Genomic DNA, 144,179 nt, shown 5'->3' with positions numbered 1-144,179 from the left:
GGAAAGGAGATAGGATCAAATGAAATGCAATTGAAAAAACCCAGAAAATCGGCAATTTTAGTGTCTTCAAAAAATGGTCTGTGAGTTAGTGAGCTGCATTGCAAAGGACCAAAACATGCCAAAACTAAGGCCACAGATGTTGCAAAAGCAAGGGAAAAAGTCAGGGAGGAAGACACAACTTAGAGGGGAAGATATGAGTGATGTGGCATGGGTACTTTAAAAAAAAAAACATTTTTCCATGTCACATCCATTAAAAAGCAGGCCATATGCCATCAGGTGCAGGCACATGCAGCAAGCTTGCCAAAATTGATCCCCGCAGAAGGCCAAAAGAGAAAAGAAGGACTTCCAAACATGCTGGAAGGGAGATACCATCAAAGAAATTGCAATTGGAGGAGAAAAAAAAAAAAAAGTGGAAATTTGGGACATTTAGTGACTTTAAGAAAATGGACCGGGATTGTATCTGGAGCAGTGGAAAGGACCAAAAGATGCAACAACTAAGCTTGCAGATGTTGCAAAAGCAGAAAAAAAAGGCCAAGGAGGAACCCACAACTTGTAGAGGGAGATATGAAGTACATGGCATGGATAGTGTAATAACAAAAAAGAAGAGAGAAAAAAATCTCTCCCAAAGTCAAAGGCATCGAATGGCATGACATGCCATCAAGTGCAGGGACATGCACCAAAGATTCCTCTATTGGTGCCCATTGAAATCGCAAGATTCCTTTTCCCTTACCAAAAGGAAATGAAATTTCCTTTCGGGAAGGGAAAAGGAATCTTGCGAACTGCAAAAGAAAGGCTTACAAACACTCAGGAAAGGAGATAGGATCAAATGAAATGCAATTGAAAAAACCCAGAAAATCGGCAATTTTAGTGTCTTCAAAAAATGGTCTGTGAGTTAGTGAGCTGCATTGCAAAGGACCAAAACATGGCAAAACTAAGGCCACAGATGTTGCAAAAGCAAGGGAAAAAGTCAGGGAGGAAGACAGAACTTAGAGGGGAAGATATGAGTGATGTGGCATGGGTACTTTAAAAAAAAAAAAACTTTTTCCATGTCACATCCATCAAAAAGCAGGCCATATGCCATCAGGTGCAGGCACATGCAGCACGCTTGGAAAACTGATCCCCGCAGAAGGCCAAAAGAGAAAAGAAGGACTTCCAAACATGCTGGAATGGAGATACCATCAAAGAAATTGCAATTGGAGGAGAAAAAAAAAAAAGTGGAAATTTGGGACATTTAGTGACTTTAAGAAAATGGACCGGGATTGTCTCAGGAGCAGTGGAAAGGACCAAAAGATGCAACAACTAAGCTTGCAGATGTTGCAAAAGCAGAAAAAAAAGGCCAAGGAGGAACCCACAACTTGGAGAGGGAGATATGAAGGACATGGCATGGATAGTGTAATAACAAAAAAAAAGAGAGAAAAAAATCTCTCCCAAAGTCAAAGGCATCGAATGGCATGACATGCCATCAAGTGCAGGGACATGCACCAAAGATTCCTCTATTGGTGCCCATTGAAATCGCAAGATTCCTTTTCCCTTCCCGAAAGGAAATGAAATTTCCTTTCGGGAAGGGAAAAGGAATCTTGCGAACTGCAAAAGAAAGGCTTACAAACACTCAGGAAAGGAGATAGGATCAAATGAAATGCAATTGAAAAAACCCAGAAAATCGGCAATTTTAGTGTCTTCAAAAAATGGTCTGTGAGTTATTGAGCTGCATTGCAAAGGACCAAAACATGCCAAAACTAAGCCCACAGATGTTGCAAAAGCAAGGGAAAAAGTCAGGGAGGAAGACACAGCTTAGAGGGGAAGATATGAGTGATGTGGCATGGGTACTTTAAAAAAAAAAAAATTTTTACATGTCACATCCATCAAAAAGAAGGCCATATGCCATCAGGTGCAGGCACATGCAGCAAGCTTGCACAAATTGATCCCCGCAGAAGGCCAAAAGAGAAAAGAAGGACTTCCAAACATGCTGGAATGGAGATACCATCAAAGAAATTGCAATTGGAGGAGAAAAAAAAAAAAGTGGAAATTTGGGACATTTAGTGACTTTAAGAAAATGGACCGGGATTGTATCAGGAGCAGTGGAAAGAACCAAAAGATGCAACAACTAAGCTTGCAGATGTTGCAAAAGCAGAAAAAAAAGGCCAAGGAGGAACCCACAACTTGGAGAGGGAGATATGAAGGACATGGCATGGATAGTGTAATAACAAAAAAAAGAGAGAAAAAAATCTCTCCCAAAGTCAAAGGCATCGAATGGCATGACATGCCATCAAGTGCAGGGACATGCACCAAAGATTCCTCTATTGCTGCCCATTGAAATCGCAAGATTCCTTTTCCCTTCCCGAAAGGATATTTCATTTCCTTTCGGGAAGGGAAAAGGAATCTTGCGAACTGCAAAAGAAAGGCTTACAAACACTCAGGAAAGGAGATAGGATCAAATGAAATGCAATTGAAAAAAACCAGAAAATCGGCAATTTTAGTGTCTTCAAAAAATGGTCTGTGAGTTAGTGAGCTGCATTGCAAAGGACCAAAACATGGCAAAACTAAGGCCACAGATGTTGCAAAAGCAAGGGAAAAAGTCAGGGAGGAAGACACAACTTAGAGGGGAAGATATGAGTGATGTGGCATGGGTACTTTAAAAAAAAAAAACTTTTTCCAAGTCACATCCATCAAAAAGAAGGCCATATGCCATCAGGTGCAGGCACATGCAGCAAGCTTGCACAACTTGATCCCCGCAGAAGGCCAAAAGAGAAAAGAAGGACTTCCAAACATGCTGGAATGGAGATACCATCAAAGAAATTGCAATTGGAGGAGAAAAAAAAAAAAGTGGAAATTTGGGACATTTAGTGACTTTAAGAAAATGGACCGGGATTGTATCAGGAGCAGTGGAAAGGACCAAAAGATGCAACAACTAAGCTTGCAGATGTTGCAAAAGCAGAAAAAAAAGGCCAAGGAGGAACCCACAACTTGTAGAGGGAGATATGAAGTACATGGCATGGATAGTGTAATAACAAAAAAAAAGAGAGAAAAAAATCTCTCCCAAAGTCAAAGGCATCGAATGGCATGACATGCCATCAAGTGCAGGGACATGCACCAAAGATTCCTCTATTGGTGCCCATTGAAATCGCAAGATTCCTTTTCCCTTACCAAAAGGAAATGAAATTTCCTTTCGGGAAGGGAAAAGGAATCTTGCGAACTGCAAAAGAAAGGCTTACAAACACTCAGGAAAGGAGATAGGATCAAATGAAATGCAATTGAAAAAACCCAGAAAATCGGCAATTTTAGTGTCTTCAAAAAATGGTCTGTGAGTTATTGAGCTGCATTGCAAAGGACCAAAACATGCCAAAACTAAGGCCACAGATGTTGCAAAAGCAAGGGAAAAAGTCAGGGAGGAAGACAGAACTTAGAGGGGAAGATATGAGTGATGTGGCATGGGTACTTTAAAAAAAAAAAAACTTTTTCCATGTCACATCCATCAAAAAGCAGGCCATATGCCATCAGGTGCAGGCACATGCAGCACGCTTGGAAAACTGATCCCCGCAGAAGGCCAAAAGAGAAAAGAAGGACTTCCAAACATGCTGGAATGGAGATACCATCAAAGAAATTGCAATTGGAGGAGAAAAAAAAAAAAGTGGAAATTTGGGACATTTAGTGACTTTAAGAAAATGGACCGGGATTGTCTCAGGAGCAGTGGAAAGGACCAAAAGATGCAACAACTAAGCTTGCAGATGTTGCAAAAGCAGAAAAAAAAGGCCAAGGAGGAACCCACAACTTGGAGAGGGAGATATGAAGGACATGGCATGGATAGTGTAATAACAAAAAAAAAGAGAGAAAAAAATCTCTCCCAAAGTCAAAGGCATCGAATGGCATGACATGCCATCAAGTGCAGGGACATGCACCAAAGATTCCTCTATTGGTGCCCATTGAAATCGCAAGATTCCTTTTCCCTTCCCGAAAGGAAATGAAATTTCCTTTCGGGAAGGGAAAAGGAATCTTGCGAACTGCAAAAGAAAGGCTTACAAACACTCAGGAAAGGAGATAGGATCAAATGAAATGCAATTGAAAAAACCCAGAAAATCGGCAATTTTAGTGTCTTCAAAAAATGGTCTGTGAGTTATTGAGCTGCATTGCAAAGGACCAAAACATGCCAAAACTAAGCCCACAGATGTTGCAAAAGCAAGGGAAAAAGTCAGGGAGGAAGACACAGCTTAGAGGGGAAGATATGAGTGATGTGGCATGGGTACTTTAAAAAAAAAAAATTTTTACATGTCACATCCATCAAAAAGAAGGCCATATGCCATCAGGTGCAGGCACATGCTGCAAGCTTGCACAAATTGATCCCCGCAGAAGGCCAAAAGAGAAAAGAAGGACTTCCAAACATGCTGGAATGGAGATACCATCAAAGAAATTGCAATTGGAGGAGAAAAAAAAAAAAGTGGAAATTTGGGACATTTAGTGACTTTAAGAAAATGGACCGGGATTGTATCAGGAGCAGTGGAAAGAACCAAAAGATGCAACAACTAAGCTTGCAGATGTTGCAAAAGCAGAAAAAAAAGGCCAAGGAGGAACCCACAACTTGGAGAGGGAGATATGAAGGACATGGCATGGATAGTGTAATAACAAAAAAAAGAGAGAAAAAAATCTCTCCCAAAGTCAAAGGCATCGAATGGCATGACATGCCATCAAGTGCAGGGACATGCACCAAAGATTCCTCTATTGCTGCCCATTGAAATCGCAAGATTCCTTTTCCCTTCCCGAAAGGATATTTCATTTCCTTTCGGGAAGGGAAAAGGAATCTTGCGAACTGCAAAAGAAAGGCTTACAAACACTCAGGAAAGGAGATAGGATCAAATGAAATGCAATTGAAAAAACCCAGAAAATCGGCAATTTTAGTGTCTTCAAAAAATGGTCTGTGAGTTAGTGAGCTGCATTGCAAAGGACCAAAACATGGCAAAACTAAGGCCACAGATGTTGCAAAAGCAAGGGAAAAAGTCAGGGAGGAAGACACAACTTAGAGGGGAAGATATGAGTGATGTGGCATGGGTACTTTAAAAAAAAAAAACTTTTTCCAAGTCACATCCATCAAAAAGAAGGCCATATGCCATCAGGTGCAGGCACATGCAGCAAGCTTGCACAACTTGATCCCCGCAGAAGGCCAAAAGAGAAAAGAAGGACTTCCAAACATGCTGGAATGGAGATACCATCAAAGAAATTGCAATTGGAGGAGAAAAAAAAAAAAGTGGAAATTTGGGACATTTAGTGACTTTAAGAAAATGGACCGGGATTGTATCAGGAGCAGTGGAAAGGACCAAAAGATGCAACAACTAAGCTTGCAGATGTTGCAAAAGCAGAAAAAAAAGGCTAAGGAGGAACCCACAACTTGGAGAGGGAGATATGAAGGACATGGCATGGATAGTGTAATAACAAAAAAAAAGAGAGAAAAAAATCTCTCCCAAAGTCAAAGGCATCGAATGGCATGACATGCCATCAAGTGCAAGGACATGCACCAAAGATTCCTCTATTGGCGCCCATTGAAATCGCAAGATTCCTTTTCCCTTCCCGAAAGGAAATTCCATTTCCTTTCGGGAAGGGAAAAGGAATCTTGCGAACTGCAAAAGAAAGGCTTACAAACACTCAGGAAAGGAGATAGGATCAAATGAAATGCAATTGAAAAAACCCAGAAAATCGGCAATTTTAGTGTCTTCAAAAAATGGTCTGTGAGTTATTGAGCTGCATTGCAAAGGACCAAAACATGGCAAAACTAAGGCCACAGATGTTGCAAAAGCAAGGGAAAAAGTCAGGGAGGAAGACACAACTTAGAGGGGAAGATATGAGTGATGTGGCATGGGTACTTTAAAAAAAAAAAACTTTTTCCAAGTCACATCCATCAAAAAGAAGGCCATATGCCATCAGGTGCAGGCACATGCAGCAAGCTTGCACAAATTGATCCCCGCAGAAGGCCAAAAGAGAAAAGAAGGACTTCCAAACATGCTGGAATGGAGATACCATCAAAGAAATTGCAATTGGAGGAGAAAAAAAAAAAGTGGAAATTTGGGACATTTAGTGACTTTAAGAAAATGGACCGGGATTGTATCAGGAGCAGTGGAAAGGACCAAAAGATGCAACAACTAAGCTTGCAGATGTTGCAAAAGCAGAAAAAAAAGGCCAAGGAGGAACCCACAACTTGGAGAGGGAGATATGAAGGACAAGGCATGGATAGTGTAATAACAAAAAAAAAGAGAGAAAAAAATCTCTCCCAAAGTCAAAGGCATCGAATGGCATGACATGCCATCAAGTGCAGGGACATGCACCAAAGATTCCTGTATTGCTGCCCATTGAAATCGCAAGATTCCTTTTCCCTTCCCGAAAGGAAATGAAATTTCCTTTCGGGAAGGGAAAAGGAATCTTGCGAACTGCAAAAGAAAGGCTTACAAACACTCAGGAAAGGAGATAGGATCAAATGAAATGCAATTGAAAAAACCCAGAAAATCGGCAATTTTAGTGTCTTCAAAAAATGGTCTGTGAGTTATTGAGCTGCATTGCAAAGGACCAAAACATGGCAAAACTAAGGCCACAGATGTTGCAAAAGCAAGGGAAAAAGTCAGGGAGGAAGACACAACTTAGAGGGGAAGATATGAGTGATGTGGCATGGGTACTTTAAAAAAAAAAAACTTTTTCCAAGTCACATCCATCAAAAAGCAGGCCATATGCCATCATGTGCAGGCACATGCAGCAAGCTTGCCAAAATTGATCCCCGCAGAAGGCCAAAACAGAAAAGAAGGACTTCCAAACATGCTGGAGTGGAGATACCATCAAAGAAATTGGAATTGGAGGAGAAAAAAAAAAAAAGTGGAAATTTGGGACATTTAGTGACTTTAAGAAAATGGACCGGGATTGTATCAGGAGCAGTGGAAAGGACCAAAACTTGCAACAACTAAGCTTGCAGATGTTGCAAAAGCAGAAAAAAAAGGCCAAGGAGGAACCCACAACTTGGAGAGGGAGATATGAAGGACATGGCATGGATAGTGTAATAACAAAAAAAAAGAGAGAAAAAAATCTCTCCCAAAGTCAAAGGCATCGAATGGCATGACATGCCATCAAGTGCAGGGACATGCACCAAAGATTCCTCTATTGGTGCCCATTGAAATCGCAAGATTCCTTTTCCCTTCCCGAAAGGAAATGAAATTTCCTTTCGGGAAGGGAAAAGGAATCTTGCGAACTGCAAAAGAAAGGCTTACAAACACTCAGGAAAGGAGATAGGATCAAATGAAATGCAATTGAAAAAACCCAGAAAATCGGCAATTTTAGTGTCTTCAAAAAATGGTCTGTGAGTTATTGAGCTGCATTGCAAAGGACCAAAACATGGCAAAACTAAGGCCACAGATGTTGCAAAAGCAAGGGAAAAAGTCAGGGAGGAAGACACAACTTAGAGGGGAAGATATGAGTGATGTGGCATGGGTACTTTAAAAAAAAAAAACTTTTTCCAAGTCACATCCATCAAAAAGCAGGCCATATGCCATCATGTGCAGGCACATGCAGCAAGCTTGCCAAAATTGATCCCCGCAGAAGGCCAAAACAGAAAAGAAGGACTTCCAAACATGCTGGAGTGGAGATACCATCAAAGAAATTGGAATTGGAGGAGAAAAAAAAAAAAAGTGGAAATTTGGGACATTTAGTGACTTTAAGAAAATGGACCGGGATTGTATCAGGAGCAGTGGAAAGGACCAAAACTTGCAACAACTAAGCTTGCAGATGTTGCAAAAGCAGAAAAAAAAGGCCAAGGAGGAACCCACAACTTGGAGAGGGAGATATGAAGGACATGGCATGGATAGTGTAATAACAAAAAAAAAGAGAGAAAAAAATCTCTCCCAAAGTCAAAGGCATCGAATGGCATGACATGCCATCAAGTGCAGGGACATGCACCAAAGATTCCTCTATTGGTGCCCATTGAAATCGCAAGATTCCTTTTCCCTTCCCGAAAGGAAATGAAATTTCCTTTCGGGAAGGGAAAAGGAATCTTGCGAACTGCAAAAGAAAGGCTTACAAACACTCAGGAAAGGAGATAGGATCAAATGAATTGCCATTGAAAAAATCCAGAAAATTGGCAATTTTAGTGTCTTCAAAAAATGGTCTGTGAGTTATTGAGCTGCATTGCAAAGGACCAAAACATGGCAAAACTAAGGCCACAGATGTTGCAAAAGCAAGGGAAAAAGTCAGGGAGGAAGACACAACTTAGAGGGGAAGATATGAGTGATGTGGCATGGGTACTTTAAAAAAAAAAATTATTTTTCCATGTCACATCCATCAAAAAGCAGGCCATATGCCATCAGGTGCAGGCACATGCAGCAAGCTTGCACAAATTGATCCCCGCAGAAGGCCAAAAGAGAAAAGAAGGACTTCCAAACATGCTGGAATGGAGATACCATCAAAGAAATTGCAATTGGAGGAGAAAAAAAAAAAAGTGGAAATTTGGGACATTTAGTGACTTTAAGAAAATGGACCGGGATTGTCTCAGGAGCAGTGGAAAGGACCAAAAGATGCAACAACTAAGCTTGCAGATGTTGCAAAAGCAGAAAAAAAAGGCCAAGGAGGAACCCACAACTTGGAGAGGGAGATATGAAGGACATGGCATGGATAGTGTAATAACAAAAAAAAAGAGAGAAAAAAATCTCTCCCAAAGTCAAAGGCATCGAATGGCATGACATGCCATCAAGTGCAGGGACATGCACCAAAGATTCCTCTATTGGTGCCCATTGAAATCGCAAGATTCCTTTTCCCTTCCCGAAAGGAAATGAAATTTCCTTTCGGGAAGGGAAAAGGAATCTTGCGAACTGCAAAAGAAAGGCTTACAAACACTCAGGAAAGGAGATAGGATCAAATGAAATGCAATTGAAAAAACCCAGAAAATCGGCAATTTTAGTGTCTTCAAAAAATGGTCTGTGAGTTATTGAGCTGCATTGCAAAGGACCAAAACATGGCAAAACTAAGGCCACAGATGTTGCAAAAGCAAGGGAAAAAGTCAGGGAGGAAGACACAACTTAGAGGGGAAGATATGAGTGATGTGGCATGGGTACTTTAAAAAGAAAATTGTTCCAAGTCACATCCATCAAAAAGCAGGCCATATGCCATCAGGTGCAGGCACATGCAGCAAGCTTGCCAAAATTGATCCCCGCAGAAGGCCAAAAGAGAAAAGAAGGACTTCCAAACATGCTGGAATGGAGATACCATCAAAGAAATTGCAATTGGAGGAGAAAAAAAAAAAAAAGTGGAAATTTGGGACATTTAGTGACTTTAAGAAAATGGACCGGGATTGTATCAGGAGCAGTGGAAAGGACCAAAAGATGCAACAACTAAGCTTGCAGATGTTGCAAAAGCAGAAAAAAAAGGCCAAGGAGGAACCCACAACTTGGAGAGGGAGATATGAAGGACATGGCATGGATAGTGTAATAACAAAAAAAAAGAGAGAAAAAAATCTCTCCCAAAGTCAAAGGCATCGAATGGCATGACATGCCATCAAGTGCAGGGACATGCACCAAAGATTCCTCTATTGGTGCCCATTGAAATCGCAAGATTCCTTTTCCCTTCCCGAAAGGAAATTTCATTTCCTTTCGGGAAGGGAAAAGGAATCTTGCGAACTGCAAAAGAAAGGCTTACAAACACTCAGGAAAGGAGATAGGATCAAATGAAATGCAATTGAAAAAAACCAGAAAATCGGCAATTTTAGTGTCTTCACAAAATGGTCTGTGAGTTAGTGAGCTGCATTGCAAAGGACCAAAACATGGCAAAACTAAGCCCACAGGTGTTGCAAAAGCAAGGGAAAAAGTCAGGGAGGAAGACACAACTTAGAGGGGAAGATATGAGTGATGTGGCATGGGTACTTTAAAAAAAAAAAAAAACACTTTTCCATGTCACATCCATCAAAAAGCAGGCCATATGCCATCAGGTGCAGGCACATGCAGCAAGCTTGCCAAAATTGATCCCCGCAGAAGGCCAAAAGAGAAAAGAAGGACTTCCAAACATGCTGGAATGGAGATACCATCAAAGAAATTGCAATTGGAGGAGAAAAAAAAAAAAAGTGGAAATTTGGGACATTTAGTGACTTTAAGAAAATGGACCGGGATTGTATCAGGAGCAGTGGAAAGGACCAAAAGATGCAACAACTAAGCTTGCAGATGTTGCAAAAGCAGAAAAAAAAGGCCAAGGAGGAACCCACAACTTGGAGAGGGAGATATGAAGGACATGGCATGGATAGTGTAATAACAAAAAAGAAGAGAGAAAAAAATCTCTCCCAAAGTCAAAGGCATCGAATGGCATGACATGCCATCAAGTGCAGGGACATGCACCAAAGATTCCTCTATTGCTGCCCATTGAAATCGCAAGATTCCTTTTCCCTTCCCGAAAGGAAATTTCATTTCCTTTCGGGAAGGGAAAAGGAATCTTGCGAACTCGAAAAGAAAGGCTTACAAACACTCAGGAAAGGAGATAGGATCAAATGAAATGCAATTGAAAAAAACCAGAAAATCGGCAATTTTAGTGTCTTCAAAAAATGGTCTGTGAGTTAGTGAGCTGCATTGCAAAGGACCAAAACATGGCAAAACTAAGGCCACAGATGTTGCAAAAGCAAGGGAAAAAGTCAGGGAGGAAGACACAACTTAGAGGGGAAGATATGAGTGATGTGGCATGGGTACTTTAAAAAGAAAAATTGTTCCATGTCACATCCATCAAAAAGCAGGCCATATGCCATCAGGTGCAGGCACATGCAGCAAGCTTGCCAAAATTGATCCCCGCAGAAGGCCAAAAGAGAAAAGAAGGACTTCCAAACATGCTGGAATGGAGATACCATCAAAGAAATTGCAATTGGAGGAGAAAAAAAAAAAGTGGAAATTTGGGACATTTAGTGACTTTAAGAAAATGGACCAGGATTGTATCAGGAGCAGTGGAAAGGACCAAAAGATGCAACAACTAAGCTTGCAGATGTTGCAAAAGCAGAAAAAAAAGGCCAAGGAGGAACCCACAACTTGGAGAGGGAGATATGAAGGACAAGGCATGGATAGTGTAATAACAAAAAAAAAGAGAGAAAAAAATCTCTCCCAAAGTCAAAGGCATCGAATGGCATGACATGCCATCAAGTGCAGGGACATGCACCAAAGATTCCTGTATTGCTGCCCATTGAAATCGCAAGATTCCTTTTCCCTTCCCGAAAGGAAATTTCATTTCCTTTCGGGAAGGGAAAAGGAATCTTGCGAACTGCAAAAGAAAGGCTTACAAACACTCAGGAAAGGAGATAGGATCAAATGAAATGCAATTGAAAAAACCCAGAAAATCGGCAATTTTAGTGTCTTCAAAAAATGGTCTGTGAGTTATTGAGCTGCATTGCAAAGGACCAAAACATGGCAAAACTAAGGCCACAGATGTTGCAAAAGCAAGGGAAAAAGTCAGGGAGGAAGACACAACTTAGAGGGGAAGATATGAGTGATGTGGCATGGGTACTTTAAAAAAAAAAAACTTTTTCCAAGTCACATCCATCAAAAAGCAGGCCATATGCCATCATGTGCAGGCACATGCAGCAAGCTTGCCAAAATTGATCCCCGCAGAAGGCCAAAACAGAAAAGAAGGACTTCCAAACATGCTGGAGTGGAGATACCATCAAAGAAATTGGAATTGGAGGAGAAAAAAAAAAAAAGTGGAAATTTGGGACATTTAGTGACTTTAAGAAAATGGACCGGGATTGTATCAGGAGCAGTGGAAAGGACCAAAACTTGCAACAACTAAGCTTGCAGATGTTGCAAAAGCAGAAAAAAAAGGCCAAGGAGGAACCCACAACTTGGAGAGGGAGATATGAAGGACATGGCATGGATAGTGTAATAACAAAAAAAAAGAGAGAAAAAAATCTCTCCCAAAGTCAAAGGCATCGAATGGCATGACATGCCATCAAGTGCAGGGACATGCACCAAAGATTCCTCTATTGGTGCCCATTGAAATCGCAAGATTCCTTTTCCCTTCCCGAAAGGAAATGAAATTTCCTTTCGGGAAGGGAAAAGGAATCTTGCGAACTGCAAAAGAAAGGCTTACAAACACTCAGGAAAGGAGATAGGATCAAATGAATTGCCATTGAAAAAACCCAGAAAATTGGCAATTTTAGTGTCTTCAAAAAATGGTCTGTGAGTTATTGAGCTGCATTGCAAAGGACCAAAACATGGCAAAACTAAGCCCACAGGTGTTGCAAAAGCAAGGGAAAAAGTCAGGGAGGAAGACAGAACTTAGAGGGGAAGATATGAGTGATGTGGCATGGGTTCTTTAAAAAAAAAAAAGTATTTTTCCATGTCACATCCATCAAAAAGCAGGCCATATGCCATCAGGTGCAGGCACATGCAGCAAGCTTGCCAAAATTGATCCCCGCAGAAGGCCAAAAGAGAAAAGAAGGACTTCCAAACATGCTGGAATGGAGATACCATCAAAGAAATTGCAATTGGAGGAGAAAAAAAAAAAAGTGGAAATTTGGGACATTTAGTGACTTTAAGAAAATGGACCGGGATTGTATCAGGAGCAGTGGAAAGGACCAAAAGATGCAACAACTAAGCTTGCAGATGTTGCAAAAGCAGAAAAAAAAGGCCAAGGAGGAACCCACAACTTGGAGAGGGAGATATGAAGGACATGGCATGGATAGTGTAATAACAAAAAAAAAGAGAGAAAAAAATCTCTCCCAAAGTCAAAGGCATCGAATGGCATGACATGCCATCAAGTGCAGGGACATGCACCAAAGATTCCTCTATTGGTGCCCATTGAAATCGCAAGATTCCTTTTCCCTTCCCGAAAGGAAATTTCATTTCCTTTCGGGAAGGGAAAAGGAATCTTGCGAACTGCAAAAGAAAGGCTTACAAACACTCAGGAAAGGAGATAGGATCAAATGAAATGCAATTGAAAAAACCCAGAAAATCGGCAATTTTAGTGTCTTCAAAAAATGGTCTGTGAGTTATTGAGCTGCATTGCAAAGGACCAAAACATGGCAAAACTAAGGCCACAGATGTTGCAAAAGCAAGGGAAAAAGTCAGGGAGGAAGACACAACTTAGAGGGGAAGATATGAGTGATGTGGCATGGGTACTTTAAAAAAAAAAAACTTTTTCCAAGTCACATCCATCAAAAAGAAGGCCATATGCCATCAGGTGCAGGCACATGCAGCAAGCTTGCCAAAATTGATCCCCGCAGAAGGCCAAAAGAGAAAAGAAGGACTTCCAAACATGCTGGAATGGAGATACCATCAAAGAAATTGCAATTGGAGGAGAAAAAAAAAAAAGTGGAAATTTGGGACATTTAGTGACTTTAAGAAAATGGACCGGGATTCTATCAGGAGCAGTGGAAAGGACCAAAACTTGCAACAACTAAGCTTGCAGATGTTGCAAAAGCAGAAAAAAAAGGCCAAGGAGGAACCCACAACTTGTAGAGGGAGATATGAAGGACATGGCATGGATAGTGTAATAACAAAAAAGAAGAGAGAAAAAAATCTCTCCCAAAGTCAAAGGCATCGAATGGCATGACATGCCATCAAGTGCAGGGACATGCACCAAAGATTCCTCTATTGGTGCCCATTGAAATCGCAAGATTCCTTTTCCCTTCCCGAAAGGAAATTTCATTTCCTTTCGGGAAGGGAAAAGGAATCTTGCGAACTGCAAAAGAAAGGCTTACAAACACTCAGGAAAGGAGATAGGATCAAATGAAATGGCATTGAAAAAAAACAGAAAATCGGCAATTTTACTGTCTTCAAAAAATGGTGTGTGAGTTAGTGAGCTGCATTGCAAAGGACCAAAACATGGCAAAACTAAGGCCACAGATGTTGCAAAAGCAAGGGAAAAAGTCAGGGAGGAAGACACAACTTAGAGGGGAAGATATGAGTGATGTGGCATGGGTACTTTAAAAAAAAAAAAAAACACTTTTCCATGTCACATCCATCAAAAAGCAGGCCATATGCCATCATGTGCAGGCACATGCAGCAAGCTTGCCAAAATTGATCCCCGCAGAAGGCCAAAAGAGAAAAGAAGGACTTCCAAACATGCTGGAATGGAGATACCATCAAAGAAATTGCAATTGGAGGAGAAAAAAAAAAAAAGTGGAAATTTGGGACATTTAGTGACTTTAAGAAAATGGACCGGGATTGTATCAGGAGCAGTGGAAAGGACCAAAAGATGCAACAACTAAGCTTGCAGATGTTGCAAAAGCAGAAAAAAAAGGCCAAGGAGGAACCCACAACTTGGAGAGGGAGATATGAAGGACATGGCATGGATAGTGTAATAACAAAAAAGAAGAGAGAAAAAAATCTCTCCCAAAGTCAAAGGCATCGAATGGCATGACATGCCATCAAGTGCAGGGACATGCACCAAAGATTCCTCTATTGCTGCCCATTGAAATCGCAAGATTCCTTTTCCCTTCCCGAAAGGAAATTTCATTTCCTTTCGGGAAGGGAAAAGGAATCTTGCGAACTGCAAAAGAAAGGCTTACAAACACTCAGGAAAGGAGATAGGATCAAATGAAATGCAATTGAAAAAAACCAGAAAATCGGCAATTTTAGTGTCTTCACAAAATGGTCTGTGAGTTAGTGAGCTGCATTGCAAAGGACCAAAACATGGCAAAACTAAGGCCACAGATGTTGCAAAAGCAAGGGAAAAAGTCAGGGAGGAAGACACAACTTAGAGGGGAAGATATGAGTGATGTGGCATGGGTACTTTAAAAAAAAAAAACTTTTTCCAAGTCACATCCATCAAAAAGCAGGCCATATGCCATCAGGTGCAGGCACATGCAGCAAGCTTGCCAAAATTGATCCCCGCAGAAGGCCAAAAGAGAAAAGAAGGACTTCCAAACATGCTGGAATGGAGATACCATCAACGAAATTGCAATTGGAGGAGAAAAAAAAAAAAGTGGAAATTTGGGACATTTAGTGACTTTAAGAAAATGGACTGGGATTGTATCAGGAGCAGTGGAAAGGACCAAAAGATGCAACAACTAAGCTTGCAGATGTTGCAAAAGCAGAAAAAAAAGGCCAAGGAGGAACCCACAACTTGGAGAGGGAGATATGAAGGACATGGCATGGATAGTGTAATAACAAAAAAAAGGAGAGAAAAAAATCTCTCCCAAAGTCAAAGGCATCGAATGGCATGACATGCCATCAAGTGCAGGGACATGCACCAAAGATTCCTCTATTGCTGCCCATTGAAATCACAAGATTCCTTTTCCCTTCCCGAAAGGAAATTTCATTTCCTTTCGGGAAGGGAAAAGGAATCTTGCGAACTGCAAAAGAAAGGCTTACAAACACTCAGGAAAGGAGATAGGATCAAATGAAATGCCACTGAAAAAACCCAGAAAATCGGCAATTTTAGTGTCTTCAAAAAATGGTCTGTGAGTTAGTGAGCTGCATTGCAAAGGACCAAAACATGGCAAAACTAAGGCCACAGATGTTGCAAAAGCAAGGGAAAAAGTCAGGGAGGAAGACACAACTTAGAGGGGAAGATATGAGTGATGTGGCATGGGTACTTTAAAAAGAAAAATTGTTCCAAGTCACATCCATCAAAAAGCAGGCCATATGCCATCAGGTGCAGGCACATGCAGCAAGCTTGCCAAAATTGATCCCCGCAGAAGGCCAAAAGAGAAAAGAAGGACTTCCAAACATGCTGGAATGGAGATACCATCAACGAAATTGCAATTGGAGGAGAAAAAAAAAAAAGTGGAAATTTGGGACATTTAGTGACTTTAAGAAAATGGACTGGGATTGTATCAGGAGCAGTGGAAAGGACCAAAAGATGCAACAACTAAGCTTGCAGATGTTGCAAAAGCAGAAAAAAAATGCCAAGGAGGAACCCACAACTTGGAGTGGGAGATATGAAGGACATGGCATGGATAGTGTAATAACAAAAAAAAAGAGAGAAAAAAATCTCTCCCAAAGTCAAAGGCATCGAATGGCATGACATGCCATCAAGTGCAGGGACATGCACCAAAGATTCCTCTATTGCTGCCCATTGAAATCGCAAGATTCCTTTTCCCTTCCCGAAAGGAAATGAAATTTCCTTTCGGGAAGGGAAAAGGAATCTTGCGAACTGCAAAAGAAAGGCTTACAAACACTCAGGAAAGGAGATAGGATCAAATGAAATGCAATTGAAAAAAACCAGAAAATCGGCAATTTTAGTGTCTTCACAAAATGGTCTGTGAGTTAGTGAGCTGCATTGCAAAGGACCAAAACATGGCAAAACTAAGGCCACAGATGTTGCAAAAGCAAGGGAAAAAGTCAGGGAGGAAGACACAACTTAGAGAGGAAGATATGAGTGATGTGGCATGGCTACTTTAAAAAAAAAAAAACCACTTTTCCATGTCACATCCATCAAAAAGCAGGCCATATGCCATCAGGTGCAGGCACATGCAGCAAGCTTGCCAAAATTGATCCCCGCAGAAGGCCAAAAGAGAAAAGAAGGACTTCCAAACATGCTGGAATGGAGATACCATCAAAGAAATTGCAATTGGAGGAGAAAAAAAAAAAAAGTGGAAATTTGGGACATTTAGTGACTTTAAGAAAATGGACCGGGATTGTATCAGGAGCAGTGGAAAGGACCAAAAGATGCAACAACTAAGCTTGCAGATGTTGCAAAAGCAGAAAAAAAAGGCCAAGGAGGAACCCACAACTTGGAGAGGGAGATATGAAGGACATGGCATGGATAGTGTAATAACAAAAAAAAAGAGAGAAAAAAATCTCTCCCAAAGTCAAAGGCATCGAATGGCATGACATGCCATCAAGTGCAGGGACATGCACCAAAGATTCCTCTATTGGTGCCCATTGAAATCGCAAGATTCCTTTTCCCTTCCCGAAAGGAAATTTCATTTCCTTTCGGGAAGGGAAAAGGAATCTTGCGAACTGCAAAAGAAAGGCTTACAAACACTCAGGAAAGGAGATAGGATCAAATGAAATGCAATTGAAAAAAACCAGAAAATCGGCAATTTTAGTGTCTTCACAAAATGGTCTGTGAGTTAGTGAGCTGCATTGCAAAGGACCAAAACATGGCAAAACTAAGGCCACAGATGTTGCAAAAGCAAGGGAAAAAGTCAGGGAGGAAGACACAACTTAGAGAGGAAGATATGAGTGATGTGGCATGGGTACTTTAAAAAAAAAAAATTTTTCCAAGTCACATCCATCAAAAAGCAGGCCATATGCCATCATGTGCAGGCACATGCAGCAAGCTTGCCAAAATTGATCCCCGCAGAAGGCCAAAAGAGAAAAGAAGGACTTCCAAACATGCTGGAATGGAGATACCATCAAAGAAATTGCAATTGGAGGAGAAAAAAAAAAAAGTGGAAATTTGGGACATTTAGTGACTTTAAGAAAATGGACCGGGATTGTATCAGGAGCAGTGGAAAGGACCAAAACTTGCAACAACTAAGCTTGCAGATGTTGCAAAAGCAGAAAAAAAAGGCCAAGGAGGAACCCACAACTTGGAGAGGGAGATATGAAGGACATGGCATGGATAGTGTAATAACAAAAAAGAAGAGAGAAAAAAATCTCTCCCAAAGTCAAAGGCATCGAATGGCATGACATGCCATCAAGTGCAGGGACATGCACCAAAGATTCCTCTATTGGTGCCCATTGAAATCGCAAGATTCCTTTTCCCTTCCCGAAAGGAAATTTCATTTCCTTTCGGGAAGGGAAAAGGAATCTTGCGAACTCGAAAAGAAAGGCTTACAAACACTCAGGAAAGGAGATAGGATCAAATGAAATGCAATTGAAAAAAACCAGAAAATCGGCAATTTTAGTGTCTTCACAAAATGGTCTGTGAGTTAGTGAGCTGCATTGCAAAGGACCAAAACATGGCAAAACTAAGGCCACAGATGTTGCAAAAGCAAGGGAAAAAGTCAGGGAGGAAGACACAACTTAGAGGGGAAGATATGAGTGATGTGGCATGGGTACTTTAAAAAGAAAAATTGTTCCAAGTCACATCCATCAAAAAGCAGGCCATATGCCATCAGGTGCAGGCACATGCAGCAAGCTTGCCAAAATTGATCCCCGCAGAAGGCCAAAAGAGAAAAGAAGGACTTCCAAACATGCTGGAATGGAGATACCATCAACGAAATTGCAATTGGAGGAGAAAAAAAAAAAAGTGGAAATTTGGGACATTTAGTGACTTTAAGAAAATGGACTGGGATTGTATCAGGAGCAGTGGAAAGGACCAAAAGATGCAACAACTAAGCTTGCAGATGTTGCAAAAGCAGAAAAAAAATGCCAAGGAGGAACCCACAACTTGGAGTGGGAGATATGAAGGACATGGCATGGATAGTGTAATAACAAAAAAAAAGAGAGAAAAAAATCTCTCCCAAAGTCAAAGGCATCGAATGGCATGACATGCCATCAAGTGCAGGGACATGCACCAAAGATTCCTCTATTGCTGCCCATTGAAATCGCAAGATTCCTTTTCCCTTCCCGAAAGGAAATGAAATTTCCTTTCGGGAAGGGAAAAGGAATCTTGCGAACTGCAAAAGAAAGGCTTACAAACACTCAGGAAAGGAGATAGGATCAAATGAAATGCCACTGAAAAAACCCAGAAAATCGGCAATTTTAGTGTCTTCAAAAAATGGTCTGTGAGTTAGTGAGCTGCATTGCAAAGGACCAAAACATGGCAAAACTAAGGCCACAGATGTTGCAAAAGCAAGGGAAAAAGTCAGGGAGGAAGACACAACTTAGAGAGGAAGATATGAGTGATGTGGCATGGCTACTTTAAAAAAAAAAAAACCACTTTTCCATGTCACATCCATCAAAAAGCAGGCCATATGCCATCATGTGCAGGCACATGCAGCAAGCTTGCCAAAATTGATCCCCGCAGAAGGCCAAAAGAGAAAAGAAGGACTTCCAAACATGCTGGAATGGAGATACCATCAAAGAAATTGCAATTGGAGGAGAAAAAAAAAAAAGTGGAAATTTGGGACATTTAGTGACTTTAAGAAAATGGACCGGGATTGTATCAGGAGCAGTGGAAAGGGCCAAAACTTGCAACAACTAAGCTTGCAGATGTTGCAAAAGCAGAAAAAAAAGGCCAAGGAGGAACCCACAACTTGGAGAGGGAGATATGAAGGACATGGCATGGATAGTGTAATAACAAAAAAGAAGAGAGAAAAAAATCTCTCCCAAAGTCAAAGGCATCGAATGGCATGACATGCCATCAAGTGCAGGGACATGCACCAAAGATTCCTCTATTGCTGCCCATTGAAATCGCAAGATTCCTTTTCCCTTCCCGAAAAGAAATTTCATTTCCTTTCGGGAAGGGAAAAGGAATCTTGCGAACTGCAAAAGAAAGGCTTACAAACACTCAGGAAAGGAGATAGGATCAAATGAAATGCAATTGAAAAAAACCAGAAAATCGGCAATTTTAGTGTCTTCAAAAAATGGTCTGTGAGTTAGTGAGCTGCATTGCAAAGGACCAAAACATGGCAAAACTAAGCCCACAGGTGTTGCAAAAGCAAGGGAAAAAGTCAGGGAGGAAGACACAACTTAGAGGGGAAGATATGAGTGATGTGGCATGGGTACTTTAAAAAGAAAAATTGTTCCAAGTCACATCCATCAAAAAGCAGGCCATATGCCATCAGGTGCAGGCACATGCAGCAAGCTTGCCAAAATTGATCCCCGCAGAAGGCCAAAACAGAAAAGAAGGACTTCCAAACATGCTGGAATGGAGATACCATCAACGAAATTGCAATTGGAGGAGAAAAAAAAAAAAGTGGAAATTTGGGACATTTAGTGACTTTAAGAAAATGGACCGGGATTGTATCAGGAGCAGTGGAAAGGACCAAAAGATGCAACAACTAAGCTTGCAGATGTTGCAAAAGCAGAAAAAAAAGGCCAAGGAGGAACCCACAACTTGGAGAGGGAGATATGAAGGACATGGCATGGATAGTGTAATAACAAAAAAAAAGAGAGAAAAAAATCTCTCCCAAAGTCAAAGGCATCGAATGGCATGACATGCCATCAAGTGCAGGGACATGCACCAAAGATTCCTCTATTGCTGCCCATTGAAATCGCAAGATTCCTTTTCCCTTCCCGAAAGGAAATTTCATTTCCTTTCGGGAAGGGAAAAGGAATCTTGCGAACTGCAAAAGAAAGGCTTACAAACACTCAGGAAAGGAGATAGGATCAAATGAAATGCAATTGAAAAAAACCAGAAAATCGGCAATTTTAGTGTCTTCACAAAATGGTCTGTGAGTTAGTGAGCTGCATTGCAAAGGACCAAAACATGGCAAAACTAAGGCCACAGATGTTGCAAAAGCAAGGGAAAAAGTCAGGGAGGAAGACACAACTTAGAGGGGAAGATATGAGTGATGTGGCATGGCTACTTTAAAAAAAAAAAAACCAATTTTCCATGTCACATCCATCAAAAAGCAGGCCATATGCCATCAGGTGCAGGCACATGCAGCAAGCTTGCCAAAATTGATCCCCGCAGAAGGCCAAAAGAGAAAAGAAGGACTTCCAAACATGCTGGAATGGAGATACCATCAAAGAAATTGCAATTGGAGGAGAAAAAAAAAAAAGTGGAAATTTGGGACATTTAGTGACTTTAAGAAAATGGACCGGGATTGTATCAGGAGCAGTGGAAAGGGCCAAAACTTGCAACAACTAAGCTTGCAGATGTTGCAAAAGCAGAAAAAGAGGCCAAGGAGGAACCCACAACTTGGAGAGGGAGATATGAAGGACATGGCATGGATAGTGTAATAACAAAAAAGAAGAGAGAAAAAAATCTCTCCCAAAGTCAAAGGCATCGAATGGCATGACATGCCATCAAGTGCAAGGACATGCACCAAAGATTCCTCTATTGCTGCCCATTGAAATCGCAAGATTCCTTTTCCCTTCCCGAAAAGAAATTTCATTTCCTTTCGGGAAGGGAAAAGGAATCTTGCGAACTGCAAAAGAAAGGCTTACAAACACTCAGGAAAGGAGATAGGATCAAATGAAATGCAATTGAAAAAAACCAGAAAATCGGCAATTTTAGTGTCTTCAAAAAATGGTCTGTGAGTTAGTGAGCTGCATTGCAAAGGACCAAAACATGGCAAAACTAAGGCCACAGGTGTTGCAAAAGCAAGGGAAAAAGTCAGGGAGGAAGACACAACTTAGAGGGGAAGATATGAGTGATGTGGCATGGGTACTTTAAAAAGAAAAATTTTTCCAAGTCACATCCATCAAAAAGCAGGCCATATGCCATCAGGTGCAGGCACATGCAGCAAGCTTGCCAAAATTGATCCCCGCAGAAGGCCAAAACAGAAAAGAAGGACTTCCAAACATGCTGGAATGGAGATACCATCAACGAAATTGCAATTGGAGGAGAAAAAAAAAAAAGTGGAAATTTGGGACATTTAGTGACTTTAAGAAAATGGACCGGGATTGTATCAGGAGCAGTGGAAAGGACCAAAAGATGCAACAACTAAGCTTGCAGATGTTGCAAAAGCAGAAAAAAAAGGCCAAGGAGGAACCCACAACTTGGAGAGGGAGATATGAAGGACATGGCATGGATAGTGTAATAACAAAAAAGAAGAGAGAAAAAAATCTCTCCCAAAGTCAAAGGCATCGAATGGCATGACATGCCATCAAGTGCAGGGACATGCACCAAAGATTCCTCTATTGGTGCCCATTGAAATCGCAAGATTCCTTTTCCCTTCCCGAAAGGAAATTTCATTTCCTTTCGGAAAGGGAAAAGGAATCTTGCGAACTGCAAAAGAAAGGCTTACAAACACTCAGGAAAGGAGATAGGATCAAATGAAATGCAATTGAAAAAAAACAGAAAATCGGCAATTTTAGTGTCTTCACAAAATGGTCTGTGAGTTAGTGAGCTGCATTGCAAAGGACCAAAACATGGCAAAACTAAGGCCACAGATGTTGCAAAAGCAAGGGAAAAAGTCAGGGAGGAAGACACAACTTAGAGAGGAAGATATGAGTGATGTGGCATGGGTACTTTAAAAAAAAAAAAAATACTTTTCCATGTCACATCCATCAAAAAGCAGGCCATATGCCATCAGGTGCAGGCACATGCAGCAAGCTTGCCAAAATTGATCCCCGCAGAAGGCCAAAAGAGAAAAGAAGGACTTCCAAACATGCTGGAATGGAGATACCATCAAAGAAATTGCAATTGGAGGAGAAAAAAAAAAAAGTGGAAATTTGGGACATTTAGTGACTTTAAGAAAATGGACCGGGATTGTATCAGGAGCAGTGGAAAGGACCAAAAGATGCAACAACTAAGCTTGCAGATGTTGCAAAAGCAGAAAAAAAAGGCCAAGGAGGAACCCACAACTTGGAGAGGGAGATATGAAGGACATGGCATGGATAGTGTAATAACAAAAAAGAAGAGAGAAAAAAATCTCTCCCAAAGTCAAAGGCATCGAATGGCATGACATGCCATCAAGTGCAGGGACATGCACCAAAGATTCCTCTATTGCTGCCCATTGAAATCGCAAGATTCCTTTTCCCTTCCCGAAAAGAAATTTCATTTCCTTTCGGGAAGGGAAAAGGAATCTTGCGAACTGCAAAAGAAAGGCTTACAAACACTCAGGAAAGGAGATAGGATCAAATGAAATGCAATTGAAAAAAACCAGAAAATCGGCAATTTTAGTGTCTTCAAAAAATGGTCTGTGAGTTAGTGAGCTGCATTGCAAAGGACCAAAACATGGCAAAACTAAGGCCACAGATGTTGCAAAAGCAAGGGAAAAAGTCAGGGAGGAAGACACAACTTAGAGGGGAAGATATGAGTGATGTGGCATGGGTACTTTAAAAAGAAAAATTGTTCCAAGTCACATCCATCAAAAAGCAGGCCATATGCCATCAGGTGCAGGCACATGCAGCAAGCTTGCCAAAATTGATCCCCGCAGAAGGCCAAAAGAGAAAAGAAGGACTTCCAAACATGCTGGAATGGAGATACCATCAAAGAAATTGCAATTGGAGGAGAAAAAAAAAAAAGTGGAAATTTGGGACATTTAGTGACTTTAAGAAAATGGATCGGGATTGTATCAGGAGCAGTGGAAAGGACCAAAAGATGCAACAACTAAGCTTGCAGATGTTGCAAAAGCAGAAAAAAAAGGCCAAGGAGGAACCCACAACTTGGAGAGGGAGATATGAAGGACATGGCATGGATAGTGTAATAACAAAAAAAAAGAGAGAAAAAAATCTCTCCCAAAGTCAAAGGCATCGAATGGCATGACATGCCATCAAGTGCAGGGACATGCACCAAAGATTCCTCTATTGGTGCCCATTGAAATCGCAAGATTCCTTTTCCCTTCCCGAAAGGAAATTCCATTTCCTTTCGGGAAGGGAAAAGGAATCTTGCGAACTGCAAAAGAAAGGCTTACAAACACTCAGGAAAGGAGATAGGATCAAATGAAATGCAATTGAAAAAAACCAGAAAATCGGCAATTTTAGTGTCTTCACAAAATGGTCTGTGAGTTAGTGAGCTGCATTGCAAAGGACCAAAACATGGCAAAACTAAGGCCACAGATGTTGCAAAAGCAAGGGAAAAAGTCAGGGAGGAAGACACAACTTAGAGAGGAAGATATGAGTGATGTGGCATGGGTACTTTAAAAAAAAAACATTTTTCCATGTCACATCCATCAAAAAGCAGGCCATATGCCATCATGTGCAGGCACATGCAGCAAGCTTGCCAAAATTGATCCCCGCAGAAGGCCAAAAGAGAAAAGAAGGACTTCCAAACATGCTGGAATGGAGATACCATCAAAGAAATTGCAATTGGAGGAGAAAAAAAAAAAAGTGGAAATTTGGGACATTTAGTGACTTTAAGAAAATGGACCGGGATTGTATCAGGAGCAGTGGAAAGGGCCAAAACTTGCAACAACTAAGCTTGCAGATGTTGCAAAAGCAGAAAAAAAAGGCCAAGGAGGAACCCACAACTTGGAGAGGGAGATATGAAGGACATGGCATGGATAGTGTAATAACAAAAAAGAAGAGAGAAAAAAATCTCTCCCAAAGTCAAAGGCATCGAATGGCATGACATGCCATCAAGTGCAGGGACATGCACCAAAGATTCCTCTATTGCTGCCCATTGAAATCGCAAGATTCCTTTTCCCTTCCCGAAAAGAAATTTCATTTCCTTTCGGGAAGGGAAAAGGAATCTTGCGAACTGCAAAAGAAAGGCTTACAAACACTCAGGAAAGGAGATAGGATCAAATGAAATGCAATTGAAAAAAACCAGAAAATCGGCAATTTTAGTGTCTTCACAAAATGGTCTGTGAGTTAGTGAGCTGCATTGCAAAGGACCAAAACATGGCAAAACTAAGGCCACAGATGTTGCAAAAGCAAGGGAAAAAGTCAGGGAGGAAGACACAACTTAGAGGGGAAGATATGAGTGATGTGGCATGGGTACTTTAAAAAGAAAAATTGTTCCAAGTCACATCCATCAAAAAGCAGGCCATATGCCATCAGGTGCAGGCACATGCAGCAAGCTTGCCAAAATTGATCCCCGCAGAAGGCCAAAACAGAAAAGAAGGACTTCCAAACATGCTGGAATGGAGATACCATCAACGAAATTGCAATTGGAGGAGAAAAAAAAAAAAGTGGAAATTTGGGACATTTAGTGACTTTAAGAAAATGGACCGGGATTGTATCAGGAGCAGTGGAAAGGACCAAAAGATGCAACAACTAAGCTTGCAGATGTTGCAAAAGCAGAAAAAAAAGGCCAAGGAGGAACCCACAACTTGGAGAGGGAGATATGAAGGACATGGCATGGATAGTGTAATAACAAAAAAAAAGAGAGAAAAAAATCTCTCCCAAAGTCAAAGGCATCGAATGGCATGACATGCCATCAAGTGCAGGGACATGCACCAAAGATTCCTCTATTGGTGCCCATTGAAATCGCAAGATTCCTTTTCCCTTCCCGAAAGGAAATGAAATTTCCTTTCGGGAAGGGAAAAGGAATCTTGCGAACTGCAAAAGAAAGGCTTACAAACACTCAGGAAAGGAGATAGGATCAAATGAAATGCAATTGAAAAAAACCAGAAAATCGGCAATTTTAGTGTCTTCACAAAATGGTCTGTGAGTTAGTGAGCTGCATTGCAAAGGACCAAAACATGGCAAAACTAAGGCCACAGATGTTGCAAAAGCAAGGGAAAAAGTCAGGGAGGAAGACACAACTTAGAGGGGAAGATATGAGTGATGTGGCATGGGTACTTTAAAAAAAAAAATACCACTTTTCCATGTCACATCCATCAAAAAGCAGGCCATATGCCATCAGGTGCAGGCACATGCAGCAAGCTTGCCAAAATTGATCCCCGCAGAAGGCCAAAAGAGAAAAGAAGGACTTCCAAACATGCTGGAATGGAGATACCATCAAAGAAATTGCAATTGGAGGAGAAAAAAAAAAAAAGTGGAAATTTGGGACATTTAGTGACTTTAAGAAAATGGACCGGGATTGTATCAGGAGCAGTGGAAAGGACCAAAACTTGCAACAACTAAGCTTGCAGATGTTGCAAAAGCAGAAAAAAAAGGCCAAGGAGGAACCCACAACTTGGAGAGGGAGATATGAAGGACATGGCATGGATAGTGTAATAACAAAAAAGAAGAGAGAAAAAAATCTCTCCCAAAGTCAAAGGCATCGAATGGCATGACATGCCATCAAGTGCAGGGACATGCACCAAAGATTCCTCTATTGGTGCCCATTGAAATCGCAAGATTCCTTTTCCCTTCCCGAAAGGAAATTAAATGCAATTGAAAAAACCCAGAAAATCTGCAATTTTAGTGTCTTCAAAAAATGGTCTGTGAGTTAGTGAGCTGTATTGCAAATTACCAAAACATGGCAAAACTGAGCCCACAGATGTTGCAAAAGCTGGGGAAAAAGTCCAGGAGGAAGACAAAACTTGGAGGGGAAGATAACAGGGACATGGCATCGATACTTTAAAAGCAGAAAACACAAGCAAAAAATCTTTCCCTAAGTCAAAGCCATTAAAAGGCATGGCATGCCATCAAGGGCAGGGACATGCACCAATGATTCTTCTAGTGGTCCCCTTTGAAATCGCAAGATTCGTTTTCCATTCTCGAAAGGTATCTTGCGAACCCGAAAAGAAAGGCTTGCAAAGCCTCTGGAAAGGAGACAGGATCAAATGAAATGCAATTGAAAAAAAACCCCAAAAATCCCAGAAAATTGGGACTTTTAGTGTCTTCAAAAAAGAGGCTGTGAGGAAATGAGCTGCGTTGCAAAGGACCAAAACCTGCGAAAACTAAGCTCAGATATGTTGCTAAAGCAGGGGACAAGTCAAGAAGGAAGACAATACTTGGAAGGGAAGATACCAGGGAAATGGCATGGATGCTTTAAAAAAAAAAAAATTTGCCTAAGTCATAAAGATAACTTTTGAGAAAAGGAGCTGCATTTCAAAGTACCAAAACATGGTAAACTAAGCTCACAGGTGTTGCAAAAGCAAGGGAAAAATTCATGCAGCAGGACAGATCTTGGAGGGGAAGATATCAGGCACATGGCATGAATACCTTAAAAAAAAAAAAAAAATTTCCCTAAGTCGTTTACATAATTTTTGAGAAAAGAGTTACATTGCAAATGACCAATACATGCAAAAACCAAGCTCACAGATGTTGAAAAACAGGGGAAAAAGCCAAGAAGGGAGACAAAACTTGGAGCGGAGGATATCAGGAACATGGCATGCATAATTTAAAAAAAACCAAACAAAATTTCCCGAAGTCGAAAACATTAGCTGTGAGAAAAGGAGCTACATTTCAAACGACCAAATCATGCCAAAACTAAGCTCATGGATGTTGCAAAAGCAGGGGAAAAAGCCAAGGAGGAAGACAAATCTTGGAGCGGAAGATACCAGGGACATGGCATGGATACTTTAAAAAGAACAAACCAAATTTCCCTAAGTCCAAAACATTAGCTGTGAGAAAAGGAGCTGCATTTCAAAGGACCAAAAGTGGTCAAAACTAAGCTCACAGACGTTGCAAAACCAGGAGAAATATTCTTGGAGCAAGACAAACCTTGGCGGGGAAGATAACAGGGACATGGCATGGATCCTGAAAAAACAGAAAACACAAGCAAAAAATCTTTCCCTAAGTCAAAGCCATCAAAAGGCATGGCATGCCATCAAGGGCAGGGACATGCACCAATAATTCTTCTAGTGGTCCCCATTGAAATCGCAAGATTCCTTTTCCCTTCACGAAAGGAATGAAAAGAAAAATTTTTTTCCAAAATCAAGGCCATCTAAATGCATACAGGCCATACACCATCAAGTGCTGTCATATATAGCAAAACTTGCTGAAATTTTATCCCCACTGAAAGCCAAAGCTGAAAGGAAGAAGTTACAAACACGCTGGAATGGAGATACCTTGAAATGAATTGTAATTGGGGTTAAAAAAAAAAAAATCTTATATTTGCAAAATTTATTGACCATAAGAAAATCGCCCGGGATTATGTCAGGTTCTATGTAAAGGACCTAATTTTGGAAGCCTTTAAGGGTTTATTAAAAGTCAGGTATATGTGACCTCTTCCTATGCTCTGCCAAAATATACTTACACCAACCTCTCCTTTTATTCCACATGGAATCACATTAGAAAACTGTTATTTGATGCCATAAAACACTGTGAATCTGTCTGTTATGTGTTCACTTGACTAAATGGTTCTCATTTTATTTCTGCATTTGCATGCTTTGCTTTGAAATCTGGAGTCAAGCAACTGAATCTCTTTGAGGATTAAGCGCATTTTTCTGGCATCTGTATAAATTATTGGCAAATTAGCAGAACGTCATTGTCTGAGCTTTGGCAGAGCTTGCTAGTGGGGAAATGCACAAAGAATGTGTTCTGGCTTGGCTCCGATTGTGTTACTTGGTGTTTCTAATACTGAATACAATTGATTAACTTTTGGGGAAAACTATGTCTTAGAGCTGCAGAGGGAAATTACTGAGTAGCTCCAATGATCTATAATTTTTATTCAAAGAAAGGATTTTACTATTTGCTTTTGAAAAATAGGTTCTGGGATTCTTTGATAGTAGAGGGGTAAGTTTGCAGGCTTTGTCCTTCCAGAGCCAGTAGTACCTGTAAAATCAAGGTAATTAATTATAATCTGATAGCAGCAGATGTCACCATTTATGAGCCCGTGGTTGTTGACTCTTCTCCAGCAGTGACTAACACAGATGCTTCAGTGTAAGGGTGGAAGCAGCTACAATTCATGCTGACACCCCAGTGGGGATTTCCTCCTCAGCAAGCAATGCTGCTGGTTGGTCCATGAAGCATGAAGGACTTAAATAGCCATTCTAGATAATATTTGACAGCTCTCTGGGAAGCACATTGCAGTCCCTTACCACCCTCAGAGTGTTTTCTCCTAGTATGTAATCTAAATATCCCTTGTTTCGGTTTAAAACCATTCACTCTTGTTCTGTTACTGCCTGCCCATATAAAAAGTAACTCTTTTATAAGGCTGCAATGAGGTGTCCCCAGAGCCTTCTCTTCTCAGTGATAACCTCAAGAGAACTCTTGTGATGTTCTCCTTATCTTTGGTGATGTTCTCTCTTAGTCTTTCCCCTTGTGTGCTCCATTCACTAAATTCCCTTGGTTTTATTTCTTGTTGGGCGCTTGGGAACTGTGCTGTTTTGGTAAGATGTAAGGGGAGAGGAACAGATATAAAAGGAAGCCAACTCATCCTAGAATATGCAATGTGTGTCACAGTATGCAGTGACATCCCCAGTCACCTGGCTGGGTGTGCCCACACTGAATTCATGCAGCAGGAACAAAGGAGACACAAGGATAGAGGGGTTTATGGGCTGCCATTGTGTTTTGGTTATTCCTCAGGATCTGTAGAGTTGGAGCTCATCAGGAAGAATTCTTTAAGGTCCGTGTACTGTGAGACTGATGCTGTAACAACACCTAAAAGCCGCAGCAGGGTTTTGTGATGTGTGTTTGCTATCCCATCCTTTTCCTCTTGCAGAACCAGCCCAGCCTGGTCCTGGCCTTCTCTTCTTGCAAGAAGAAAGCTCAGTTTTTCCTGTGTTTGTGTGGCTGAGAAGCTTTGAGGTGGCTCTGGATAAACAGAGCCTTCTGCCCTTTGTCTTGCAGACTGCAGGCATCGGTGAGTAGGCAATGGCACCATGGACTTCAGACTGTATGTGGTGATGAGTTAAGGGTTTCTTTTGGTCTCCCTTACTCTAACTGTACTAATTGGGTGAAAAATTGCAGTGGAAATGTCTTTCGAGCTGAAATTTCTGGGTGTGGTCAGGGTATTTTGGACATATTTTTTCTGATTTCCAGAATTTGTTACCTTCTGGGGGGACATAAAATATTTTAAATAGCTTTTAATTTTTCAATTTGAAAAGACAATTCATTTTTAAATTGATTTGGCTATGAGTGAAACCATCTGTGTTCAATTAATTAAGGAAAAACAATCGCTGGAAGAAAAAAAAAAATTGGTTTACCACAGTAGACTTTGGTCTTGCTTTCAAAATTGAAGCATTGAACTGAAGATTTAAAAACCAAACAACACTTCTAGAAAAACCAAAACAAACCACCAAAAACCACAACCAAACCCATGAACAAAACCAAAACCCACAAACCTTGTTTATTTCAGATTGGCCTGCAATAAACTTTTTGAGTCTTATTTTTCTATTCTGCTAATAAATAAAAAGTGATCAGTTTTTCACAAACCTTTCTGAAATTGTGATTTTTATCAGAGAGCTGAGGTACTTGGAACTTACGACTTCTGAGTAAAAAACGGAAGTTTTCTTCAACCTCCAGTTAGGCATTGTAGATGCTGGGTTAAGCCTTGCTCTCATTTACAGCATTTCCTCTGATTTCAGCATTTACTCCCTAGTGTGCAGGGCTCAGAGCAGTGTGATTGCTCCCAAGGCTCACAGGCAGGGTGCTTGGGAGGAACTGTGATAGGACCCCCTCTGCTTTGAGGTGAATTGCTCAAATCTATAAAAATGATAGGAAAATAAAGATACTGGAAAAGGTTTGTACTCTAAATTCAAGTTTTACATAAATGGGTAAAAAACTATAAACAGTTATAAATAGAGAAACTAAAATAGTGATGTGAGACAACAGCAAAGGAAAAAAAATTAAAATTCCCTTTCTTAAAAGGTTTTCATGCCCGTATGGTGTGGAAAACCTCTGCTTTGTCGTTTTCCTTTTCTGTCCTGCAGTGTTTTGAAACTGGATTACTTCATCAGGCAATACCAAACAATCTGCATCCGTGGACATCCAATGGAAAGTAGTGAAAGGCTTTCAAGACAAAGTCAAATAAAATACAGGAATGTCAGGAACATTCAGTGGGGATGGAAGTCCAGAGCTCTGCATGTTTTGGTTGTTGGGTTTTTTTGAATGAAAACCCCACATGCGAGTGGCTGTCAAGCCAACTAAGTATTCATAGCAGGTGTTCAGACACAGACACTGGGTCATTTTCTCAGTAGTGCTATCAAAATGGATGAAAACTCCAGCACAGTGAGATCCTCATCTGCTATAAATTAACTTCAGTAATGCCAGTTTCGATTCTGGGGCTGGAATTCATCTGACACAATGCCTTAATTTTCAGTACAAACTCTGTGATCTGTGCAAGCTGTGCTTGCCTTTATTTGGAGAGTTTCATCCCTGCCTGAAGTGTCTTCCTGAGAGAAGCCAGGGGAATTATCTCTACTTCCTTCCACTGAGTTCAAAGGGAGAGGGGCTGACAATCTCAGATGTAGCTATTTACTTAGTCCTTGTAAACAGTGAGTGTTAGATGAGGTGCATTTGACCCTGGTTGTGGCTTTCCATAAAAATTGAGAAGAAACTCTCATTGGCCTGGGCATTTTTAAGAGCTCCATAAAGACGAGACATCCGAATTATGGTCAGATATTCTGACTTTTTGTCACATGTGACCAGCCTCTTAGTCCACGATAGAGCACACCAAAGTCAAATGAATGTAGCTGCTCAACTTGAGGTGCTTTAAGAGGTCTGGATTGGAAAGGAAGACTCCCAGCCTGTCACAACTTGACCCTGGGCCCTGCATCAAGGTGAGAAACAAGCCTGAAAATCAGGCATGCCAGAGGTTGTGAGAGGAAGAAGCTGAATGCAGAGCTCTGCAGGTAGGGTGGGCTGATCTATTCTGGGGAAGGTCACAGGGATTCCGGCTCTGGACAGCTCCATGATGCAGAGGCTTAAATGGCTGCCTCTGCCATGGTAAGTGTTGACATCAAGTGTTCTTTGCTGGTGGACATGTGGAGGTTTAGAAAATACAAGCATCCATCTATAAGTAGGAATTTTAAGAACCTGCATCTTTAATTTTTGCATTCCAAGTAACAGCTATGTCCTTTGCCAGTTCAGCCCTAAAGGACTTGCAGCTTTCCAGAAATGTGTGGAAACACCTGCAAGGGCAGGAGAATTGGGCTCCAGAGAACATGTACATCCCACACCACGCATCCATGGTCTCTGACTTTCAAGCCTCGCTGGTGCTGCCTTTGAAGTCAATGAGAATTTTGCTATTGACCTCAGCTGGAATGAGATCAATGGGAACAAGCCCTTAGGTAAATATGCTCAGACACATTAATCAAAGGTGTGTTTGTTTCCTTAATGACTTTTTAGACCTGGCAGGAGGGAGGATTTCAAATTGTTTCAATAGAGTGAGGGCAGCTTTAAGAGTGCAGTTTCAAAAGCCAGACTTTAAGGTATTTTGCAATTGTCTAAGTAGGTGGTATGTATGTCTTGAAGCATTTGGTTTCAACATAAAGGTCACCCCAGAGACGTGTGTAAATGTCTCCTGCATTTCTCTTTTTTGATTTTCTGGTTTCTGAGGTGCTCCAATTACCTTTCACAGCACTGTTGATGCAGACAAGCTGAACCAGCTTTGTTTTGGCTGGAGATATTAAACAGTCCTATCTAATTTTCTGACAGATTTTCTTCCAACCTAATCTAAATTCTCTTTGTTTTTATATGCTACCAACCTATTCTGTGCATGACAGCATTTAGTCGTGCCAAATGAGTGAACCAGGAGTCAAAAATTTTTTGCTAACATCTCATTAAGATGAAATTAGACATTTTTACATTTGAAAATTACCCTCTATTTTAATAACAGAAAAAGAAATTGAGGAGCTTAAATAATGTGGGAGTTTGTAAGAAGAGGGAATTTCTATGTGACTTTGAAAGAGCATTAATCATAAGCACATATATTGTGATATGGATTTCATAACACAGGCACCCACCAACACACAAATACCTGATTTTTTCAATCCAGAATTTTTTCATCCTTTTTACATAACTCCTCTCTAGAAAAATGTAATGACCTCTAGAGAGTAAGAAACAAAAATGAAACAATGCTGAAAAACTTTTATCTTTTTATTATTGGTGCCTTTACATTAATACTGCTGTTTTGTGCTGAGAAAACCAACCTGTTACACGTAAGGTAACTGTAATATACAACATAGAAATGCAGTCTAAGTTAATTACAACAAGGAACTACAAAAAAAATTTGTAGGAAAGAAGTCACCTAACATTGCAACTGTGCTTGCAACAATCACTCCCTTACTGCAGGACTATGCACATTGTGAACCATGGTTATTTACATGTCCCTTACAACTGTTAACAACAGAAGGGCTAAAATCAGTCTAAAAAGTTCCAGAACATCACTATATACTGTACAATCCTCAAAAATAATTTATTACACTGTTTCTAAAAAAAGGTTCTAATTTTGCTTGGATGTCTTTTGTTTTCTGGTGTTCTCTGGAGTGCACAACATGTGCAAAATTTTTGCCTAACAGTCTAAAAACTCAAGAACTGAACCACGAGCCACAATCACAGAGACGAAGTGGTGGAGTCCAGAACTTCCCTCCCGTTGCACACAGTTGGCACGTACATACTGGCAGATGCTGGAAGAGAAAGAGAGGGGAAAATCAGCTGATTTCAGCACAGCAAAAAGGGGCAACATGCAGGATTAGAATTTGTGCTGGTCTGGAGCACCTCACCCCATTTAACCGAGGTGCCTAATGAAAATATGTCAGCAGCAGAGCTGGTGGAGGTGCTGCTTGCATCTCTACATGGCAACTCAGACCTCAGGCTGAAGCATCCTCTGAAGAAATCTGATTTCACTTTGCTGCCCACTGGGAGCACAGAGGGTGATTACACTTCTCCAAGAAGTGTTGGAATAAAATAAATTATTTTTTATTTTTTTCCTCAATGATTCTGTGCCACTGGGTCTCACTTTGTAGCACTTTGCATGGTAGTGTGAATTAATACAGCTATAATGGTATCAAAATACCTCAGTAGAAAAAAGTGAAGCTTTGGATTTTTTTGTGTTTTATTGGCAAGAAATGCTAAGGTCTGATCCTTTGAGTTTTCGCATAATTGGAGCGGACATTCATGAAGAAAATAAATGTAGTTTTAAACCCAGGAGATAATCTACCATATTAGAATTCTGTGTCAATCACCTTTTAATTAATAAAAATAAGAATTCTAAGAACATACTGGGTGAAGTGAAGAAATTTTTTAATAACTGAATTTAAAAGCAAGATTATTTCTCACCTAATCCCAGAATAATTTTTGCCTATAATATGCTTCACTTCTAGGAGTTCTGGATCAGGATTCAGCGTGCATCCACAGGTGAGGACCAGATTCTGATCAACTTGTTTACATTTTATACATCAGTTTTTCATTGCTTTAGTGTTATTAGGAGACAATCTGAGTATAACAACCTGTTTCCAAAGGTATTTGTATTTTGAGCAGAGAATATATTACCCTATTCTGCTTAAGTCTGTGGATTCTAATTTAAAAACAAATTGTTTTGCCCATATTTGTTAAAATTATCCATTGGGCATCAGGAATGTGTTTTCAGATACTCTGTGACATCTCTGCTCAGGGCACTATAGAGCTGCTTTTTGAAAGATACATTAGGTTAATGGTAACAGTGACCCAGAGAAATGTGATGCCTTCATCAAAGAAAACACACGGCAAGCAATGACTTGGTAAATTCAATCACCCAGTGTAAAAAGCAATTTATGCAGCTGACAAGGGCATGCTCAATCTTCCACATCTACTTCTGGCTGCACTCTCAGTTGCACACTGGTTCTGTAAAGACGCCCAGTATAAATTTTAGAAAAATTTATTCTTTCTTCAAAACAGCTGATATTTTTCATTCTTTCATTGACTGAATTAATATTTCATGGAAAACAGAATTGCTGTAACAAAAGAAATTTAGAGGCATCTACTAATAACTAATTTAGGGGACTAACCTACTACTTAGAGGGCAGGACATCTTCTTGAAGCAGGAGACCCAAGAACGAGCCCCTTTTCTGGATTAGGTCAATGGAATTTGGTCTCTGACAACAAGGATGTGTGTTGTGAGTCACAGGTGTGGAGGAGCTGTTGTGTGTAAAAGACCACAGGGCATCATGCCTGTGATTTCTAAAAATTAATTTGTATTTTGTATTCTGGTTTTATATTCTGTTTTTAACTGGATATAATGTGGCAGCACAATGAGCTAAACTATTTTTAATTGTTATTTTTATTTTCTACTTTTTGTTACAAAACAGAAAAAATCAGTTCTGCTCAGGAAACCTGATTCAAATCCCTGTTCTACTGCAGTTTGGCTACAGGCAAAAGCATTTTTTTTCCCATGAACATCAGTCGCTTAACCAGAATTCTTTTAGCTTCAGGCTTGCTTTTTGTGAAGTCCAACACACTGACAAGCATGAGTAGCTCAAATACTATGGTAACTGGGTCAGGAGGATATCAAAATTGGACAGAAATATATGGTGGTAGGCAAGAAATGAGTGCCCTTGCCTTTTAAGTTTCCAGGCTTCCTGCACAGCATGGAGCTCTCTTACAGTGCTGGGATGCAGTTATTAACTCTGCTGGGTGGAGTAAAGTGCTCACACTGAGCATCCAGCTCTCCTGAGACAGAACAAAAGACTTTGCTTTTCATTACAGACCTCAGCAGTGTTAATCACTGGCCCTGCAGGGTTCTGAGCTGCACTCTGTGGCTGATACAGCCGCCAAGGGCTTTCCTGGAATACTGCTGCATATGCAAGAGACACTTCACCTTCATTCTGTGTTGAGACCAAGGACAAAGTGTGACATCAGCAGAAGCTGGTTTGGCTCAAGTTCATGCTTTTGATCTCTCTTTTCCTGGCTGTCTCTCATTTTGCTTAGATAATCCAAGGGAAAGAACCAGAGGTACAATGCAGGAGCCCAGCACTGCCGTGGTGACCTTGCAGCTTTGCCTACACAGCCAAGAACAGGCAGATCTGAATTTACTGCCTGTGTGCCACTTGGAGCCATAGAGCCAGAGAATCTCCTGTCTTGGAAGGGACCCACAAAGGGTCATTGAGTCCAATTCCCCTCTGTGCACAGGGCAACCCCAGGAACCATGCTATATGCCTGAAAGCATTGTCTCCTCTACTCGTGCTCACAGCAGGACAGCTGTGAGTTAATCTCTGTTATGTCAGGGCTAGTTTGGAGACAGGCTCAGGAAAATAAATTCAGAGGGAATAAAATTGTCAGTCTGGCTATAAAAAGTAGGTTCAATTCTCCTTGTGTGTCAGGATCTAGGACATCCCTCTGGCTGTCCTGAGCAGACAAGACCCCTGCCAGGAGTCTCAGAGACCCCAGCACAGAGCCCAAAAATGCCTATGGTTTTGATTATGACCCCTGGAGCAATTTACCAACCTTAGATGAAGATCTGCAAGCCATGACAAATTAATTAGAATGATAGTGAATTTATCACAAGGTGGAAAAGTAGATTTGGGGTTTTTAGAATGGGGATTCAGGGGGACAAGACGGAAGGATCTGGGTGTGTCCAGCCTTTCTTCTTCTTGGCTTCCATCTTCGGGGTGGTGTTGGCACTTTTACGTCGGTTTAGAGTAGAAGCTCACTGTCTAACATAGGTGATAGGTATTGGAAAGTAATTGTAAACATAGTACACGTAGTTTTAGTATAAAGACATAACACCACCCTGGGGCAGGCAGAGTGCCTTGGACTGTCTTGCTGAGCGGATCTCGGCTGGACAGGAGAAAGAATTTTATAGATAAGATAAAATAAACAACCTTGAGACCAAAAACTGAAGAGCTCTGACTCCTTCTTCAACCACTGGGATGGGAAAAGGGACTTTAGAACTTTTCTCAGGGTCATTCTGAGCAGTGAGAGATCCTGATACTTGTGACCCCAAGGAGGAGGGGCCACCTGGAGGAGCTCAGCTCTGTGGGCACTCTCCATGTGGACCTAATTTGGATAAATGACATCTGGGTGTAAAAGCTTAGTCTGAATCATGAAGGTGCTTAGGAATTCAGGAAGGTGAGTTCTCTGTGAAGTTTTATGGGTGCTGAAGCCCATAAAAGAGGAAAATGGGGGAACATCCCAATGGGGGAGGCACTGCGGGGACAACAGAACTTAGGCAGCACATAATGGGAATTTTCAGAACCAAATGGGAATTTTCAGAACCGAAACAGTGTGCACAAATATATACATTTCAAAACATGTCATATACCCAAGCACACTCTTACCCTGTCTTTGTTTGGCTTAAATCTATATTCTTTTTCTAGTCCAGACTTCGTCTATCAAAATGATCAAAGCTCAACACTAACACTTAGACTCCCCAAAAGCATCCTGTGTGCCACCTTTTCTCAGAGTGACCAGATTTCATGGTTCAGGAAGCTGTGTTAAAACTGTCTGTGTGTCACCTGTTGTTCAAGAGCCACCATGCTCATGGCATTCATGTTCACTGGAGTGAAGAGGTGGTGGCAGCCCTGAGATGCAATGGAGGTGGCAGTCTGTGGAGACAGGAAAAGCACTGACCCCTAGAGCTCAGATAATGTTAAAGAGATGGCTTTTCAAAGTTACTAGAATGCCCTAGAGCTAATTCTGATGCGTTTGATATTAAGAAGTTTCTGAATGATGAAAAAATGCCATCAAGACCAAAATAAAAACAAGCTGACCTCCCCAACGAGTGATGAGAGGGATATTTTAGAAAAAGATTAGAACCAATTTGGATAGAAACCATTTTAGAGTTTTATAAAACACTAAATAGTTAAGAAAAATGATGGAAATTTATTTTAAATAATTATAAATTAATGGAAGGGAGTAAGGGAAGATTTTTCATCTTGAAAATATTGTCACTGTGATAGACAGTGCTATTTTCCAAAATAATTGTCCTAGATGGAAACTATGGGGCTGTTTCCTTTGTGTGTGATGGACTTTTTAGCCCTACTTCCATGTCTTCCCATGGTCTAAAAAGCCCAACAAGGTGAGCAGCCCTGATTCAATTAGGTGGAAGCAGTAAAAGTAAATAACTGCAGCAACCTTTCCAAACAATGAAATTGTAAGAGATTGCAAGTCTGGATTTTCATGCTTTTCCTAATGTTCTCAAGCTGTTCGCAAGCCTGATAATGCAGGTTTTAATGTGAAGATGTGCACTGAGGATGTCTCTCTGCTGCCTGCATGCTTACACACGTTATTCAGCCATTAAAATAAAAGTATTAAATTCCAAAATTCAATCCAGAATCCAGTAGAAAGTATTTATGAATCAAAATTATTTCTGACTAAGCTCATTCCATAGCATGAGAGTGTTAAAAAACTTGGAGAAACCACTTACACAAAATTGATAAAGATTGAAAAAAATCTCATGGGGCTTACCATTTCACCAAGGGGCCACACTTCTAAGAGTTTTTGGGAAATGGTTGGTCTTTTGGGAGTGTTCAGCACTTCAGGCACATAGTGCCATCTCATTAAATTCTCCAAAATAGCAAGGAGTGTTTGCTCTCTGGTGCCAGGACCGGATGCTTTCCTGGCTGATGACACTGGGGACCTATAGAGCCAAATGGCTGATGTCTTGTTAGGGGACCCTGGGAATTCCTGCAGAGTGTTTTGGGGTGGGAGAGACAGGAATGGCTGGGATCCCTTCACTTCCTAATCCTGCTAATGTGATACACAGGAAGGTGCCAAATTGCTGCCATGCTCTGTCTGAAATCTGAAGTGCTTGAGACAATTTCGAAATTTAAGTGACACTCAAAAACCTCAGGCTATTGTTATTGTGAATATGCTGGAAAAGCCTTGCTCTGTGCCCCCCCTTTCCTCTGTTTCTTATTCCCCTCCTCTTTATAATTGTAGTGTGCTTTTCAATTAGATTTTCAGGGTGAACAAGCTGTCCAGAGAGTGTTCAGAGAGCTCTGTGGATGGGGTGCTGTGTGCCCCCATCTTTGATGAGTTGAGTTAGTTAAGCTAGACAAAGAAAAAATCCCAAACAAATATACAGGTGACCTATTTTTTTTTTTGTAATCCATAAAACTCTCTGAGAAACTCACCCAGAAAAACAGTGACAGCCTCAAAACAAAATCACAGCTTGTGATGAAGAGAGTGAAGATGAAGGGAAGAAGGGAATCAGAGCAAATGAGTTGTCCTTGCAACAGAACACTGATTGCTTCTCCAGGCTGTGGCACTGACAAAGGCCATTGATCACGCTCTGCATACAGATGCAGCTTATGGCATCTCTTGGATGCATTTTCTGCAGACTTGGAGCCTTTCCTTATAATGCAGGTGATGAGCCATTGAGAGCACGCTGATTTGTGGCCCAGATCCTGTCAGTGTGCTGCTCTGACAGGAATCCTCCAAGGCAATCTGCTCCTGTCAGAGCGACAGTGGGACACGGGGGCTGCTTGGTGTGTGCACCAGGCTGGAGCCAGGGCCTGCAAAAACTTCCTGCCGACTTCAGTGAGCCCCAGAGCAGGCTCTGAGCTGACCCCCATGCCAGGGGGATGAGTTTTCCTCTCCAGACACAAAGGAAATGATGCTTTCACAGGGTTATATTGTCGCCTCATTTCTCTTCACAGAGAAAAGCAAGGCACAATTCTTCCCAAGAATATCTCTGGGTTTCACATTCTCTGAATGTCAGAGAAAGAAAAACAATTCTTATCATTTGCTGTGCCTGTGTTTGTGCAAAAGTAGAATGCAATATTGAGATTGTTTGCCCAGAGTGATGGTGTTTTATTTCCTTGGCCTGTCAGGGCCAAGAGTGTGTCTGTGTGTGTGGGGACTGTTGGGTGACACTCACGAGAGGAGGGCAGTGGAGTTCTTGGCAGATTCAGTTTAGATGTAATGTAATATTGTGTAATATAGTATAGAATAATATAGTATAGTATAGAATAGTATATGTAATATATAATATATAATATATAATATATAATATATAATATATAATATATAATATATAATATATAATATATAATATATAATATATAATATATAATATATAATATATAATATATAATATAATATACAATATACAATATACAATATACAATATACAATATATAATATATAATATATAATATATAATATATAATATATAATATATTATATATTATATATTATATATTATATATTATATATTATATATTTAATATAATTAATATAATATAATATAATATAATATAATATAATATAATATTTAACCTTCTGATAAGATGGGGTCCTCCTCATAATTCTCTCCCCTTCGTCAGGGCTTTCCCTGCAAATTCTACATTACATAGTTGAGCCCCCCTTTTCTTTACCCAAACCCAGCACACCCCCACAGAAATGTGGCAGATTTGTTACTCACACTGGGAGTAAGTGGTCCCGGTGCCACTGACACTGAACCTGTTGAGGTGGAGTCTGTGAGTGACCACGTTCTTCTGAGGCTGGAAAAGGATGATGTGCACTTTGGGTGCAAACAGGCATCCCAACACAACAAAGCCACTGAGACTCACAGAGATGCACATGGTGGTGGTTTGCACCTAGGAGAGAGTGGACACAAAGCACTGGGTTTCAGTATGGAGAGCTCTGAAATGCCAAATATTAGAAACATTATTACATAGCAGCATGAACCACTGTCCTGGGAGTTTGCAATTGTGCAGGTTGGTGTGAGCCTCTGTTAAATCCTTATCATCCACAATCCCACTATCATGGGAATGAGGTGCTGATGCTGGTAGTGCCCTATGTCTCTGCATCTCAATGTCATTAATTGTGTTCTCCTTAGTTTTTGTACAGAAAGGATAGATCTGCTCTCTTTCTCTCCTACCCCTGATCTCTAACTTGATGAGAGAACCCTCTGTAGTGCTTGTCATGCAATATCTGAGCATGTTGGCAGCAGTGGGAACCAGCTCACACAGGGTGTACATTGTGTGGGTTAACATCAGTTGTCTCATGCAAAGCATCCATCTGAAAACCGGTTTAGTCTCTAGCTCCAGTCCTAATCAGAGAATTGAGTAAGCCTTTGCAGAAATATAGGTGCGATTTGGAATAAAGAACATATCTGGTGACTGTTTTCAGACTGGGTCTGAAAGGTGCCCTGATTTTGAGACATCTCTTTTTGGGCTCAGAAATGAATTGCTCGTAAGGCTGCAGGATTTTAGAATAGTTGCCTTGGGGCATTTGTTAGTGTAGCTTTGCTGGCACTGTCTATCTTTTATTCTTTTTATTCAATAGTATAACTAGCTGCCAGTTTACTGCCTCATTTTCAGTTTATATTCTTTTCTTCCAAGCAGATTCCTTAATTAAGATGTTGAATTAAACTGCTTTAAACTCTGTTGCTTAATTTGAACGATTATACATCTATGGCTCATTTTTCCTTAGTTATACTCCAGCAGTTCTTTGAGATTAGCCTTCTTCCATGGGAATGCTTCTCATATCTCCTTGTCAGAAATAATTGGCGCAAATTGGAAAACAGAGTAGGGAATGGACATTGTTGCTTTATTTATATACTGAGCACAACTGGTGTTTTGTCATCAATGAGGATAATTAATGTGGTCATTTAATAATTGCTCTTTGCAGATTGTGGGTGTTGCAAGCACCATGGAATGTGCTCAGCTTTCACAGGGTGAGTGAACATGGAAGATCCAACAGAGCCTGCATGATAAAGGAATGCCTTAGCTTCACATTCTCCTTCACCTCTCTGCCTTTTGTCCGCAGAACTGTGCTGTCAGGTCAGGTGGATGTTGAACTGGTGCTGTATGGGTAAGACAAGAAAGGAATTTTCTTATAAAACAAGAGTAAATGAAGCTACCTTTATTTTCCTTTGTTTCAAGTTACGTTTTTTTCACTATCAAAGCCCTCTTCCCCCACCCTGCTTTTCCTAGTGTTTATGCTGCCTGGAGCAGCTCAGCTGTGCTGGCATAATTATACACTCAATCAATTAAATGATTTGGGTTAAAAATAGCTCCATCCCAGAGGGTTCTTTTTAATCCAGGTCACTCTGGTGGTTCAGTGTGTAACCCGGCCTCACAGACTGGGCTGTTGTGCTGGCAGGGTGGAGGGAATCCCACTAGACCATGACTTATGCTAAGGCACAAGGACAACAGGGAGGAATAGTTTTGGGACTGCCAGTATGGCTTCACCAAGGGCTACAGATGCCATTTGTCTGGAATTCTGTAAAGCCTTTGATAGGTGCCCCCCAGCACCATTCTCTCTAAATTGGACAGGTATGGATTTGATGTTAGGTGAATAAGATATTGGTTGGATGGTCACACCCAGAGGACAATGGCACGGAGTCCTGATGGGCATCATGACAAGTGGTGTCCTTCAGGTGTCCATATTTGGACCAGTGTTATGCAATATCACCATAAATTACATAGATGTAGGGATCAAGTGTATCCTCACCAAATTTGCAGATAACTCCTGGCTGAGTGGGGCTGTTTCTAAGGCTGTTTATTGTGATGCTACCAGACTAGGGCTACGTTAGGATGGCACAAGTTGATTCAGAGTCAACATGTGACACCACATGGAAATTAAATTTGGGCTTTTCAAAGGTACCCCAGAAGTGTAGACTTGTCATGAAAGTACCAAAAAGAAGTTAAAAGCATTTTCTGCTCTTTTTGTAGTACTTGAGTTGGTTTGTTTGGAACCTTGTATATACATTCAGTTCCTACAAGTGGTTTTGAAAACTCCACTCAGGAGATAAGGCTGCAAAATTCTGCTTGAACAATCAAGTCATGCTCCTCTTGGCCATTAATGTCTGTACTGCCCACTCATGTGACTGTCTGCACTGATGTTTCCCTCCTCCTGTGTCTGTCTTCCTGATTGCTTTGGGTGTCCAGAGCTGTTCCCTAGTGCCTTCCTTAAACTTTTCCTTCATTAACTTCAATCCATTACTTGCTATTCTAACTTCTCCTGAGACTGAATAATCCCTTCCTCTCATTTTGTTGCCTTGAAATTATTTATGGTCTGTGATCACGTCTCCCTGGGTTTACTCTTGTCTAGACTAAATATATTTAGCTCTTTTACTGTCACTCTGCATGTCTCTCTGCATCATTTGTTACTTATCCTTGTTTTCTAGATGTTTTCAGTACATTTCAGTACATTTACAGATGAGTAAAATAGTACTAAATATATTATTCCAGGGTGGCCACATCAAAAATATGTTAAGTGACATTATTAACTCCACAGTTTTATATGCTGTTTCATGTACACACTCTTGGCAATAACATCCCCCTAAGGTAATCTACCTTTCTTCTGGGCAGAAAGTTGAACTAATTCTCTGCAAACTGCTGCAAGGACCAACTCCCACAGTCACTTCTCACATCGTAATAACTGTGAGATTTCCAGTGGAGCAGATCTGAATCTTTTTTCTGAGACAATTCCCTTCTCTTCAAAAATACGATTTTATTGAACTTGAAGCTTTGCAACACTATCTGACCTGACAATTTAAACGGTTTAGTGTTTCTAAAGTTTGCTAGTGAAGGCTGACCAATATTTGCTGCTCAGTGAGGTATGTGTTTTATAAAGTGCAGAAAGAATAAAAAGTTCTGTACTTAAACAGAATATTTGTTGAACTTTTTTTAAACAACCCTGTTTCATAGGAAATTTTGAAATTTGATCCTTATATTTTTATTTGAAGGAAATACTATGCTTTAATACCACATTCTTTTGCAGAGGAGACTGGTTAGTACAGATTTTATTTTAAGCGCAATTTCTGCCAAATAACTCATTATGACTGATTTTAGGTCATTTAGGGCTGTCACTTCAGATAGTGATGAACCCAAATGAATACTTAATTCATATGTTACACCTCTATTGCAATCAGATTAACAGTATTAATCCCTTCCAACTCTGACTGCACATACTATTTTTGAAATTATAGTATGGTGAGCCAAAATCTGGTAACATAGAAAGAGAACTTGTTTGCAAGGGACCCAGGGCCAAAAGAACTGAGAAAAAGCCTTTAGTGAATGCTGACATGGTCCTTTAAAGTGTTGCATATGATTTATGGAAACAGATGTCCAAAGACTTACTCTGTAGTCACTGGATGTCACATAAAATATGGGGAGAAAGGCCAGCCAAATGATGCACGTTGTGTACATTGTGAAACCGATGAACTTGGCTTCGTTGAAGTTCTCTGGACATTTCCTGGTTTTGAAGGCATACACAGTGCATAAAACCACGAGGATGACGTCATATGTCAAGGACATCAGCATACTGGAATCTTTGACGTTGCATTTCAGGATGACAGTCTCCCTCTTCTCGGGAAGCGTGTATCGCCGGGTGCCTGGCGCCTCCAGGATCAGCCACACGGACACCACCACCACCTGCACCAAGATGAGGCTCAGGCAGATGAACACCTGAGAGCTGGGGCTGATGAACTTGGGCCTCTGAGCGCCGTTCTTCACGCCATCGAATATCCTGGCGATGCAGTTCGTTTTGGTCAGGAGGGCGGAGTAGCAGACGGCAAAGGAACTTCCCAGCCCCAAACGGCGGAGGGTGCAGATGGCTGGAGAGGGCTTGGCTATGAAGAAGAAGGTCATGCTGTAAGACAGGAAGACTCCAAAGAGCAAAATGTAGCACAGTTCACGGCCAGAGGCTTTGACCAGGGGCGTGTTGTTGTGCTTGATAAACACCCCAATGACCATGAAAGTGCAAATAAAGCCCAGGCATGCGATGGTGACAGGACCTATTGCCCAAGCATCTTCCCACTTGATGTAGTCTTCTGGTAAGTCATAGCAGCCAGTCAGGTCAGCTGTGGGCCATTTTCCAGGCCCGCAGTCTGCACAAGTGAATTCATCAGCCAGGTACTCATAGGTTTCACAGGGGATACAAATCCAGCAGCAGACATCTCCTGGTTGCATGTTCTTCATCTCATTGGGAGCGCAGGGGTCGCTGCACTGGGAGACAGGGACAGAGTTCCTGGACCAGTGGATAGAGTCTACCTCCAGTGACAAAGTTTCTGCCCACTGACCAACCTTCACGTAGGAGTATCTGTCTCCAGTGAACTGGAAATTGAACACGTTGTATCGTCCTATCCCGTCCCCATAGGCATCAAATTTGACCATGCTGTCTGCGTCATTGGGAGGGTTGAATGGAGCTGAGGAAAAACAAAAAAAGAAAGAAATAGAGAAATGTTATTACCAAAGCTACATATGGTATTTTTTCCAGCCCTTTGGCAAGCACAGGCACCTGCTTATAGAACACAATTCAGTTTTCAACAGTAAGTCAAGAGGTTTGTGTCTGTCTCAGTTTTGAACTTGGAAGAAGAGCTCAGATAATGGAACTCCACTTTACATTTATAAATCTAAGATTACCAATGTCCTTACTTTATTTTGTCTTGGATATGAAGCAGTTCCCTAATTATTTCTCCCAGTATGCATCACATACTGCCTCTCACATTTTCTCTTGAAAGAAAGAGAAGGTCTGCTCCTGAGTCTCAGCATTTTTTGGTGAAACTTGGCTGCCATGGTATAAGAAAAATTAAACAGTTGGGTCATTAAATGACAGTTTTGATTCCAACAGTCTGGAATGCAGTTGAATAGAGGAATAATTTTAGGATGATGAAGAAATAACTGTGAAATCCTCACAAATTTATTTCTATGTCTTTTTCTCTTCTCCCTGTGTTGTAAGAAGTTTTGAATACCTTCTATTTTGCTTCAGTTTTACCAGTTTCTAATATTTCTTGTATGGTCTGAGGTCCCCAGCACATGCTGCTTTGGTCCTGTATCTTGTTTGGAGAACAGATGATCAAACCTCAAACTGAATCTGGGACTTTCTGTGAATTCAATATTGCAACGCTTCTAACTGGTAAGCTCTGCAGAGTTTTGTTTTTCCTCCAGCTGAGGCTTACCCAGGGAATGAAAAAATATTAAAAAACTGGGAAGAAATTGCTTTTACCATGTGATTTATTGGTCATTTACTGTAGCATCAAAGGTAAAAAGCTTTACAGGCAGGAAGCAAAAGGATTTTTTTTTACCATTGATGAACAATAAAGGTGATTTTATTTCCCAGTGTCTTTGGCCATAGAAGTGGTTCCACTGTCATTGCTGGAATAAATCTCTTTCCCTGCCTCTGTGTCTATACTGTGCTTGAGCTTGAGCAATATCGTATAAGGGTGTAATACCTTCCTCCACTTCAATCTCCAGATACTTTGGATTTCTTCTGGTGGATTTATTTAGCTTCTTTAAAACACTGAGGCCAACTTCTTTCACCTTTATTCCTGCAGAGCATTACCTTATTTTGAAGGACTCTGGCTAAGGTCAGTAAAAGGGACACTGGGTGTTGGCGCAGAAGCCCCAGCTGGAGGGTTAAAATTGTGATCTGAGCATCCTCAGGTGCTGCACTTGGAGGGCATTTCCTCCCAGATTTCTTCTTATTGTAGGGCAAAGTTGGAATGTAATTTACAGCCACCTGCAAATTGAGTCTTCTGAGTCTTCTGAGTCAAGACTCTGCTTGTTCTCATCCCTGCCCTCACCTGCTCCTCCCCACCTCAGCTGTGTCAGCCACAGTGGTGGACAGCCTTGATTTGCAGGATTTCAGAATCACGGAATTGCAGAATAATCCAGGTAGGAAGGGACCAGTCCCTGATCCAATCCCCTGCTCAAGGAGGGCCATCCCAGAGCACATGGCACAGGATTCATCCAGACAGCTCTGGAATATCTCGGTGAGGGAGGCTCCACTCCCTCTCAGGCAACCTGTGCCAGTGTTCAGTCACTGCACACAAAAGGAGTTCCTTCTCATGTTCACGTGTTCAGTTCTGTCTTTGCCTCTGTCTTATTGCCATTGAGAAGAGCCTGGCTCCCTTCAGATACCCCCACACACTGATGAGGTCCTCTCTCAGCTGTGTCTTCTGAAGGCTGAACAAGCCCAACTGCCTCAGCCTTTCCCCATAAAACAAATGTTGCAGCACCCTTATCATCTTTAGACCCCTCTGCTGGACTTGCCCCAGGAGCTCCATGTCTTCCTTGTGCTGCACAAATTAGGACTGGGTAGCCCAGGAATCTGTAAGAAGTTTATTTTATCTTTTTTTGGTCAACTTTTGGCATCTAGTTGTAACACTCTGTAGTCCAACAAGACCTCTGAGAGCACAAAAATTAAGAGCAACATAATCCTCCCCCAAATGGCCAGTTCTGCTGGAAGTGACATGCTCTAAATTAAACGGGTGGATAAATTAAAAATATAGGTCAACAAGAAGAACATGAAGCAGCTTTCCTCCTCTCCCTCCTCCTCCTCATGCCCAGGCATGCAGGTTCCCTCATCCAGGAGCAGCATTAAAACGAAATCATAATGTAGCACTTAACAGCTCCTCAATAATGTGCTGTCATTGCCAGTGTCTTATTTCATTATTCATAACACTTATATAGATTGTAGGAGCTGTTAACACAGCAGCCCAGCTTTAAGAGACAGTTTATTCACTTCAGTGTTATCCAGGCCAGCTCCTGAGGTGGCTGAGAGCCTCTGACTGCTGCTGGCACCAGTGGGGCTGCAGGTCAGGAAGACAAAGTGCAAACTCCTTCTTTGACATCTCCTGTCAAGGGCATAGCTTGAAGGCCACAAGCATCCCAGTGCAAGTTACCTGAGGGTCTGAAACACCAGCACTTTTCAGGAAAGAATTCCCTCTCCATAACATGTTTAACAACTTATAGAAGTTCTGAGATAATATTTGTCATTTAAATAGAGAAAAGTATTTGTCATTTAAATAGAGAAAAGTATTTTCCTTAGATTTTGCAGGTAGGCTCACAAGGCAAAGCAGGTAATCTCACACAGAGTTAGCTTGAAGCTCAAGTATAATTGCCTTCCATAAGGCTGTTCCCACGCTACAAGAAACAAAAGGTTTTTGTAGGACAGCATGTTCTAAGTTAACCAAAGCTTGCAGCTTGAAACATTCATTTTTAGTCGCTGCTGATAGAGGAAAATAAATCACCCACTTTCAGATGGAAAGGATGAAATCATTTAACCAAACAATGATGTATTAAATTATAGTATGGTGAGCCAAAGCCTACAAATGAACCCACTGGGTGGCAGCAATTAATATACCCACTGATTGCAAATAAAACCACTAAGGCATTTTAACGTATCATTTATCAACATGTTCTAGATCCTGTAGAAACACTCCCAAAAACCAATGTTTTCACAAAATATGATGCAATAATAATCATAAAATTAAGATGTTTATAGGCAAGAAAGATGCTTATCACAAGAAGGCAGGATCTTATGTTTTAGAGTAAAAATAACAGTTTTTGCAAATTGATCTTTCCAGAGATGATGTCAGGCTGTCATAAGTCACTCTGCAAATTCTTTTATATATCTCAGTTTTTAGACCTGAGAAACCTACAATTTTTATAGCAGGTATTTCTGGCAGGTCTATTTCAGAGTTGTAGCTCAGCTCTTTTACATCCATCCCTTGGGAGAGGACAGACAAGAGTCCCTGGATCTCATCAGCTGCTAGCTAAGAGGCTGAGTGACAAAATGAACTTTGCCTCCTTTGAGCCTTTGAATCTTCTCCTTCCCTTGCACTTCATGAAATGAGCTACTCCTGTGTAAAGCACTTATACAAGAGGAATTTTGTAGAAGAAGTTATCAAGGAAAAGAAAGGATAATTAGAAAAGACCTAAAGCAGTGATGCTTAGTGCTCCAGCTTGCAGCATTTCAGCAATGAAGGTGCAGCAGCACTGTCATTTATAAGAGCAGGAGGGCAGAAGGCAAAAATCTTTGGAACCCCAGTGCAGGCAGCTCAACTCTGTCAGCTCCCTGGAGAAATCCTGCTGGAGGAGAAGATTCCACTGTGCAAGTGGAGGACAAACTCCTTCAACTTCAGATAAGAGAGGAATAACTGCAGATTTATGACTGTTTTAGTAGTAGATACAGATAAGAATATAAAATAACATCATAGATTTTATGTAGTGAATAATGTAATTTGTTTCCATCTTCCTAGGTGGGATCAATTTTTCCAACATTCATATAACTTGCAAAAAGGTGCTTATCTGCTGTTGGAAGTAGGTGAGTTTCTTTTATTTAGAAATCTTTAATATTTTTGGTGTCAGTGATGTACAGCTCTTGGAGACATGAAAAATTTCAGATAGAAAGTTCTGGATGGGAGATTTCTTTTATTTTTGGGCAAAACCTTTATTTGAAGAGGCAAGATGAGAAATATATTTAAATACTTCCAATTCTGCACAATGCCTCGGTTGAGTGAAAAACACTCCAGGATTTTTTAACAAGGAATGAATAGATGAGGAAAACAAACCAGTTTTCATCCTAATTAGGCACTTTTAAGAGGCTGAGCAACCTAAGGAAAGATGTGTGTCATCTTAACTGGCTTGGAATCAGATGGGTTTTGTTTGTCAGCAGCATCTTTGGGCCAGGAAGGATATTTTGCATGGAGTCTCTCATGTGTCTGGCACAGATTTGAGTGTGTAGACGCTGTCCCGTAGAAAACATCCTCAGGAACACTTCCTGGTAGGAATGACGACAGATATCCCTACATCCAAGAACATTCTTCATGTCCACTGAAACATGCCTCTGTGCGTTCTTTCTGAACAAGGCACAGATCGCAGAGGCACAGCTCACTAGCTGGGAGGTAATTCATTAATAGCAAGGCTTGATGAAGGCACTGCAGCTTTTCAGCTTGGCAGTTGGGAGATTTCAGTTGGTTCAGAAAGAGGTGTAAAATGGGCTATTGGGTGCACTGAAGGTACCTTCTTCCACAGCTTGTTGGCCCCAAAGACTGTGAGGAGATCCTGATTAAATAGAAATGGAAAAGTAAAGAGGGAGCAGGCTGGAGTTTCTGGAATGTTGAGTAAAACCTTCTTAGTCTCACTAGGTGGTGCTGCAAAAACTCCAAACTCCTGATTTAAGGTTGAAAACTAAGAAATTTTTTTATGTAACAGAAAAATATAGTTATTTTTTAATCCCCCCTACTCTTCCTGTTACGTATTGAGGGCAATGCCTTTTAAAAACACTTTCATGGAGAGCCTAGATAATAATATAACAGGACATGTTGTGTTTGTCCAACAGGCTCATCTGTGTGTAGGATGCCTTATCTTGAAAAGTATCAGAAAAGACCCTGAGAATGTACATTTCTTTTAATTCTCTTTTATTTTTAGCTCGATATGCCTTGTTGAGGTCAAAGTGACTTATTTCTGCTTGGCTGAACATTTAGACCAAGCAACAGAGACCTGATGCACCCACTCCTGTTTCAGCTTCAGCACAGCACAGCTGGTTTCATACATGATTGACAGAAGGCACATTGAAATTTGGCAATTTAGAATTTAGTATGGGGAAAGATCAGAGTGAAGTGTCACTAGATTGTACCTCTCCACAATTAACAAAATACCAGTTTCCAAAGAGACCAGCCCTTTTAACCTCTGCACTGCTGTCTCTGGATGGGTTTGGGTCATAGGAAGCATTGCTTCTTATTTAAGAAATGAATGAGACAAATGAGACAGGTTAGTCCTCTAAAAATGTAATTTTCCTATCTATGTCTACAGACTTTTCATTCAGGTCTATGGTTTAGGCTAGACACTTGCTGTAGAGAGTTTTAAAACTAGTTGTAGACCCCCCACATCTTTTGCACTAGTCAGATACAGAAATGTTTTTGTTGCAAAGATGTGCCAAGGGATAAATGTGGATGAGTTAGTTATCCCCAAACTTGTGTCCTACAAAAGAGAATGAGTATTGAGTATTTCTAGGGCTCACTTTAGAGTGATATCTAGAATAGCCCAGCCAAACTGTCCTTTTTCTGTTGACCACCAGGAGTGTGACTATCTGAAATACACCCCCTGTTTATGTATCTGGAGTCAAGTGAGATGAATATCACCAATGTCTGGGGCAGAAAGGCTCCCAGCTGGAGCATCCACGGGTGCAGCCTGTCCAAGCTCTCTGCAGTACCTGAGAGCAGGTACCAGGAACATTTGCAAAATAAAATAAGAAGGATCTGAAAAATGAGAATAATTCCTTCAGCTTGTCACTATCCTCATTATCCTCAGCCTGGCTGAGAACAGAGCTCCCAGCCTACCCTTCCTGTGAATTGCTTGCCTCGAGCTCAAAGTTTTACATTTCCAGGTATGTATTGTCCTCTTGCTTGTGCAGCTCTTGGGCATAAGTGTGGTCTTTAGGACATGGGGAGAATGAAGTGGATGCTAAGTTACAAACCTTCTTTAAGAAAACTAGGAAATTGCCCTTATTTCTTTTAAGGAAATTTAAGGAATTAAAAAAAGGATTTAATCTTAAAGTGTTTGGGTTTCAAGACATGGAAGTTAAAAGCATGTAAAAATTCTGCACTCATTGTATTTCTCCTTAAAAACACAAACAATCTCCCCTGAAATTAAGAATGTTTCTTGCAGTTTTTCAGTTTAACTTTTAAATAAAACAAATACGTATGGAAAATCATCCAAGGTGTTTTTCTTTTTTTTAAAATGTCTGTTAAGTTGATAATTAATATGAGTAATTCCTGAGATTCCAACATAGAAGTGCCTTTCAGTTGATACCATTCTTTTAATTTAAGTTTATCCACTTAAGGAAATGGTTGTCACAAGAGGCAAAATGCATGCAATGTAATTGAAACCAGCAATCAACTTGCAATTACAAAGGAAATTAAACCATGACTTCAAACTGCCTAACTCCCCCCTCAGGCCAGCTCCCTATTTTGTATACAGAAGCAAGGGGAACCCATTCCCATTATGAAGAATTATGGCCACTGTTTGGGGTGGCAGCACAGCTCAGGAGCTGGAACTGTGAGCTCTGGGCTGGCCTTTGGTAGCTCCTGAAATGTTTTGATCCAGGGAAAATTTGAGTTGGCTGGTGGGTTGTCTGTCAGATGCTGAACATTAATGTTTCTCTCAGAGAACATGACTGATTTTTTGATCGTGATTTTCTGCCAGTTCAGGGGTTATGGGTGCCCTGTGTCCAATTTGAACATTTGGCTGAGGGACATTCCCATGTAACCTCAGAGCTGGGCACTGGTGCTGTGTCTTTTACCCCTCTCTTTCCAGTGCATCCAAGGTGCAGCTGGAAGTTATTGAAGCTCTGTTTTAATTTTACTAAAATTTACTTTTGGACTAAATCTAGGACATGGTTATATCACAGGGGCATGAATGTTTCTCTTTTTGGAGGCACTGTTTCATGATGTGCTAATTCCACCCCCAGACTGAATACTGTACTGTAGCTGTCTAAGGAAGTGTTAAATACCTAATAATATTTTTGCCCTTCTTTGTCAGCCTGAAGGAAATATGAATAGATTTAGTTATTAAGATATTAAAGGAAGTTGGTTAAAACATTCTCTCCTCTGTGGGGACTAAAGGATTAGAGACGTGTTTCCAGACACAGCTCTGAATAATTTAGTTAGATAGTTTGCCCTTAGAGATCAGAAGCAAACGAACCATGAAATAGACCCTCTGGCTGTTATTTCCTAATTGACTTGATATGAAGACACTCCCAAATCAGGTGGACTGACATAGATTTAATTACTTATACTGCAATGCTATTATTTAGTAGTAGTAATATTGTAGCTGTGACAGTCCAAGATACAAGAAATTTCAAGTGTCTGAGAAAGGCAGTATTTCTTATTTGTCTCACAGATGGAAGAAGTGCACAAGCTTTCAGGCCCAAGGTCACTCCATGAGGTCACCAGCACCATTGCTCAATAAATTTGACCTCCATTTATTTAGAAGGAACAACTCTGCTCCGAGTTTAGTATATCAGGTTTTTATTTCCTGCTGGAAACACAATTTCCCTTTGCAAACAGCCTCATTACTATCCATTTGCAGAGTAATTGCTGAAAGCTTTTTGTTCACTTCTTTAGAAGTATATAGTTCAGAAACTGAAGGTCTGATCGAGATGCAAGACAAGATATGACAAAGAGATGTTATGCCAAAAGCTTCTTTTTTTGCAGATATGTGGGCAGTCTAATAAAGGTATTGCCTCTTCTTGCAAATCTTATGACTCTATGCTATTATTTTTGTTAAGGAGCTACTGAAAACTCTGGGCAATCACCCTACAAATTGCTAATAATGAGGTAATTTGCAAAATGAAATTGTATTTGCAGTAGGAAAATAAAACCCTAAGTAGCGAATTCTAAGGAGTGCGTGTATTTGAAATAATTGAAGCTCAAATTTATTGAACATTTTGTGGAAAAAAGGGAGCTGTAGAATGCCTCAGAGCTGGAATAAAGACACAATACCACAGTGAAGCACAGGAACGTTTAGGCTCAGACATATTATCCAGCTCAGTTGTAGCATTTGGCACATCTGACATGTGCAGGTGGAGGAAAAAGAATTGGAGTACAGCTGGAAAGGTGAATGTTTCACACATCACATGGTGTAAGATTCTGGAGTGGACCAGTTTTCTCTAGGAATATAATATGTGAATGAAAAAGAAGTGACCTATATTTCATGAACAGAAGTTTAATTAGAGTGTCTATTTTGGGAGTGCAGTTTCCTTACAGACCTCCTATGGAGAGTGGAAAGAAATTGGCAGCTCCAAAGGTGGGCTCTGGCTAATGTGAGATGCCACCAGGGAGATGGATAACTTCCTCCATCAATAGTTCTCCAGCTATACTACAAAAGTGTGTCAAGGAATACTTTATTTCTCCACTGAGAAATGGTGAAATAAAACTAATATTTTCAGTAAGGCCCACCACACACATTAAATATGCTCATCTTCTCAAGGTATGAGCCTGGATTTTATTTTTACTCTTTTCCAGTGGCTGGAAATGCACATTTACTGAAATTGCAAGTTAATTCAGTATTCAGCAGAGTCCATCTCAGCTGACCAAATGCTGAGTCAGCCAGAGAGGGGAAAGTGGGCTTCTCACAACAATGAATTTCAGTTAAAAGAGAGTCAGAAAAAGGATAAGTCTTGGCTTTTGAGGTTATTCCTGAATATCACACACAAGCTGCCAAGGTAACACGTCATCTCTCCCAGCATCTTCAGTGTTCATTTGCATGTGTTATGCTACAATGCACAACCTGCCTGTCCTATTAATACTTGCAAATTCTTCTGTTCTCAGGGATAAAAGATAAAGCTGAGAGCACAGAATCATTTTTGCTAATGCTTTTCTCCACTGAATCAGTTCAGCGACAGCAATCATTGGACCTCAGGGGAAAATGTAAAATGAAAATGTTGATTTATTTGCCTGTTTTATGGTGGAAGCAGAGACACATTGATAGGATTAGGCTGATGAAATATTTTAGAGATCTAGAAAAGACATTAACAGTACTGCCTCAAACCTTCCTCTGACTTGAGATAATTTCTTCTTCAAAGAGCATTTAAAGATGGGCTTTTTATTCTTTCAGTTACTGGAACATTAACTAGCCATTAGCTATTTATTCAAATGGATGTGCAAATGTAATAGAGGAAGTTTAACAAACTTTTTCAGCACATTTTCATCAGTTCCCAATACCAGTTTCATAGGTTTTTTTTAGCCACAGTCTGGTAGACATGTATCCTGGTACAGCAGGGCAATCTTTGACACAAAGCTGATCACTCAGAGCAGTGATCAGCTGCTGCCTTCATCAGGGCAAAAGAGAAATGTCATGGAAAAATTTTAATTTTACAGAAACCACAGGTAAAATTTATTATTTGGGGCATATGGTGTATAGCTATTTATGTCGAGGGAAGGAACCACAAGAGCTCAACCTTTTGCTGTTACAGGCAATGGTATAGTTGCTGCTTAGGAGAGTCAAGCAAGCCCATCCCATAAATTTCTACATATGATCAGGCATGTCCTGGTTTTTTGAAGGAAATTAAAACTTGTAAAAGTTAGAGCCACAGAGAAGGTGTTCCCACAGGAAGAGAGCAGGACAATTCTGTAGTAGAGGTACAGGAAGATTCTTGAGGCTCCAGAGCTGCACAGGAATGGTTAGCTACTGATCACTACACAAATTAAACCTTGGGAACAAGGGAAGGTGGTTTTTAGGGCATAATTATAGAAAGAAGAGCATGTTTGCAACATGTGCAAAACATCCTGTGAATGGTGAATAAACAAATGCAGGAACAAGAAGGTACAAGGCCTATAACAGCCTTTTCAACAAAAAGAACTGGGACTGTCCCCTGATCGTGGATGCTGGAACTCACCAGTGCTGCTACCTGAACACCAGGAGGTTCCTCCTTCCCTTTGGTGTGTAAAGAGCACTGGTTTTGGATTTGCTGCCCACCCTTTATAAATGCAATCTCAACAGGCATATCTAAAGTATTATTTCTTATTACAGAATTGGGTTAAGCAAAGTGAAATTTTAAAGAACAGTGAGTGAGTGCTCCTGTGAATGTGTGTGTTCATGCCTCTCTGTGTGTTTTCCAACCCATACAACAAATGTGGTTAATACTGGATCACAGAATTATAGTGGTATCAGATGTAGCCCTTAGGAATCACATTCCACCCTGAAAATTCATATTCTCTCAGTACAGAGTTATATGGGATTTCTGTAGCAGGTAAGTCCTTCATGAGGACTCTGTTCAAGCCTGGGCTTCCCACAGCTTTCTCACACCAGCAGTTTCCCTGTTTCCTCTGAGCACAGTGCTTTCCCCTCCCTGAATAAAACTATGATGTTTTCTTCACTGGGTCTCATATTTCACCCACAGAACTGGTAAATATTTCCTATGTACAAAGGAATAGTTGCCTTAGCTTATTCCATCAAATTGTCTGGCATCTGTGTATAGCATCAAGTAGAAAAATGTACTGCATGAAACCTCCATTGAATTGAGGAGCAATTGCAGATGGAAATACATTTAAGAAGTGAATATCTCTCAGCCTTCAGAAATGGTCATGAATTTCTCTTAAGAAGTCTGCTAGATGTATATGTGCCATAATTCTAGAAGAGATGGGATGATTAATATATTGCCAAGTAGAAAGATGGGCTTGTGCAAGAAAAGCAAAACTCTAGGAGATGGAATTCAGATGCAAGTCTGAGGGCAGAGGCCTTCAGATTGTGAGGTACAATAACCTCTGCTTTCCATCTACGGGGTGTTTGCAGCCACCAGTCCCAACCCCACAGCTTCTGGCTCTGAGCTGTTCTTCACATGCATTCAGAAAAGAGTGAGCTTTTGTGTGGAGACCCTACATTCCAAATTACTGATCTTGGTAATTTGTTTAAAAAATACATGCCTTAAGTTTAAGGATTTCTATTTGGAGACATGGTCCTTTCTGACTTAGTGCTGAACCCCTTTTCATCCCAACAGAGAGCAGGTGAGCTGTCCATGGATGGAGCAAAAAGCAAAAGAGCAAATCAAATGATTGCTCCTATAGCCATGCTACAGCTGGGATTTCACGGACATTTCTGTTAGAAGTTTCTCTGCCTCTGATATCCCTGTACATGAATTGTTCCTCTTGCCTTGAAGAATTTTAATATTCTTTGTCTTCACTTGTTATATGCTCACACAAATACACTTTCAAGGCAGGAAGAAGGAAACAAAAGGAAATGACTCACCCAGATAACAGCAGTGAAATGTATTTTTTACATTATATTCTATATCTGCTAACTAAATAACCATAAATATTGCCGTGATGCCAAGGCAGATATTCTCTGAGATGCTTTTAGAGGCGTTTAGAAACTTGGGTCTGACAAATGAGGAAATGAAAGTCATGCACATTTGTCTGTCAGGTCCATCCAGTTTGCAGATGATGGGAGCTGTGTAGAAGGTCAGTTTGTGAAAAACACGCATATGTAAAAGCTCCATGAAGATGTAGAGGTGGTTGCTTTTTGAAAAAATGGGAAGAATTTTGGGAAAGATATGTTAGTGGAAAATGTAAACAATGGCTCTTTTGAGTTTGGGTTGAGTTTCTTTGTCCCTTCTCTTTGTCCCTGGATCACTGAATGGTGGAGGTTTATTGCACTGAGAATCAGAAATGGAAAAGACAAACTTGAAGGGAGTAGTTCAGGCTTTGCAGAAAGCTGAAATAGATTCACATGCTCATCTGGGCTGCAGCTTACAAGTACAAATACAACAGTTGGCTTGGGACAAGTTTGTCTGCAAACTTGCTATGTGGAATTGATGTAGGATTCAGGCCATGATCTGTGTCCGGATAGCAGCACCAGGCTGGGTTGAGTGTCAGGGTCTCACTAAAGCAGCTCTACTGCTTTTGTCCCTGTTTGTGTTTAACCACTGTTAGCCCGGAAATATCTTTGTACTGTGCTCTACTGGGTGAAGTAATTATCTTCCAGGGGTGTTGTGAAATGAAAGTTATTTAAAGGAGAAAAGATACTTTTCTATAGATTATGCTTTCACTTCTACCCTTGTAGTATAATTATTTGCTGCCAACAAGGATATGGATTTTATAAAAATAACATTTAGTTATCTTTGGGATTAGACATCTGGATTTGTGACTTTCTGTAGTTTTTCTTTATCACCTTTGGAAAAGATGAGTTTTCTTGGAGACTCCCTGGAAATGCAGGGCACACCTAGATTACTCAAAAGAATAGAATGGAATCACCTTCTCATGTGCTGTCCTCATCCTCAACACTTCTGTGCTCATGTTCTGAGCCCAGCCTTTGCCTTTGTCAGCCCCTATCGGAGTATCTCTGCATGCAAGTGAGACTAACTGATATCAGGTGTGGAAGTGACAAAGTGCTCTTCTGTAACAGGTGGTAGAGAAGAATCTGGTCTTTCCATGGGCTTTTCAGAGCCAAATTAGAAAATAAAATGTAAGGGATAGGAATCCTGAACCAAAGTCTTCTTTCTCACCTGCCATCTTCTCCTTCAAGGTCACAGGAAAAAGCAGACTTGACATCTCTTTACTTATGTGTAAACATTTCTCCCAGGTAAATCTGCATGAAAAATAAGAATATAATTCCATGGTATTTCCTGGGTTGCCCTCCTACTGTAAATCCCAGTAGGATTTGGAAGGGGAATAGTTGGGAGATGAAAAGATTGGATGAGATATCCTGCTCTGAGGACTTGTACTGACGTTTGGTGTTAGGGATTCACATATCATTTGCCAGCAAAACAGAAGAGAAAATAATAATTATTATAAAAAAAACATCAGGCAAACACAGGAGCCTGTGATTTAGAGAAATTAGGTTACCAAGCCTTCTGTCTCTCAAATATGTGCTCTGAAAGAAAATCATTGCTGTTTGCCAGTCCTGTGTTTCTCCACAAACACAGGGTGTCTAATCTCATCCTCATTTACACACTCCCATGGATGCTGTGAAATCTAGAGATTTATGACTGCCTAAAGGCTACATTACTAATAGGAGATAAGCAGCTGACTATAAATTACATACAAGGCATAGACTATATAATTTTATGTTCAGTATTTCATAGCTCAGCTGAAGTGGTGGGTTGTTTAAATATTCAAGTAGAGGAAACCGAGATGGAGATCCAGTTGCAATTTTAGGGATGCCAAAGTACTTTCACCTAAATATGCCACTATAACAAGTTTGGGGCTGTTGCTGGCCTGTGGTTTCTGCAGGATTTCCAGGAATGACACCCAGCTGGGTAAAGGCCAAAGGCAACATCCTTCCAGAGACTTCCTGAGGACTGTGAAGAGAAGCTGTTGCTGCTCTGCATCCTGCTAATGCTGCATTTCCCGTCCTTCTGTCCATGGGAGCTCAGTGCCCACGTCAGGCAGAGAGCAGTGGCAGCCAGCAGTGGTGGCAGCAGGCAGTGGTGACAGTGGTGGCACCAGGCAAAACCGCCTTGTCCCCAGTTGGATGGGGAGCAATGGCCCAGCACAGCTTGGCCTCAGCTGCTGGAGCTTATCTCAAGGGGTGAAAACACAATTCAGCCTCTGCTCCTGCTCACTCAGGCTAATCACTGTGACTTAGTGACAAAGGAAAACATGAAACAGCAGCTTTTTACCATGGTCTCGGGCTTGATAGCAGGCACCATTAGCAGGTATGTCACTGACCTGCCATCATGGTGAGAGAAGTTTTAGTGGGAATTTTATTTGGAACATGTGCCCTAGAGATGATGGCACCTGTGCCCCTCTGCCAGCCCAGGTATCCAGTTCACAGGGTGCAGTGAGTGACACACAACACTCCCAGAGTGCAGACAGTTGCTTGCCATCATGATATCTCAAACCTAAACTAGGTGTTGAAAAGGTTCTAGACTACTTTAGTTTCAACCAGTTTACATCTATAAAGACCTGAGCAAAATCATCTGATTACACAGCTGCCTTACCTTTCAGGAAGTTAGCCTAGAGACCACCTAACCTGCTTTATTCTTTAATTTTATGATTTAATATATTATGAATCTATAGCATGCACAATCAAAATCTAAGGAAATGCATATATATATACTAATATATATAAATATATTAGTATATACACATACTAAGATCTTCAGGAGGACTAAGTAGAGATTGGCTTATTTACTCTTGGAGGGTAAATTTATATTATATATATTATAAATTTATATATATTATATATTTATAAATAAATAAATATAAAATATATAAAATACATATATACACTCATATATTAGAATATACACATACTAAAATCTTCAGGATGACTAAGTAGAGATATTGGCTTATTTACTCTTGGAGGGTAAATTTACCCAAAGTAAAAGAACAGCAGATCCTACGAGGCCTCTAAAGAGAGGAGGAAGGAGAAAGTAGATGAGGCCATCAGGATTACCAGGCCATCAAAATCTCACTGCAGCTCTCTGTGTATTTACACCAATGTAACTCCAATACAGAGAGAATATGGGAAAATACGGTGCAGCTTCAACTGTTCCTCTGCTCTGGAACAGCAAGTCTCAAGTGTGCTTTCAGAGACTGTCCCTTAGCTGCTTGCAAGGTTTTAAACACTATGACACATTTGTGGCCCCAGGAAAAGGCAGTGATTTTTTCCTATAAACCCTAGACATCTTTTTCATGTATATCTTTAATTAGTATCTTGGGGAATTCACTCATTTTCCTTGCTTTTATTATCTACAAATCCATCATGTATTACACTTCTACAACTTTCATGATTAACAAGTGGATGCCTTCTGCCCATGTGAGCTTTGCCTCCATCTGAGTGTTCTGGTTTATTCTACAAATAAGCATCACCAGGAAGGCCACGAGGACCTCACTGTTACTGAGTCTGAAGGCAAAGGGGGTCTGACCTGATGAGAAGGAGCTCCTGGATGAGGTGATGGAGCAGCAGGGCCATCTGCTGCAGAGCCTGGGCCTTGAGCTTTAGCCCTCACAGGTACTCCCTGCTGTGAGTTCATACCTGGCCTTTGAAGTTTCTGCAGCTGTAATCTGCTCCTGATAGCAAATGCAGCATTCCTTTGGTCTGTCTCCATGCAGTCTGCCTGAGCACTGAGTTTTGAAGTGCATTTCTGACAGGAAATATTTATGGCTAAATCCCAGAGCAGGGACCATGCAATGCTGCTGTGCTCAGAAGTAAGGTGTCATCTGCTTGTTGCAGACCATGACTGCAGCTCTTTCTTACTTGGATGGAACAGATACGATGGAAATGGTCTGTGAAATTGTGTTCCCACAACAGAAGTCACCAGTGCTCCAGAATAAATGAGAAGGTGAATTTGTGCTTCTGCTTCGTGTTATTTCAGTGTTGACTGGGGCAGAGTGAGGAGGAAGAGAAGGAAAAAAATAAAACACATAGAAATGTAAGACCAGGTAAGAATAGAATTTTTTTCATAGAGTCCAATGGAGGAAAGGGAACAAATCAGACCTGACTTACAAGCCTTTTCTCATTTGGAGTAGTCATTCTGGTTAGCCAGGGGAGAGGACTTGCCCAGGATAAGCTATCTTTGATGACACAGGCTTTTCTGTAGAAGAGATGGATTTCTGAACACAAGACAGAAAGATCCGTGACAGTGACTCTGGTAACTCAGGTGGGAGAAGAGGATAAGAAAAGACACTGAGTACTTTAAATATGCATTGCCTAAAATTTTTAATGATCTTTTTTCCAAGTCTACTACTTAGCCAAATTCCTCCAACTATTAGCTGTGCAGGTTCAGAAAACTGCATGAGACACTTGGACATGCGTACATGCCAAAATCCAACCCCCCTCTGCCCATATGCTCCCCCTCTAGACTGAGGACCCTGTTACAGCATCAGCCCTTACTAACTGGAGTGGGAAAAGCTGGAGTCCAGCCCTCCAATCCTGGGTTATCCTGCACAACAGATAAGCAACCCTGGAGCTAATGCTGGTCTTTCATTATCATGGCTGCCCTTCCTCACCCTTCTCTTCCAGTCAAATGCCCTGGAGGAGCAGCTACACCAGGCAGCAACATGTAGGGCACAGCTGTGAAGGACCCTGCCACTTTTTTATCCCAAATGATGGACACCCCTCTCACACTGTCCTGGCACTTGTCAAAAGTGAGGCTTGCAGTAGTGCTGTGGGCAATGACAACATTGCTTTTCTGTGTCCTGCTGGTGGTTTAAACGAGCTAAATTAGTCAGCAAAGCAGTTTGCTGCACTGTCCCCTCCACCCCTGTGAGGGAGCAAGGCTTCTGGATGTGTGGGTTCATCCCTGGAGCCCCTCTGTGTGCTGCCCTTCACCAGGCCATGGCTGGGTATGGTGAGAAGTTGAGTTTACTCTGTGCTCTCTGCCAGGGAGACCTTTACTTTTGCTCAGCACTTCTTTGTTGTTCTGGTAATAGAAGTTAACAGCCTCTTGAACTGGCATCTCTTTATCAGCAGAAAACCATCATGATTTAGAACATCAAGTGCTGCACTTGTGCCCTCAGGAGGGAATGTAGAGGATGGGAAGATCAAGAAGATGAACCAGCCTATATCTCTTTGAAAGGCCAAACAAACACTGAAACTGAGTACATTTATCTAAGGGCTGGACGTTGCATTCTCACATCCTGCTGCTGGAAGCTGGAATTAGGCACAGATATCTCTTTTTCCTTTACTAAAAAGATTCAGAATATCACGACATTTGTCATATATGTCTTACTGACTTGCAAGAAAATTATGTGCCTGGTGTATCTCACAGACAATAAGGAGTGAAATCTCACCCTGTCTTCATCCCACACTCCAGTTCTGTGGAGTTATTTTGATTTAATGAAAAAGGAGAAATAAGTAGGAACCCAGAGATATTAGTGAAATTACCTGTCACACAGCATGTCAGCAGCAGTGGCAGCACAAGGATGTACAAATCCTGCCAGTCTCCTACAACCACCCTGCTGATAGCTGGTCCCCGAATATTTCCTTGTAAATCACATTATTGCTGTTCCTGGGACTCTCACTTCAGGCTTTCAGCTAAATGGCAAAGTGAAAATAAACCTTAATCACTCCATGCTCCATCTGTAGTCAGTAGCAAGGGACATAGGGACAAATCATACCTCACACGGGCTGGAGCACATTCTGTAAGTGCTGATCCCTTCCATTAACTGTAATCAAAGACTAATCAAAACTAATCTGAGTGTGAAGGGTAAATGTCTAAAATTGTTCCATCCCACACCAGTCATAGGAACTCACCCAATCATTTACTCAGACTGGTGTGTGTGAAATTCATGTTCCAGCAAACTGGGACAAGACATTCAGGGCCATTTGCTTGGCTTCTTCCACCATTTCTTTGCTTCATTTCTGTGCTTGCAGGGCTTATCTATGTGGACCTCTGCCTTTTAGCAGAGGAGGCATTGCTTAAATAGCTGCTTGTGTGTTTGCAAATATGGTTATCCCTGCTCTGTTTCCTGCTTGCTTCCTTGTGGTGGGTCTGGATGGCTAGCCAGGCTAAAGAAGAGAGAACATTCACAGCCTGACTTGGTTGCAGTGCAGCTGCTGGACTGGTAACTTCCGTGCCACCCTCTGTCTGTGCTGGGAAAACACTCAGGTGTGGCATTCACATTCTCTGAAAAAATCCCTTCACCCAGGATTTTTCCCCTGGGAAGCTGAGAAGCATCAGAGAAAAGGGAAACAATTCTTATCTCATTTACTTCTCCTGTGTTTTGCTCATGTGGAATGTGTTTGGAGATTGTTTACCCACAGGTGATTGTTTCATTGCATTCTGCAGTGAGTTATTTTCACTCATTGGCCAATCAGGGCCAAGTTGTGTTGGGATGCTGGAGAGAGTCAGGAGTTTTCATTATTAACTTTTTAGCCTTCTCTAAGTATCTTTTCTGTATTCTTTAGTATAGTTTAGTATAGCATTCTTTAATATAATATAGTATCATAAAATAATAAATTATCCTTCTAAGAACATGGAGTCGCATTCATCATTCCTTCCTTCATCGGGGCACCCCGCAAATACAATACTCAGGTTTGGAGGTGGAAATATAAGAGCATCATTGATCAACTGTACCATGAAACAAGGTCCTCACATTGCATTAAGGACACACACAAAGATCTTCTTCAGCCAGGAAAGAGCAAAGAATAATTCTTGGTCCGATAAAAAACAATGACAAGACTTATTTGTATTAAAATCTCACATATGTATTAATTCTTCACACCCTTCTGAAAGGAGGAAGGGACGGAAGACTTGCTTAATAACTCACTGCATAAAAATCACTCACTTGCTTTAGAAATAACTTATATTAAGACAGGGATTCACATTATAATGGAAGAACTAATAATAAAGAAGATGAGCAAATAATGTTATAAGCTGTTAAAAAATGTATATGGAACAAAGCCATTGGAAAAGAACTTGACAGGTTTCTTAATGTTTTAAATTGGAAATGAAAATTAATGGGAAATAAAGCTCTTCAGAGTTTCAAAGATTTCCATGCTGATTTTTAATACAATGAATTTGGTTCAAAAAAGAGCTTTCTGTTTTCAAAACTGAAAATTTAAAGGCTTCAATTTTTTTCCAGCTTGAACAGCTTCAACTCCCAATTCATAAAAAAATAAAAGTTATTTCAGTCAAAATTAAAGCTATTTTTCCTGGCTCTAGAGAAATAAAAAAAATTTCCTGAGATTTTGGTGAAAGAAAATTGGGGTTATTTTGACTTTATATCTAGGTGTTGAGTGGGAAAATGCTTGGGAGCCTAAAAATATCTGCATGTTAGAAAAATTATTAAGAATCCTATATTTAAACAAAGGTTGCTTAGTCTTAAGGCTGGAATCAATAGTATTATCATTTAAGCTCATAAAAATACCTGTATTGTCAGAAAAATCTTCAAAATAATTGAAGTTTAAAAGATTGAAGTGCGTACTCATTTAGGTGGTCATTACAGTAGTGAAGCATTTCCCTAGCAGGGACAGAAGCACACCACTGCCTTCCCTCCTGATCAGCATGCCAGGAATGAGCTCCCATGAAGTGCTGTCCTCCTAAAACCAATTGATTTCAACAATTTAAAGACATTCAAGTATCTCTGAGGATAAGTGCAGGCAAGCGAGAAAAGAGCTTCTATGTTGTAAATGCTGTGAGGAGGGGAAAAAGAAAGGATTATTCTTAATTTCTAGAGGTCTAAACCCAAGAAGTTTGTTCCATTCTGACTTGAGTACTTGGCTACAGCAGCTGCATCCCACTGGGAATGGGAGAAGCACCAGGGATGTGGTTGATAATATCTAGAAGTGATCTGGGTCAAATGCTGAGAACATCTCTAAAGGAGGGGAAAGTTCAAGCTCCAATTTGACAGTTTTATGTAGTTTTCAGTGTTATTAGCATTGTACAAATACTGAAGGTCTCTTGGGATTGAGCATGCTGCACCCTACACATGTTTATCCTTCAATTCCTCTTGGAGCTAGGTCTCACTCAAAGCACTGCATGATGGTTCCTTACTATCAACTCAGGCAGCTGAGAGTATCAGTTTCACAGTACATAGAAATTCAAGTTCAACCTAGATACTTCAGAAGAAACTCAGACATGAAGAAACAAAAAGGCAGGATGTTCTACACTTTACTTCTTTCCTCTGTATATCTATTTAGCTCTGCTGAGGTGTAATATTGTTATGGCATAGTATTAAAAAAGCTAAACTCAGCCTTATGTGGTGGCAAAACCACAGAGATGCCATGTGCTGCGCAGCCAGTCCCCATGAAGTTTGCTTATATCATTCCAGATTGATCACCCTCCTCCACATCTCCTGCACATGTTTAATGTAGCTTTTTTATAGTTTGCCATTAAGCCTGTAGTTCCGTTACACAGGTAATGGCACTACCCCATATATTTGAATAGTTTATAAACATCTCGTTCTATGACAGGAATTATTACTTTACTATTGCAAGGACATTGGCCATGGTCCAGCAATTATCTAAATTTGCAGCAAAGTGAGGGAGAGAAGGCCAAATCTTGGCATGGGATTAGCAGGCGGCTGCCTGGTGTAGCAGGTGGTGAAGGGACCATTGGCTTTCAGACATGCCCAAACTGGCTGTGAATTAAATGGGTGTTGGTGTGTGGAATTTTACAGGATGGAGAGCAATATTGCCAAGACCAGCTGTTACCACCTTCACCTCTTCCTTCTGCTGGTAGCAGGAGGAACATCAGCCTGTTTTTTTTAGGATTCTCATCAATCTCCTCTTCCTTCTCTTTTCTGCCTTCTTGTGACAGAAGTGACCTTGCCTGTACCACCCTGGTCTGAACTGTGTAAATAGTTGATACCAGGAACTTGGCTGGTTTTTACCATAACTGATGAACATTTCCTTAATTACACTGCTTAATTACATTCTCTAGGTACCAAAAGAGGAGGTATTACCTGTAAAGTTTACTTTCAGGAGATAATCTTTGTACAGCTTCCTGCCATCCAGATGCTTCATGGCATCACAGAGTTTGGTGGTGTTTGGGCAGAGAGTTCTCTGCATTTTATGCAAGGCGTGAGCCATTGCATACACAGCATTCACAACAAACATGATCTTGGACTCTTGCTCGTAGTTGGAGCTGTTGATGGTGAAGTGCTTTTCACAAGCTTTTCTGTGCGGTTTCCGGTTCTGCAGGTTACACTGGAATTTTTGCTCCCAGAAGTCCTTGAACCAGGGGTTGCGCCTGTTGTTGTAAGGGCTGAGACTCTGGAAGTACCTGTCAAACTCTTTAACCGGATGGGAAGCGAGCTCCAAGGTGATGGCCCCGGAGGCGATGTGCTCGTTGCCCTTGACGATGCTCTCCTGCGCGCCCCAGCCATCGCTGGCGATCCAGGTGAAGGACACGTTGAAGCGGTTGGCGGCCGCGATGAGCTCCCGGGAGTCATCACCTCGCATGAAGAGCACCACCACCCTGGCGTTGGGCTTCTGGAGCAGCTCCCTGATCACACCATCATAGGACTTCCTGATGTTGGAGCGTCCCACCTTCTCGGAGGTGGCGATGCAGATGTTGCGCAGGCGAGCTTCCTGCTCGAAGGCCTCGATGCCCGTCTCGCCGTAGTCTCCCTCGGAAGCCACCGTGGACACGTAGGTCCAGTTGAAGAACCGCAAGATTTCAGCCATGGCTTTGGCTTGGTAGAAGTCCGGGGGCACAGTCCGTGCGAAGTAATCGTAGCGGGATTTGTCGCTCAGCTTGGCGCTGGTGGAGGCGTAGCTGATCTGGGGGATCTGGAAGAGTCTGAGCAAATTTGCCACCTAGAGACAAAGTAGGGTGCATGGGTTATTAAAGAGGGGTATTTATAAAATGGAACAGAAATATTTAGGGAAAGGCACTGACAGTGTTTTTTAATGAGAGATGTTCTGGCGATCACAGATTGAGGGTGTTGATAGAGGATGTTAATAACAAACTCCAGGGAAAGCATTGCACTGAGCATATGCACAAAACCTGTTCTGATGCCCAGTTAATTCCCTGGGTCCTGCTGGGACTGTAATGGACCTTTGTTTTCATGAAACTCAGCCTGTTTAAACAACAGATGATTAGACACAAATGGACAATATATTTCAGTTTCAGACTGTGTTCCTTACTAAGGCCTGGGGATTTGCATGCCTTTGCTGTTCATAGTAGGATTCATCTTCTCCAAGATTCATTCTATTTGATCACCAAATACACTAATAAGACATAAGTTTCTCTTTTGTGCAAATATCACAAATATACAGGCCTTTTGTAAAACTTTCTAATTTCAGTTATTCAAGCTAAGTCTCCACCTCTCCTATTTTTTACTCATTTAACCTTTTTTTCTGAGACATTCTGGCCGCAGACCAGCTGAGATGGCACATTTTTTGCATGTTAGTACTCTTCAAGTGTTTCACACTGTCAGAGTACCACAGAATCACACACTCACAGAATCATAGAATGGTCTTAATTGGAAGACACCCTCAAGGATCATTGAATCTGACTTTTAAGTGAATGGGCCATGTGGGAACCAAACCCATCACCTTGGAATTATAAGCACCGTGCCCTGCCCAACTGAACTAATGTCATGTTGACCTACAGTTTTTAATAAAAAATAAAAAAAATTAATAATCTCTATTTGTCATTCCAGTTTGATTTATGTGGTCCAAAGTCCTACTTTTTCTTTTTTCTTTTTCTTTTTTTAATATTTGACTATGTCCAATACTTAAATATTTCCAAATCTACTCTGCTGCTCTCACAGAAGTGCCACTCTTGATCATATCTGGAAATAAATGAAGAAAGGTTATGACATTTTTTTCCTATTTTAGTTTCTTAAATGACAAAGAGAAGATTGGTGACTGGAAGTTCTGTCCAGTAAATAAAATTTGAAGCTAATCTTAGAGTACAGCCTGACGAAATCATTTGAAAAGCAACAATGTGCTTGAGATTTCTGCACTAGTGTACTCGAGATTCCCAAGGGAAACTTATTAAAAATTGCCCAATCCTTTAATTTTTTAATCTTTCCCAGATGTTTCTTTGACCACAGATTGTCTGTAAGAATTCAAAGGCAAAGGACTGTTTTGAAAAAAATATTGTAGAAGAGGCAAGTTTGGAAGTTTCAGACATCAGTAGCCAATTAGAGAGTCTGGTGGAAAAAAACAAAAAAAACCCAAAAAACAAGCAGAAGAATTTTGTTGCTTTTCAGCAACCTGTATGACTTAGGATTTTATAGATTTAGATTCTGTCTTTTCTGTGATGCAGACACTGAACTAGTGCCCTTGTAAACTGGAGTAATCTCATCTGGACCAGACTCTGCTGTGAGCCACATATGTACAGGGGCTTTCACAACCTCTGGACCACATGGAACTGAGGACTTCAGGAGGTTCTTATCCTCCTGTTCTTCTGCAACACCAGTAAAGACCGAGTGTCCTGTCCAAGCTGTGGAGTTGAAGTTTGCCTTCACAAAAACACCATTGTTAGTGTTTTATTTTAGTTTAAGCCAAAACAAAACCTTTCCTACAGTGCTTGGAAGGAGTATCCTGGATTGTAGCTGACAGTGCAGTTTTGCCAGTGGGTACAGGCACAAGGCTGGGAATGCTGCAGCTGAACAAGTTACTGTCCCTCAGAAAGAAGCTGTTGTGTTCTCAACCTCCCTGCTGGATGGTAACAATCATTAAACTGCCGTATACTGGAAATGTGGGATTTAATTTGCATCTGGTGATGGAAATGAACAGCTTTAAAGCAACAGGATCGGAAGAGAGGCTTGTTCTGTCACCAAGGTACAATGGATGCTTTGAGCATTGTTAAGTCCCTGTGGCTTTGTAAGTTTGATTACATGCCCACATATCCACATGATTTGGTTCACATGTCCTCTCTCAAGAGCACTCCGATTTGGAAATGAGAATGTACTCCATGTAGCTATTCTGGAACATTTCCTGCAGAAATGTGTGGGCTGGAATTGCTATTCTTGTCTCAGTTTATTCTAGCAGGAGTTATTTCATTTGTGCTAAACCATAATGAAGATATGCACACATACCATTCTGCATTTCCCCCCTCAAATTTGCTAAAGAAAAAGTCCATTTTCAGCAGCTCAGCTAATGCTGGTCAGTGAGTGGACAAGCTTCAACTCATCACCTCTCAGAAAGGTTCTCCTAACAGATACGGCATCTTTATAGCTAGTTTGGTTTCATTTTCATTTTTTATTTTTTCTGTTTGTTTTTGCCTTTTTAATTTTTTTTTCTTTTAGTCTGAGAAGCAAAAGCATCCATAGAACTGCTCTCCCAGTTTACATAGGGGCCCTCAGCCTTGGAGGCAACTATATTTCCAGGGTCCCTGCAAACACCTGTAATTCTCATTCCTGTGCTCTAGGAGAAGAAAGTTTTCATGTGTTTACAGCTGTTTGCTGTAAAGCTCTTCATTACAAAGCTGTCCAGATGGTAGATTTTTCATGGACTAAAAAAATTCAAGGAAGTCTGATCAATCATAAAGAACAGTGACCCAATCATCCCTGAGAACTATTACTGCTCATGGAGTTCATTTAAGTTGTATCTGTTATTAATTCAGATCAGGACACTCATGAAATTCTCAAGTGGGGATTTTCTGGAATATTGTACATTGTGATATTAGGGATGTATTTTTCCAAAAAGCTCAGGCACTTAGCTGATGCAATTGATTTCAGAACAGTCCCTTTTTCCAGCCATTTTCATGCTGATTTGAGCATTTGATAATGAAAATATTATCCTGGTTAAGAGGCTAACAGTATCTAGCAGGGTCTACAGAAGAGCTGATATCTAAGACTGTGTCTGCTCAGGGAAGTAGAGGACAGTGGGATATAAACCAGAGTTATGTGCACTGAGATTGAACCACCTGAGGCACAGCTCCAGTGTAGCTCCATGCTGCCTTGGCATGTGTGGAACAGCTTCAAAATTGCAGTGCAGATCCAGCTTTTGCTCAGTGAAATAATTTATTCTGGCAAAGCTCCAGGGAGCAATTTAATCAAGCCTTGGTGCATGCAATTAGTGCCTGAAATCCATATGTTGGTACTTAAGCAGCAGTAGTAGCCAGGTTTTTTCACTGTCAAAACTGGTGGGCTTTGCAGACACCTTTGAAGATAAATCTGGATGTTCTGCATCTGCAAAACTAAACCAGCCACTTAGCAGAGCTTGCTGTGAGTAAAGGATGTGGGTGGAATCTGCATTCAGAGAGATGGGAAAACGTTATTGCTCTTGTGCTGCTGGGTTTATTAGTGCAGCCACCATCCTGTGGTCAGGGGCCACTCCCCAGGCAAACCTGGCTCTCACTCAGCTGCTGGGATGGTGATTTGGTGGGTGATTTGTTTAGCGTGGCAGTAAGTCCAGTGCCAGCCACAGGGACACACCGGCACCAGCAAATCCTGCAAATGGAGTGGCTGCGGCAGTGCCAGGGGAAACCAGTGTCCCTCTCCCTCTCTGCACCTGTCACTTCTGCTCCTCTGAGCTGCAGGGATAGCATAAATGCTTGTGAGATATTGCCAATCTTTTTAAAACACTGAAAATGGCTTCATAACAACCACCTGCAAGGAGCCATGAATTAGATTCAGCTATCAAACACATGAACCTGTGTTTGGTTGTATTTGTGGCCATTCAAGAATCCTGCTGGTAAATGGAGACAGATAAGCAACACCTCTATGTGTCAGTAATCTTGATCTATCTTATGATTTATTGAATCTCACAGAACATTTTCTTTAACCTTTATAAGATTTTTATTTTTGCTGGCAGTAGAATTTATTCTGATGTTTTGGTTAAAAAATTCCCTTTTTAATGGCCCTGAGATTATTACATTGATTTTTTTGAATGTGTATGGGACTGGAAAACACAGGAAATATTCTGGACAAAAGAAGGAAAGATAAATCTCAAATGTGTTAGATAGAACAAGTAGAGTGTTTTTACCACAATTCACAAGTGTGTATTGCACATTTGTTGGACAGAGGGGGCCCCTTGTTAGATGACAGTGCTCTCTGCCCTTCTGAAATTTAACCATGAGAGAGTCTCATGGCACTTAATGTGGCTTAATGAATCTAATTTCACAGAGCTCCTTTGAGACAGGGAAGAGCTACTCTGAACAGACAATAAATTAGGCTGTGGAACAGAATAACATTAAGGTAAAGTTTTTTCTCTGCTGAGAAACTGGGCAAGTTTCTGTCTCTCTGAGCTGCAATCTGTCCTAATGGAGATTCTGTTGTTGCCTTTGGTCTCCTGAGAAAGTCTTTCTGTCTCTGGGAATAAGTTGCAAGTCCAGATTCCCACAGCAAGACCATGGCAAAGCCATGTCCCAAGGTTTTTCCTAATTTCATTGCTATAACACAGGGCCTGAGCTCTTGCTTTGAAAAAACATGGACTGTGGCTAGTGTATGTTTTATCCAGTTCCTAAATGATCTGCCTTGAAATCTGTCTTGTTGCCTTTTGGTTATTATTTGGGCAGCTGGAAGTCAAACTGCATCTAAAACATTCATACCAATATATAATACAGGGTTTTTTTTCCTGATTTAATTTTTTTTGTTTCTAAAATATAAAAATACACCAAAAGTTTGGCAGAAAGAGCTATTTTAGAAAGGCAGGAAAGAAACACTGGTTCTGAATGGGCTGGGATGTGGGTGTGTGGTGGGTGGCAGGCATAAACCTAAGGTAGAGAATAAATGAGGTACCTCTCTAGCCAACAGCCTCCTGTGCAGTCTCCCCATGGTCTCAACTACTGGAATGTACATTTTTTTCTCAGGTTAAAATCTCCCTTTTTTCCAATTTATGAGTATTTTCTTCTATCCTCTGGTCCTGCATGATGTTGATAAAGACATTTACTTTGTGTTCCTGAGAGCAAACCTGTACACACTGAAAAGCTGATGTTAGTTTCCCACCAAACCTTCTCCAGGCTAAACACATGCAGTTCCCTCAATTTCTTTCTGTAGGGTTTGTGCTCCTGATTATCCTCCCCATTATTATATTTGTATTTATTGAATCATTCTTTTACCAAGGGACTGAAAGTTAGAGGTAACACTCTAGATGTGGTCCAAAGAGAATAGAATAAACAGAAATACTTATTTCCATCTATGTACTGGCCATGTTCTGCAGATACAGCCCAGCAGGCTGTGAGCTGCCAGACTGCATCTCTGGCAATAAACATGAGCAATACTGAAAAGCTGGGCTCCACCATAATTTTTCCCCCTTCTCTTGGGATTTAGTAGGCTCCTACCTGGGGACAGTGTGTCCCTGAGTGACTCAGTCTGGACACTTCTGGCATCCTCACATAATTTGGGAGTATTTAGGAGGAGGAGAGTTCAGTGATGCAGATGCAGCTGCTCATCTTGGACCCAAGAAAAAATTTACTCCAAGCTAATTTGCTTTCAAAGGGAAATGAGGACCCTAAGGGCCTCACTGCTTTCAGAACTGAAAAATCTTTGTCAGCCTGCAACATCACCTCTCCCTAACCCATTTTTAAACTAAGGGTGCCATCTCTGGGATATCATAATAAGCACTAATGAAGGCAGTGGCTGCACAGGGGCTGTGTCATGACCTGCAGCAAAAAGCACCAATTTGGCTTCAGCAGAACTGCAAGCACTGACCCCAGAAAGTCACTGAGAATGCCAATATCCCAGTTCTTTAAATCACCAAAGGTCACTTGTAAGGAACTCAACCAGATGCAGTGAGGTTATTTAGGAATCCCAGCCCGGCTTTTTCTCCCGTGGAATCTTATGGTGCATTGCAGGACTGAAGTGATTTCCATCAGCTTTTACACTCTTTGGTATTAAGAGACCTGTTTCCTACTTTGTAGGTATTGTTCCTTAACAAAATAGCTTCCAAAAGATAACTGAGGAAAAGATAATTCACTATCAAACGAATAAAAAATGTCTGGCATTTTTTGTTAGTGGGAAGAGGGGTGAAGGGTGAAGTCTTGCTCTTCTGAAAATGAGGAGCAATGAAGCTGGGAAAAATATAGCTAAGTGTTTGCAGTGGACTCAGTAGCTGCCACACAGAGAGAAGCAGTGTTTGAACTGTGAAATAACTTCATCTGCAAAATGAACATCAGAAATAAGGAATACTGTCAGAATAACAGCTAGGATTTCAGCATAGGACTTGAGAATTTCTTTTCATATTTGTGTCTGTCCTGTGCAATAAAAAGCAAACCATGGAGGTCCTGCAGAGAAACGTTGTGCTTTGAAGGAATTGTTTGGAAATCTTTTTTCCTGCAGGGGAAGGCACAGTGAGCTGTCACATATGCACTCTGCCTCCACACAGCATTACTGTTGCAGTGAGGTAAACTGAGCACCAAACCTGCAGCTGAAAAGAGACTTGTGCAGAAGATCTTGCTTTGCCTGAGAGTGCAACTCTTCTCTGAGACTTCATAAACCTGCCTGTGACTCATGTCCCGTTTACACAGGATCAGAAAAGGTACTAAAACTGGGGCTGTTGGTTCTAAAGGAACATGGAATTGCGTCTGGAACTAAAAGAGTTATCAATGATAAATATGGTAATTTGAGACTTGTTAACTGATGAGTAAATCCTAGTCAGAAGGGGTAGAATAAGTATAGGTGATGTCTAGGTGACCCTAGCTAGTTCTTATTCTTGACCACTTTCTCTTGTAGTGACATCCTTTCCCACTTGGAGCAGTTTATGGCTCTCTACAACTCCCTGAAAGGAGATTGCAGTAGGTGAGGGTTGGTCTCCTCTCCCCTAACAAGTGATAAGACAAAGGGAAAGGGTCTCAAGTTGAGCAAGGGGAGTTTAGATTAGATACTAAGAAAAATTTCTTCACAGAATTGGTGGTCAGGCATTGGAACAGGCTGCCCAAGGATGTGATGGATTCACCAGCTCTGAAAGTATTCACAAAACATAGATGTGGCACTTGGGAACATGGTTTAATGGTGGGCTTGGCAGTGCTGGGTTAAAGGTTCCACTCACTGATCTTAGAGGTCTTTTCCAACCTCAACAATTCCACGACTCTCTCATTGTATGGTAGAGCTCCTTCCTTCTTACCTGTGATCTCAGTGGTTACTTATCCACCCCTGTAAAGTCTTACAATTTCCCCTTAGCAAAAGGACAAAATGCACACACTTAGGAAATAAAAATTATAGCCCAAAACGAAATCAAAATGATTGCAAAGTAATCAGTTACAGTGGGATTTTCAGAGAAGCCAGAGGGAGGTACCCACATTCCTTTGAAATCTCTAGGAATGAAATGCTCAGTGTTCTTTGGGCATTTGAAAACCTCAGCCTAGTGGCTGTTCAGGTTCTGAATGTGGAATAGAAACAAAGAGAGGAACAAACAGCAAGAATCTGGCTGAGGGGTGGTGGAAAGAGGGGAAGAACAGAGATAAAAGAGGGGAGAGTTTAAAGGAGACACATGGAAGCTGGCAAGTGCATGTGTGGCTTACATGCTGGTGGTAGGTGGCCCAGTTCAGAGAATGGATTTTTTAGTAAGAATCTGGTTCACTTTCACAAGCACAAAATCACCAGAGGCTGTCAGTCCACAGCACAAATGGGTTGTGTGGCTTGGCAAACCTCTGAAACCCCCTGCCCATGTCTCCTGCCCACATCCCTGTGGGGTCCATGCACAGTGGGACAGAGCCCTGTATGCTACGTTTTGTTTACTTTTTGGTTCATTTAAGGATTTTACACTATTTTCAGTGGTGATGGAAGTCAGCAGCTATTGTTAAGACTCTGGTTGAAAGACGGTTTATTCTTGGAGGAAGGAAATGGAGGTGATTAGCTTTCAGGCTCCATGAGCCCCTGGCAGACTTTTGTGGCTAAGGAGAAATGACAGCCAGGAAAAGATTGCCAGTAAATGAGTACATATTTTGAATTTCATGCCAGATGGTCACTCAGGAGTGGCTTTAGCTTTTCTGATAGCAGTAATGCACCGTTAAACCTGCTGCAGTGGTTTTGTTACAGTTTACTTGAGACACAGCAAGGAACTGAAGAGAAGACAGCAGGGCACTGGTTTCTGTTCTGCCATTTTTTCTGGATGAGGCTCTAAATTGGAAATAACTTTTGTGGTTGTGATCTGGAGGTATTGTGTGTTGACAGCCAGGTGACAGCCAGGATAAAATCTTTACATCATGTCAATATAATATACATAGACATTAAAAATCCAGCCCACCTAAAGGAATGATTTAATTTTTTTTAAGAGCTGACTGCAGGGAATGGACCCTAGTCTTCATTTTCAGAAGAAAAATCCAGTTTTCAGAAACAAGGAAGAACGAACCCAGCACTTGAATAAAGGTGTTCTTGCACCCACATGCATATTCCTGAAAAGAGCAGACCTAAGTATCTCAAGTATGGAATTGGGATTGGCTATGCAGGTGCTCCTCTGCAAATGAATACTGCCTCTGTTTCTTATTATCTTTACTGTGTCAATCTCTCCAAGGAAAATATGTTTGAAATTTCTGTTGTCAACTAAGAAAGAGTGGATAACCTGGCTCAGATGAAAAGCCACAAGCCCAAAAAAAACCTCCCCAGATTTGTAATTCTTCGTTTCCTGATGCTAGATTCAACTCAAGTCAGAATTTTATTTCATGAAAACAGATTTTTAATTTTTTTAAAACATGAGCTTTTCCATTGACTGAGAATCCTGGCTTGAGTTTTGAAGCATCAAATGCTGTGCAGATTGGGCTCACTGCTAATTTAAACACAACATCTAAAAACTAATTATCCAGATCATCATTAACGATAATAGCCTAGTCTGACCAGAAAATAATTAAGCATTCTGCATTCTCTTGTTGTTTTTAGTCTCTGCAAAAAGTGCCTATCTCACATACTGACTCAGTGGGGAAGGTGTTCATTGCTGATTTACCAGCAAAATCTTTTATTCCTTAGTGGAAGGGTAATGAAAGAAGTACAAATCTGACAGCAGGAGCATCATGAAGTGATTTGGCAGACAGCTGTCCAGAAAAAAAGCAGGAGAGGGAGGGCAAAGGGAGGGGAAGAAAAAATATTGAAATATAAAGACAAATTCACAGGAGGGGGAGAAAAAAGCCAGGAATAATTTTTGTCTGAAGAACTCAGCATGTTTTATTTTAAGGCTAAGAAACTGCACTGTGGACTTTATGGTGTTTACAGCTCTCAGCAAAAGAAAAATGTTTGCCAGGGCTACATCTGGAAGCATCCAGCACCCTGGATGCTGCTTGAACACTCAGGGAAAGGGGTGCTGAGCCTTGCACACACACCCCTGGTGAAATATTTTGACTTTCAGCAGTGGTGTGATTCCAGTTGTTACTGGAGCTACTCTGTCCAGGTGACTGGCTCTGAAATTGGTATGGCACCAAAATGCTTGCCTTTAATGCTTGAAAGTCCTTACAATTTCAGGCTTGAGTCTGCAATGTCTATTATTCTTGACAGGGATTTTCTTTTGGAAGAGAACTTGTGACTGACTATCTTAGCAGGATGGGCAACAGGAGTGAATAGCTTAATTGTCTTTTCTAGGTTTAATTACATCTTTTTTATAGGTGGTGTGAAATCTAGAGGAAAGCTAGAAAAGAGAGACTGAAGGAAGGCCAACACAATCCATGTAAAGAGAGAATAAACATCTGAACACTTTTTTCTAGAAGAAAAATGGAAGATGTTTGATGACAAGTTGAATGATTTGTGAAACTATTTGTTTTTCTGAAGAACTGTGTTAAGAAAGATCTCACTTTTAAAAACTTTTGATAAGTCTAGGGAAGATCATAGAGTAATATTAGCTATAAGTATTGTTCCATCATCCTCCTTAGGTTTTAAAAATTGGATGACCTACAGATTTCCATAGACCTATATTACCATTTTTTACATGTACTGATTGAGAAAATCTCTAATCAGGACTTCCAATTCCATTGGACAGCTGCTCCAAAAATAAGATTTTGGAATATGAAACATCTATATACACTCATCTATATACACACATTTATATACATATATAAATAATGTATATTTGATTTGTGCTGCATCCAATCTACTGCCTCAGATATGGATTTAGTCTCAGTGATCACCAGAAATGGGCTTCAAAGGGACAGGCTGACAGATCTTGTGCAAGAGGCCACTGAGTACTTTAGAAATGTGATCTGACTCCCTCTGGGTTTCTGGGAGGGAATGAAATACCTGCACAACCTTCTCGGCTGTAACTACTTTTATAGATATGTCTATTAGGCTACCTTATATCTTCATGTCCTTTGGACACACTTGAACTTAGAGTAGACTGAGGAACACACTGACCACAAACCAAAGGTACAGCAAAAAAACTCCCACTCCCTCACCAGTGGGATAGGGCAGTCATATGATGCTTCAAAATATTTTGCCCGCCTTCAGAAAGTTGTAGCTCTGGGAACTGCTGAACCATAGGAAGTATCTAATAGAATTTCTTCTTTTTGTTTCTAGTCACTTCTGGAACTCATTCAGCTTTTAGTGTCCACAACAACCTACCATTTGCTGGTTTCATTTGATGCATTCTTTGTGTGATTGGAAGAGACAATGAAAAATGATTTCCTTAACAGTTTGCGCTGCCCAAGGTTCTGCAGCTACCATTTCCCCCCTTCAGATATCTCTTTTCCAGCCTGAAACTTACTTGTTCTTTGTGCTCCAAGTGATCAGACCCACATAACTGGTGAAGGATACACTCCTGCTCTGCTAGCTGGTCCACAGAGGGACAAAACCACTTCTACTACAAGAGACGGCTGAGGTTCTGCCCTGCAGAAACTGTTCTCCTGCTGTATGGGTAAGGATTTGCCCTTATATTCCCTACTATGAATACAAAGATGGGTTACACACTGGAATACAAAAGGAAATAAAACACAATTTCTTTAAATTCTTCTGTGCTCGTGCATGTCCTATGGGATCTGACCATGCTCCCAACTGATGGGATTTTATGCCTTCACAAGAGCAGCAACCAGCTCCCCAGAGTAATTCTGATTGAAATGAACATTGGATGAACTCTTGCCCTATTTATGAAACAGGCAAATGAAGTTCTGTGGGCTTTCTGTCACTGCTGGGATAGTCTGCAGTACACAAGAACTCTTACTGCTGTTGACACTGGTGCAGCCATTAAGGCTTGTGCTCAGTCTGGAAAAATGTCCCACACTGAGTCTGAAGAAACATCCTGCACTGTCAAGACTTGGTGCCTTTGGAAACCTGCAGCTGACCATGAAGAAATACCAGATGCAGGGTCTTAGTCTGCATCAGTCTGGGCTTCAGACAGCACCCATTGTGATTATGAGTCGTGTGAACTGGCTTGTTTTATTTGACCCAAAATAATGTGAGAACAGAATCACAGAATCATTTAGGTTGGAAAATATCTCCAAGATCCCAGAGTCCAACCTTTGATTGATCACCACCATGTCAGCCAGACCTTGGCACTGAGTGCCACATCCAGTAATTTCCTTAAAATATCCAGGGATGGTGACTCCACCACCTCCCTCCCTGGGGAATCTGTTCCAATGCTTAACAAGCCTTTCTGTGAAGAAATTCTCCTGATGTCCAACTTGAACCTCACTTAGCACAGCTTGAGGCCATTTTCTCTCAACCTGTCATGGGTTGCTGGGGAGAAGAGGGCCCCCTTCATCTGGCTAACTTCCTTTCAGGTGTTTGTAGCTATAAGGTCCCTTCTGAGCCTCCTCTTCTCCAGGCTAAACACCCCCAGCTCCTTCAGGAGGAGACTCTTCACCATCTTTCCTGTAGACCCTTCACTATCTCTGTTGCCTTTCTCTGGACGTGCTCCAGCACCTCAATGTTGCAGTGAGTGGCCCAGAACTGGACACAGGATGTGAGGTGTGGCCTCACCAGTCCCCAGAACAGAGGTCCCTGCCCTGGTCCTGCTGGACACACCACTATTGATACAAGGCAGGATTCCATTGGTTTCTTGGCCACCTGGGCACACCTGGCTCACATTCAGCCACTGTCAGCCAGCACCCCCAGGTCCTTTCCTGCTGGGACAATTCCCAGCCACTCTTCCCCCAGCCTGTTGTCCTGCAGGGAGTTGTTGTGACCCAAGTGCAGGACCTGTACTTGGCCTTGTTGAACGTCATACCACTGACCTCAGTCCATTGGTTCAGTCTGCAGAATCTTCCTACTCTCCAGGAGATCAGCACTCCTGCCCAGCTGAGTTCATCTGCAAACTGACTGAGGGGACACTTGATCTCCTCACCCAGGCCATTGATAAAGATATTAAACAGGTCTAGCCCCAACACTTAGCCTTGGGAAACCCTACTAGTGACTAGAAGACAAGGATTTATTTTTTAATTTTAAATTTCTGTTGTTAAAATGACGAATGTTATGAACATGCAGCATGGCAGGAACACATGTTCAGACATGTAGGTGGTATCATTTATGATTGATGTGAACATATATCTGCATTTTAAGCTGTAGAAAGTGTCATGAAATGCAAAGTTTGAAATAAAGTTTGTAAACTTCAGATGCCTTCAGGGTACACCATAACAAGAAGAAGTGGACAGCTGCTGGAGGTTTGAAATACAATAAGTATTTTAAAGAGTGAATCGAACTAATGTAAATTCAGTAAAAATCATATGCTAGATTGACGCCTAGGGTAAAGTGATCAAGCTAAGACTTGCTTTACTGGCAAACTTACATAACCAGTGGTTCTCTCACTGGAACTGCAGATTAACAGTTCTCACCTGGTGGGGCTGCTGTGACTCACCTGTATGGAGACGCTGCTGTAGGAACCACCAATGACTCCTGCAATGAGCAGCGGCAAATTCTCCTGGATGGCATAGGAGCCGTCAGGGCACATGTACTCAGTTTCATCCACTTTAGTCAAAGATGCCCTGACAAACTCCAAAGACTGTTCTAAGGCATATGTATCCCTGGAACACGTGTCCAAGATGTGAACTCCAAGTTTAATTCCCGGCAGCAAGTAGTTGTCTTTGTTGATTTCATCAATTGCAAACAGCATGGCCTCCAAGCGCTGGATGCCTCGGTCTTCATTGATTCTCCCACATTCTTCTATCCCAGTGCCTTTCTCCTTGATTGGGAATAAGCCTCCCAAGACCAGGTCTCCTTCTATCTTAATTTCCTTTCTGACAAAGCTGTGGTCACTTAGGGAAAGGAAAACTCCTTTGGAAAATAAAGCTAGCGCAAGGACTTGGAGTCTGGTGAACATCTTCATTGGTCCTGTTTTAGCAGCTCTAAGAAACATTGGTGGGAGCAAAAACACTCTTCAGTCCTTCTGATCCATTGCCAGATATGAAGTGCTGTCCCACAAGCCAGTGAAGAACAAGCCAACAGGTTTTTCCACTGGACCTCTAAAGAAGAAATGTAAAGAATTAGAAAAGGCAAAAGGAGACACAGGGATGTGAGATGCCTTAATCATACAGCCACCCCTCCCTGAGGCAAACAAAACTCTTCCAAGCAAATTAAGGTAAATACATAAATAAGTAAGAGAGACATGAAAGAGGAGAATGAGAGACATGACAAGAAGGAGTCTCGTGTTTGATGCTTGCTCAGGGCAGGAAAATGCTTGCGGCTGGACTTTCTCTCTTTAATGTTAATTGCAGCTCAGGGCTCAGATCAAAGGGAGAACACAGCAGTGATGTGTGTGCTTAGGATATGATTTTACTCTCACTAAGGTCAGGACAGTTTGCCAATGACCTGAAAAGGAGAAAAATCAAACCTGAGAGTGAAGATTGCAATGTTACAATTTTGTAAATAAATATGCACATGCAAAATCTGTTTATGCAGCACAGATGCATGACCTGGCCATGGATTCCTTGTCAATATCTCTTCAAATTTATCAAAGTGGCTGCCTTGAATTCTCAATTCTGAGATGAATTGTGTGGCAATAGTTAAGCAGAACACTTTAATAATTTATTTCTGTACTTACCTTTTTTATAACAGAGTATATACTATTAGAGTTGCAGGGTTATCTATAATTTAGAAACACTTAGCACAAAGAAATTGAAATCAGCAACAATTAAGATTTAACACTGAATAATGAATGAACATGCTTATTGCAAGGCAGTTGTTTATCCTAGGACAATTTCAACATTGCTGTACCAAATTGAGTGAAAGGATAATTTTTTGTTCATATTTATTCCAACATTGTTCTCTCATAAATCAATAATGGGTCAGATGCACTGTTAAAGGTCTCCCTCTGCTATCTGAACAGTCTGAGCTGCAGACTGTCTCAGCAGAATTTTCCATTCAGAAATGTCAATGGAAAAAAGGCTTCCTCATCCCTAAATGATCTTTAAGTAAGTTAGTTTGTTTATCACATGTGGATTATTAAACAGGTCCAGAAAATGTATTTTCTGGTAATTTTTAACAGAAGAAATGATGTTGACTGTGTTCAGCAGTACTTTCTGTATCAGACTTAGTACTCTAATTTACCAAACATTATTGAATTGTAAAGAGAGCATATAAAATGGTGATACTACCCCATTGGAAGTCATTATCAGACAAAAATGTGACATTTTTCACATAAATAGTTGTGTGGTTAATAATTCAATTCCATTGTTTTCATGGCTAATCCACTGTTTAGATAAAAACAGGACTTGGGAATTTTTTTAATGCAATATCATTTTTTTTTACCTCTGTGGCGTCTGTTGCCACTGTATCTCAGCAAACATTCATACATGCAGCTTTATAACAGTGGCAAAATATTTGTTTTCCCTGTTTCACACTTGGGAGAAAGAGACACAGAGAAATGAATTGAGATTCTCGGAAGATTCTAAATTCAGATTTTGATCTGCTCAGCACTCACAGTCACTATCAAAACTTGGAAAGGTCAACTGTGCCCTGAACCCCCAGGTTCCCACTGAGTCACTGAGTCTGAAAAACTTCCTAACCAAGTTCTTCCAAGGCTGTTCTTGAGTGATTTACCTAAAGTCATCAGCACAGCCAAGAACCAAACTTTGATCTTTCCCAGTGCTCCTCTGATACCTTAGCAATAAACCTCCCTTGTCTCCTACTGCTCCCTCTGGCATTTATGTGAGTCTTTTATAAGGTCATATTAACCCAATCTGCTTTCAACAGCTCTTCAACACAACCAGGAACAACTGAATTTCCCCAAGAAAAGGCTTTTAAATGGGGCCCTCTAGAAGGTTTTCTGAAACTACCCTGGGACAGATCTAGAGCTAAAGCAGGGAGGATGCTCTCATTCCCTTGAGTCCTTCAAAAGTGCTGATTTCCATAAATGTAATCACCTTTCACTTGCATCTCCTCCATGTCTCAGGAATGTGTGAGTCTCTGATACATCAGCAAAAAAGGATAGAAACGTACTGAAAATTATTTCAACATTGCACTTGGACAACTGATTTCCTCAGCAAAGAATGCAAAGGATTTCTGTGTTCTGTCATTTATGCTTGTTACAATGGTACTGCTGAGGGAAACTGGGATCAGTGATGGGATCAGTCCCTGCAGAACCCAAGGGCTATCTGACTAGGTGAGGATTGGGAATGACCATTTCTCTGATTCTTCCTTGCCACTTCATGTTGGCAAGGTCTGAAGGTGTCCAGGGACGTGAAAGGAGGAGGTGGGAGCCCCATTCAGGTTGGAGAACACAGGTGACTGATCCCCACAGTCCTGCTCTATCTGGGGATACACAGCTTGGTAAGGGGTGTCCATGGGTGGGGGCCACCCACCTGCACTGATTGTCTTACCCTCCCCAGGGCCTTTGGGTTCTGAGTTTGTCATGGGGGCTTTGAGATTACAGGGTGACCCCATGGATGCAGAGTCTTGGTTCCCAGGAAAAACATTGTATTTTATGTGTTCAAATTCTCTCTTTATAAATGGGAGACAGCAAATAAAAACACAGCTTGTGGTATAAAGTGTCCTTCTCTCTTTCATCAGACTTGGCAGCACTGCTGTCCATGTAGTGGCATTGAGTGTCCTGCTGGGCACCAAGGATGCTGAGTAGAGGTTCAGAGTGAAGGTGTTCATGCAAAAGCTGATTTGTCAGGGCAGGTTTCCCATTTGGGTTGTGAGGGATGGGTGCCTGCAGGGTTTCTCATGGGTGGGATTTCTGGAGGAAGCTGTGAGGCAGATTTGGGTGGTCACTGTGGAGACTCTGAACAGACATCATGGTGGGTAGGAGACTATTTTAAAGCAGATCACAGCGATGGGCTTGCAGCTCAGTTCCTCTCCTGTTCTCTCTGGTGTGCACCTCCCACATGCTTTCTCTGCAGCTTGTGTAACTCAGGACTATATATACAAACATTTCATACCTATTGCAGGCTGATACTGCCCATATTCCTCCTCTTAAACATGATGAAGATACCACTGAAGTAATTTCAGTACATTTATCAGTCCTATTGGCTTTTGCAGAGCTGTCTTCTACTAAAAGCATATTTCAAAAAGAAGTGCTTGCTGATCAAGTGAAAATTCTTTAATTTTTTGTTTATATTTAAAGTTTTAATGTCAGCTACAGGCAGGGTTGTATTGTTCTAGGTATTCTGTTAGCACTGCATTCCTGCCCTATAGCCTTTGGATCTCTGGTGGAAATAGAAGTAGAGTCTGGGTGTAGAAGCAATGTAAACATCAACATGGAAAATAAACAGGCTGAAGGAGAAAAGTTTCCATATCTGCATCAGAGGGTTTCTGCCAGCATTGCTCTATCTGAACTTTAGCCAGAAGGACTCAGCTTGTGAAACATCCTCATTTGGCACTCCAGACCCCCTTCTCTTTGCACCACAAGAATCCCACAGGGGGAAGCTGCATCTGCCCTTGGGGGACACTCAGCACATCCCTTACTGAAAGCAACTCACTTGTGTACAATAGCGGCTGTGCTGCCCTCACTGGAAATCCACTTACCTCTAGGTCTGAATCATCAGCTTTTGTGGATTACTTCTCTGTGTGTGAAAAGTTGATTGCAAAAATTTACTATTTCTTGGTGTAAATTTGCTTATTTACTAGAATGAGTACATTCTTCTTTCTGTGAAAGCAACTAAACTGAGAAAGAAGTTTGGGGTCTGGGATTTCTGTGTTCGGTATCCCACTGATATCATCTCCAAAACTAAATCTGCCTTCCAGGGCTATATTCACATGTCAGCTCTGGTCCTTTGCAGGCCTTCTGTGTGCAGCTCACAGAGCAGGTCCACCTGTGCTGTTGGTTCAGAGATAAATTCTTATCAGACTAAGCATTTTCAGCCTATTTGTCTTGTAGGTGTCAAACTTCAAAGTGAATTGCAGTTGAATTTTTCATTTAGCCAGATGACTTATAAATCAAATATTATTGCTCATCCATCAGTGGCAATTTTGTCCCTGCCTTCCATCATACCAGCAGCAATGCCTGGTACTGGCAATCCAGCACCCAGCAGCCATGCATTTTCCAATCTGCCATTTATGAGGATGGAATGGGAAGCCTTACAGAGCTGAGGCACTTCAGATTGCCTAGCTATTTTTTAACACCATTAACTAATGAAAAGGGCAATTGTCGCAGACATCTTTTATGAAAAATCCTTTCTTTAGGATTTTTCCTCCTGAGAAGCTGAGAGGCCTCAGGAGCAAAATGTAAACAATGATTATCTGCTGCTGTGGAATGCAACAGGTGCATCTGTGATTGGTCTCATATGGATGTTCCTAATTAATGGCCAATCACAGTCAGCTGGCTTGGACAGAGAGTCCAAGCCACAAACCTTTGTTATCATTCCTTCTTATTCTATTCTTAGCTGGCCTTCTGAGGAAATCCTGTCTTCTATTCTTTTAGTATAGTTTTATCATAATATATATCATAAAAAAATAAATCAAGCCTTCTGAAACATGGAGTCAAATCCTTGTCTCTTCCCTTAACCTGTGAGATCCCTGTAAACACGGTCACAAGCAATCTACATGACAGGGCTAAAACTCTGGAGAGGTTTCCTCTCCTCCCTACCATGTGCTCTATGCTAAATTTCCCCACATTTGCTCCCCCTCACAGTGTTTTGCAGGGCTCATCTGTTTATGCAGCTTCCCGACAAAGGATGCAACAGGAGCTGACGTGGGTGCTGGAAAGATTATGTTTAGCTTTATTGTGGGTGGCTCCCCCTTGGCAGTTGAGGAATTATGCTGCATTATTCAGAGCCATAATGTGTTATTGTGGGGCCTGGAGCCATATGCCGCCTCGGTATCACCTGCTGTCCTTTGTAAACTTTCTTTGGAGGAGAACCATGCCCAGTGCAAGGTCACAGAGGAGGTTCCCACCACACCTGCGCTCTCGTGGCATTTTACAAATATTGAAGCTAATAGTTTCATCAATAGATCTTTCTCCAAGGTCACCCATCAGTGAAGTATCTTTCCCTGAGCCCTTGCTGTGCCCTACAAATTTTATCTTAGGGAGGGAAATTTTTAAAACAATTCAAATTTCAGCTCAAAATTCCAGTGTGTCTTTCAAGAGTCACACAAGAAGCTGAATGCCAAGATTCCTTTCTCTCAGAGATCATGGATAACTTGCACAGTAACACAGATCATCCAACACATTTATCACATTTATATGTGCCCTGGCAGAGCTTGACCTTAATGCCTGATGAGAACTGCACTGAAACATAATGTCTTATTTAATCAGAAGAAAGTGACAGACAAGCTTGGGTCTCCTTGCCAATTATAATTAGAGATGTTGTCACTTCTGGAAGAGAAATATTTGTAAAGTGACCCAAAGCTTACAGTGACAGACCTGTGCCAAGCACACAAATTGCTCACACCCTGATTCTGGCTGGCTGAAATCTGGTAGCTTCAATCAGGACATAAAAGAAAGCAAAGAAACAAACAAACCTTGGAAAAGTTGCAGAACACGTGATGAGGTGGAGAAAACAAGGAAATTTCTTCTATGGAAATTGAGAATCTCCTTCATGAAATCTTAATCAGGAACTGGCATATAAATTTGCTGAAAATTAATAAAAGTGCTTTAAATTTCAATTGTTGACTGTTACATTTCAGATTTTTTTTTCTTGCCTTGTAAAATATGACAAAAATGGCTTTCCAATTAGGTACTTTTGTGAATTTCATTTAATCTTGAAAACCTGTACGTGAAAAATATAAATTATTGCAATTAGCACCAGCAGCAGCATGAGGCTACAAACCATATAAGTTCATGCCATATCTAGTATATTGTAAAAGAGTTCGAAAAGCCCTAAAAATTTAGGGAAAATTTCAGTATAAAGACATATAAAGCAAGAGAAAATACATCAGAGTAGGAGTAAATCACCAGTCTTAAAATAAAAACTTATATTCTGTTTCTTTAGAACAAGAAGAAAAATTCAGAACACTGTGTTACTATTTGCACTGTGTTAGCATCAACATCTGATGCTTTATGTTTTTTACAATGTCAACACAGAGCAGATGCCCAGCCCTCTCCTCAGAGATCTATGATATGCTGTTTCAGAAAAAAGGATTTAAAATATTAATCACACGGGAAAACAGATGTCTTTGATGTGTTACTCTTTAAGTTTCCAGATATTAAATAACTCTATAGATTAGAACTAGAGGTATTAATTCAGCCTGGTGAGGAACAAGGAGCCCCTGAAGATAGCCAGATATTAATATGGTGTGGAAAAATGAATCTTTGTTATTTGTTAAAATACATGAGAGCATTTGGCACTGTCTGAGCTCTTCCAGAGTGAGTTTGGTCTCAGGAGAGGGAGTTGCAATGAGCAGACCACCAGAGGCAGAGCTCTGGGTCAGGCCATGCAGGCTCCTAAATCACTGGAGTTTCTCCCTGCTCTGACAATGAGTACATTCAAGTGCACTGAGGAGTCCAGCCGTGAGCCCGAGGCTCTGTGCCATCTGGACAATTTGTGGTGTAATGATCTTGATGTAATGCAGGGTTAGACCTTTGAAAGTCCCACCATCTTCCCTTCTGTCTCCTTTGGAATCAGCTGAATCCTACTGCTTTTTGTCCATCTGCTCATTTCTCCCAGGCTCTGGTGACAGCTGAGAGCCCACCAGCAGTGACTGCAATGAGCAGGCAAGGGCTGTGTGCTTATTGATTGTGTGTTAGCTGGCTGTAGTCTCAGCCTTCACCTGTGATCCCAGAAAGGCATGGAAATGGAAAAAATGGGAGTATAAAGCCTTTGGGGACAAAGGAGCAGCTGGCTTCTGTGACCTGTGGATGTCACTGCAATTACTCCTCCTAGGTGGTGTGGGGGAGCACCAGCACCAGGTGAAGGTCAGCAATGTCAAATGCTGGGTGAGAGAGGTGATGGCACAAGTGAGGAGCAATCTTGTCCAGAGTAAACCATGATGTTTCCAGTGTCATGTGCTGGGGATGAAATATTTAGCTAAGAGAAGCTTTAACACTTGTGCTTAATGCAAGTGAGGCTTAACTAAGTGAAGTTAACACCATCCAAAGTACGGCCCCCCAAGGAGTATCTGTGCATTTACTCTTTAGACACGTATTTAACCTTTCCCTCTTAATTGATTCTTTACCATCTATTTTTTTCTGCCCACACAGATCGTTGCTGCTTTGTGCCCCTAAACACTTCTCAGCTCTCTGCAGGGTTTTCCTTGAGGCTGCACCTCCCCTGAACCTGTGTTCCAGCTGAGGAGCTCTGCCTGGGCATTCTGGGCTCACACCAGAGTGAGCTGCCAGATTTAACTCGTGCTATTGTGCCAAGAGGTTTTCCTCATATTTTGGCAGTACAGAAAATATGGCTGAGCCTCTGCATATGTGGAGGGCAGAGAGTCCTTTGCTAATATTGTTTTTGTTGAGGCTTTGGCTGGCAGCACAGGCAGCCTCAGAGTCACACCAGCCTCACAGGGCAGCAGTGTGCACCCTTTTTCCTCTCTGGCTGCATGTGTGGTGACTTCTGCTGCCACCCAGGCTGCTCTGATGGGACCCAGTCCTGGCTTGGACCCCCAGGCAGCAGCACTCAAGCCTGGCTTGGAGGTCTCCACATCACTAGTCAGGATGAGAGAAACTGGAATAGTGGAGGTGATGGCCAAGAGTGGGCAAAGTCCCCTCTTGTGGCTCCTTCTCCCTTGGCCCAATTTAGTGATGAGTCAATAAAAGCCTTCCCAGGCTGATGCTCCCATCACTGTCTGGTCTGAGCTGTATCTCCCAGTTTGCTACAGCCATACCAAACACTCAGCTGGAAATTTTCCAGGTTAAGATGGTTCTTCTCACTTGACAGAGGCAATATTTCTCCCTCTGCCATATTCACTGCAGGCACTTAGAGCAGCAGCTGCTGCCTTGCCCGTGCCTGCGCAGGGCTGAACTCTTGTCTCATCACCCTTGACCAACCATTCAGTGATGAGATTCCATCTGCTCAACTTGCTCACTACAACATGGCAACTTTTCTGACCTTCTCCAGGAGAATGTCCTGCCTATTCTGGTTAAGCAAGTCCCCAGGTGTCTCTGGGACCCCCAAAAGCATGAAAACATTTCTAATGAAAATACAGGCTTTTCTTTGGGTTTGCCCAGCATCTACAATATGAGGTCAAGGCAGGTGCCTGATTACCCTGACAGGGTTTCACCTTCTGGCCACTTGTTTTGTCGTGTTCCTGGTAACAACACAAAGCAATAGAAAGGGATCAAAACATGGAGAGAACATTCAGGTTTTATAGACCTATTTAGCAGTGGGTTGTAGCTTTTTGATGTTTAGTTGTTTTCTTTCCTTTTTTTAAATATAAAAGGAATTAAAAATGTAATAACAGTAGCCTCTGTTGAAATGATCCTTTCCTACACCCTCCCCCCAGAGCCCAGACTGGTAACTCTTCCATCACGTGAATGTTACCTCCAGGCAACAGCATTCAGCAGAGTGTGAAATCACAATTAACGGAGCAAGTGTTTTGTAAGTGAGCAGAGACGGCCACAAATTACATCCTGCTATTAGCTGACTTCAGATCAACATTGTTGAACAGCTCCATGATTACTGGGCTGTGGCGTGTATTAAAAAAACATTAATAAAACATAATTGATGGTGAATTGTGCTTACTGCCTTCATAGTTCTGATCACAAAAGTCTCAGAAGTTTGCTGGAAACAAAAGCTGCCCTCAGCTATTTGTGGGAATGGGATTGTACTAAAAATTTTACAGGATTTGTTTTGCAGCTGCTGTAAGTCAGTAAACTACTGAAGCCTGTGGGGTTTGCTGGCTGATAGATTCTCTTTGCCTTTTTCTTTTCCAGTCAGCAAAGAGAGGCACAAGACTGCCTCACCTCCACCAGAAAGTACCACTGGAAGTGGGAACAATAGCCCAGTCTGCCATGCCCTAGGTGTGTCCTTATGTCACCGACAGGGAGCAGGAGCTGGTGACTGCTATTTACTGAGAAACAGGCAAATACAGAGCTATACTTCAAAAATACATTTATGGCTCTCTATTGGGCCCCAGATTATATTCAAAGCTTAAATCAGGTATTCTTACAGGAATCTGGAATGTTAATTCTGATTCATGACCCTGTCTGGGCTCATGGAGGGACAAGATATGTCACAGAAGTTTATGGCTACATTATCAAACTCGGATGCCCTGCTATGAATTTATGGACTTTAAAAATGCTGTTCACAATCAGTCAAATGTGAGACTTAAAATGTGGGACTTGGGGCCCAGCCAGTGACACAAATGGACTGTCCTTCTTCATCAGTTAGTGCTTCAGGTACCTAAATCTCACACTCAGGATGAGAATTCCTGAAACACTTCAGACCCTGCCTGCACTTGCTGATCAAGGTGATGCTTAACTCCACTTCTAAGCCAAATTTAGTTGGAGAAAGATGGAACTCTGCCAAAGTCCTCAGGGAAAGAGGCTGAGGGATATGAGGGGATCTTGCCCTAGCTGTAACTATTTAAGACATTTCCTCACCCAACAGTGAAGTGGCATAAAGTGAGGAATAAATCTCACAAGTTCTGAATCTCTCTTGCTGTGACCACTAAAAATGCTAGTGCTAGGAGTGTTGAAGAATCTTAGAAGTGTGTTGAAAAATCTTCGAAGTGGATCTAAAATTAGGTAATATAATGCCTGCATTATTTATTGCCTTATTTTCAGCCTGTGCCCTGGTAAATAAACTTGTATCAACAGTGGGAGTAGATTGCTTAAAAGCATTTCCTGTTAAAGAGCTAGCAGCAAGAGTTATTTTTAATGAAAATAAACCAGACAAAGCAAATTTTTCCTGTTCCTGCAAAGATTTATTTCATAAAGGCAGCAATGAACATGCCTTGTCCTGAGCAAGTTTCTTCTACTGCTAAGAAATGAAATGTCAGTCAGTTATCACTAAGACTTATTTCAGTTTAGTACTCAGCTCTTTGCAGGTGCATCCTGGAACAAACAGCTCCAACCTGCACCAAGCTTCTCCTCTTTCCATCCCACCTGTCCCTCCCTCAGATCTGATGCAAACTGCTTGCTTGGCTCCTTCCATGCAGCTCCACAGCAGTGTATGTACATGCAGACATATATTTTTTATGAGAGGAGCCAGAACCTCACACCCCCAAGACATACACTGCATGCTCTCACTCTAAATGGCCATTGCTATGGCAACAACAGCTTAACTCAGAATTTAGAGAAGCATTTAGCACAAATTATGAAAGAAGAGATGAGACGCTGGGTAAAGCCATGCATGGTTTGGTGGCTCACTGTGTGTCCATTCACTGATTACTTCGGGACACTCTGGGGACCTTCCCACTTGTATTCTGTCACCTTCTGCCCAGCACTGTGCAGGAAACAGCTTTCTCTAGCACTGCCTTTGTCTTTACTCTTTTCTGTGCTGACAGTAAATGGACTTTCAGCCATCTGGTTGGCCACAGAACTGAATTTGCAGTCCACCCAGCTCGGTCCTCAATCCCTCTGCCAGAATAATTCATGGCCTGGGAGTGTGATGGGGATTTCCTTGCTAATGAAGGGAAGGAAAGACACAGGCCCTATTTAGAGTATCTGGAACAGTGCTGGTGCTCTGATGAAGGCCCAGCTGAGCTGTTGGATGGAGCACAGTGCATGTCTGTGACACTTCTCCTTGCAAGGAGTTGCTCTGTGGTGCCAAATCTCCGACATAACGACAAAGCAGAGCAAAGACAAACATGAATAACCTCAACAATTCCTGGTGAATTCATGTTTTTCTAAAGTCTGTGCAAACTTTCTCCTATTTTCTTATATAAGGTCATATCATATATAAGCCAAGATGAAGAGTCTAAAAGGAGAGAAACATTTTAGAAGGGCATGAGAGGGAATAGATTTACAATAGATATAAAGTTATTTCCTGTGAGAGTGAAGAGGCACTGGAACAGGTTGCCCACAGAAGCTGAGGAGCCCCCATTGCTAGAAGTGTTCAATTGACTGGGGCTTGCTATGGGGGTTGAAATTAGATGGTCTTTAAGGTCCTTTCCCACCCAAATCATTCTATGGTTATTCTGTGGTGATGATGCTTTGCTTTGGACAAAGCCCAAAGTTGGTGAAAAACATTCAGGAAAATGTTCGAATCTAAATCGTATGGTAGCCATCTAAAGTGAGGGTCCTTATTTGGAACCTAAAGCTAAGCAGGATGAGCCCAGGTGTTAACTGTGCTCCTTTCATCCCTCACAAGAGGTGGACAAAGAGTTTTGGTGAAGGAAGAGTTAAAACTGCTTTGCATGGATGTTTGCATAGAGGCTTATAATTTCTTGGAAGGCACAGTCCACAGTAAGGATGTACTCTGCCTCACTCCAGGAGGAGTTAGATCTGATTTATTTTGGGAGGATCAGGACTGGATATTCTTTCTGTGTGGCCTCTGTGCCTTGTAATAACAAGCTCTCTTGTTATTACAATTCTCATTGCAATCTAAGATTAATACTTGTATCCCAAATTTCACCAACACCAGCATGAATGAATAATAACCCCATTAAAGAATTCAAGAACTGGCCAAGAGTCACTAGTTGTATTTGTTAACAAAACTGAACCAGAGGTGAGGATTTCATTGCTTTACTTGCGCGTTCTGGCTTTGACTGGGGAGAAACTTCATGATTGCCAACATTTCTACTGACCTCAGGAAGGCAGAGCCATCCTCATGGCAGCAGGCACACAATAAAAGCCATTCTGTGATAATTGCCTCAAATTCTCCTGTCAGGCAGCAATTGAAAAAGGAGAGCTGAGAAATCACAAGACCAGGTGCATGAGAAAAAAAAGTAGGTTAGGAATTGTACATGCCAGATTGCGAATCAGGCTGCACTCCCCTCAAGGGCATTTTCTTCCAGTTCCACAGCTTGTTTCATGGAGAGGAAGATGATGGAGAAGAACCATCTCTGGAGATTGTTTTTCCCAGGGCTGTGGTGCTATCCACATGCCAGTGTTGTGCCTCTGGGAGGCAAAGGGCCCTACATCACATATGATGAACTGCAGAGGGGTCTTTGAGCAAGGAGAAAAATCAGGAAGCAAACAGCTCAGGATGTGCTGAGAGTGGGGACAAGTTCTGGGGGTCTCACAAAAGTGACTGGGAAGAGGGGGATTACAGAAGGATAAAAGGCATGCAAAAGTGAAGGAACTTGAGGGGAAATTTTGAAATTAATTTTCTAGGGCAGATATCTTTGACAAAATTCTAGATCTTTAAGCTACATGACAGCTTGCAGGAAGAAAGAAATGCAGTTCCCTAAGTTTCAAATTTAATGACCTTATGTGTTTTTCAGGGCTATCACACTCAGCCCTTCATGGCTCAGGCCCAGCTACCTTTTCTCAGGAAAGCAAAATCAGCGCAGCCAGCATCTGCCTCTCCCTATTCCACCCAGGAATACACATGGAAAACAAGGGAGGCCTGTGAAAGCAGGTGACAAGATTTAAAATGGGAACTCCTGTGGCATCTCTCCAATATAAAATGAAGACAACACTTGAGTAACAGCCTACTGCACATTTTTGGTACATCCTGGTAGGTTGTAGAAGTGACGCCCACATTTGCAGAAAGAAGGTGTCAAAGATGGCCAATACTCCTGACCAGAGGAATTCTCACTGGTTTGGATAAGCTGCCGACTGCTTTGACTGTGCCCTACCTGTAACTTTCCTGTCTAAAACAAGTCTGCAAGGCGTGAAATCAGGGTTTGCTGAATTCAGAGCCCAGCTTTCCCTGATGTCACTCAAGCACAGGCTATCCCCAGGTGACACTTGTGCTCCAGTTTGAGTGTATTCTTTCTGACATAGAATAAGACCAGGGCATTTTATTTTTTCCAAGACAGATACATCATCTGGCAGTTTCCAGCTGATGTAAGATAGGTTACAACAGTGATACAGCCTATCTGTGGAAAGCCTCTTTTCCTGTGGTTTCCTGCAGGGGTTTTTGGTGTTTGCTGTGTGGCTGAGCGCACTCCTCAGCCTTTCTTGATCAAGGGTTTTTAATCACGTTTTTCATTCCTTTATTCAGCCACCTTCCTTTCCCTAAAAAGGAAACCTGTAACAAATTAATGTCTTCAAAGTCTGTATTTTGTATGATTTTGTTGACACTGGCTAGCATTCAAACTTTATTGGAATTGACAGTTAATGTAATTGCATAAGCCCTATTTCCTTAGGAAAATAGCATTCAAAAGACCAGGACATGCTGCAAGAACTCCTCCATCCTTGCAGGGTCCCAGGCTTTAACTTTTTAACCTCCCCTATTGTTATGTAAGCACAGCTTTATTCTTGGAATTTGTTAATTATAGAATGTGATTCATCAAATATATTGTAGACACTGTAATAGGATGAAATAAATTGCACACTACTGTACCTATTTCTCTCCATGGACAGTGAACAGGGTTTGTAGAACTGGACAAAGGAATTTTGTGGGTGGAGTGGACTTTTCAGGTTCTCCTTTAGTCAGTGAGACCAATATGCCAAAAGTTGTTGGCATGCAATTCGTTTCACAGAATCACAGAATCAGTCAGGCTACAAGGGACCAGTGGGTCCCCTGCTCCAAACTCCCTGCTCAAGCAGGGTCATTCCAGAGCACAGGATTGTGTCCAGATGGTTCTTGACTATCTCCAGTGAGGGAGACTCCACAGCCTCTCTGGGAAATCTGTTCCAGTGCTCAGTCAGTGCTCAGGACAGAAATTCCTCCTCATGTTCAGGTGGAGCTTCCTGGGCATCAGTTTGTGCCCTTTGCCTCTTGTCCTGCTGCAAGGCTGAACAGGCTCAACTCCCTCAGCCTGTCCTTGTAAGAGAGATGCTTCAGTCCCTTAAACATCTTTGTGGCCTCTGCTGGACCCTCTCACTCGTACTGAGCATCCCAAAACTGGGCACAGCATCCAGATGTGGCCTCACCCGGGGTAAGTAGAGGGGCAGGATCACCTCCCTTGACCTGCTGGCAATGCTTTTCTAGTGCATCCCAGGATATCATTGTCCTTCTTGGCTCCTGGGGCACATTGTAGCTCATGGACAGCTTGCTGAGCCCCAGAAGCCCCAGGTCCTTTCTATTTTAGGCTGATTAACACCCTGCACTCTATTGACTGTATTGATGAAATAGTCACTCTGGTCACATTAGACATCAACAACAAAGATATCTCCATAAGAGGGACTCCCCTTCATCCTCAGATTTTCAGTGTAGCAGAGGTTTGGTCCCTCTGTCGCATTATTTGGATGTTATCAGGCCTTGCTAGTATCAGACCTTGTGCCTTAGCACTAAAAGCTCTCCCCTGTGAGAAGGAGCAATACCATGTGAAATAGGGAGAACTCACATTTTGCAAATCCATTTTTTTCTGTGGGCAGTGTTTCAGTTTCATTCTGGGATCATTGATTTGCTGGCTTTGAGCTGTTTTCTTCATCAAGCCCAGAGGATAAGCTTTTTTTGCACTGCATCTTTCTCCCTTCTATGGCTAATGCTAGTTTATTCTCCTTCAAATCTTATGTAAAGCTTTTACAGGAGAATGCATCTGTGATATGCTCTTCAGCTGTTTTTTTGGAAAAAATATGAATAAACCAGAATAAACTGGAAGATTGTCAGTGTATTTTGCAGATTATCTGTGTTCCAACTCTACTCACAGGAAAAATGCAAAGTCGATTAAAACCCACCAAGTGTAATAAATATGTTTTTTGATTCTGTCAGCATGGCTAAAGATAAAAGCTAATGGCAAATCCATAATACAGTCATACAGATCAAATGATCTATCAATCCATAAGCTTGCATTCATGACAGATAAATGCTCTTATTATCTTCACAGCATGCCCCAGTTAGTCCAGCATGAACTTGGTGAGTTAACTTGGCACTCTGCTGTCAGGGTGTTGGCATGCAGGAAGTTTGTTTGCTACAATAGCATTTTAAATGCTGAAAGCTCCATTTCTTCAGTCTGTGAGCTGTTGCTTTCATTGATTACTGCTCAGCTCAGCCCCTCAGCAGCTCCCAGGTATATCCCACTCCTTTTTTCCAGTTGTGACCTCTTTGTGTTCCTCTTCCAAGCCTTCCCCCTCCTTTATGCCAGCAGCTTCTTTCTCCCAAGTTGATGCACTGAGCCTCAAGCAGAAAACACTCTACATTTCCACTCACCTAGGGCTGGAGACAACCACATGATGGGAAATATTTGAGGCACTACAGTCAGGGAAAATTTGTACATTTTTCAAAATAAATTCAAGAAGCTGTGTCAGTTATCAACATGAGACTTTTGTCTGGTCCACTGGTTCAGTGAGTCAAGGGTATTATAGACTTGAACTACAAGTTCTCTCGTATGAACAGACTGTTTTGAGCTAGGACTGTAATCACAAGGAATAAAACATTGTCTAATGCAGTGGCCAAATCAAGTACCAGTGAAAGAGGCTCCATTTGTGTCAATCATAGTTATCTTGTTGATGGATCTGCCCCATTGTTAATGTTAAAACCCTTTTTGTTCTCTTGTTCCAGATATTCAGAATTGTTCATTCATCCTGAATGGATATTTTGTGCTTAAAGTGAATCTTAGAAGCTTATTTAGAACCACTTAAGATTTTAAATTAAATATGAGTGTAATGTGAGGAGGCATAGAAATGAAAGATCCATAATTTTTCAAGTGTAAAATTAAATTCCTCCCTCCTTGCCTCTCTGATTTTATGCATCTAGTACAAAGTATATGGAATTTGAGTAGGTGTACTAAGAAATTCAGAGCGTTTTGATAGATATCTCCATGTGAGAGATACATAACTATTGTAGGTCCACAGAAATATATCAATTGATTAGTTTCTTTTCTGATAGACGCTGCAGATTTTCTCCATTTACATTTAAAGGCCAACAGAACTGACATATGATTTTTTTCCTATTTTATCTATTGCATCTGAGGACCCACAGGGAAGAAATTAAAAACTCATCATCTGGCCAGCATGGAGGCTCAGAGCTTTGATGGTTTCAGCTGTTAAGCCTGCTGTTCCACAGAACCCATTTTTGACTCCTAGCTCTGCTGCCCAAACCAATGTGCTGAGGTTTGGTTGGAAGTGATACAATTCCAGGCAGGGTTAGCAATTTACAAAATTTCCATCAGGCTAAGCATAGCAGTGAGCATATATGTGCATGCATGCATGTGGGCTTTGTTGCTGTTTTCAGCATTCAGGAAACAATTACAGGAGAGCATTAGCTGTGCTTCAGTGCAGACTGTGAGTAAAAGTAATGGCATGATCCTCACTCAGGGACTGAGAGCGTCCCAGATGGATCAGCAAGGCAGCAGGGAGCTAAACCTACAACGCAACTAATTTTCTCCAGTTTTGAACACCTAACCCTTACACTCAGAATTTATTTTTTTTCCCCATGGAATTATGAACAGCTCTTTCCTTTTCAGCAGCTGAACCAATAAACAGGATTTTGTATTTTTCCACAATTACAACTCCCTTTATTACAGGGTATAATGCCATCCCTGTATTTTAGCAATGGGAAGCTGTGGAGAAAACAAGGTATGGCCTGAATCAGTGGCAGAAGAAGCAAAGATCACTTCTTTCCCAGTGTCAGCATAGAACTCTCAGAGATCATGAATGCCTAAGAACAATGAGGAGAACAAGAAGCTGCAGGAAATGGAATATTACCTTCATTGCAGCCCAGTCCATACACAAGAAGAAATGGTTCCTGTTAAAAGACTGATATAGCTGCTAAAAGTAAACACCATATAGGTTATCAAAACACTTTTTCAGGTTTTCATCATCCAAAGCTAATTTTTTTCCCCTCAAAAACATTCATTTAATACCTGTTTCTCTTTACCTTTGCTGCCTCACTTAAACTAGACAGCTATGGCCACAGTGCTAGTCCTTTACAAAGCTATTTGTTCATAAAGATAATGAATTTCTGTGGGGAAATGCATAGCCAGCAGCAGAACCAAGAGAAAAGAGCTCTGTGATAATAGGTCAGAACAATTTAAAGTGCCCTGAATACTCATTGTGTTGTTGATGAGAAGGAGCAAACCCTGGAATTTTCTATGAAGATGTCCTTCAGCACTTTTTGAGTGTATGACAATGATCTAACTTAATTACTGACTTCCCCAAATCTCAGAAAAACTCATGTACATCACATATTTCCTACACTCATTAAAGCACATGAGACTATTTTTTTCTGGTGGTTTTGGGTTCACAATATAATACACAAAATCCCCTTCCAACTGTTGTAAAGGCTTCAGTCTAGCAGGTAAACCAGAGCACTGAAATCTGGTTCCAGTCTCATCTCTGTCTTTGGCTCACCTCTCTGTACCTATAGAAAATAGAAGATAACATTACTTTGTGACCTTGCAGTTGTGTCCTAAGGATTAATACTTGGAATGCTCTACATGCCCCTGCAGTGCACAGCAGCCAGGTCAGTGAGTACACTCTGTTCCTCTTTGCATGGAGGTAAATTAGATGTGCCTCTGATGGCAGCAGAAACTTGGCCCCATTGGATGAATCCCATGATCTCTAGGCTTTAGACAGGTTCATTCAGCTGGTACCAGCTTCAGACCTAACTTCAGTGCTGTGACATATCTTGCAAGGAAAGGCAGCTTCTGGGTCGTGGGAGAGGATGCTGATAGGTAAAGCAGGAACTAAGGGAATGCTGGTAAAACTGGAGATACTCTCTGGAGAATTTTATCACCTGCTCCCTTCTGAAAGGGCTGGTGGAATAACAATTCCATGGGCATCTGCTGCAAGCACATAGAGAGAAAATCATAAGCTAGCAGTTTTTCCAGGTCTCCCTCTACTTCCTGGGCACATGGATGTTCCTTAGGAAAATCCCATGGGATTTTCAGAGAATGTGGGTTTGGCTGCTGCTCCAAAGTGCTTTCTGGAGAGCTTTTCTAATGACTGTGGGGAAGAGCAGGGAAGCCAGCTGAAATACAAGGGTGTCAATAACACCTATTGATTGAGTCAGTTCCCTTGGGCCAGAGCTGCTGCTTGGACAGACACCCTAGGCAGAGTGCTTGGCAGGCTGACTCTGCCTTCTGAGGCCAGGTGCCATCCTACAGCCAGGAGCAGGGTGCTGCTGGGAGCTCCTCACTGCACTGAAAATAGCCTGTCCTGAGCTCCTGTTGCAGCCCACAGTGTGTTGGGGATCTGGGCTACAAGGGATCCCCCTCCCCAAAGAACCCTTAGTCCATCATGCCTTGCCAAGCACCAGCTAAAACCTCGGCATACACCAGCTGGGCAAGCACCCGTTATTATTTGTATTAATTATTAATGCATTTCCATTTTATTTAATAACTGAGTTACAACTATTCATATTACTGTCTCCTTACTCCAGCACTTGCACAGACTCAAAGGGCAGATGATGAATGCATTTAATACTTCCTCAAATGCAAATGTTTTTGTTTGTTTTTCAATGTTTACTTGCTTGACTGGAGCATTTCACTTGAGCCTCATAGCCCAGTTAGTTACAGCAGACTGCAAAGTGGGATTTGTGCCTGGATAAAGGTAATTTGCTTGCTTTACAACACCAAGATAAATACTGGTCTGAAGCACCATCATGAGGTCAATCAGGTCTGAGATTTTAAATGCCAAAAGATTTACAATTCCATCCTGACAGCCCCTCTGCTCCTCCTCATGTTTTCCACAGCAATAAGACTCATTTAAAACTTTAAATATGGAAAGCAGAACAGGAGTCATTAATTTTACTTGCACAACAGCATTCACTACTTGTAAGGCTTTGACAGCCTCCTGAAACCCAAAGGAATTCAGATAGCTAGGGCAACGAATGCTTACCAATACCTGCATTGGAAGGACACAGGGGTCCTTTCACAACGTTTTCAGGGCTGAACACACATTTTTGTCCTACAGGAAGCTGACAGTGATGAGAGTATGTAGGATGCTTTACTGCTACATTCACATGATGCTACTTAATTTCCCATTTCATCTTGTTCAGCACAATCCCTTTGTGTTTCTTAAATCAATAGAACTGCAGTGAACCAACAGATTTCTTCAATATTTTGCAGGATGCTCTGCCCCTACCACCATACTTAATACCTATTGTTTTCAGTAAGACAAATAAACTCCTTAAATGTTATATTTGCCACTTAGAAGGAAGTTGACTGTGTGTTTTGGGGGATAAGATATTCAATTGCAGAAAGATAAACACATATGCATGGAGCTGAATGCTTTTGGAAACAAATTCTGTGGGCTTTCATATTTGTATCATTGTCATGATTTTGGATGGAAAATGGAAAACTTGTGATGAATGCATAATAGGCCATTGCATTTCCATCTGAGACAGAAGGAACGTGTTCCCTTCTTCAGAAGGGAAGACAGATGAAGGCAGGCAAGCTGCAGAATAAAACAAGAATTAAGTGATAGCCTCTTAATGATCATTGTTCTGCTATCGGTCCATTATCTGTCTGGGTGTAGGTAGCAAACACCAGATGAATTTAAATAAAACCCATTACTCACGCTCACTTACAGACGTGATGATGGGAGTTGCTTGACAGGTCTTACACAGGAAACTCGGATGTAATTGAGCCCGGTGCTCTGCTGATTCTCCTCCAGCAAATTCTCTACCTGTGCAGGAATATTTTAAGACCTCACTAACTTTGACAGAGTGTTAGGCATTTTTTTTTTTTTTGCTTATTTGTGTTTTGTATCATTATTGGGTCTCTACAATAACAGATGGTGAAATCTCCCGAGTAAGCCAAATGCCAGCCATTTTCCTTACAGGATGTCATGCAAAAACACTAACAACTCGGTTCCTATTAGTACTAGAAACTGATGGGCCAGCTCCAGCACCTTTTAAAGTTCCTGAGTGTCTTTGGATCAGCTCCATAACACAGCTGAATGAGGCAGGCAATCTGCTTTAAACACTCCTTTATTATTCCCAGAGTTTCTGCTGAATATCCTATCAAACAGGCTAAAAATCTCTCTTCAAGAGCACTTTCTTTTTAGAATACACAGGTTATTTTAGAGTCGAGTAAAATCAGGACAGTTTGCAGGTAAATTTAAAATACTCATTTGTTTTTCCTTCCTGAACCAGGGACTTCTCACTTCTGAGATAGCCACTGCTGGTGGTTTGTGTTTGCTGGCAGCAAACAGTTCTACAATTGCACTTGGCATAGGTGACAAACAGCTTGGCCAGGTTTGTCTTTCCTTGGTCTTTTTCCTGTGCCTCTTGCTGTGCCATATTGAAGGAATATTGCTTAATGGCTATAATGGGATATTTACATCTATTTCATGCTCCTAGAGCTGTCCTAATTGACTCTTTACTCTCATCATGATTAACTTATCATCTGCAGATCATGAAATCTCAGTGGAATTCATAGATCTCTGTCAGGTGTGAATGTAGGGACATATCTTTGTCCCTGTAAGTCCCATACTCCCCACTGGTTATGTGAAAAATTTTGGAGTCTTTTCACCAAATTCATGGGCTTTGAGAGTAAGTTTGGATGTATTTATAAAATCCACAAATTTAGATTGTCTTCTATTTATATCTAACTGCATTTCATGTTGAAATTCTTATTTTCAAGTGCACATACCTATTTATGATCACTTTTAAAATTACATTTCCTTTTGAATGAACTGTTGGTGGTCCCCTAACAAAGAGGGGTTTGTTTTGTTGGATCTCCGATCTGAACAGGTCCTGAACTGGGGACCGGGTCTGAGTCTTTTCATTGTACTTAAAGAGAAAATGGGAGAAGTGCTTCTCTTCTCCTTCCTGGTTCCTCCCCTGGAGGAGATAACCGAATGTCTGACAAACACTGTATTTTAAGCAATATAGTTTAAGTGCAAGGAGGGGTCCTAAAGGGGTGACATGCTCCTTGCAATAGGCTTCAAACACTCTCCAAGAGGGAGTCCTTCCCTCTTTATCTCTGGGACTGAATCCTGAGAACAGTCAATAGCCAGTAATGGACACTGAGTGACACAGCAGCAATAGGGACAGGGTGTCTGTCAACTTCATACAACCCAGTTATGTACAGATATTTGTGGATTTTAGCTTTCTTTCCTCTAGGTCCCTTGTTTTTCTGAGAGGTAAGTCCTGAACTTATCCACTTTGGCATTTTCTGTGAGAGAGGAGAGAGGTAGCAGAGACAGAGGAAAGGAAGCATTTCTTATGAAATGGCTTCAAGGAGAGTTAATTTTTTTTGACTGATGTCTGTGAAGTTTTCATATTTATTCAGAAGGAAATCATGCTCAGCAATTGTCATTACCTCCCAGAGAAATGCTGCTTTCTTTGAAGGTATATTTGACACATATTGTGTCAAAGCTCATGGTCTCTCAGACATGACATGTGACAGCTGAAATTATTTGACATGCTCCAGTTAAAGGAATTGAGAACCAAATTCCCAGGGGCTGTGGACAGTTTCTGTACATAAAGCTCTCTTTGAGTATAAAGGAGATTTTTCAAAAGCATTCAAAATCGGTTTTTCCTGCTCTCATAGAGTTAATTCTGGATTCTTTTGATCACCAAGGTAGTTCTTCAGTATATCTGAGCCAGTTTGGCTGAAACGATCTTAGCAAATAGGATGGGTCATGGACCACTGTGATCTGGATACCATCTCACACAGCTGTGCTGTGCCACTTCAGAGAAAATCTCTGGAGCTCCAGAACTGGCACCATCCCACAGATCTGATATGAATGCTGCTGGGGCTAAGGTGGTCTCCAGTCTCTTCCCAGGAGCTGTATTGGGAGAGTTAAATTGGTCAAACCTCTGTGGTTGGAGACTGTTTTAGCCATTAAATGACACAATCATATTCTGGTGTCTGTCAGTGTTTAGGAGCTGTAGCTGCAATCTTTGAGCTCCTCTGCCACCAGTACAGATGATCAGAACTGTGCACAGTCCCTGACATGAGGAGCTGCACCCTCATGTGTATGGCTATGTCATAAATCAAACCTCTGTGGGACTATCCTGAGGCAATGAGATCATTGGGCCACAGTAGTGGGCACTCATCCAGCTGCCTCTGCCAGACTCTGGAAAAGGGGGCCCATGTTGTAAATATAACTGCTGAGTGGTCCCCACTATGTGCTAAGTCCCTCCACACATCAATGAATTATTCAGAACAATGCCACATCCCAAAAGAACCCCAGGGATCATTCAAGCAATTTCTCACTATGGGCAATCAGGATTGTATTGTCAATGTCTTTTCACTGGCACTGTTTAGCTCATTAGTAATACAAAAAGTCCTCACCACTTCTGCTGGAGAAATCTTCCCTGATGCATCCTAGCACTCAATTTGCTTTGCTAATGGCTGCATCAAGATTGTCCCTGGGCACCATGCCCCTGTTGAGAAAACTCATGTGCCTCTTCCTACCAGGTCTCAAGTATAAACTTCCAGGTGCTAACTGAAATTCCTCACACTTTCCTAAAGTTGGAAACTCCCAGTCAGTGAATACAACTTCCAGAGTACAGACAGAAAGGGTATTTTCTGCAGGTGCAAGGTGGTGTTACTACCATTGCACAGGATATAATTTGAAACTTGTATACTATCCATGTATTATGAAAATAATAATTGAAGTAGGTGTAGGTACAGAGAAGGGCTACTGCAAAACACAGGGGACTGTGGGGCTGTTTAGGAGAGAACAAATGCGGAGAGAACATGTTTAGCTTAGTAAAAGGAAAACTGAAGTTTTTGACAGCTATCCATGGACACCTCAGGGGTCTGAGTACTCGGAAGGGAGGAGAGTAAAAGACATTTCTGGAATTAGAACAAATGACTGTAACCTGGTCCTGAATAAACAGACAATGGAAATTATAAAGAAGTTTCTAAACAGCAAAGGAATGAAGTTTTGGAAAAGGTTTCTGACTGCAGGAATAACAGTCAAAAAAGCAAAATTTAAGAGGGAGCTGAAGAATTCCAAAGAAGGGATAATATGACCTCATGGTTCATGACAGCAAGAACTGAACTCAGTGACCAAACTCATCCCTTCTGGTCCTATCTCTGACAATCTGAAAAGTATTTAAGAAGACCATGTCCCATTGATCTGCAATGACAAAGAAGGTGGAGACTGAGTCTCAATCTCCCCAGATCTAAATGCAGCAAGATACCCTTGAGCAAAAGTTCTGCCATTCCATTTAAAGCAAAAGAGCCCAGGAATATCTTCTGTGGTGACAGCAACTTGATTTACCATAGTTGTGAAAGAATGGGCTGAAAGAGTTATTTTTTCTGAGCAGTAGTATCTTTTTTCCTGGATATGCTATAAACATCAGAAATAAATTGGCAGATATCTAGATACAAATTTTAAATCAATGAGATCTGAAATGCAAGAGCTTTTGTATCCAAATGGCTTTTCATGCCCTAAATTTTCTGAGTTGTGCTTAATTCTTGCAGCACATAAGGCATGTAAAAACCACCCACTCACTACTTCTGAGCCATTTTTCTTCATCTAAATGAAATTTCTTTAGTTCCATTCATCTTTACAGCTCATTCAACAGGTCCCTGTGCAGCAGTGAAGGGAAGCATGTTTCAATGTGCTAATCCAGCTTGGAGATGGATTAATTGACTCACATGCCCCTCTGATCACTAGCCAGATGTCTCTCCCCAGCTGGCAAGCCTTACTAATTTTCTTGTTGTTGCTGCTGTTGTTAATTCTGGGTCTCCAGCCAGCGGGGGCTCAATCAAGGGCAGCATGCCCTCTGCCGACATTTTGTATTCTTTGGTCTGCTTTCCCTTGGGCAAAGACATTGAGCTGTGACCCTCCTTCCCTGGCTCCCTGTCATCTGGCCTGTGGCCCCTGGAGAGAGCTCTGCTGGCGCAGTTGCTCTCGTGTATCCGGCACATTGGGCCACCACAGGGCTGTGCTGGGAATATTCAAGGTGGGTGAAGGAGGCATATGGGGCTCAGAGGGCCAGTTCCAACAAGACCCAAAATTTCAGGTCTGTGCATTGAATATTTTGGGAAAAAAAAAAAAAGACTCATAACAAGAGTGAGAAATATTTCCTTTGTCAGGCTACGAAAGGAAATTTCTGTGAAATTATATGAGATAAAGGTCGAGAATGATTAAGAGGGCATGGCTAGAGCAGGTGGGACACTGAACTGGGGATCAATGTAACATAAAGAGTGGTTTGAAGGTGGGATGTATGTGTGCTCCAGGCTCTACTCCAGAGAATACTCTACTCTTCTGTCATTGCCCTGATGTCTTGGGCAAGACACTTCCCTAGTCTGGTACTTTCCAACGCCTATGAGAGTTTGGGGTACTTTTAAGGTACTTGCTAGTGAGCAAGGCAGTGTGAAAATAAAATGTCATTTGCATCACTGAACATACAGCCATGTATTTTCAGTGTGAAGGCTTCTGCCATGACTTGCAGTGATTTGGCTAAAACCATGATGTTACCACATGGAAAGACGTCAATTTTGGCAGACTGTAGAACATTGTTTCCTCTTATCCCATTGCTTGTCTTGGGTCATCACCATGATCACATTGAGTAGAAACTTAATGTACAAAAATTGGACTGGATGGTAAAACTTTTATTCACCCCAGCAGTGAGGAAGTCACTCAATAACTCACACACAGGTTATCAGCAGTGGTCACTGAGGGAGGGCAGCTGAGAGCAGAGGCAGCAGCAGAAATATTTGAAGATTTGTACTATTTAACGCCAAGACCCTGAAATTCAGCTCTGCACACAGCTAGAGCATTCTGTGAATTGTAAAGGTGGAACACTGGTTTCCTAATTTCTCACTAATGGAGGTTCTTTATCCCAAGCTGTAAAAAAAAAAGGAATTCCTGGATTATATGAATATTTGCCTTTTCCTTCCCTATTCTTTTTATTTTCTTCCATTTTCCCTTCCCAAAATTAGTTCAACAAGATAGAAAAGAAAAGCAAACACTTCTTCTTTCTTTTTTCATTAGAAAAGAAGTAGCAAAATATTGTTTCATGACAAGGTCAGAGGAGCACAGCTTGAGAAGAGAGAAGTAAGAAGTTCAACTAAGGTGTGAACATTAAGAATTCAGCTGCATTTCTATGGGCCCAGCACTTACTACTCCTACTAAAATTGTGGATGAGCTCGTTTCTCCAGCATCTGAGCAGTTGCTTACAATTCATAGGTGTGTAAATAAGAAGAAAATCTCACTCCTGTAATTTAGTATCTTTGGTCTTTTTTTAGTTTAAGTACATGCCCTGTATAAATCTCTTTCCAAAACCACAAATTTCTTCCCACATCAGGCACAGCCCCAGGGAAGTTGTTTTACAGGGAAATAAGGCTTCGACCTTTGATCACTGTAACCTGGCTTCTCATAATCCTGAAAAAAACAAGTTTCTAAAAATTGAAATGTGAACAACACACACCATCAATATCAATTACTGCATTGTTGGGTGGTAAATTTTCCCCACAGGGGGTGAGCAATTCACTTGATGTACTTGGCAAAGGGTTTGATTCTCCTCCCCACTGGCAGCGAGGTGGTGCTGACAATCTCTCTGTTCTTTGGTGGGGCACAGAGCAGAGCAAGGGAGAGCAGAGTCAGACTCAAAGCTCTGCGAGTGCAGAGAAAAGCCGGCTCTGTCAAGAGAGGATTTGTGCAGTCTGAACAGCGAGCTGCAATCTTTGAAGAAAAGACTTCAAAGAGAAAAGGAGAAAAGAAACAATGTCTAATCTTCATACAAATGTGCTCAGGGGTCTCTGAAATTTCAGAAACTTCTAAAATCTAAGAATTAATTATCACTTGCCAGAGGGAAGCTTTATTCACAGGTAACAGTTACAGCAACCCAAGTCCTCTAGGTGTAAAACTCGTGCAGTTATATTCAACTAAAGCTCAGTAAATCACCCTCCTTCCTTTTGGTGTACTTGCACACTTTCCAAGTGTTTGATGTTATGCTTCACATTGTTTATGTGTGACACATGACAGCAGCTCCTAAAATTTTGTCTTTGAAAGGAGATGTACTTGGAAATATTTTGGTACAGGAACTGTGACTCACAGGTTCACATAAAAACGTGCAACAAAGCAATGCAGCTCCTCAGCCCCTATAGAGCAGTGCAGCCCTGTTGGCTTCTGCTTACTGCAGGAAAACACAGGACTTTAAGTCATTTTTCAGCTCCACAGCTGCATAAATAACGAGGAGCACTGGGGGTGACTAAAAGCAAAGCACTGCTGCTCTGATTCCTCTTAGCAGAATGGGGTGTTTAAAATGACCTTTAGGCCAGGTATCCAGAATATCTCAGCACCTCATAGATTCTCATTTTTTGTTCTTATATGACCCTTTTGTGCAATCATTCCTCATATTCATTTTACACTTGAAGTCTGAAAGCTAAGGACGTGCTATTGCCCATGGTTGCAGGGCAAGTTAGTGGTGAAAGGAGGAATTAAGCATTTAAATACCTGGAGAACTCAGTTACATGATGGTGTTACTGTGGTCAAGAAATGGAATGATTTATTGTGGATGTCTGACCAGAACCATGGTAGGTGTAGTTTAAGGGTCATGGTGATGTGCAGTTTAAATCCTGCATTTTCTGAAGCTGAGGGTGTGAACCCAGCTGGCTGGTGTGGCTCAGCTGCTGCACAGAAACACATTAAACTGCAATAACTTGATTGTGAATCCCAGCCCTCTCTTTTTAAAAGCTCTGTCTTTCATCTTTAAGACTTCAATGAAAACAGCTGTTGCAGAAGCTCACGAGAGAACTGTACCACAGCAGGGAAACAGCTCCCTGACATGAGCAAGAGGGTCTTCAGACCCAGAGCAGCTATATCTGGTATAAAAATAAAAACTCACCTCTCCTAAAATATCAGTAAGCCAAGGCACCTGTACTGTCAGGAAAGGAAATGGAAGACAGAGACCATGTCCAATGCAGCTACTTTGAAATAACTAAACCCTCTGGCAGGATTGGATTTGCTTCATTTTATGTTTACATCCATATGGCTTTTGGGGTTAAATAGAACCTGATATTTGTCCTGATATTTGCCCACCAGCAGCCAGGAGATGTCTGTGACTTGTCTCCCTGTGCCATGAATACTTTGCATCCTAATAATAAGTAGACCCAACCATTGTGCACCACCAGCATTACCAGAGATTGCCAAAAACTGAGTAGTTTGTAATATGGTTTCGTGAGTGTGATGGTATTTGGTCAAAGGTTGGACTTGATGCTCATGCAGATCTTTTCCAGCCTTAGTGATCCTATCAATCTATGGTCTGCCTCCTCTTGGGAGTCACTGGCCACCCCAGAATATCTAAGTAACACAGAGGCATTGCATTATCCCAAGTTAGCATCCAGAAGGATGCAAAAGGACAGAGTTTGACCCTGGTGTTGCATTACAGGCAGGGCTGTGGGTGTTTGTTTTCACAGGAAATTTTCTTCTGCGAACAATCAGAAAAATCTCAGGCAGTCTCCTCTCGCTGGCTGTGGCAGCTCCCCAGACAACAAAATAAAAGGTAATCGGTGCTGCCTCTCCCTCCAAATGGGAAATGTTGATAGATATCTCAAGTATTTGTTTAACTGTGGATAGTTGACACAGCTTGCGAGAAATTAATCTGGGAGGAAAGGAAATCTCCCAAACTTCTCCACTTCCTTTGTCCCCGGCTCCTCTGGGCTCCTGCTGGGGGCTCTGCATCATCCCTCCAGGAATGTCCCTGCCAGGGCAGAGTCCTGCAGCCCTTCCTGGAGCTGGAGTTCTCCTGGAGCCGGGATGCAGGAGATGCAGGGGATGCAGTGTTGGGATGTTTAACTTGTCAGAGTGACTCTTAGAAAAGTTAGAAAGTCTCTTTTCTCAGCTTGGCGTTTGGAGAATGAGTCAGAGCTCTTCATTTCTTGGTCTTAAGTTTGTTTATTTTATCTTACCTATAAAAAACTTTTCTCTTGCATTGCTGAAGTTTGTCTAGCAGGACAGTTCCATGCACTCTGCCTGCCCCCAGGGTGGTGTAATGTCTTTATACTAAAACTACGTATACAATGTTTACAATTACTTTCCAACACCTATCACCTATGTTAGACAGTGAGCTTCTACTCTAAACCAATCCAAAAGTGCCAACATCACAGCAGAAGATGGAGGCCAAGAAAAAGAAGGAGAAAGGCTGGACATGCTCATTTCCCTCCATCTTGCCTCCTGAACCCCCATACCAGAAACCCCAAAATCTACTTTTCCACCCCATGATAACTTCACTATTATTTTACCTAAACTGTTGTGGCTTGCTGATCTTCATATAAGGTTGGTAATTTTCTCCACGGGTCATAATCAAAACCACAGGTGTTTTGGGCTCTGTGCCAGGGCTTCTGAGGCCCCTGGCAGGGGTCCTGGCCATCCTGGACAGCCAGAGGGATGCTCTGGGTTCCCACAATGCAGGGATGCGCAGGGAGCGCTCCGCTCTCCCGGATCAGCGGGACCGAGCTGGGACCAGCCCAGCTGGGGGAACTCAGGCACACTCCGGCCCTGAGTGAGTTCCAACCAAACCTGGCAATCTGGTACTCAGCTATTTTTGCCCAGCGGGGAATATCTGCTGTGTTTGTTGGAAGATTTTTTGGTGTCACTTTTCACACGCTCGTTGTAATGCATTGCCTGAGGCATAATTAAATTCAAAGGGCATGCCTGTGTTGAAAGGGAGGGTTGCAATTTGTTGCTGTTAGGATTTTTCATTAAAAACCAAGCAGTTTTTCTGACTGGCAGGGAAAATGGCTGCAGAACAAAAATGCTATTAAATAAGGAGAAGGCAAAAGCTTTTCTTTATTCTTTCTTTCCTTTTATTTTTTTTAATAACTACCTGCCTGACATCTCCACACTGACTTTGAATAAAGTACAGCATTTAAAAATAGTGGGACTGTAAAAGGAAGACGAGGCAGAGAAAAGAGGAGCCTTGATATTAAGAGAGGTCTGGCAGGTGACAGATATATTATATATACCAGATTATATGTGTCTATCTATCAAAACACAGAAATATCTGTAGCTATCTGGGTGTGTGTGTATGCATTTTATCTCCAGAGGAGAAATTTGTCTTTGCTGCTGAAATTTTCCTGAAAGCTCAGTTAATTAGTTCTCATAATACCCATAGAGGCAGATTTTAGTATCATCGTTATCCACAGATGAGGAGATAGGAAAGAGCACAGAGAGAAGGATGCACAGAGAGATTAAGGGATTTCTGCTACAGTGGATTCAGTGCAGAGCTGGGAATTCAGTCCAGCAGGCAAAATCCAAACCCTATTAAAAGCCATGGGAGACTAAATTTGAGAAGCCTGGATTTGGCAATTTTTGCTTGCTTTGTTCAAACCTCTCTGATCTATTCACGGCTACATGTGTCCTGATGATGCTTTCAGAACAAAACTACACCTGTGACTGTGTACAGCTCCTGGTCAAATCTCAGCTGAGTTCCTCACTCTCAGAGCTTCAATACAGAGGCTGTTTCTTTGAGGGACTCTGTACCACACATTTACATATATCTTAAAAATAGTCTGGAGTGATAAGTGAAGTAATTTAAGATCTTCCTAAATAGAATACTATATTCTCCCAGACCACCAGGGTCACAGAACTGAAATTTTACATCCCTAGTTGCTATATTCCACCTCACAGTGCTCTCAAAAAATGACTGGAGGGTTTCAGCTAAACAGACAAGATACTTCTAAATTTGATTGGGTAAAGAAAGCTCATTAAAGGAAAAAAAAAATAATGTCCTCATTTTATAATGGCTTTGTTGCCTTCTTGCTTATATACTTGTTCCAGGGCAGTATTTTCATGTTATTAGGGTGTTTTCAGCTCTTATTTTTAAGCTCACTTCATTAATGTTGGTAGAACACTTTGAAGTAGAAAATGTGCTAAGTGGTATCACTGACACACTTTCAAGGCAACGCTTTTGCCTTCCCAGAGGTCACCTGAAGCAAATATTTCACACCTGCACAAATGTGCACAAATCGGTGCTGGCAGCGGAGGGACAGATTTCCCTGAAAAGTGCTGCAGCAGCTGTAAGCTGGCTGCAATGCCCGGAGGAGGATTCCAGCAGGAAGCTGGGCTCTGCCAGCCTTGCTGTGAGGAGTCTGGCAGGGAGGCAGCTGTGGAGCTGAGCTCCTCTGTCTGATACCCATGTGCTGGATAAAAATTCCCTGAACTCATCTGGAAGTCTCCCAATGGCTCCTCCAGCGCTGGGCACCGAATGTGCAATTTCTTTTTCCTCAAAAGCACTGTAATGGAATGAGGAGTGTGGGAAAGAGCACAGGGTTTGTGTGGGAAGGGCTGCTGTGGTGGAGATGGACCTGCTGCAACATCCTTGAACATGAGGGCAGTTTCATAGAATCACAGAAAGACTTTGGTTGAAATGAACTTAAAAGCTCATTTCATTAAAGGTTCCCATGCCCTGTATCTTTCACTAGACCAGGCTGCTCAGAGCCTCATCCAACCTTGTCTTGGACACTTCCAGGGATGGGGTGTCCACAGATTCTCTGGGTGACACTCAAGTAAAGAATTCCTCCCTAACATCTAACATCTATGTCTTGGGGCTTGTCCACTGACCAGAGGTTTGCCAGTGGTGCAGTTCTGTTGCACACCAGGATTTACTGCTCTCATCCCTCCTGCCTGGAGCATCCCAGGGCACAGGACAGGTTTCTAACCTGAGGCAAGGGTTTACCTGTGAAGAGTGGTATCTAAAAAGTCCTATGGCGTGTTTGACAAGTCTGTGGCATCAAGGTTAGCTTTGAAAATCACTGAAACCATGGTCTGGCTACCTGTATCCCTTCCCCACTACCCCCTGGAGTGTGGGATCACAGGAAGGATCCGGTTGGCCTTGGGGTGTGGCTTGGACACGGACAGTGCTGCTGGCAGTGTGAAATGAGAAGCTGTCCTGGCACTGCATGGCAGCCTTCCCTCTAACTGCAATAGCACAGCTGCCCTGCTTGCTTTTTTCTCTGATCTATTACCTTGTCATATTTCAAAAGCTAAAGCAGGTTGAGCTTGGTCAATGTTTAGATGGAAAGGTCTCCAAGGAAAACACGAGAGCTGGAGGAAATGTTCCCTGAGTCAGAGTCAGGGCAATAATCCAGCGTGGTGTTAAGGATGTTGCTTTTGGCCTGATTGCAAAATCAATGTATGGGCCACTAGTGGTCTGTGGGGAGGGACTGTAATACCCAACATGACTGGGCAATAACTGGCTGGTCTTTCTTTTCCTACAGGGGTCAACTCTACAGTGGGTGTAAATTGGATGAAATGAAGATGATGAATCTGGCTGATTGCTTTCTCTGTTTTGTCTCATTACTTGGATTTAGAGCTTTGGTTGTTTTCCTTTGTCACCTTCCTTTGTATGTTTCATAATTCCCTAAATGGCATGGAATGACACAAAATACAAACATTTAGCAAATTTTTTCCTAATAAATTTCCCAGCTTCTGGAAATCCCCAACTTAAGGGTCCTCTTAAAGGTTTGTGGTTTTTTTATCTGTCTAAAACTATTGTTACATGGATTTGAACTTTCCCTCATCACTCCCACAGAATTGTCTGAAATCCCAGGCTGCTCACGGTGGTCTGCAAGGTTGGATCCATTATCTACCAGTTTCTAATACTGAGCATCACCTCTGTGTCTGGCCCTCAAAGAAAACCAGTCACATCTCTTACTATTAACCCTGTAGATGTTCTGTTTCAGATACTGGACTCTGTCTGCCAGTGTCCTGGGACAGCGCATTTTCCACATTGATCACACAGCTTTTTGAAATGGCATCCATCAAGGAACATGGACATTTTTCTCCTTGAAGCAAGGTGCATGTAATAGAAGTCACAATCCCTTTTGTAATAGTAAAAACTATATTAAAAGAGCACTGATCTGAAATTAGGAGATAATGAAAATGAACAATTTCATCCATGCACCAGTCTGGCCTTTCATGCTTTTAAACAAATACCTGTTTTTCATCTATCCTCCATTTCTAGCACAAAAAGAAATAATTTTCCATGACATGATTGAATTCAGATTCAGAAGCCATATTTTCATCTCCTAATTATTTTTTTTTTCTGGTTTAACAAACCACAGATTTGAAGTATGAAAGGTGCTAAATGATCTCATACTAAAAACTGCAAAGCAAACAGATCATCTCTACCCATTCTGTTATTTTAGGTGGTCATTTCAAGAATGAACCTACCAGACAGTTTTGAGGATGGCAAGGTGTTTTAAAACCCATTATGCAAAGACTCTGTGACTGTAGTAATGAGCTGTGGCCCTCCACTGGGAAAACAGAGCCTTGATAAGCACACTACAAAACCCCTGTCAGGAGTACAAGTTCTTTGAAGAGAGTATTGAAAGGGATTTTGCTTCAGAATATAAGAAAGTATGTAATGTGAGATTTCTCAAAGGAGAAGATTATGCTTTATTTGGGCTTTTCTATACAGATTGAAGAACAGAATGTGAGAAAACTTCACAACTTCTTTAGGAACACAGATATTTTCAGGCTGGACTGCACCCAAATCCAATCTAACCCAGCATCTTGTGTCATAGAGAGGCCAGCACCAGATGCTGCAGGAGAAGGTACAAGAGCATCTGAACAGGTCATGTTTCCACAAGTGGGGAAAACATCTCCCTAATTTCCAGTTATTGCTGCTGCTGTTATGTGTAGATTTATTTTCTTTCTACAGCACAAAAATTAAACAGAGGTGTCTATTTCAGACTTTGAGGATCATTGCCCAAAACATTAATTGCTTCCTCCCAGTCATACACTGAATAACTATAATGAAGCCAAAAAACCTGACTCCCACCCCTGCATTCAGTAATTCCAGTGGATATTTCCAGTAGAGATCCCCACAATCTGGGATGTGGCATGGAAATGCCCATTCTCCTTTGGCCACACAGCAGTCAAGGCAAATGGGAATCTACCCTGTGGTTTTGAGTGAAGTGAAGAACTTTTTCAGCATGTGTCAACACCAACCTCCCCCAGCCCTCACAGAGGAGATGTGGGCCAGGCTGGGATTCTTGGTGGGGTTGGTGGGGTTCTTATTGGTACTGGCTGCCTCACAGATACCGTACTGACTGATTCTGGGCAAGCTGCTTCTCATCTCTGTGTTGTCTCTACAGAGCAGTGATACTGACACTTCCCTTCTTTGAAAAGCAGTGTGATTGACAGCTGTGGCTAAAAAATAACTGTAGAATGTACCAGAAGAGATTGTTTCTTAGAACTATCAGCTCCACCACTGAAACTTCTTAAAACCACCCACAAAACTCTTCTGTAGACAGAGAAAACCACATTCACCTCCATGCAAAGCTGTTCCTTCTGTTCCTCTTGCAGAATTATCTGAGCCTTTGACTTTTAATTCTGAGCTTTGGGCTTCTTTGTTGTGAATTTTATTATTATTGAAAATACACAACGTAAACTTAACTGTGGTCAGATCCTTCGTTGAGCTGCAGTGGAGGAAGGGCATTTGTACTGGAAATTAATATGGTTGGCATGTCTGCCTTGTTGTGAGGACAGTGTTTTCATGTTCTTTTCCTTTCTTCCTCAGCTTTCTTCTCTTTTGTATGTGCCTGCCTCTTTCCCATTCCTTTCACAGCCGCTATTTTTGCTCCAAGCAAAGAACTCAGTCATGCTCTCACTCTCTCATGGGCTCTGTGTACACTTGAGGTCAGGCTAGCAATCCTTACTGGTGCCAAACTTTGCACCCTTCCCTTGCCCTTTTCATGCCCTCTTCCTGTCACAGTTTTCTCTCCCCTGGGTTTTGCCCATGCCCCAAGGGCAGCACTGCTGGCACACCTGGCTGGGCTTTGCCTGGTGGCTCCCAGTGGCTCCAGCACAGGGCTCCTGCTGGACACTGGGCCACTCTCTCACCTCTCCTCTGATGTATTTTATCTGTTCCAACCACAGGATTCTCAGGGAAAGGGACAGTCTGTTACTCTTTGTCATCACCCACTGTAGCACAACGGAGCTCCCCTGAGGTTCAAGGCACCATATGCTTCTTTAAAAGGCACAGTCTCTTTGATGTGCCCTCACATTCCTCTGAACTCACTTCACCCTCATGTCCCTTCTTATTATCTCTACTGTTCTTTTAACAATGTCTTCCTTCTCAGCCCTGTAGCCCTTCTTCCTTTTCCCCCACTCTCCTGCCCTCCTCCAGGGCTGTGCTGCCAGGCCTGGGGCAGCTGTCCTGGGCTGGACATGGGGCTGGGACCAGGGGACACCCAGGATCTGCAGGAAGAGCTGAGCCACTCCGTCTCCTCTCCCTTTTGAGGGAACAGGGATTCCTCTGCCTGAACCTCAGCAGGCAGGGACCTAAACAGAAGGTAGAGTCTGAGCTCATCAGAGGTGGCATGGCTTGTAGAAAAGGCTGTGTGTGCAACAGGGAGCAAACCTGTCTGGGAGGAGTGTTTAATGTCTGATTTTCAGAGTCTCATAACTTGGAGGCCAGCAGTAATTTTGTTCACTTTCACTGCCTTCCATTTTCTCATATCTGCCCTAATCTGTGTGTTTCCCTGTTGCCACATTTCTCTTCACAGAGAAAAGCACGGCACAATTCTTCCCAAGGGTTTCTGAGATTCACATTCTCTGAACCTCAGAGAAAGGGAAAACACAATTCTTATCACTTGCTGTGCCTGTGTTGTGCCAAAGTAGAATGCAATATGGAGGTTGTTTACCCAGAGTGAGGATGTTTTGTTTTCTTGGCCTGTCAGGGCCAAATGTGTGTGTGTGTTGGGACTGTTGGCTGACAATCACGAGATTCTGTGCAGTGTGAGTGGTTGTGTGCAGAGTTGAGTGCTTGGCAGATTCAGTTTAGATGAAATGCACATAGTATAGTATAATAAAGTAATTAATTAGCCTTCTGAGAGCAATGGAGTCAGATGCATCAATCTCTCCCCTTTGTTGGAGTTGCCTTTGTTTTACAATATTTCCCTTTATAGTTTTGTCCAGCTGTATTCAACCTTCTTCCTACCATTCCCATCAGTGTGGCCTATGGGCTGCATCATTCCAAGCAGTGTTCCTAAAGTTCCTTGGGAGGGGTTCTCCAGTCAGGCAACAATTAATTCCTGTATCTGTAATTTGTTTATCTTTTTCTGTAGAGTCTTACAACAAGCCTCAGGAGAGGGATATAAATGATGAATGCAGGTTAATAACGCGGGAGTCTGCGGAAAATTGCATTAAAATGGCACAGCAATAACGGATATAAAAACAACTGAAGCATGTGGTAAAGTCCCTACGATATAAAAATATTTCCACTGGTAATATACATTATAGTTTGTGCTAAAAAAAAAAAAATCTGAAATTTTAAAGTGATAAAAAATTAATACCGACAAACTTCTAGTGAGAAGAAAAAAGGTTAGGTAAATTCAGCAATTCCAGTATATTGTTACCATAGGTGAAAAAAATAAGCAAAATGAGTGAACTTAATCCGATTTAATCTTAATAATTCAAAGGCCTGGAACATAGCCATGTGTATCAACAGAGCTCCCTCTGTCACCAGTGCAGAGAGGCAGAGACCTCAAGGGAGACAGGTTCATCCCAACTCAGGAAAAATGCTTAAAAACCAGGGGCACTGTCACTCCCTGAGCTGGAGGAGATTAATTCATTTGGTCTTACGTAGGCAGGATGTCCAACCCTTCCAACAGCTACACTTGGGAGCTTCCTCCTTCCCAAAGCCCCTTTGAAAAATGACCTCAGGTCACTACAGCCAGCCCAAGATTAGCAGAACTATTTGTAGTTTCTGGTATTCCAAAAAAGGAGGTAAGAACAATTCTATTGGGTTAATAACACAGAGGCAGCTGATGGATTTCACTGGTTGCACTGGAAAATCTCTGCCAGATGCGAGGTGTTGGAAGCAGAGCTATACACTCATCAGGATGCTCAACAGCCCATTTATCATCTTTGTGAACATTTTGTTTGCCTGCATGAGCTGGGGGAAGCTGCCTGTGTGAGCTGATATCACAGAGGGGTTTCAGGAGACCTGCCACAAACCTTCAATCAGGCAAACAAACTGGTGGAGATTTACCCTCTCATGCCAGTTCATCATTCTGCTTTAGCAGATTGAAAAAAGCTGTCAAGAAGTGATGTGGGAAGCCATCACACTAACAAGGCAAGGGAAATCTGCTTCATTTTTTTCCAGTAATAAACAGAATGAGGACTGAACACAGTCTTGGGGGCACCAACTGGACAAATGTGTAGGACATCCCACCCAGTAATCCCAAACCAGGCCGTGCTCTGTGTCAGGACACAGACATTGTGGAGATGAGGCTGCCAGGATGATGGAAAAAGGGTGGGAGCTACCCACTGAGCCAAGGACACAGGAAGGGTGTGTAATCATAGTGAGATATGTTTCTACTGATACACATCATCATAAATAGTGCTGGTGGTGGTTTTAGAAATGATAAAGAGGCATTGGGTAAATCCTTTGGCTGGAGGTGGATTCCTAGGGAGCCAAGAGTGCAAAATCCCGCTTCAATAGGATAATGTAGAAGAAAGTGCTGCAGAAAAGCATTTAGGTGGAGAAAAACTTAATCCATACAGTTGTCTGTTCTTCCAAAGCATTAGCCAGAAATCCCTCTGAAATGCTGTTTTTCAGTGTGTGTTCTGATAGCTCTGCTATCAGTCTGCTTGTAAGGTTTTGGGTTTGGTTTTGGTTTTTTTTAAAGTAAAATTTCAGTTTTCAGCCTGTGGGTCTGTGATTCTTCATGGGTCTGTGATTAACTTCCTGATATCTATGCTCTTCTACTTGTTTGAGAAACACAATCCTAATGATAATATATTTTATTAATAAATTATTTTATTAATATATTTTCAGCAGACTCTGATTCCAGAGGGAGGAATAGGAAAGTTTTAGCAATAAGGAGTGAAAACCACTGGTACAAAAGCATTGTTTTTGAACTCAACATAAGAAAATTGATAAAGATTCCTCTGGGCTTTTATTTTTTTTTTAATGGCAACTCCTTGATTAATGGAATATCACCTACCCTTGTATAAGGAAAGATTGAAATGCAGAGAAGGTAGATGGTGATAATCATTGATAATATCAACAAAACCACTGTTATTGTCCAGAGAGTAGTGAGGAAAGTGCTGAACTGGAGTTCAGACTGCCATTTTTATTGCGGAAAATATAAATGTAGCATTGAACTCTGCAAGTTCCCAGCAGGCTGTTCTTAGATAATCATGGCATCTATTTTAGTAAAATGCAGATTTTGAGAGTTCTTTATTATACAGCAGGATGGCTGATCTATAGAAGAAATGTTGCTGGATTTGCCACAGCAATCTGCAAGACACAACATCACCAGCCAAGTGGTAAAAATATGAGGACATTAAAGATATTGAGGATTCCAAGTGATCCAAGATGAGCCTGCAAAGTGCATTTTCTTTTGCCTATCTTGAGTTTGCTCAGTGGAATAAAAGTCTGTGAGGTAAAAATAGTTCACAAAAAGAGAAAATGCTTTCTCCTTGGTGTTGTCTCTGTTCCCAACTTCCTACAGGTTGAGATGAAGTTTGTGCTGAATATCCAATGGGGAATTAGCAGGTAGAATAGGGTTCAAAGTCCTACCCTGTTTAATACCTGCAGCATTTCTCAGCTTTCAGAACCAAACCAAACTACAGAAATAATAATCCAGGAAATAGATTGTCAAATGACCAGACAAAATCCACAATAAATGGGAACAATGAGGCAAAATCCACATTTTTTGAGTAAATCATGTGAAGGATCACTGAAATCACAGATCTCAGATGTATGATACAAGCTACAAATAAAACTTTATGAAATTACAGTCTTTGCTGTCATCTCAATAATCTTTAGCTGCTTGTTCATCTGTATTTGTGGAAAACATGGCCTTAACTCTTTCAATTAGTTATGCTAGTCTCTTTTTAAAAAGATAGTAGCATCTTTAACATTCTCCTAGAGCTGTTTTGCTTGACTATGGCATATTTATTTGTCACAGACAGATGTCCAGAATTATGAAATATCTAGCCTAATTCACAATTTTTTGAACACAACGTGACATTAGGAACTGAATAATTTTTAGACGTGAGTTCTATACCTCTAGTCATCCACTGACAGTTGGAATTTATTTTAAAAATATGGTAAGTCTGGGCTGGAGCAGTTTAAGAACAGTTTGGACCTAGTAATATATGAGTCATAAGGAGAGCTGTTTCCTGGTTCTGTGAGAACTTTTTGACTGATTTAAGCAGTAAATATGAAGCCTGGTGAGACATAAATAAAGGTTTAGCTATAAAAACAGGCCCCTTAGTCTACTTAACTACAGCTATGATCACAAGAGGGTTGGTACTAGTAGATTTCTGAATTCAAATGGTACAAAAGAATAACTTGGTCTGCTTCCCTGATATTTATTGTGCTGTAACTCAAAAGTTATTCAGTGAAAATCAGTGGGGATCCTTCAATTTCATGCCAGAGATATATTTTCAGCTGTAAAAACAAGAAAAAAATTACATTCCTGGGGCACAATGGGAATATGTTAATACTACATTTCAATTATTGTAATGCAATTCTAGATTAGGAAAAAACATGAAAAACACTAATGCAACAGCAGCATCCTGGTGGGTCAGTCCTGGGGACAAAATGTAGCAGGGTCAGGGCTATGAGCAGTCCCTGTGTACGTGCAGTGGCTGCCTGTATTGTAATCAGTCCTCTGCCACATTAACAGATATTGGGGCAAAGGTGTGTGATCACAGACCCTTGGTACAAGGAGAGAACAAAAAGGTGAGAAATTTTCCCAAATCCTTGAAGTTAAATACACCCAGGCTATAAGACTGGAGCAATGCAGACGGTGTGTTCTTTTGAGGTTCATCAGGGGAATGTCCTTATAATTATTTCTATTACCTGGGTCAGCCACACAAAGCCAGAGGAACGCCTTGAACTAATCAGTAGGATGATTTTAGTACGTAAAGGAATTAACTATTTTAACCAAAATCACATCCATTGAACAGAAGATGGATGTTATAAAGGCCTTGTCCTGATCCTGTCAGTATTCCTGTCTTTTGGGGCTAAAAGTTAGCTGACTTGGTGAACAAGTAGAAAATCCAGCAGGTGGGGAAATCTCCACAAGATGATGGTACACGGGAATCTCCAGGAGGCTTTGACAACACCAGGAATGAGTTCTCCTAGCTCTAACTGAGCCAGCTTCAGAATGAGAGACATTGAAAGAGTGAGAGAGGAGGAGGAATAAAAGGTAGCTTTGAGAAGGAGAAAGGAGTACACGAAGGAAATCATGAGAATCCACTCCTGGGGGCTATAGGACTCAGATTCCTGCTGTTTTATGCAGAAAAGGCAAAGTCGAGACTTTAATCTGGGACCTTCAAATGCATGGCAGATTTAACAGAAGGCAGCAAAGGCTAAAGAAAGAAAAGAAAGAACTCAAACCACCAGGCACCAAATTTAAACTAAACTAAACTCTGGTGAACCCTGTCAGGGAATTTGTGCTCAAAAAGGAAATTAGGGAACCTGAGGTCTCAGGGGCTCTTGACGTGAGGAGGAAGAACAGGTATTTATGATACTGCAAACGCCTCTACATGAAAACTGCAGTCTAGCAGAAGTGACTTTCTGACAGCACCACTTGGAAGGAAATGTATTTGCTTTAATTTGTGCAGTGCAACCTCCTCCACACTCAAACCACAGAAGCTCTGAGCCCACATCAACTTTATGAACAGGAAACAGTGTTTTAGTTTAAGAATGTTAAATTTTTTGGCTTAGGAAATTGTTGCTTCAGTCTTTATTATAACCAAGATGAAAGTTATCACATATGCATAGTATGTAAACTGAGAAGAGTTTGCGTATATGAGTCACTTAATATTGGACCAATGTGTTGACACTATGACATGATTGAAAGAATAACTTAATGTTTTCTGAAAGGTCTGAAATGCAAATCTTTCAAATCAACAAGATCAAAATGAACAGTGAGCTTAGACTTGAATGCTTACTAGGTTTTCTAATATATTTCTTTCTCACTTTAACAGAGTTTTAATTTGGCATCCCTGAAGATTATGGATGGCCAATTCACATATCTACTAACTAAAGGCACAGGGGCCATAACTGACTTTCCAGCTTGGCTTCTTGTATAATGCAAGCAAAAAGATCTCCTTGTGTTAATTCCCACATCAAGATTAACAGTTTAGCACTAAGAATTTAGGGAGCTTTGCACTGGGTTAAAACAAAGGCTCCTGTAGCCCATGTCTGTCATTGGGCTGACAGAGGCCATCTACCTACACTTAAGGAAGTGTAACAGTGCAAGAGATCCTCCTGAACAAAAGTGAGTTGCTGCTTTCATGTGTGGTTAAAAAGTCAAACCTCAATAGAAAGGCAGATTCTGAATTCTGGGACAGAAAATTCATTTTTCAAGGCAAACTTATCTCCAAATAATAAAGATGGCATTGTGGGATCTCAAACACATTTTGCCTTCTTCCTATGCATTGCAGAGAGAAAAGTGTCTCTTTTTGGAACAGAAACAGAGCAGACTCTTGTGGAAATAAATGAGGGAGGACAACTTGGCAAGGACCAGAGAAAAAAACAGCAGCACCATGTTTTCCTCTCTCGCTGACATTGCACCTTGTTTGAGTTCAGTTACAGAGCAGGATATGAATAAAGATATGACTAAAATTCCAGTCCTGTGAGAAATATGGATAAAACAGCCTGAACTGCTGGAGTCCCACCCTAGACATTTAGGTGGGATTCTTTTAATGAAACAGTCAGATTATATGGTTATGCATGTGATCTGCTTATTTAAAGGCCCTTTTATAGTCACTTTATTTAAATTTAAAAAAAAACCCCAACAATTTTTGAACATTATTTCTCTCTTCCTAGATGTTTTAGATGCCTAAAAGAGGTCGGTTGAATCCCTCCTTAAAAGTGCAATTCTTCTTTTTTATAATAAATTATGACCTTCCAAATATGTAGACCTCCATACTGTGGCTTCAGGTTATGTCTGCTGAGATAAATCCCACCCTCCAATGCTTCTTTTCCTTGGTTTGTATAGAAAAAAATGAGGCGGTAGAATTAAATGACCAAAAGAAGCACCAATTCCTTGATAGCCACAGAAGTGGTGAAAAGTATAAGTCACTACAAATACTTCTCTCTCCCCCTGTCCCCTGAAGTTCACAAGCTTTTTCTGAAAAAGCAAGATTGTCTTGTAAAAGGGACAATGGTGAGATACTATGGTGAGAGACTCAGACATCTGAGTGGGAGTCAAGAGACAGTTTTGGTCTTTTAGAGGGATATGAAGCAAATTAAATATTACTTTCATTGTTGGTGTTAATCCCAAGCAAAAGGCTCCAGCAGAAATCTATTCATTTGCCTTGAAGTGGAAAGAATGACTTGCCTGCTTAGCAAAGGTTTTTATGTGGTGTAAGTGTCTGAGATGAACTGCAAGTATTTGGTTAACTGCAAGGAGCTCTCAGGAAAACTAAATGATACTAGAGACCCAGAGGCAAAATAATTAACATAGTTGTGTAACCAGCTAAGCCTTTGCAGTTGCTCTCCACACACTTGGTTGGGCTGCAGAAACACACGACCCCAAGGGCTTGGGGCACAGGGTTCTCAGCCTGCAGACAGCAGGAGGTTTGTGGGCAACAGTGAGGAGATCACTGCCTACGTGCCAGGCACCAATCCAGATCCTCCCTACAAGCCCAAAGGTCCTCTGAGACATTGCAATTTTGCTCCAGAAGAATGTGCCTGAGCTGAGAAAATAACAGTGTTTTGTAATTTCAGGTATTCTTGCCTGCTGCCACTCTGAAAAAGTCAGCAAGGGTCTTAGAAGATCAAGAGGACCACCCCCTAAAGATGCAGGAGGCAAAAAGGAGCTTGCTGGGGAATCTGTCCGTACTCTGAAGGCTCTTGGAAAATTTCAGCGAGGAAAGTGGCTTAGAGACATCAGAAAGATGTTATTAAACTGTGTTCCTGGGTTCTGCAGTGGAATGGGAGGATTAAACAAACAGAGGAAGAGCTCCAGGCCCTAAAGCATGGCTGATAATCAGCAATGAGGACAAGAGCCCTGGAAAAGTCTGCACAAGTCTCTGGCCACCAGACAATGCCAAGCTCCTTCTTTCCATCTGAGGAGAAGTGAATTGATCCTGATACCAAGTGAGGTTGATCAGGGGCCAGGAAAATGCCACAGTGAATCTTCTCATTGTGGAAATGCCCTCCAGCCTGAGGTCTAGCCAAGGCTGCTGTCTCCAGCTGCTTTGCCAGAGAAGACCAAGCCCTGGTAAAGAGCAATGAACAGGGAGGATAAAGTGTTATCAGTAACTGTTTACTCAGGAAAGGCTTTGAACCAATTTGTTTCAGTTGCAGTAATCAGCTTAGGAAGCACTGTGACCCTTGAAGGAGTTTTTATTGATCATAGCAGAATAGGCCATTAATAGAGAAGAAATTATCAGAGAAAAATACATTTCTGCCATTCTCAATGATGTTTTCATCAAAGCTGTTTTCACCAGCAATAGCTCTTTCTTTTACTTACACTCTATTTCATTTTCAAACCAATGCTATTTTCTTCACCTAAACTAAGTCGTTTACTTTGATAGAAACTAACATTTCCTTTAATGAGCATAAGAGATAATAATGTTAAGCATTAGTTGGAACCATAATGCAACAAAAACTCCATGCCATTTAAAACCACTTAATGCGCAGGCTGACGTTTGTCATCTCACTAAGGAGCACAAGATTAGAAGTGCTACAACTTAGAAAGAAAGCATTATCCCCCTGATGAGACAGTACTTTCTTTTGTACTAATCACACAGCCTAAAACATGTCTTTGTATCTATTTGTTATGTTAAAAACCCTAACAGAATGTTCCTGTAATAGGTGACAAAGAAAAAACCCAATCCTAGGACTCTGGTTTTTTTTTTTTTTTTTTTTTCAGGAGCATTACTTTGGCTCTTTGCAGAGGCAATGAATGTTTCATGGCTTGATGGCCAGTTCAGCAGACTGGAAGATCTCTCAGACTGAGAAGTGTGCCAGTTTCAGACCTCTAGAGAAGGCATAGATACACCAGCCTGAGACTCACAGTTTTCCAAATCCAATCAGCAGTCTCAGGTTCATCACAGCTGTGGCCAGACCAGATTGTAAGCAAAGATGCATCAAGCTCAGGGTGTGAGAAATTAATTGGGATGAAAGAACTTTTGTGCCAGTCATTAGCTAAAGAAGAAATGAACTTAAAGTGTAAAAATAAATATTTAGGCTAGACACTAGGGAAAAATGTTCTCATCATAAAGGCGCTGAGGCACAGGGACATGCTGTCTGGGAGAGTTGTGGAGTCTTTACCATCACAAGATTTCAAGAAAAAGTACCCTTTTTTCCAGAAGTGACACAATAATACTGACTCTGCTTTGGGGCAGGAGATTGAATTGTCTCTTCTGGCTTTATTTATGTTGCACAACCCCTATATTTCCTGTATTTACAAGCTATCTCTGTCCTTGGAGCTTGTAACAGTGCAGTTACACTGATTTACACTAGTTGGGGGACTGGGACATGTTCATGACTCATGTTCTCATGCCATCAGCTCCTCAGCAGCTTCCTACTGGTGATGGCCAAGCTCAGAGTGCAGCAGCCACTCTCAGTGAGATGTTTTATGTTTTATTACAGTGCAAAGGTTTTGCTGCAAAGTCCTCTCTACTGCTTGAGCAAGAGTAAGGGAAGGAAGGAGCTGACTTTGAAGACCCAAAACTGCAGATGTTATTATCTGTTGAAGCCATTAAATGATGGAAGTGCAGCACTGCTGACAAATTGAACAGCACTGCCAGTTGCTGTAACATACACCAGCTCCACTGTTTCTTGCTAATTTATCACAATCTAATATTTGACCCACTGAATTCTGAATTAAATTTTTATTAAATTTTATGTAAAAATTTTTTTTATTAAATTTTATGTAAAAATTTCATACTGTATAAATATACATATTTATACAGTATGAAAAATCAATATGTTTTTGTTGTTCACCTGATTTAGTACAGATAAAAGGAATATTTCAGTATTCTCTAGGGTCAATGCAGAGAGGCCTTGAATGATGAAAGATGCATTATCTTTTGAATGGAAGGAAAACTTCAGGATAGAAAAGAAAGAGTGTAATGTACATGACATAACTTTCCAATCCATGGCACGAATATTTTTCACAAACTCACAATGAAACATAGTGTCCTTTTAGAAAACAACATCTAATTTTTTATCTCTCTTTAAGAAAGAATTATTAATTTGGAAAAAATTTTGTTTCTGAATTTCCTTGCATTTTGTATGAGCCTAAAATCTCAAAGGAGTTATTTGAATTTCAATACCATCTCATACTTTTATTAAAATATACTATAACCCTGCTTCAGTAATTAACATGAAGATAGGACTCAGTCTAAAAAATGAAATCTCTCTGTTATTTCAGATTTTCCCTAACTATTCTTTTGATTAAATAATTACAGAACAGCAGTGTTAACAATTTATCTATGATAGAGGGCATGTCACAAATTTCCTACTCATGTTCCTGCAGTTTCTGCTTTTGCTGATGTGCTTTATGAGTATTTATTAAAGATGAAGCCTTGAGTTAATAACATAAACTACCTACTAGTTTCATAATCATCACTGCAGTGCAGAAAGCCTCAGAGTTACGGTCGTTCTGCATTGACGACGTCAACAGATTTACTGCATTCATTTCCTTATGCAAATATTCCAAAAACATAAATAAGTTTATAACCTTCTATAGCTTGCTGCCTACACATGAGGGTATCAAAGCCTGGGAACACACAGAGTAGACTTTAAAGTTGACAGAACAAGTCATGCTGCTCCTTCCTTTCTTGTTTCTCTGTTGTCCTAATATTAGATCTCGTTTAATGCTTGGCTCTGCAGACACACAGGGGCTTCTGCACAGCCCCTAGAGTAAGAGGGGAGACTGCTCATGGTCTTTTCATGATGTGTCTGTCTTTACTGAAGTCACTCATAAGGAGTCTGGGTGTGAACGGAGCAGAGGCTTGTGATCCCTTCTTGCCCTGCACATACACCTGATTTGCCCCTGCATGGCAGAGCTTGCCTCTCTCTTGCAGGACAACCTTGTTAGCTCCTGCAATTTGTCCATTTTCCCCTCTCTTCCCGAAGAGGAGTGTGGTGCTCTCTGCTCTGACTGCCTCTGCTGCACCTCACCATGAGAGCTTTGCAAAATACAGACCCTGGGATACGAGCCCTGAATTATGTTCATGTCACTGAGAGAAGAAGAGGATTAGAAGGGACCCTGAAAGTCCTGACCTTGATCTTCCTCTGCTATTACCCAAGTCAAGATCAATTTTATTTATGTCCAATCTAACTCCTGTCTTGGGTAACCTTTTTTTGGTGACAGGAACTTCCTCAATTTCCCAGCAGTTTATTCTATCTTTCCCATTCCTTACAATTAAAAGCTTTTCCTGAGGTCTAGTCTTCTGTGTGACAGCTTAAGCCTTTTACTTACCTGTGACAAATCTATTTGTTCCACACAATTCTCCATGTTAATATTCTGTGCACTCCAAGAGATTTATAGTCTTTCTTAAAACATAATTCCCAAAACTGGGCACCACACTCCAAAAGTGGCCCTACTAGTGTTGAGTAGAGATTAATGTTTACATTCTGTATCTTGAAGACAATATTCCTGTTAATTAATCCTAGCAGAAAATGTCCTTTTTCCACAGCAATATGATACCATGGTGTTGAGTCGTGTTCTGATTCTGAGCTTCCATAGCCTTAAACCTATTTCTGTTGCACTGCTACCTGGCCTGGGGCTCATTTCCTGTATTTGTGGTAATATCTTTGTGAATAATTTTATGATGTCTGTTTTCCTCCAAGGATTATTTTGGAAACCAGAATCTGACAATATTAATGTGTAACTGAGTTGAAAAAAAAATTACTTTTTAAAACTTGGAAGACATGATGATCAAGTTAGCCATCAATAACTCTCTGTCTAGTTATCTGGCAAACAGATAATCAATCCACATCAAAATAATGAAAAAACTAATTCATAATAATAGTCAGCAATCAGCAATAAATTTTAGATCAATTCTTTTGGTCAGGTACAGTCTGGACCACTTTCATTGAACACTGCATAGATCTATGCATAATTTTGCATAAAAATATGTCTTAATTAAACATGGGGAGTATCTGGAATCAATACAGAGGGAGAATGCACTCACATTAATCTTATTGAAAGAATTTACATTTTATTTTAGGAGAAGAGCAGTACAGAGAGTTCCAGTCACATCTTGAACTCCTTCTGCTACGGCTGTCATGGAAGTTTGGCTTGAGAAAGGACTATAGGATGCAAGACCTGCATTTCAAGTGAGGTTTTATTATTAATAAATAAGCATAGGTGAATTAATACATGCAAAATAATTTTGACATGGATAATAATGGAAATAGCTAGAAAAAATATTGAATGGATTAGCACACTTAATTGGTCTTAGGTTGCCTAATGAACAATTAGCCTTGTGTTAAATCCCTCTCAATCCATTAGTCTTTGCTGCTTTTAGTCTCTAAAGATAAGCATGGATCATTCCAAATATGCTTTTATTTTTGAAAACTACTTATATTAGTATTTAATTATAATCATTGGCATGGAAACCATCTCATAAATGAGAATGGACAAAAATGGGATATACCAGAGGACCTATTACCTGGCACTTTAAAAAAAGTGTTGCAAAAAATTGCAGCACTCTAAAATAATAGTGAGATAAATCCCGTTGATTAAATAGAGATGAATCTACCTGGAAACTGTTTTTTTTAAGGCCTTGGGAACACACTGTTGGCCATTCAATAAGTGCCACTACAATGCCAGGCCCTGCCGACCATGATCAGACAGTGTATGTTAGGTACTGGATTTATTTTATTTTATTTATTTATTTTATTTTATTTATTTTATTTTATTTTAGGTATGTTCTAGGTTCCAGAGCCAACATATCAGATGAGCATTTGGGGTTACCCATACTACAAGTGGAGAGAAAAAAACCATCAAGGTGCATCCATGGGTTGCCTGAATATGCCTCTCTGTGTCTCCCTACCCCAGACTGTAAAACATTTCTGTCTCAATTTCTGACCAATCTTCCCTTTCACCCAGTGCATCCCAGGAGTGATTATTTAGCTGTCCAATGTGACCAAGTTAGACAGAGAAAAGGGACTTCTCTCATACATAATGGTGGCTTGTGCTATGGTAGGGTCAGGCCAGTTAAATCTTCAAAGCATCTGCTTACCTGTTCAGGGGGAATTCAAGGCTTGGGAGTTAATGGTCAGGAAAAAGTGAGTTGGACTGGATGTGTTATAATTCACTGAGGTATATTAAAACAGCATGTTGATTAATTTGAAGGCTAGAGGGAACATTTTTTTTTTAATATTAAGGTGGTCCATCAATTACTACAGATACATGAGCTTTTTTTTTTCCTTCCTAAGTTTCTTTCTTTTTCTTTTTCTTTTTCTTTTTCTTTTTCTTTTTCTTTTTCTTATTCTTTTTCTTTTTCTTTTTCTTTTTCTTTTTCTTTTTCTTTTTCTTTTTCTTTTTCTTTTCCTTTTCCTTTTTTACTTTTTCTTTTTCTTTTCCTTTTTCTTTTCCTTTTCCTTTTCCTTTTTTCTTTTTTCTTTTTTTTGGTTTTGTTTTTTAGTGGTAACTAATACTCTCCTATGCATGAACCTAACAGATGTAAAAGGTTCTCTAAGGAGCCTTTTGGGGCAGGTACCTGTGGCAGCTTCATTAGGACCTCTCTGACATTATCCATGTCCTGGACATTTTGGGAAATATTCTAGACAGGCTAGGGAAAAGTTTGAGTCTTAATAACAGAAGAGAAATTAAACAAGCGAGGCACAAAGTGTGTCTAGGCATCATGAAGTTCTGGATTCTTGCCTAATGCCGCATTCATCAGGCTTAATGTAGATGAACTCTGTGTGGGTTTGCCAGCAGCAAGGTTGAACATCTCATTTGAGACCTCCTGGCTCTGTGACCATGAGCCTGAAACCTGAGCAGCTTCTGCCTTTCCATGGGCCTACAGCTGGAATACCCAAAGGAGTACCCACCACACATCTGTATCATCACTCTGCAATATTCATCATTAAATTTTTTCTTCTGAAATATTAATGTGGATGTGTGGGCTGACAGTTGGTTGGAGGTGGATGTGGTTGCAAACTAAGAATGACCACAAAAGGTCAAAAAAAATATACCAAATTGAAATGGGACAGGACAAGTGCATCACTGTGGCTCTGTGCAGCTCCTGGGGGTTCTGTGGGCAAAACGCTGGCTGGAGGGAGGCTTGGAGAGCAGAAGGAAGAGATGGTACAAAACATTTCTTTGAGAAATGCTGTATTCAAGACAAGGGAAGTCAAGCCCTTCATTGTCTGTACTCATCTTTTGGGTATGGGACCAAACGAGCTACTGGAGAAGGCAAAAAGGAAAACAGCAAGAAAAACAAGCTACTTAAAAAAGCAAATGTCAAAAGAAAACCAGTTATTTCACTGAGTCAGGAGGAGATGACTGAGGGGAACATTACCTAAATGAGCATTTAACAGCCAAAATCTAATCCCTTTGCAATGTAAAAGGCTGGGATGGAAAAGAAAATACTGAATTGCTTCAAATTTCCGTAGCAGAGAGGATAAGAGTGATAGGCTTGGTTGCAAAATGTGGGATTCAGTTAAACTTTTGGAGACCTTCTGTCCATAAGAGCAGTGAAGCACTTAAGACATATGCTTTTGCAAAGACATTGTGAAAGGTCTGTCATTGCAGATTTTAAGGAAATTATTCAACAAGTATCAGTTAATAAAGACTTAAGGACAGTTTATGCAATCTTTGGAGGGGGAGATGGATCAGCCGAGGTCCTTGCTGGTGTCCTTATCTGTGGAACTCTAAATGCTGCGTCCAGGCAAAGGGAACACTGTGTACAATCTTTGAAAATGAAGAATCTTTCATAAAAAGGGCTTCTTTCCATCCATTTCTACCCTAATGGACACTGCACAAGTTCTAATTGGAACCTTGTGCCCTCACCAGGAAATCACAGGACTAAGAAACCCTATTACTCTGCAGCTGCTCCCTGGACATTGATTTAAGGTAGTTAGGTCTAAGTGGAACTATTTGTCTGCTTCCTTCCTGAAGAAAATGTGAAATAGACAGGCAGATAGGTAGAAGTAATGTAAGACTTGACTTCATCTCACCTACTGGCCAAAATACCTACATTTTAGGGAGTGAAGCATCTCTCAGAGATAAGCATCCGACAGGGCACAGCTGGGTCAAATCCCTCCTTGCTACTGCAAGCTTCAATTTACATCCACCCTTTGGCCAAAAACCTGATATACTAATTAAATCTCAGCTCCTGGGGCCTGGTGTTACTCCCAGACTAAACTCATCCTTTCTCCATGCTGAATAATGCCACTAGGAATATGTTTATCTGAGCTTGATACTCAAGGTATTAGCATTAATCACTAAGCTTTGTCCTGGATATCTGCTTTTGGGGAAAAAAAAATCTTGTTTAGATGACTGATATTATTGAGAATTTCATAATCCTTAGAAATCTCAAAAATGCCAATGACACAATAAAACTAAACCTTATTCCTCAGAACCCTCTAATGCTGTTGAAGTGTCTGATATTTCTTTCAGTCTCTGAAACTGTTAAAATAGAAACACCTTTCCCACATTTTCCTTCTCTGCCTTTAACAAATGATGGTTCTTTTAACCTCCTTCTCCCCTCTTTGTTTGCTCAGAGGATCAAAGCCTTTTTATTTATTTCTTTTTCCTCCCAAGCAGTTTCTGGACTGTTGAAAAAGCACCACCGGTATACTGAGTTTACATTACAAACAAGTTAAAATTCCCAGTCTGTCAGAGCTTTTCTCCTAGGATACCAAGGAAAGCAAAGTTCAGCTAAACTGCACAATTATTCGGAGATCACTTCTGAGAGAAGGAGCAAAGATTGCTTTAAGCAGAGCTATTCTCTTCTTAGAGATTTAAAGTCCACTTCAGAAAGGAAAGTTATTATTCTCTGAAAATTATCTGATTTTATTTGTATTCCTGGAGCGACTCCATTAAGTCATGCTCCCTTTTCACCCATAGAATCATCTTAATTAATCAGCTGTGGGATTTGCCATATGTAAATGCACCTTATGACAGCTACAGAGACAAGCGAGTGGATGAAAAAGACATGGGCTGCATGTTGCTTTTGTTGGAACAGCAGGGGGGTTTGTTCCACTTCTAAGACCTGAGGTAGACAGTTTATTTCTTTTCTTGGTTATGAAGCAAATGCTCTGTTTTTTTGGTTTTTTTTTTAGGTAAATGCATTTTGTAATAATAGTGTGACAAAGAAGCTTGAGCTGTGTGGTTTGGGAGTATTTGGCTAAAACAGACTTGAGTGTTTGTCTACCATTCCCACGCTCCTTTTCCTCAACTTCTGAGAGCAAAGACTTTCCTGATAACTCAACCTCATCATCAGTCAGTGCAGGATGAGCCTGCTCCTGTTTAATAAAACACATTGTCTGCTGATCTCTGGTATTGTCAGGGCTCTTCTAAAGCCATGGTGGCTGCGAGGAACAAAATGAGCAGCACAATTAAGAGATCCCAAGGGAGCACAACGAAACGCTTGCAAGATTGATTTAACAAGTATACTTTAGTGTCTTCTTACAGGGCTTGGAAAATATCTAAGAAGATTCTTATAAACTTTGCAGATTTTCTAGTAAAATATTATTTTATGGGCAAGTATTTAATAATAAGGAAAACAAGAAACTTAATAGTCTCTATGCAAATAATGCACTCTAATGTCTATTAGGTGTTGCAAGGTATCCTTTTCACATGATTTTGCCAAAGTTTAATCCAATATTGCTACATTGATTCCCTATGTGGGTGGTTTTCTCTCCTGATTTATGCAAGGCAGAGTTAAATACTGGCAGAATACTTCCATAACAAGGTAAAATCAAGATATTTCTTTTGTGGTATTATAGAAGCATCTGGAAGTTTTACAAAGGAATCAAATGCAGTTTCAGTTGATACACAGTGAAGATGTCTTTCTGACTGACTAATGTTTTGTATAAATGCCATTAAAAATCTGTGATGAAAAGCAAAGATGTCCATAGTCATATTCTTGACTAGTGACACTGAACAATCAAATACACACATAATCTCACCAAAAATTTTAAGAGAGTTTTTGAAAACTTTTTGACTTGTTATGACAAAACCAATTATATTTTTTGCATAAAAATAGCAATTTTTAAATGGTCTTGCAGGGAAATTTAATTTTTGGCATTTCTTAGCCACGTGAGCTGATCCATACATACTTTTTAATACCTCACACTGAACCCTACATGTGTTACTGCACAATATTTTTTCTTTTTTTTTCCTCCATCTTTTTGACTATTTCTCTGCTTTCTCTTGTCATGAAAATACAGATAAATACAAGGGAAAATTAATCATTCTATGAGTTCTGGAAACCTCCCCAAAATTTGCTTCTTGACTTTTATCACATTTCTTGCTAAATGAGTCTAACAGTAGGGCAGCCAATTTCTGCTAAGCATTACAAATGTAATATTTTTAAACACTAGCAGAACATGTCTTCTCATGCTTTCCTGGCAATCTCTTCACTAGATGATGCAATCAATGTGAATTTAATTAGTAATAACAATATAATGCATAATGATTATAAAGCAATACAGAATTTGCAAGGCAGTAAGTACTGGATACAAAAATACCTCAGCCAAAAATCTCTTACAGAACACACATGTAGAAATGTTCCCTCAAGCACAGCTGCAGGTGACCCATCGTGGAGGCCTGGCACACACAAGCTGGGGACAGTTTGGGATCTAGGGAGACTTAATCACAACTGTTATGGAAAATAACCATCCTGATGTGCAGGTGAGCTGTACTTTTAACAGCTCAAGGTCAAAAAGGTCAAAAAGGCTTAGGAGGTTTTCAGAGAACCCCAGATTAACTTCCCACAGGGCTTCTTCGCTCACCAGGGAGGAGGAGCGTGTTTAACCCGCATTCCTAAAACAGAGAATTTCTGAAGCCCTGCCATTCCATGTCTGTGGGGCAGGGAGTCACACCACAATATTTAGGAACTTTTTTGGGGCTGAAAAAAAATTAGGAATATATTTGGGGATAAATTTTAGGAATTTAGGTGTGAAACAATATTTTTTAATATTTTCAAACTCTTTTCAACTTGCACCCCATCCTACACCTCACCATCGGTTTGACTACACAGTGTTCAAAGCCTGTTGCAAGCCACTAATGTCCCTTCAGTGTTAGATTTGGCATCTGACACATTAATTTTGCTGGAAGCAGTTTAGAATCTCTCAATACAACCAGGCAGCCCCTTGTTGCTCTCTTCTCTCATCCAGATTCTCTGCAGGGCTCATCCCAGAGAAGAATCCCAGTGCTGCAGGGATTCAGGTGAGCTGCCTGCAGCATCCTCCTTCCCAGAGCACAGGGCAGGGTCTCTGTGAGATTTGGAGGACCAGTACCACAACCCACAGGGGTTGAGGCTCTGCAGAGCCCCATCTTGTGCAGTTTTGTGTCCCTTCTCCAGGTGCAGCATTCAGGTAACACAAAAATTGTCCCTGGTTTGTGTGTGGGCTCGGTAGTGGAGCTTTTCGTGGGAGTGGAAGATAATGTGTAAGTTTTACCCTCAGCTGAGGGTGCTGTCAGTCTCTACATTCTGCACATTTTCTCTTCTCTCTGTCTTCCACCAGCATGTCATGTTCTAGACAAAGGTTTTTCTAGAAAGGTTTTTCTCAGTTTTCAGCTTCCCTTCAGCTCTTTCCTCCTGGCAAGCCCAGGCCCCAGCTCCTCCTCTGAACCAGTGGGAGATGACTTTTCTGTACCTCCCACATCCTTTGATACTCTTTTCTTTCCTTTTTTTTTTTTTTGTCAATCCCTTCTTCCAGCCTTTGTCAGTGCTTTTCCTCTGATGTCCTGCCAGTCCCCAGTCCTTTCATTTGGCTTCCCTATTTTATTCATCCCTTTGTTCTCTCCTCAAGCATTTCTCATTTTCTCAAGAGCATTTTTGTTTCTTCTCACTGGCATACTCTACCTCACCTATTGAGCAATGCTTCTTTCAGGTACCCTGTTCCTTAAAGGGTGCTCTAAACTAACATGTTCATCCTTCTTCACATGAAAAACCAATTATCCCATGATTTCTCCTACTACAGATCTCTCCTATGAATTTCCTGGCTTTGTGGTCTCCCACTTAGCTTTTGACTCAATTCTCTCTTGTGCAGACTTGCTTGATTTTCCTCTGGATTCTGACAATGTCTCCATTGACTTCACCACCTTCATCTGCCTTAAAATCTCTTCTTCCCACAACTGGCTTATCATTTAATTTACTTCTCTTCCAGCTTGAATAGTCATTGGAGTATCTCTACTGATAATTTTTTTCCTTTTCTATCAAGCAATTTGCTTCTCTTTATTTTTCCCATTTTTTCTTGTACAGAGATATTTTCCTCAATATTTTTTTAATGTTTTCACAACTTTTTTCCCTCCTCTATTCACTTTTCTAACGGAGAATTTCAAGATCTGACAGCATCCACCAAAAGCCCAAGTTCCCATTTCATCCATGAAAAGTTTATCAGTGATTCCCTCTCTCCACACCTTGCTTGATGCATATTTGATCTTGTTTTTGTACTTGGTGATCATGCTGTATCCCTTTGGATGCACTGGGAAAGTGACTTGGAAGGTCAGGCTCATCAGTGCTATCAAGTTCAAGCCTCTTGGCAGACTTTAAAGTGTTTTGAAGGAAAGGTGCTTCAATGACTGGGGTTAAGGCCATGCTTTTCCATGTGGGTCTCAGACAGTTTGGAAAAGCTGCTAACCTGACTCTTACATTTTTGGGAAAGCCTGTTGATTTACATGAGGAGCTCATATGTTCCTACTCAAGCAGTATCATTGCTGGCTATGCAAATACTCCCATAATCTCAGCATAGCTATGAAAATGAGCATAATAATTGCTCCAACTGTATCATTTTATATTTTAGAGGACCAATATCAGATAAAAGCAATATATTTCTACAGCCTTTTTTTTAGTGGAATTTTCTGTAGCTCTTGTAACTTCTTTTTGGCTTTGATAGGTTCACAGTGATTTACTCCCCATGAAAATTTACTGCATTACTCTCAAAAGCCAGCTGGAGACAAGATAGTATATTTCTTGCACTATTTTTGAAAATCTGCACATCCCTGAAATGAATGTCTGAAAACCTCTTAAGACAATAGATAAACCAACAAATCCATTGAGATCACATATGGCATTCTGGGCTTACCTGAAGAAAGAGACCTGAAGAAATTGCACTAATCTGCAATGGTGGAAGCACTCTAACAATGAGCTGTGGTTTTGTCCCAGTGGAAACACCTGACAATTGCATTGAGGCTATTCCCAGGCAGCATTGTGCCTTGGAGGAATTTTTTTTTTTTTTTGGTCATTTTACTCTTACTGCTAAAATAAACTCGGGATTTTCAGTCAATCTTCATTTTCATAAAATAAAATGTGTTTTAAATTTTTTCTGCCAGTTTAGGGCTGGATTATTAGCTAGAACTCATAGCAAGAAGCGCTTATAGGCAGAGACCTAGGAGGATGGTACCACTGAAGGATACTGCCCTCCTTTCCTGCCTCCTTTGGACCCCAGGTCCACCAGGGTGTTGCTCTGCAGGGGCAGGGTGGCTGATTCCCCCCCCTGGTCACCCCGTTTTGTTGGCTATGGATACCCCTGCATTGCAAATGCAACCCACTCAGGGATTAAAGAATAGACTTATTCTCCACACTAGGAGAGAGCAAGAGGACAATTTTCTCTTTAACTCTCTGACCTGGACTAAGTTCTTGATTAAGCTTTAACCCAGCTCTCAGTTTTATACCAATAAGCAGTAAAATGCCCCAAGAGTGAATATTACACCAGCTTCACAACAGCTGATGCAGCTTGCCATAGTTATACATGTTCCCACATAGACAGTAATGCTGTCTGATCCTGGACAGTGTCAAACACCTTGGTGGTGTTCTGTGACATCCTGAGAGTGACTTTACCAAAGACAAACATTCATACTAACTGATCAATAGCTATAGTACAACAAGTTGGAGCAAACAAGGTGCAACAGTCCTGATAAAACTTTATAGGACTTTGGACATGTCTTTCAAAAACTGATCAGAGAATGAAGCCCCTTCAGTAGGATGTTGTTGGCAAATTTACAGCCTCAAAGACAGGATCTCACACCCTGTGAAATCTTGAGGCTGGCTTCTCAAATTACACTGCTAAACCAGACTTTTGGTGGGTGCACAACTCATGTACCCACCTGAATTCTTGTAGGCAAACAGAGAATTTAGCCCATGACTTTAAAGATAAAATTGTAATTTGACCCCATAATGTTGCAGAAGCAACATTAGAACCAGGTCTTTCATGTCTTGTAGTATTCCATACAGAACTCTGTGAGCCACAGGACAACTTATGTTCTGTAGGACACTGCCATGGGCAAGTTGTGTTCACAAAGAACATCCAAATTGTTCTTTCTTTAATGTCACTACATGCCTCTACGCTGCCTTCGTTTCCAAATTCAGCTCCACTTATGTAACACAGACCACTGAACTGAATGATAGCATTGTTTGTAATGTATTTCTTTTATTTTGGCTTTCCAGGCTGATTTAGTGCTTTGCTTTGTCACATTGATTTAACTGTAAAAACATTATGTGAATCCAGAAAGATACTTTATCCCTGCATCTTGCTTTAGATCCAGTCTTTCAATGATAAAATTAGAATCTTACTCCTAGACAAGGTGTCAACATTTGCCTAAAAAAACTTCATTCCTTTATTTGTAGAAGCTTATAAGTAGGTCATCAACACAAGTAACCCAGGCAAGCATCAACAGTGATTAGAAAAGCATCTTGGCTCCAGGATGAAAGTCTAGTTTTAATGTACTTGATACCAATGCCATTTTACTTGTCTTCAAGTTATAGAGCAATAAAGCAACCAATATTTTTTTCTGTTTTGGAGTGTGTTTTATGTTTTATATATAAAGGAGGGCTCTAGAGGTATTGAGAGTAGTGGAGAGCAGTATTCCTAAAACAAACCACAAACAAACAAACAAGAAAAAACTCACTGAAATTAAAGTATGAAATATTATAGTAGGGGAAGATTAGCTTGCATTGCTCTTCAAATAATCAGTTCATTAAGAAGGATTTGCATGAATTGTTACTGATTTCACTCAAAGAATGAACATTACAGAAGTATAATTTTTCTATTACCTTAACTATGAAGAAAATTAGCTTAATGTGCAATATTTCCCAATACAACTGGAATAGTTACCTTTTCTTAGAATACATTTATCAACATAAATAATAGCAGAAGAATTAATCATGATTTAGGTGCATTTCAACAAAATGAAAAACATAATTTTTCTAAAATATGTATTTGATCAGGTGGGTTGTGTGATTTTCAAATAGTTTTCATGAATATTTAATCAACATGAGACATATACTTATGCAAGCTGAATAGGTACCAGTCTGTTCTGTTTCACAGTCTTCCAATTTAATGTTTTTAAAGATGATTTACCTAATTAAAAAACCACCACCAACAACAAAAAGAGCTAAAATCATCTTCAGCAGGTGGCATGAACTGAGAAGCCAAAGAACTCCCAAACTACCAGCAAATCCTTAGTTCAGTTCAATGCAGTATTAGTGAGATGCCTGCCTAGGTTTTTATCAATTGTTTGAGTTTTATCAAGATTGCTGAAATACACAGATGTGTACATAAAATGATCCACTGAATCTCTGTGATAAGATGGGGTGATAAAGCCCCCAAAATCCAACTCTCCCTCCACAATCCTGCCTATACCCTGGCACAGAGATTTACTTTCTCACACCCACATGCGTGGCTGGCACAGACACGGATGGAAGGTACGTACCCACACACCTCTAGGTCTACAGAGGGTTAGATACACCCTGTCTAAGGATAAAAAACACATTCCTATGAATCTGGACATGTAAAACATCCACATGAATCCAAGCAAACACATAGGCACAGATACACACACCTGCACACCCAGAAACACAGGGACATGGCACATCCAGAGGCATAGACAGCTCCAGAAGCACACACACCCCTGCACAGCTCCTGTGCACTCCCATGGACACACAGATTGTATATCTGAGGCAGAGTTACAATGGCTATATCATCCCTGCTAATCTCTCCTTCCTTTTTGAAATAATCCAATTTTAGGATCCTGGAGCGAGCCAGGTCCCTGCAGAGGAGATACTCCCAGAGGAGCAAAGCACTTTCAATTTCTTTAAGGTTCCCCACCTCTCTCCCAGCAGCAGATCCAGGGAGATGAGCTGGGCACTCAGCACAGCTTTCCCAGCTGCTGGCTTGGCACTTTTCACCCCAGGATAAGGAAGGGCATAGGATGGCAAGCTTAGCTCTCATCCCTTCACCCCCAAAGCCTGTGGGAGCAGGAACCTCTGGGCAACATCTGCACACAGTTCCTTTCTGCACACTGTCCCAGCTCCCCCAGCTGTCAACCACAGGGGTGTCCCTGAACCCTACCCTTGCTCTGCAAGTGTAAAAGCCCTTGTTCTCCTCCTGCTCCCCCTTCCCCGTTTCTTCTGCCCCCTGAATCGCGTCAGGAAACCTCCCTGCATTTTGCCGCTCCAAACTTTTTCTCTGCTGCACAACCCGCAGCCCCCGGGGCAGCGGCTGCGTCCGGTCCAGAGGGCAGAATGGGGCTGCAGGGACCCGGGATGCAGGGATCCAGGCTGCAGGGTGTGGGAGGCAGGGAGTGGGATGCGAGCATTGAGATGCGGGATACGGGGATGTGAGGACCGGGATGGGCGAATCCGAGACGCAGGATGCAGAGGGAGGATGTGGGATGCAGGGACCAGGACGCGGGATAGCAGCGCCCAGCTTCTTACCGTGCAATGAGGACAGGTCCTGGTGAGGGTCTCCGGCTGCCCCCGGGCATCGCGGGCTTCCCGATGTGCTCGTTAAACATCCACCGGGGAGTGTCACCCCCCAAACTTGTGCGAGCCGCTTCCTCTGGGAACAATCACCCTTTCTCCCCCCCGCCTTGGATCGGATCCCGATGGAAACTCATCAAGGCCTCCTAAGTGGTCAGAGGTAAGCTGTGAGGGAAGGAGAAGAGGGGGACAACGGGACGGAGAGGTCGCGATCACCAAGCGATGATCCCCTTCCTTTCCCCGCTCCTCTGGAGCACCCGCTCCCCGCTCCTCCGACCAACTTTGGCTCCGCTCAGCCCGGCAGCGCCCGGGACCGGCGCTGTCAATTGGGGTCCCTTTTCGCAGCCTGGCATCTTTCTAGATTTCCTCTCCTTTCCGGGCAAAGGGGATTGGTGCAAAGCTTTAAATTAGGAGGCGACCTAGAGTTGCAAAGACAGGGAGTGGGAGCTGGCTGGCGTTCGCAGCCCGCCTCCCCCGGCGCTCGGCGCTGCGCGGAGGGGCTGGCTGAGCCCTATCCCTACCATTTATTCATTCACTGCCTTCCTAATTCCCACTCCGGAGCTGGCTACGGCTCCTGGCACGGCCGGGAGCGGGGCTGAGGCGGGAGGCCGGGGAAGGAGCGAGCCCCATGCTGCGGGGCTCCCCGCGGCTGTTTAACTGCGCCGGCAGCGCGGGCAGAGCGCAGCCCGGCCCCGGGGGGAGGACGGGGCTGGGGGGGACGGGACACGGGGACGCTGCTGTCGCCTGGCAACCCTGCATCCCTGCCCCGAGCATCCCTCCCCCAGCGCCCTGATTGGACGGGGCAGGGGCGGGGGGAGCACCGGCGCTCCTCCGAGGATGCTGCGCCCCGGCACTGCGACTTGTCGCATCCTCAAAAAGCCGGGAGCGGGCAGGGTGAGCGCAGAGCAGCCGGGAGAGCCCAGGCGGTTCAGGGCGTTGTCACCGTCCTCCTGCCTTCTCGCTTCCAGCTGGCTCGATCAATTTGCTTCTGCTCTGCATCTCCTAGAAAAAGAATGTACTTGTGTATGCATGTATGTATGTATGTATGTATGTATGTTTGTGGATGGATACATAGATAAATGGATAGATAGATAGATAGATAGATAGATAGATAGATAGATAGAGACATAGATAGATATAGACAATATACCAATATATGCACACAAATATATGTATATATGCATATGCATTTGTATATACAGATACATGTATATGTATTATCCATAGCCTTTATATCATCTCTCTATATACTAACTGGGAAGAGAGCAGAAATATAGTTACTGAGAAAAGATAATTTCAGAGTGCAGCAAAGCTGGATGCAAAGGGAAAAAGAAAGGTACTTTTCGGCTTGTATATATTTGAAAAACTGTAGGTTTACATCAGCTGGAGTTTTAACAGAAGGTTGTGGTCCTAAAGAAAGAATTAAACCCGGTGAGGGGAGTGAGCTGTAAGAGTCAGAGAGGATGGATGCATTGACTTCAGAGGGGGTGAGTTTAAGCCATGCTGCATGGGGCATTGCTGGTGTTATGTGTGGCTTCATTGCTTATTCTCTGCTATGGGGGACAGTGAGCAGCTCCTTCCTGCTGGTTGGGTGTAGCATGGAGGGGATGTCTGTAAAATCCCAATACCTCCCTTTCCATACAGCTCCAGTTGGGACACTGAGAATTTCTCAGTCTTTAGCAGGGAGAAGTCCATTGTCCACTTCTCCCTGAATGTTCCCCTCCACCTTTGGACTTAACCCCAGGCAGATCCCCACCATTGCTCAGTTAAAGCAAGGAAAGACACACTGCAGTCAGGAGCTGCAATCTAGCAGCTCACATGGGGCCACTATTGTTTCAGCAGCCACAGTTCCAATAAGGAGTTAAACCAAAGTAAAAGGAAACAGAATAAAATAATCTGCTTCTGCTTTGTGATATTTTATGTTTAGTTATTTAACGTCTGTTTACTTTTGTGATCTACCATTAAATTTGAGCTACTTGGCTAATCCTATGAGTTTTTTCTTTCTTGGAAGCCAAGGACATTTGCAGAGATGTGCTTGTTAAAACTGTTTCATTAAGGACTAAAGTTAAGTAGGGAGCAGAATGAAAGACAGTAGTTTTTCTCAGGTTTACCCTACTTTAGATTAGATAAAAATGTACATGAGACATTGCTGTAACATAAGGGTGAACTGGAATGAATAGGAAATCAGTCTCATGTCTTTTGAATCATAGCACAATTTGACAAATAGGTTCAGAATACAATTTTTTCACAGTCCTGCAGGCTGATTGTCAGGAAAGACAAGGGAAAAGAATGATATGATTCTCTATTGCTTTGTACATAGCAATCATGCCTCAAAGTGAGTATGAAAGTAACTTTTTCATTGGGTAGGATGTTAAACCCACTGTGTATGAAATTGGCCACCACAGGCACCAAGTGGAATTTGGCTGACATGTGTTGTCTGATTTGCAGCAGGTCATTTACAGCAGGGGAGGTGACCCAGTCATTTATTCTGTGCTTCAAAAAACATCAGTGGTACCCATGGTTTACTCCCTCTCCATGCCTTGCTGCTGTGCAGTGTCTGATATCAGTCCCTAACATTGCTACTACTTGCATTTACACCTGATTCATGACTGCTGAGAAACAGGAAAATAAACCTGAACAGGCAAACAAGATGTAGGCAAAGGCAGAAGGGTTTAATTCCCACTTTCTTCCAGGGTTCTTCCTCAGCCAGTTTTCCTGGCACAACAGGGTCTCATTTTAACCATAAGACAACCTACCCCTGTCTTTCTAAAGCAGAATTTCAGACCTCCCAAAAAACTCACTTCCTTTTCAAACCAGGACAACGACCCTGGAAAACCACGTGTATTTTTGTAGGGAACACAACTGTGCCTCAATTCTCTTTTGGGATAGCTGGTGGTGCATCCATGTAGGGTGCTCTGAAGATGCAGCCATGTACTGAGTGTGTGTTTTCAGCCTGTCAGAGGTTCAGGCTCACAGGTACACACAGTGGGACAGTGCAAGGCAATATAATGATCTCAGGGAAGCTCTGGGATGAGCTGTGTTTGGGTGCTACTGGCAAATCATTCATTTCAGGCTAAACTGAGCACCTCGTGCTACACTTAATTGTAGATACACCCACGGTTAGACACAGAAATGAGGCTGTGTAACTTCTGCTTGGAGAAAACAACCAACAGCCCTCAATGTCTATGGCCTGGATCCAAAGAAGGGGTTTTAATATGAAACATGTTTATTTCTTCCTGACTGTGAAACAAAGGTGGTAAAGAAACATTACATTTTCTGAAACAGGAATATTTTGCCTTTGTGAATTATCTATTAGTGAAATAGTAGTTATATCTAGCTAAATGATCTATTTATTTCAAATTCAGATCTCACACAGCACCAAATTGAGTTCATAGAAAGCTTTGATGAGCTGAAGAATTTGTTTTTATAAAATTTGTGAATGTGATTAACAGGCTTATCACCACAAATAAACAGATGCATGTCTTTTCCTGCACAGAATTTTAGCATGAGCTTCAAGACTATACACATGGGAACTTTCCAATTTTACATTTGATAGGAAGATTCTGTTCCAGCAAAACACTTTGTAGGGTTCCCTAACTTGCTATAAGCAACTGTTTTGGGACACACTCAAGTTATTTGCTGATTAAAGACTAAAGCAAAGCTTTAGGAAAATTGCAAATGTGCTTGTGCAGCCACTGAGTGACCTACGGATTGGGCCTGGCCTACCTGAATAATTAATGAGACTTTTGGTCTTTCCTCCTTTTCCGGGGACCTCACAGAAATGGGCAGGAATGGGGCCATAGATCAATGAGGCTTTTTCTAGCAAATTGCTCCCTGCCACCTGATTTCCAGCAGCTCTGCATGCCCTTCCTGTGTGGAAGTGATGTGTGAGTGGGCAGGATCCCGTTCTGTGGCTCTGCCTGAGCTGACAGCGCTGGTCATCAGCCCAGGGCCAGTCCTTACCTCTGTGGTTTGGGGCACACATCAGGAGCACCCAGAGATGATACCACGTTCTCCTGGGAGTCTGCCAGTCTCAGGGTACAAAACTCTGTTTAGATGGTAGAAGTCACAGGAGTCTAGACATGTCTCCACAACCCTACAGCCATGTCAGTCTCTGCCTCCTGAGACAGAAAGGCAAAATGTTCATAGTGGTTGATGCAGGGATCTCCAAACCCCCACACTCTCTGACTCATCCCTACCTGCCAGTTGTGAGGGACATGGACACACTCCAAAGGAACAATCCAATGGCACCTGGCTTTCAGAGGAGTATGGGATCCCCAGGGAAGATCCACAGCAGTGAAGAGTGTAAGGGGTGTTGCTTTGTCATGCTCCAGGACCTCATGGACTGCTGTGGAAAATTATACACTGTTGTGGTTGCTGGCTGGACACCAGCACCCAACAAAGCCCCTCTACTTCCTCAGCTGGGCAGGGTGTAGAAAATACAACAAAAATAGACTCTTCCTTTTCTCTTAACAAACAACACTGATGGTCTTCATCATGAAGCTCATCATCAAAATGGAATGTCTTCCTTTCTCATTGTTAAGTGGCTTTGAAGAGATTTTAGGTCAATACACATGGTGCAGAAAGTCCTCATGTGCTGTTCCTCTCATGGCTGGTTCATGTGGCATCCCTTGGGCCTCCAGTGACATTGTTATTCCCTGTTAGATGTCCTGTGATGTCTTTCTTAGCTGGCTGAAGGGATGCTGGCCTAGTACCAACAGGAAGAATGTGCCATTGCATTTTCAGGCTTTTTTGGGCCATTCTGAGCCTTGCTCATGCCCCAGGACAGTGGCAACTCTGGTTATAAGGCTCAACACAATAAAAAAAACTGTGCTTCATATGGTATGGTCTGGCACAAAGAAGAAAGACTTCATTTCACAGTCTGTGCACATGTAGCAGCATCCTCCCTTCTGCCTCCATCTCCCATGACCATCAATGTCTTTACCCGTCTCTTCTCCTCACCTTTCCTCCAGCAAATTTTTCCATTCCCTTGAGTCTCCCTCTGCCTTTCACCTTCTCTTTTACACTTCAGATAACTGGCTGCCTGCTCATGCCTATTACCCATGTCTCCAGTTAATCCCAAGGTCTCATTGCCCCTTCTCCACAAAGAAACCTCTTTCCATGGAAAAAACCCAGCAGCTGTTGTTCATCTTCATCAGCTACAAGAGGCGAAAAGGTCTGGCTTCACTGTGGGAACCAGCTGCCCTCCTTCCACCTCTGCTTCCTTCTCAGAAATCAGGTTTCCCAACATTCTGCTGGAGACACACGTGACATCCAGATGTTGTCCAAATGGGGCTCCTTCATAAAAATACATGAGCAGAAAGAGTCCCTCCAGGTCCCTGCAAGATGTACAAGTGTACACACTCCACTTGCACCCTCCAGCCCTTCCCTAGCCAAAATCCTGCTGCAGTTTGTGCAGGTGCAGGGATGAACATAACACAGGATCTGCCTGACACGTGTAGGACACTTAAAATCCCTGCCAGCTGTGGGTCCAAGGTCCACCACCCTTCTGCATCTCCTCACTCCATCCTTCCAGGTCTCTGATATAGGAGGCGTTATCTGTCTTCTGAGAGGGTGCTCTAGACTTTCCAAGGAGGTGCAGGGAACAGGGTATGGCACATTCTCTGCCATATTTAAAGTAACATGAACAGATGACCCCATTCTACAAAATACTGTTATCTCTTTTACCGTGTGAATAACTGGGTACCAGATACCAGAATTTCCTACATATTTTGCTTTTAAGTCACCTCTATGCTTCTGTGCATTATTATTCTCTTTATTAGTGTCTGAGCTGCTAGCAGTCTGGCTTCTTCAAACTACTTTTCCTCCCACCTGAAAATCCCCTAACATTTCTTCTCTGTGAAATGCTTTCCCTTCACCCATAGCTCTTCTCTGTAGGAATTACTGCATTTCCATATTTTGTTTAAGGTGCTTAGGAATTATTGACAGGTTTGCCTTGCCCCTGGGGGGTGATGTGACACCGTGGAGCTGTGAACCACTTAAAGCATTGAGTGGCTCATAGGAGGGATTACTTGTGACTCTGAATTAGGGCACGGGCCAGGAAATGTAGCACAGTGCTGTCAGGGGCTGTGGCACACAGATCCATTTCCTCTGTAATCCCATCATATCTATGACCTACCACACACAGAGCAACGTAAGAGATCTACATTTTTCCATTAGCACAAGATCCAGGCTTCCTGTGAAATAAATTTACTCACAGTCCCTCCACTACTGCTTTGCAAGCCTGGAAACCCTGTTTTTATTATGTCAGTGAGTTTATTTCTGAATCCTTTCACACTGAGAATCCATCTGGATATACTACTTTCAAAGTTTCCTGCTGAGATTCTGCTTTGCCACTAGTTAAAAATGAATGGATAAATTTATAAACAGGAAGTTTATTGTATTTTTCAGCTGAAAGATATTTTAGAGTTTATCTTGGCTTAGATTTTTGTTAGTGGCATTTTGGTTTTTATTGTGTTGTTTTTTTATTCTTTTTCCCAACCATTTAATTTTGCTAGCACCCCTGGAAGGAACAGTGAGTCCAGAATTAGAAAGCTGAAATAAAAGGAATGAAGTTCCTGGAAATGAGACTGGAACAAAAAAACCAAGAAATCCAAATCAGTCACAAGCTAAGGATCTTGACTTTCCCTTAACATAGACAAACCATTTTCCAACAGGAAAGACATACCTGGCCTTGGAAATCTGCTAGTAGCATAAAATATAATTGAGCAGATGGTAACAAAAATAACACTTGAGCTGTTTAAAAGCCTTTTATTGAATGCCTCGTCTTTTTTTTTTTCTTTCCCCTTCAGAATGCTGTTGTCCCCTCTAATTTAAGAAAAGACAAGAAATACAGGCAGATTGTGAGATCTGTATGTTTTTCTTCAGCTTGTTCTATTTAAATTGCACACCATTAAATGTGGTTAAGAAAATAACTTAAAGTTGCAAAGCAATGAGAACAAACATTGATAGTGGAATCTTAATTCAGCCCCCTCGTGCATGTGGATACACTCTTCAATTGGTTTAACATTGTCTTTTTTTCTCTTTCAGAAACTCCTGACACATTCAGCACCCTAAAGAAATAGGGTTTTGTCAATAATTTGATTTCCCTGCACTGCACAGTGACTCTGCCTTGCCCTTTGTATACTGTGCACTCATCTTCTGCACTACAAGAGAGAGTGCTCCATTTCTTTTCAGAAAAACATTCAAGTGTTTTGAAACTTTTTTTGTTTCATTTAGTTTTTACTCCACTCCTGAGGTAGGGCTGATACTTCTGTTTCCCAGGTAAGACATATGCATTAAAACCCAAAAGTGTTACTGACTTCTTAGAACCTGATTTTTCACACTTAGGAGCTCTACACTTTCAGAATAGCTTACATGACACCTTGAAGCAATGGCTGGTGCTCACCTTTTATTAAGTATGTGCTCCCAGCTGTTGGTTTTTATCTGGTCCTAGAGTTTGACTAGGAGAAGATTACGGTTTTCTTAGACTCATTCCCACAAGTGA

General features: G+C 41.4%; 1 protein-coding gene across 6 annotated transcripts; it reads right to left on the bottom strand.

Annotated features, from left to right (window-relative positions):
• Positions 1–32,309: 32,309 nt before the first annotated feature.
• GRM3 (glutamate metabotropic receptor 3) lies at positions 32,310–137,187 on the bottom strand. Of its 6 annotated transcripts, none has more exons than XM_058804604.1 (8): positions 136,628–137,187; positions 98,402–98,509; positions 84,466–84,577; positions 78,422–79,025; positions 64,720–65,575; positions 43,223–44,289; positions 39,556–39,730; positions 32,310–32,839 (listed from the first exon to the last, which is right to left on the bottom strand). In XM_058804604.1, the coding sequence occupies exons 4-8, from the start codon at positions 78,917–78,919 to the stop codon at positions 32,766–32,768; spliced, it is 2,670 nt and encodes an 889-aa protein (XP_058660587.1). In that variant the 5' UTR covers positions 78,920–79,025; positions 84,466–84,577; positions 98,402–98,509; positions 136,628–137,187; the 3' UTR covers positions 32,310–32,765. The 6 variants fall into 6 exon arrangements, with proteins under 6 accessions (XP_058660587.1, XP_058660586.1, XP_058660589.1 ...); XM_058804603.1 differs by having other exon boundaries at positions 98,412–98,509; XM_058804606.1 differs by lacking the exon at positions 84,466–84,577 and having other exon boundaries at positions 98,412–98,509.
• Positions 137,188–144,179: the final 6,992 nt, after the last annotated feature.

The sequence above is a fragment of the Ammospiza caudacuta genome, chromosome 5, assembly GCF_027887145.1.
Source record: "Ammospiza caudacuta isolate bAmmCau1 chromosome 5, bAmmCau1.pri, whole genome shotgun sequence".
NCBI lineage: Eukaryota > Metazoa > Chordata > Aves > Passeriformes > Passerellidae > Ammospiza > Ammospiza caudacuta.
This window is presented reverse-complemented; position numbering and strand designations above follow the sequence as displayed.

Bases quoted from the DNA above. Each gene is read 5' to 3' on its own strand.
- GRM3 (XM_058804604.1), bottom strand. From the start codon at position 78,919: ATGTTTCTTAGAGCTGCTAAAACAGGACCAATGAAGATGTTCACCAGA. The intron at 44,290-64,719 runs GTAATACCTCCT...GTTTTTCCTCAG, and splicing joins CCTGAAAGTAAACTTTACAG to CTCCATTCAACCCTCCCAAT. The intron at 32,840-39,555 runs GTGAGTAACAAA...TTTCTCTTCCAG, and splicing joins CGGGACCACTTACTCCCAGT to CATCTGCCAGTATGTACGTG.